Source organism: Orcinus orca, chromosome 5 (assembly GCF_937001465.1).
Source record: "Orcinus orca chromosome 5, mOrcOrc1.1, whole genome shotgun sequence".
Taxonomy (NCBI): domain Eukaryota; kingdom Metazoa; phylum Chordata; class Mammalia; order Artiodactyla; family Delphinidae; genus Orcinus; species Orcinus orca.
The window spans coordinates 49,448,466-49,592,644 of NC_064563.1; the positions used below are offsets into that span (position 1 = coordinate 49,448,466).

Consider the following 144,179-nt stretch of genomic DNA (forward strand, 5'->3'; position numbering starts at 1 on the left):
ACTATCCAGGACCTCAGAAAAAGAATGGAGGCAAAGATTGAGAAGATGCAAGAAATGTTTAACAAAGCCCTAGAAGAATTAAAGAACAAACAAACAGAGATGAACAACACAATAACTGAAATGAAAAATACACTAGAAGGAATCAATAACAGAATAACTGAGGCAGAAGAATGGATAAGTGACCTGGAACACAGAATGGTGGAATTCACTGCTGTGGAACAGAATAAAGAAAAAAGAATGAAACGAAATGAAGACAGCCTAAGAGACCTCTGGGACAACATTTAACACAACATTCACATTATACAGGTCCCAGAAGGCAAAGAGAGAGAGAAGGACCTGAGAAAATATTAGGAGAGATTACAGTCGAAAACTTCCCTAACATGGGAAAGGAAATAGCCACCTAAGTCCAGGAAGCACAGAGAGTCTCATACAGCATAATCCCAAGGAGAAACATGCTGAGACACATAGTAATCAAACTGGCAAAAATTAAAGACAAAGAAAAATTATTGAAAGCAGCAAGGGAAAAACAACAAATAACATACAAGGGAACTCCCATAAGGTTAACAGCTAATTTCTCAGCAGAAACTCTACAAGCCAGAAAGGAGAGGCAAGATATAATTAAAGTGATAAAAGGGAAAAACCTACAACCAAGATTACTTTACCCAGCAAGGATCTCATTCAGATTTGATGGAGAAATCAAAAGCTTTACAGACAAGCAAAATCTAAGAGAATTCAGAACCACCAAACCAGTTCTACAACAAATGCTAAAGGAACTTCTCTAAGTAGGAAACAAAAGAGAAGAAAAAGACCTACAAAAACAAACCCAAAACAATTAAGAAAATGGTAATAGGAACATACATAACAATAATTACCTTAAAGGTGAATGGATTAAATGCTCCAACCAAAAGACACAGGCTCGCTGAATGGATACAAAAACAAGATCCATATATAGGCTGTCTACTAGAGACACACTTCAGTCCTAGGGACACATACAGACTGAAAGTGAGGGGATGGAAAAAGATATTCCATGCAAATGGAAATCAAAAGAGAGCTGGAGTAGCAATACTCGTATCAGATAAAATAGACTTGAAAATAAAAAGTGTTACAAGAGACAAGGAAGGACACTACATAATGATTAAGGGATCAATCCAAGAAGAAGATATAACAATTAAAAATATATATGCACCCAACATAGGAGCACCTCAATACATAAGGCAACTGCTAACAGCTCTAAAAGAGGAAATCGACAGTAACACAATAATAGTGGGGGATTTTAACACCTCACTTACACCAATGGACAGATCATCCAAATGAAAATAAATAAGGAAACAGAAGCTTTAAAAGACACAAAAGATCAGATAGATTTAACTGATATTTATAGGACATTCCATCCCAAAATAGTAGAATACACTTTCTTCGCAAGTGCACAATGAACATTCTGCAGGATAGATCACATCTTGGGTCACAAATCAAGCCTCAGTAAATTTAAGAAAATTGAAAACATATAAAGCATCTTTACTAACCACAACGCTATGAGATTAGAAATGAATTACATGCCAAAAAAAGTAAAAAAAATAAAAAATAAAAAAGGGCTTCCCTGGTGGCGCAGTGGTTGAGAGTCTGCCTGCCGATCCAGGGGACATGGGTTCGTGTCCCGGTCTGGGAAGATCCCACATGCCAAGGAGCGGCTAGGCCCATGAGCCATGGCCGCTGAGCCTGCGTGCCCGGAGCCTGTGCTCCAAAACGGGAGAAGCCACAACAGTGAGAGGCCCACATATCGAAAAAAAAAAAAAAAACCGTAAAAAACACAAACACATGGAGGCTAAAAAATACATTACTAAATAACCAAGACATCCCTGAAGAAATCAAAGAGGAAATCAAAAAATTTCTAGAGACAAATGACAATGAAAACACAATGATCCAAAACCTATGGGATGCAGCAAAAGCAGTTCTAAGAGGGAAGTTTAGAGCTATACAAGCCTACCTCAAGAAACAAGAAAAATCTCAAATAAACAATCTAACCTTACACCTAAATGAACTGTAGAAAGAAGAAAAAACAAAACCCAAAGATAGCAGAAGGAAAGAAATCATAAAGATCAGAGCAGGAATAAAGGAAATAGAAACAAAAAAAAATAGCAAAGATCAATAAAACTAAAAGCTGGTTCTTAGAGAAGATAAACAAAATTGATATACCATTAGACAAACTCATCAAGAAAATGAGGGAGAGGACTCAAATCCATAAAATTAGAAATGAAAAAGAAGTTACAACAGAGACTGCAGAAATACAAAGCATCCTAAGAGACTACTACAAGAAAGTCTATGCCAAAAAAATGGACAACCTGGAAGAAATGGACAAATTCTTAGAAAGGTAAACCTTCCAAGACTGAACCAGGAAGAAATAGAAAATATGAACAGACCAATAACAAATAATGAAATTGAAACTGTGATTAAAGGTCTTCCAACAAACAAAAGTCCAGGACCAGATGGCTTCACAGGTGAATTCTAACAAACATTTAAAGAAGAGCTAACACCAATCCTTCTCAAACTCTACTAATAAATTGCAGAGGAAGGAACACTCCCAAATGCATTCTATGAGGCCACCATCACCCTGATACCAAAACCAGACAAAGATACTACAAAAAAAGAAAATTACAGACCAATGTCACTGATGAATATAGATGCAAAAATCCTCAGCAAAATACTAGCAAACAGAATCCAACAACACATTTAAAGAATCATACACCATGATAAAGTGGGATTTATCCCAGGGATGCAAGGATTCTTCAATATACCCAAATCAATCAATATGATACACCATATTAACAAACTGATGGATAAAAACCATATGATCAACTCAATAAATGCAGAAAAAGCTTTTGACAATATTCAACAACCATTTATGATAAAAACTCTCCAGAAAGTTGACATAGAGGGAAACTACCCAAACATAATAAAGGCCATATATGACAAACTTATATCAAACGTCATTCTCAATAGTGAAAAACTGAAAGCATTTCCTCTAAGATCAGGAACAAGACAAGGATGCCCACTCTCACCACTATTATTCAACATAGTTTTGGAAGTCCTAGCTGTGGCAATCAGAGAAGAAAAAGAAAGAAAAGGAATACAAATTGGAAAGGAAGAAGTAAATCTGTCACTGTTTGCAGATGACATGATACTATACATAGAGAATCCTAAAGATGCCACCAGAAAAATACTAGAGCTAATCAATAAATTTGGTAAAGTTGCAGGATACAAAATTAATGCACAGAAATTTCTTGCATTCCTATACACTAATGATGAAAAATCTGAAAGAGAAATGAAGGAAACAGGTACATATAGCATATAAAGCATATATGGCAAAATGTTAACCTTTGGGGAATCTGGGTGAAGGATATATAAAAATTCTTTGTACTATCTTTAAAAGCTTTCTGTACACAGTACAAAGTTAGAAATAAGGAAAAAAAAACTGTACATTTACCTAGAATTTTATATACAGTGAAGGTATTCTTCAAAAAGGAAGCCAAAATAAACTTTCAGAAAAACAAAACCAAAGAGAATCTAGGACTAACAGAGCAGAGTTGCTACGGTCACCACAGGAAGTGAATCCAGCTGAAGGAAATGAGACTGGAAATAATTCTTGCCTTATATGAAGTGGTATGATATTAATTCAAGGTAGGCGAAAAGTTAAGGAAACACATTGTAATCCCTAAAATAACCACTATAAAACTAATTGAACCAGTGAATAATAAAATTCTATGTAGGAGATCAAATAGAATACTAAAAACAGTCAATTATTTTCATTATTTTAACAGAAAGTAAGGGAGGGGATGGAAACTAGGGACTTGAGGGCTCCTGGCCCAGTGTTCTGCCTCCTTGGTGTGGGCTGGACCCTGCTGCCCCCTCAGCAGAAAATTACTAAGGAAATAAATGGCATTCTACAAAAATTGAGGCAGAAGATCAAAATCTGAGTCGTAGGCAGGTTGAATTTCGATAAAGTGCAGGTGAAGCTGGGAAATGATATGGTTAAAAAAATATGATTATGTGTTTCCAGGAAATGGCTTCATAGCATACAAAGATGGGCAACTCTTATATAAACAGAATATTCAAGGTCACCTTGGTAAGGCCCTAATCCAAGATTTAATCAATGACTGTCTGAGCTACATTGTAGAAACCAAACTCCTGAAGAAGAAGGGGTGCTTTCATTGAAATTCTAAATGAGATGTGAATTCATCCTCTATTGAAAGAAGCTGCAGCCCCAAAGAACACATGGAGTTCTATATGCATTATAAAGAAATAAAATATAAGACAAAAATGTGTAGCAGATCTGTGGAAAGCATTTGCAAATAAAGGCCTCACCTTTTCTGTAGGAGGCCAAATCAGCTTTGAGGTCTTTTGGGATCGATAGAGAAAGAGGTATTGCCTGGGACATGTGGAAAATCATGGTTATAAGACCATTTCTTTCTTTGGAGACAAAACTGTGGCAGGTGGGAACGACCATGAGATCTTCACAGACCTGGGAACTGCAGGCCACACGAGTCTGTGCCTGAGGACACAGGAAAGATCTGTGAAGAGCTCTTGTACTCATGGTCATTTTCCCTGTGGGAAGAAGAGGGAGCTAATGAGCCTGACAGGGGCATTCGGTGGCCAAACCCAAGGTCTCCCCTTCATATGCCCACATGACCCAGCCCAGGCCAGGCTCTCCACAGGGTTCAGTCAACTCATAGGGTCCTGACAGTGATATCCTCATGCAGCAGAGAAACCTCCCTCTATCCCCAAACACGTGAGGCCTTCCACCTCCAATGCCAGAAGAGAGAAGAAAAGCCTTGTCAAGAATGGAGCAAAGGAATAACCCCACCAATAGACTTTATCCCCCAACTCCATATTTGCAATCACAGTATGCCTGGGCTTTGGGGAAACTTCCTATCATTCTAGAAAGAACAAATGTGCCGGGACCCTCCCTCTTCATGGGTCCTGTGATAAATGTAACAGATATTTATGTTTGGATCCCCTGCATCAATAACAGAAAGGGGGATTTGTGATGAGAAAGAAAGGACAGGACAATTACAATGATTCAACCCTGGGAAAAAAGTCTAAAAAACACTTTCTGAAATGAAGCTCCCTCCTGAGTGTCAGTTTGATGGGGCTTTGAAACTGAGAAGAATGTGATCACTGTGGTGGTATTCAGTTAAGTGACTCTGTACAATCTTTCTTTTCCAATCCTGCTTCCTATTTGTGAGGTGCAGACCTCAGTACGGGCTGCTGACAGATGACTGGCCAAGTGACCACTGACCCCAAGTAGTTTGCACTCAGCTTTCCCAGAAGGCAGATCAGCTCTGTATCCACTACACCTTGAATACCCTGGCTGGTTCTCAGCAACCACGGAGATGGGAGGAAATAGAAACCAACAACCTCTGGTTAGAGAACTGGCACCAGCAGAACTGCCCTTCCCTTGGATGTAGGTTCTGATCCCAGGTCTGGAGAAACTAACTTGGGATGTTAAATTTTACTAAAAGTATCTTCTTATTGGACCTGGCTGGCTTCCCAAAGGCATTATTTGCCTCTAGTTTCTCAGGTAAGAGCTTAGATTATTCATAGGAATAGGAGCTGCACTTTATCTCTATGCAGGCTTTTTAATAAAAGTTGTCCACTCAGGCCCTCACCTAGACTTTGACTTAAGGGGTGAGAGCAGCTGTGGTTGGGACCCTCTCTCCTCCCTTCCACATTCTGCGAGTTCTTTGTGAAACTGGAGGCAGCTCAAGGCCCTAGTTCAGAACACAGCTGAAGAGAGCTCCCAAGATAATTGTTCACACGTCACTTTTCAGTATCTGGCAATGTTGAGACCCCCAAACCCTGCACAGATAGGTGCTGGGACCAGCTTCAGTCTACAGTGTGGCCTCTGCTGGGGGTCACCTACCTGAATCCTGGGCCAGGGGGAGCCCTGTGCTCTGCATCCCCTGCCTCCCAGCCCCCAAACTGTTGCTTGCATCAGATAAACCTGGTTCCCTCCAAACCTGCTGGCTGCTCAGTCTTCTCTTAGCTCAGGATTGGGTTGGGAGAACAAAAGAAGAAATGCTGGCCTATGAAGTCTGCCCGGCTCAACCACTCTGTTTACTACACACAGGACTGTCTTTCTCAGTGATTCCCAGGCATGACCGTCCAGTGGTATCTTTCCTTGTAGAATTTTGCAAATGATACTGCAATGACCTTTCAAAGTGAAAAGTAGTAAATTAAAGTGATTTTGTTGTTTCCTAAAAAACAAGGCAAAAAAAAAATAAAAAGGCAGTGAAGGCTAAACAAAGGACAAAGAACAGATGATAAAAAATAGGACAGGGCTTCCCTGGTGGCGCAGTGGTTGAGAGTCCGCCTGCCGATACAGGGGACACGGGTTTGTGCCCCGGTCCGGGAAGATCCCACATGCCGCGGAGCGGCTAGGCCAGTTGCCATGGCTGCTGGGCCTGCACGTCTGAAGCCTGTGCTCCACAATGGGAGAGGCCACAACAGTGAGAGGCCCACGTACAGCAAAAAAAAAAAAAAAAAGGACAAATAGCAAGAAGGTACAATTAAACCCCCAAATATCAATAATTATACTAAATATAAGTGGACATAATGCTCCTATTAAGAGTCAGAGATTGTTAAACTGGGTAAATAAGCAAAACTCTGTCTATATGCAGTATACAAGAGATGAATTTTAAACACAGGGAAGTTGAAAGTAAAAACATTGGAAAAGTTATACTATGTAAACACAGCAAACTAAAAGTGACATGACTATACTTAGATAAAGTAGACTTCAGGACATGGGGTGTTTCCAGGTATAATGAATATTCATAATGGTAAGAGAGTCAATTTAACAAGAGGATCTAAAAATATTAAATTGTATGTACCTAATAACAGAGCTCAACAAAACATAAATAATAACTCTCAGAACTAAAGAGAGAACTAGAGAAATCCATCATTATTGTTGAGCATACTGTAGGATTTTATTAACATACATTTCTAGAACACAAAATACTAATCTAATCTGAGGCAAATCTCATTAATGGTTGATCTTGGTGAGGGTTTGATTGTAAAAGACAAATTATATTTTCTCAGGGTGTTGAAGATACTTTCTTTCTTGATCGAGATGGTGGTTTCACAGCAGTACACATCTGTCAAACTCCTCAGGCCATACACCTGTGCTTTTTACTGTATGTAAATTCTTTCTCAACAAAACCTCAAATCAATGCCCATTATTTTCCATAATGCCCTTTTGTCACTTACCACATTTAATATTGGATTTTCTACACATTTAAATGTGTTATTTCCCCTATTGGAATTACAGAGTCCTGCCTGAGTTGTTTATTTACCTTTGCAATTTTGCAGCACTTCTCCCAATTTGGATAATCAATAAATACCAATTGAGCAAATAAAATTGAACTATAAATATTGAATCCAGCATTTTAAATTGGATTAAATTTTATATTGTAGAGCAGGGATTAGCGAATGCTGCCCCATAGGCTAAATTTGGTGCATTGCTTGTTTATGCATGGCCCTCAACCTAGGAATGGTGTTTACATTGTAAATGAAAAAAAAAAAAAAAAAAAAAAATCAGGGCTTCCCTGGTGGCGCAGTGGTTGAGAATCTGCCTGCCAATGCAGGGGACAGGGGTTCAAGCCCTGGTCTGGGAGGATCCCACATGCCACGGAGCAACTAGGCCCGTGAGCCACAACTACTGACCCTGCGTGTCTGGAGCCTGTGCTCCACAATAAGAGAGGCCGCGACAGTGAGAGGCCTGTGCATCGCGATGAAGAGTGGCCCCCGCTCACCGCAACTAGAGAAAGCCCACGCACAGAAACGAAGACCCAGCACAGCCAAAAATAAATAAATAAATAAATAAAATTTTAAAAAAAATCAGAAGAAGAAAATATTATGTGATAAATGAAAAATGATATGAAATTCAAACTTCACAAAACATAAATGGAGTTTTATTGTAACATAGGAAAGTAAAAAGATGAGAAAAGACATACCAAGCAAACACTGAGTGTGACGAAAAGCTGATATGGTTTTACTAGTATCAGATAAAGGAGGCTTTGGGGGCACAGGGTATTACCAAATATAACTGAGGAGAATTCACAAAGGTAAAAGGTGAAATAGAGATTTTTACTGGGCTGACATAGAGCCCAGGAATCTGAATTGTACCAAGCCCTCTGTAACAAAACCTGCTCTAGAGTAACTAGAATAACAAAATAATCCTTAGTCATGAGCCATATAAATAATCAGCTATTTCACAAGATATAAAGTAACAGATGGGGTCACACAGATTTAGTGAGAGGAGTGCAAGTGATTATGTAGGCTATAGGAGAGGATACAATTTGGAAGGCTGTGAGATAAGGAGATAACTGGTTTCTGCCTACACAGTTTCAGCAGCTTTGCAAAGATGAGATTTATAAATACTTTATAAATTAAAGAAATTAACTGCAGCATCACTAAACTGAAAGGACCACCTACGCCACTTGCACAGTTTTCTATTAATAGTGAGTGAAGCATTAGCTGCCAAGGCCTTGGAATAAATTATTATGGAATTAGAGCTTGCAGAGACGAGCTATTGCCTCTCATACACACATTACTTGTAGCAAGAAAATACCATATTTGGAGTCAATCTCTTGGAGAGTCCAAAAGCTACACACATTTACATTGACATAAGACTTACAGCTTTATTGATGTTTTACAGAAACAGGGTGGAGAAGATAAAATGGATAGTAATTTAAATGAAGATGAGATGGTTCTTCAGTACTTCTTAATCCTTTTGGTCTCTCAGCTACTTCTAAGAGTACAAGAAGGCATTCTTTGTTTTAAAAAGAAGCACATCAGGCTTCCCTGGTGGCGCAGCAGTTGAGAGCCTGCCTGCCGATGCAGGGGACACGGGTTCGTGCCCCGGTCAGGGAAGATCCCACGTGCCGCGGAGCGGCTGGGCTTGTGAGCCATGGCCGCTGAGCCTGCGCGTCCGGAGCCTGTGCTCCGCAACGGGAGAGGCCACAACAGTGAGAGGCCCGCGGACCGCAAAAAAAAAAAAAAAAAAAAAGCAGCAGCACATCATTCTATAGCGTTATGTATTAAGGAGGGAATAAATTCAGTATTAATTACATGAAAGATTATAGTTAGAAAATAGTTGAGGTCCACATTTAATAAATTGTCATATAACTCTGTAATGTGGGTATAAAGAGGTTTCTGATCAGGATCATCTACCTATAGTTAATAGAATAATTATTACTCTTACTGGCAAATAACAAACCTATTGGGACTTGCTTCATCAAAAAGGAAAATTTATTAGCAGAATAGAATATAAGGGTAATTCACAGGTCACAAGGGCCTCATGTGGACAGACCTCAGGAAAAGAACTGGAGCCACCAATATGATTGCCATTAGAGCTTTCTCATTAATGGTCACTTTGGGCTGTTTCCTTTTTCAGTCTTGCTGCTGAACAACCTCCTCTCATACCTGAAAATGACTACTGTTAGCTTTCAAGTTTAGAATCCCTATTGTGGAGGGATGCCATGATAAAGGTTAAATGTCTGGATGCCTTACTAAGGAACTATTTGGTCTAGTTGGTGTCAGTACCTCTCCTAGTCTAACCACAATGGGTCCTGCTACTGTGTCCAGAGAAAGAGGTCTCACTATTCCAATCTGACAAGTTATCACTAGTCAAGCCAGAAAATATAGTAATAGGGCCAGATTGACAAGATATCATTTGTCTAAAAAATTCCCTCATCCATAAAAACAATGTTTGATTTTCATTTATTGCCCTCAACCCACCAACCTGGGAAGCTATTGAGAAAATAACGATAACAAGATGAGCTTAATATGAGTCTATGCTCTTTTAAAATTAGTATCTAGATGCATTTGTCAGAATTCATTGAAAGGATACTAAGGGTTTATGCATTTAAGGTATATAAATTTTACCTCAACAGCAATAACAAAAAAGCACTAGAAATAAATATTGAACTCTGGTTAATAATATGCCTGTTGAGATATTTGTGGGACCATACTGATGTCTGTAACTTTGTTTGAAATGCATCAAAAAATAATATACATGAATCAATGGCTAGAGGGATGTGTAGATGAATATAGACAAATAGGTCTGTGATAAAGCAAATATAGTGAAATGTTAATTGCAGCACTGACATAGTATATATATGAATTTTTACAGAAAAGTTCTTTCAACTTTTTTGTATGTTTGAAAATTATCCCAGTGAAATATTGGGAAAAAAAACCTAAATGAATCAGCACTTCCTCACATAATGCATTCTCAATTAGTATTTCTATACACTTGAGAATCTAGAACAATCTCTATGCCTACTACTTTAGATAGTATTTTACATTGGTTTAAACTCATTTGCCTTTGGAGTTTCTAAGTTCAACATGTACCTTTCTCATTGATTACAGTGGGTCATCTTAAACATTCCTTTCAAGTTTTTAATTCCACAATGATGAGTTATGTATTTTTAAATACAAAAGAGCAAAATCTGAAAATATAAATTATCTGTATACTCACTATTCAGAGATATTTGGTGTATGTTCTTCTAGAATTTGTTTTAATAAATGTCCTTTTAAAAGTTGGAGAGACTAAAGCAAATATATGGGAAGTTTGCCATTTAATAGATCTGGCCAGAAACCCGGCCTTATAAAATCCGAATTTATCATTTTCCACCTGAAACTTGTCATGACAAATATTTGTTTTTATCCTTCAGTCCTTTCTCATTGACCTAGTCCATGGGTATTTTATGTTCTATTGATTTTCTCAGCTAGTACAGTATTCTACATGTAGTTCATAATACAATATTATTGGATTGTACTGTCTCAATAGCTTAAGTACTGAGATGTTTATCAAGTACTGCCTAATAGGCACCACTATGAATTATGCCAGAAAAATAATATGAAGGGAGTAAAACTTATTTTAAAAAATAGAATTATGCCACAAAATAATATAAAAGGGGGCTTCCCTGTTGGCGCAGTGGTTGAGAGTCCGCCTGCTGATGTAGGGGACACGGGTTCGTGCCCCGGTCTGGGAAGATCCCACATGCCGCGGAGCGGCTAGGCCCGTGAGCCATGGCCGCTGAGCCTGTGCTCCGCAATGGGAGAGGCCACAGCAGTGAGAGGCCTGCGTACCGCAAAAAAATATATATATATATATATTTATATATAAAGGGAGTAAAACTTATTTTAAAAAATATTAAACAGGTCATTTTGTTGAATGGTTAAGACAGGTAATTACCTTGAGCCCCAGTTCTAGAACCTTAACAGCTTCAAAGGAAGTAAAATAAGACACTTGTAGCACTTCCTCCACTGCAGTCACATGCTCAGTAAATCTAAGTGGGGATTGCTATTCGTATAATTTGCATATTATTTAAATTTGCATATTATTAGCATATTCACAGACTAAAATATGCTAAAAATGTCTGTACTTAAAAGAGGTTTCAATACTTTCCCATAAGTATTTTTTACATTATTGATATTTTTATTAAGCCCATTTTCATTGATAATGCAGCCCAACTTCAGCTTAGACAAGTTATGACACAACAAAGTCTGAATTTTTTGATTTTCAGTAATTGAGATTTTGTTATTTAAGAATCTAAGATAATGAACCTCACTTAATGTTTTAGAGTCTTTGGGATGACATCATTCTTTTATTTCTATACTGGACTAGTGACTCTGGTACTTCATTCGTGTGTAATGCATCACTAAAAACAGTAAAATCTTTGTTCCTCAAATGATACAATATTATTTATGTTTTCTCTTTGAATTAAAGTTTTTCCATTTGTCACGAAACAGCTGTTACTAATCTGTTCAAATCGTTTGTATAATTCTCACTTTCCATCCATGTTTGCTATATTTTTTCAGTCAAAAAGAAGAAAAAATTATCGATTAATTTTGCTGTCCTCCTTATCTGATGGAATTTCCCTTCCAATTCCCCTTATGTGAGTCAACTGACATGTGGCAAATACCCTCCTCACAGATGGATGGGTAATAGCAATTGCACAGTTGCTGAATTTTGCAACACAGGTGCTTGGAGTGGCTCTGCTTGCCTGCCAGCAATATACAGATCTTGGCAGTCCCCACACAGTTGTAAAAAGAAGAGGAAGAGCACATACTCATTCAGCTGGCACTCATCCTTTTCTGCACTGAGGCCCACAGTTGAGCCAGACTCACTGCTTTCATTGCCTCTTAGCCCCTGAATCACTGTCAGATTCTTGACCTAAATCTGAGACTTGCAAGGAAACCATTTTTGTTTAATTACAAATGTGCAAATTTAATATAGAAATAATGTGTTCCTTCATGCAATACTTACTACCAACAAACGAGTGGGAACTGAGAAACTTGAAGATAGTATTTTTTCTTCCTAATAAAAAATGGAATGTTTCTACAACAGAAATAAAAATACATTTAAAGTGAGGTTTTCTTTAATAAAAAAATCATATATTTACTATTAGTTTTTAAATTAAACATTTGATTTTCCAAACATTCCTTGGTCCTATGTACTCGAAGATGTACCTAGAGAGAATGATTGCTATTTATATATGTGGGTGGGTCTAAAATACTACTTGTGAGCTGTTTTTCAGCATGAGAATGTAAGAAAATTTGTCTGTGGTGAGAATTTATGCACTGGGCAAGTTTCCAGGAATCTTAGTATAAATTAGAGACAGACTTACCCTTGAGGAACACATGGTAGAGTTGATGAAAATGTTAGTGTGATACCTTCTCCTAAAAAGAAGGAATAAAATGAAGTGATACTTGTGGGGGAGTGGCAGTTGTGCCTGATAAGGGCCAAGGAAGGCAACAGAAAGAAACTGATATATACTTGGGACTTATAGGATGGGACTTTCTTTAGGAAAGTGTGCAGATGTAGATAGTTTGGACAAAGGGAAATGGAAGAGTAGGTTTGTTTTGGAAAATGGGATTTACATATGTTTATTACGGTTAACTAGAGATGTGGTTCCAGAGATCCTCTTGGATCAGAAATGAAGAAATAATAATTTTTCCTAAGGATTATGAGGTTCATTTAAACATAGGCAGTGTGAATGATATGTCAGAAAGAACACTTGATTTACACCCTCAACTAATGAACTGGCTCCACTTCTTGAGTTTCCTGATCTCAGCTGCCCCATCTCACCTCACCATAATACACTGAGTTAATCAAAACAAAAATCTTAGAGTCACTCTTAAGTCTTCCTTTTTCTTCATACCCCGTATTCAATCCATTAAAAACCTCTGATGTTTTCACCTTCAAAGCGTATTCCACCTTCTCATCCAAACTTTCAAGCCATAATCTTTTCTTGTCTGCAGTATTTTAATAGCCTCCTTATTGGTCTCCCTGCTTCTGTTTGGGGCACCTTTCCCAAGAATCTTTGCCACACAGAAGTCAGAATGATCTTTCAAAATCTAAATCAGATCATGTCATTCCTCCACTTATCACTGTTCTAATAGCTCTCCATTGAATTTATAATAAAATGCAAAGTCCTAATGCTCTTATATGACCTTACACGATTCAACTTCATCTCCTGTGGCTCATGCTATTCTTTCTAAATTCTAATCTTTTCCTCAAACACAATAAGCTTATTATGGCCTTGAGGTCTTTGCACTAACCTAGAGTGCTCTTCCTCAGAAATCTGTGTGATGATCTCATTCTTGTTATTTTCATCTCAGATTTAGATCACTGACTTGGGGGGCCATTTGTGACCATTCAGCCTAAGTCATCCTCCAGGCATACGGTGTCATAGTGTTCCTCTAAATAAGACCTTCTGAGTAGTTGGAAACATGGATAAGGAACTTGCAACAGAATGGAAATCAATGCACTGCTTCTTGAGGGAGAAAGTTTTGCTGTGGAGCAAAAAACAGTATCTTATGTATAAGAGTCATACTTGCTTTATTCAGAAACTGCAGAAGCGAGTATGGTGAACATTCTAAGAAAAAGTGGCTTTATCTTGATCAGAAAACAGACCTGATTATCTGACAAAGAATCTGCCTGGGCATGGTATTATGACTTTTTTGCTTTTTGTTAACCTCCTCTTCTATCTTACCAACAGAAAAAGGGAGGAAGGGAATGTATAGGGGTAACAGAAGGTCAAAGAAATTCTCTCTGGGTATGTTTGTTATTCAAATTTTGATGCTTCTTTTCCTTTATCTTTTAAGGGGGTGAAATGGCCTGGGTTTTGGGCAAGTCTTCACATCCATTTCATGTGTTCCAAAAACCCAGGATATAGGTACATTCTGATACTGATTGAAGCAAACTGTAAGTGCTCATTTTGGAAATTAAAGACTATAAATTGTATTTTCATTTAAGGAGTCCTATTGTCTATATATATTTTTTTCCTGTAAAAGAATCAATGCCTTGGTTGAGATCCCAGAGTTCTGCACTGCGGAGCGTGGAAGAGCCATTTTGGCCTGGAAATGTTAAGGGCAGGTGTTACCAGTTATCCATAGACATTGAAGGACTTTAGTAAATTTCTTTGCCAAATATATAATTTTGAATGACACTGCCTTCATGGATCCTCCAGAATGAGTTAGCAGCAAAGTACTACTCTAAGTAATTGAAGGTGAAACCGCGTGAAGCCCTGTGGAGCTTCCAGGCACAGAGGCCCTTTTGTCCCCCATTTCTTATAGGCAAGACTCCAGCCTTCATGACCTTCCCTGAGTTCCAAAAGGTGGATTCAAGCAGTTACTAATCAAGGTGGGTAGCGGCCAAGAAACCACCTGAGGCAAGAATGAAGGGACCAGAGAAGCTCATCAAGATTAGGAGACCAAAGGCCACCTGAAACGAGATTAAAGGAGTGCAGGCCCTGCACACACCCTAATCTTGTCAGAGACTTCACCTTTGAATTATTGTTATAAAACCCCTCATCAAATCCTTTGGGATTGGCACACATAGTTTTTCGAGGCAGAAACCCCTGGTGTGTCTCCCTTTGCCTGGCAAAGTAATAAAGCTATCCTTTCCTACTTCACCTAAAACTCTGTCTCCGAGATTTGATTTGGCACCAGTGTACAGAGAGGTCGAGCTTTTGGTAACAAAGGTATTAACATGTTTGATATTGCAGAAAAATGCCTGTCAAAAGCAACAGTATGGGTATTCAGTTGTTGTTATATATTTTTTTCCCTGCAAATAATTTAACAGGTTTGGCTGCCTTTTTACAATTACGTGTTATTATTTGTTTTGAATAGGTAATATATGCCCATGCTACAAAATATAAAAGGCACTCAAAGACAGAACATGACAAATAATTCTCAGTCTGACATTTTTATCACAGTCATCTAGTTCCTTCCCCAGAGGTATTCACTGCTATAGTACTTTTAAAACGTGTTCCCAGAGAGCATCTATGTATATCTAAGCATAGATACCAAACATATTGCTTTTAAATAGAAATAATAATGTAACCGAAAGTGGGGTCTGGCTACTCGCCGCTCAAAACCTAATAAAGAGGCCAGGTTGGTGGAAAGGAAAGTTTTCTTTATTTTGGATGCCAGCAACCAGGGGGAGGGTGGACACCTGTCCAGAGGCCATCTCCCCCCCTCCCCCGACAATCAGTGGGCAAGAGCTTTTATAGACAAAAGGAGGGGGCTACAGGCAGAAACAATACAGTCAGCTCTGACAGTCATCTTGAAATTGGTCATCAGTGGTCTGACCAGCGTCAATTGGATTGTTTTAAGTACAGTTAATCTTCAGTTCCAGGGTTGGTTTGTTCCAATTTCTTTGAGGCCAGTTCTCAGAATTGTGGCAGCTTATGTCATGGCTACAGCCTGGTCATCACATAGTTGACTTCTTCCACCTGCTGGAGGTTTTAGTATCTATAAGATGGCTCACAGGGTATGGCTCAGAATATTATCTGTAGCCCTTGAGGAGGAACTAAAGGTCCTTGATTATGCTCAATGACTAAACTATTATTATTTGGTCTCTGACTGTTTTCCTTTGTTTCTGCATTTTCTCACTTGTCTGATTAAACTTATTCTTTGGATAAAGTTTTTCCACAGACAAAAGGCAGGCTGAGGACATGGTGTGGGGGGGGCAAGGGCCATAGGGTCCTGCTCTGTTTCAATAACACATCTTTAATATTATTCACATTGATATCTTTCAATTAAAAGAATCTTCGAGATTTTTCCATATCAACACATAAGGAGTCAATTACCTATTCCAACTGCTGCATGGTATTCCATTTTCTGAATAAACCAAATTAGCTTTAACACCTTCCTATTAGTGGACATTTATGTTGTTTTCTAATCTTTCTCACAAAGAAGTTTTTTAAAGTCTTGGAGAAGTCCTAGGATACTGTACTACTCTAACATTTTTTTCTCCCTGAGAAATAGTGCCCTTACTCAATTTATAGGCAAAAAGTTTGTATTTAACATACTTTTTTCCCTGAATTACATCATCAATTCTTTTTTGTCCTCCTGTTTCAGTTTTCACAGTTAGCAAGCTGATTGTGTTGTATCTCCTTCTTCAATCGTTCCTATTCATCTTTGTCTTTTTTTACTCCTGCTTTCCTTTTATCTTATTTTGTTTATTTTCCAATCCTGTCATATTGTCAGTGTGTTTTCAGCCAGGATCGTTCTCTTTTATGATGTTCTTAATGTGGGCTTCCTACCTGAGATTTTATTTTTTCCTCCTTCTGTCTGGTGCTTTGCTGACTCATGTGTTGTATCTCTGTTACTTATGATGTCTTTCCTGAATTCTTTTATCTCTGCTTTGAACTATTTGTTATATAATTACTTATTAAGATTTTTTAGTTTAATGACAATATATTTGGTCACAATTTTTATCTGCTCCAAGAATTTTTTTTTTCATAGTGGGTGTTTTTTGTCCATCCTTTATTTTCCTGATTTTTTTTTCTTTTGATTCTAGCATTTTCCTGTAAATCCTGTGCTGGTTTTGATCTTGGGTGGCCTTGGCCTGCACTGGCTTGAAGCAGGATGTTGGTTCCCAGCCAGAGATTGAAGTCAGGCCATGGCACTAGACTACTGGCTAGTGACAAGGCCCTGGCCCTGCATCTTTGTAGAAATGAATTCCCACAAAGACGGAAAGTAGTGAAACAAATAAAGTGTTTATTAAGAGGAAAAATAGTACATGTCAATAAGCACACAGGGGTGAGCTCAGAGAGAGGTCTCACTCTCATGGTAGCTTGAATCACTTATATGGGGCATTTCTTCTGGGTTTCCTTTGGCCAATCATCTTGCTTTGCCTGGTTCTGAGTCCGTATTTGGTATATCTCAGGGTCCTTCCCTGTGTGCATGCGCATCTCTTAGCCAAGACGGATTATAGTGAAGAGGCCTATGGGTAGGTTGACATCACTCCCTTTTGACCTCCAACAAGCCTTTCTGTGAATGTAGAGTCGAGAAGGTCTCCTTGACTTCAAGAATGAGATATATGTGGTCTCTGATCTGGGCAGGGCTCAGCTTCTCCTCCCTCCTGCTATTTTGGAGTATCTGTCCACAGGGGACAAACTCCAGCTGCTCAGCCTAGGGCCCATCAATCTCCTGCCTCAGTTTCATAATTTCAATGAGTTCAGTTTTGGGACCAAGAATTTGCAGAAATTTTGCATGAGGCAAGAATTTTTCTTAGAACTTACTGAATTAGGTCATTATTTCCTTAGTTTATTACTGAAAAATATTATCATATTTAAAATACATTTTGATATTTAATTATGGCATCTACAATCTCTTCGCTTAGTGGTTCCCACTTATTCATTTTGAGTGCTATTTTTTTAATTAATTAATTAATTTTTGGCTGCGTTGGGTCTTCATTTCTGCGTGCGGGCTTTCTCTAGTTGCGGCGAGCAGGGGCTACTCTTCATTGTGGTGCGCGGGCCTCTCATTGCTGTGGCTTCTCTTGTTGTGGAGCACAAGAGGCATGCAGGCTTCAGTAGTTGTGGCACGTGGGCTCGGTAGTTGTGGCTCACAGCATCTAGAGTGCAGGCTCAGTAGTTGTGGTGCACGGACTTAGTTGCTCCACGGTATGTGGGATCTTCCCGGACCAAGGCTTGAACCCGTGTCCCCTGCATTGGCAGGTGGATTCTTAACCACTACGCCGCCAGGGAAGCCCTTGAGGGCTATTTTAAAACAATAAAAAGAAGAAGCATTTGGTGAATTTACTATGCCCGAGTCACGAGTTGATTTATTCCATCTCAGAGTTACCGGCACCATGCCTCTTGACTTAATCGAAAAAAACATCTCAGTGAAAAATGGAGTTTTTAAATGCTGCTGAACATATAGGCATACTATATAAGGTATATCTGACAGTTATTGAGCTTCTATTACAACAAAAATAAAATTACTGTTGGAAGTGCCTACTCAAAATGAAAACTAGTGCTGTGATCCAGTAAAAATAATTTTACAGTTCTTGTGACTATTATTTGAAACATTTTCAGTAGTCTTTTCTACAGGACAATGAATACCAATAGTGTGATCATCAGTTGATATCACCATAGCTGAGTTATTTCTTCTTGAGTGATATATCTCTTTGAGTTTCTGATGTAAGATTTCTGACACACTGATTCACAGGTTTTGAGGATGTAGTTTTTTTTTCTTTTTCCAGCATAGAAATTTCTGCACAGATGTCACACATAATTCCAACCTATACCCCTTTACTTTTTTAGAATTAAAAAAAAATTTTTTTTAATTCAGGCTTTCAGATGAATTATCGCCTGTTTTGAAATTCTGCTAGTGCAGAAATAAAAGAAAATTTTAGAGTATTTATAAACATATAAAAATTTATTTTTGAAAGATCAAAGGAATTTTTATACTTATGAAATTGTAACAATGAATTATAAAGAGAGAATAAGTTGAAATAAGAAAAACTATATGAGATGCAAAAAATTATAAAATTTAATAAAAATAATTGTGGTAATAAAAATAATGGATTAGTTACAGAAGACAAATCTGGGAGCAAGAGCAAACACCAGAAGGAAATTTTCCCAAATCAGAGTATTTCTAAGGAAAGGAATAAAGAAAAATTAAAGCGAGGGTAAAGGGGGACAGATTAAGGTAATTTGACTCATGTATAATAGGACTATGGGAGGCAAGAACAGAGCAGACAAAGCAGAAATAACAGAAAGATATACACATGAAAACTTTCACCAAATTAAGGTGTATATTAGCTGGCAGATTGAAAGTAGCTTTGAAATCCTAGGAAAAATTATGTTAGATAAATAATACTTAGATATATCTTGGTGAAATTTTATTTTATATATTAGTTTCTTATGGCTGCTGTAATACAGTAACACAAACTTAAGGTTTAAACAATGGAAATTTATTCTTTCACAGTTCTGGGGATTAGAAATTTGAAATCGGTTTCATTGTGTCAAAACCAAGGTGTCAGCAGGGCCACCTTCCCTCCATAGGCTCCAGGGAAGAATTTGTTATTTGTCTCTTCTACTTTTGGTGGCCTCTGGCATTCCTTGGCTTGTGGCTGCATCACTTTAAACTCTGCCTCTGTGGTTACATCGCCTTCTCTTCTGTGTGTCAAATCTCCCTCTGCCTCTCTCTTATAAGGATACATGTTATTGCATTTACTGCTCACCTAGATAATCCAATATTATCTACTTCTCTCAAGATCTTCAACTTAAACACTTATACAAAATTATTTTATGCAATATAAGGCAACTGTTACAAGTTCCAAGGATTCGAAAATGGCTGTCTTTTGGGCTTCCATTATTTAGTCTGTGAGTTATAAGTATGCTTGCATGTACGTGTAAATCTAGCAAACACCCAAACAAAAGATATAGATTATATGCATAAAAACAAAACTCTAGTTGCTCTTAGACTTTCATTCTGTAGAGAATTCTATGGAGTTGAGAAAAATATATTTAAATGGTGATATTATAAATTCAATGAAATAATCATTTACTTGTGAGGACACCAAAAGATTTTCTCAACTATAAAAAGGCTTGGTTTACTTCTCCTGAGGAAAAAATTGTGTTGAATTACAGATGAATGGGAGATGAATCAAGGTTAGAAACTTAAGGATAGGGAAGTCATTTTATAAAGGTCTGGCAATAAGCACAGACCTTTATAAAATTGACAGACTTAAACATCAAATTAAGTCTCAGGGCTGGAGTGCTGGCTTGGCTCAGTCCAGATTTACACACAATCTCTAGGTAATTTTCAGTCCTATGACTTTATATACCATCTTTATTCTGGAAACAACTTAATTCATATCTCTAATTTAGACATCTCCCTACTACTCTACTCTCATTTAACAAAGTGTTTTCTTGGTTTCTTTCTTAGAGACCACATAGGCATCTGAAACCTAGCATGCCCTGAACCAAACTCTTGTTTCTCTGTTTAGATCTATTTCTCTATTTAGACCTATAGCTTTCCCTGTCTCAGAGCATGATAAATCCATTCAACCAGTTATTTAAGCAGAAAATTCTTGTAAAAATCATTGTTTACTCCTCTCTATCTTTTGGCAAATCTTGTTGGCTATGGCTTAGAAATATAATAAATATAATACCTCTTACTTCTCGACAGGTACTAACTAGGCTCCAGCCATTCTTTTCTCTTGCCTGGAATAATTAAACAGCTTTCTTTATGCCCATTCTTGCCTTTGTATAGTCTAGCCTCCAAGGAACTAGAGTGTTCCTGCTAAAATAAAGGATGATCATGATTATGTTACTCATCTGCTCAAAGCCCTATGATGGCTTCCTATCTGCCCTTCTCCTCACTTCCCGCCCCATTTCCTACCACCTTCCTCTATTTCCTCCAGTAGTTTAGATCTCTTGCCTGTTCCCTAAACACAGTAAGTGAGACGATCTCCCCAGGGCCTTCTCATTTGTTCCCTCTGCCTGAACTTAAGTGGGACAGTGTCCCCAAACATTCCACTATTCAATTTCTTTAGGTAGGATCCAAGCCAGACTCAATTTACTAAAACTGACATCCTTGGAGGGATAATGTAATGTGATAAATCAAATACTTTTCATTAAGACATTAGCATAGGATAGTTGGAATTTTTGTTCTTCCAAGGGATAGTGAGTCAAAAAGAGGTTGAAAAGATGATTGAAAGACACCCTAGAAAAAGAATGTTTTTCAGGCATTGAAAAATATACATGAAAAAGTAGAATTCCATATAGCAGTGCCAACGAATGATCAAGAACCTTAGGTGCTCTGGAATTCGAGGCATTCCTTTGTAGCCTTCAATGTACTCTAAGATAAGAAAATTGCTGCCTCTCTAACTGGCTGTAACACCAGATGACCTGAGAGGAAGGACATGGTATTCACTCTCTGTCTTTGAAAACTTCAAAAATCTTAAAAGAAGGACTAGTGTTCTGTTAGAATTCTCACTTAATATTTTGCACATGACTTCAAAGAGACAACTCCAAAGGAGATTATTAAAATTTTATCTTTCATGGTTATGTGAAACTGTTAATTCACTTACCAAAGAGAATATTATACACATATTTGGTTTAAAATTGAAATGCCACAGCAGATGTTAGCATTTGAGTTTTTCACTCACTTATTACCTTGCACAAAGATAGTAACTTCAGAATTAGCATATTACAATGTTGTAATACAATGATAGCACATTTCAACTAAAGAAAGCCAGTAGAATATCTTTAAAGGCAGTGGGGGGAGGAAGAGTCCTCTTAGACTAAAAATGTTGTTTTGTGCCTGGGGCTATAGACTAAAGACTCATTTCCACTGATGTGGTGAAAAATAACAACTAAACCAAGTTTTGTTCCTCCTGTGGAAACTGTCTTTAAGAAAAATAATATAAAATTACCTAGAGTGCCTTCAAAGGGGTCCTTGCAAGTAGGATTCCTGAAGTTTAAGCTATTCTTCATGATAAATTTTTTTCTGAGAAAATGCTATTTTTTGTTCCCAAAGGCCTAACAGCATAATGAAATTTGCATTATAGATGTATAGGCAATCTTTTATATCACCAGTGACTCCTAGACCACTGTACAAGAATCTGTATCTAATTTATTTTTTCTTTTTTTTTTTTTTTGCATTCATGAAAAAGAAAAGGAAAGAGGAGAGGAAAGAAGAGAAAAAAAGAAAAAACATCCTACACATAAAATGGGGGAATCCATTTGTTTACAGCCATTCTATCAGGAAAAGAGTATGCCCATGAAAATTTAAATTTGATGTGGAAGGGAAGAAAAAAAATACTATGGAACATTAAGAAATGCTAAAAATGAAAAATTCCAAAAACTTGAGATTAACACGAGAATGAAAATTACCATCTGCTTAAAGTGTAAAAGATATTAGAAAAAAATACTAAAAAATAGATAGTCAACACCTCATAAATTCAAGTTTTACTGCCCTCTTCACTAGGGAATCACTCTTTCAGAGGAATATCTGCTGCAAGAAAACATTTGTATTTTCCTGATATGATATTGATAGTAGAATATTAATATAAATGTGAATGTGCCCTAGGCACTTTAAGAAGTGTTGAATTTTGGTTTAGGCTGTGAAAGCAAATATTGCACTGAACAAAGTTCAACAGTCAAGAAAGACTTTATATAAGACTACTGCAATAGGGGAGAGAGACTGAACTCAACTCCCCTGAAATAAAAGATGTGAATGTTTCTAAGTTTTGAGGTGAGCTAGTGAAAAAGTACAGGAGGACTTTGGGGGAGGGTTGACCAGTGGGATGTGTCAAGCTTGTAGAGTTATCCTACAGTTTGAAATGTTTTCTTCTGGGATTAAGCCATCTGTGGCTGGTAACTGGCTCCCAAAATAGTTAGGCTCCTACCTTCCCATCAAGACTGAGAGATGGAGGCACTATCTCTTATAATGTTTAATTGCAAAGTAATAGTTCCCAGATCCTTGAGAAAGACATTTCCTGGGTAGTAAAACTGGCAAGAGGTCAAGAGGCTGGGAGATTTATATACATTTCAAAGGGACAGAGAAAGAATTTACAATTGCAATATTTCTGAAGCAAATTCTCTAAGAAACTGGAAGTCAGAGGCCCACAGCTGGGAAGAAATCTGTCTAAAAGTTAGTCAAGCTGAGGGGAAGAGTAAGGCTATCTTGGTCAAGGCAATGGCTTTGAATTTATTTTCCAGGTTGTATTAAGTATACTAGTAACCCTCCCTTTGGTTAAAATTGGGAGTGGCTATCCTAGATAGATGATAGATAGACAGACAGATGATAGATGATAGATAGATAGATCGATAGATGATAGATAGATAGATGATAGATCATTCTCTTCATATATTCACTTCAAGGATTATAGAATGCTTAACACTGTTACATACATTTTTATAGTTTATTATCCAGAGACTTCTTTGATAAGTTTCCTCCCCTTTTCTCCCTGAACCATTGAAAGAAATCAAAAACAATTAAAACAGAATGGAAGGTCTCACTTCAGAAAAACAAGGTAATACAGTAATTACCTCAAGCAAAAGACTTCTGCAAATTCTTCTGAGGCGAAAAAAAAAACTCTTAGTACTCACCTACCTAGTTTAATAATCATTAAGTAATTAATCCCTAACAACATCTCTTTTTGAGCCTGGCAAGAATGATTATTTATCCATATTTTTGAGATTGCATAAGACAGTCAATACTCTTTACATGAAAAGTGCAATGGAAAATGGGAATTAAAGTTCTGATTCCTATCTTGAATCTGAATTACTATTACTAATTATTGTCAAGTGAAAAAATTCTGGTTTCGCTCAAACCAAATGATGATCTTCTGTAATAACTGCAGTTACATAAAACACTGTAAAATATTGTATGTATTTTATGTACTCTTTCTAATTTTTCAAACATACCTCTCAAAGCATATATTTATGGTAAAAATGACATCCTGAAAAGATAACTTTCTGGTGTGGAGGTCATAGAAAACAAGTGTGCATGCCAAATTTATTTTACACATTCAGTAATATCTGTTACAGTTCCTTGTTCAGAGAAAAACAATTAGGTCCTCAGATATCAATATCAAGTACATTTCTTTCTCCTGCCAAACTGCAAGGTTTTTGTTTGTTTGTTTTTTTTGTTTGTTTGTTTTTGCGGTACGCGGGCCTCTCACTGTTATGGCCTCTCCTGTTGCGGAGCACGGGCTCCGGACGTGCAGGCTCAGCGGCCATGGCTCACGGGCCCAGCCGCTCTGTGGCATGTGGGATCTTCCCAGACTGGGGCACGAACCCGTGTCCCCTGCATCGGCAGGTGGACTCTCAACCACTGCACCACCAGGGAAGCCCTTCTTCTACTTTTTTAATGCTTCCTCCTGGCTCTCTGAGGATTCACAGTGCAATTTTCCTGCTACACAAAGGAACTGAACTTGGCTGTATCTCATCCTCCCATCTATTCACTCAACAAGCACCTACACAGTGTGATGGCACTTTGCAAGTAGTTCCCAGCTGTGAATCTAGAGATGAATCTCACAATATCAAGGCACTGACAATTAACTGCCTTGGAAATTTGGGTTTTTTCACTTTTCAGAGTAACTATAAAGGATTAAACCAGGCCAAGAAAATGGGCAATGTCTGGAGAAGAAAACAGCCTTTTTTTTTTTTTTGGTGAGATAAATGAGTTTTTGTGTTGTGTGTGCATGGTTATTTGTGTTAGCATTCACTTCTAAAATCACTGTCACTCCTACTGCTTTATTATCGTCTCATCAATTGATAGCTCTAATGATGAGATTTCAGACCAGGGATAAAGACAGAGTAAAGCAAAATAAACTCATGGATAAAAGCTTCAGAGTAAGTCAAGAGGTGTTCTAGTTAAAATTCAAGAATGAAGCAATTGGTTGTCCAAGGTAGGACAAAGTGGTCCATGGGATCTTTTCATATGACTGGATTTGTCATATGAGGGAGGTTACAGGTATTCTACAAACATTAGTTATGTTTTCCTCATTATTGCTCTCATTAAGAGAACTTTTAAAGGGTCTTTAATGCTGTTGAACAGGCATCATCCAGTTATTTCATATGTAAGAGGGTTTTACATAAAAAGGAGGCTCAAGTGATTCAGAAAACATAATAGATCCTACGAGAATGGTATCTGAAATGAAGATGGTGGTGTAGAATGGAAAGCCAGATAATTTGTCTATCCTGTGTGGTTTTTTTCTTCATCTCAGGATGAAGGAAGAAATATAAAGCGAAATGTCCGTTTACAGCAGCACTGAAATGAACTAACTTGGCTTGTATAACAACTCTCTTTAATCAGCTGAATTTGATAAAATGCCATGATCTTTGAGTGACAATTTGATAAGGATGGCAGACCTATGTTGGATCTAACTATAGACATAGTTATGACCAATGAATAATGAAACTGCGTTAACCAACAGTCTACAGACCAATAGATTCACTTTATCCTATCCTGAGTGCTAGTTTTCAATGTTTAATTAGCATAATCAACAGTATTGCCCTTTCCTGGGATTTAAAATCCCCTGACTTCTCCCCTTTAGTGAAAGACAGTGAATTCATTCATGGGATGTGTTCTCTTGTCATTCAAGTTAGTAAATGCAACTTTGTAATTTTTTAAATTATTAAAACAATATAGTTGGTCTGCAGAAAGTGTAATCATTTCTTTTTTGGAATTGAACAACTTCTCTACTAAAATCCTGACATTTCTGGGTCCAGCCAAGGGTTCCCTTATTCCAGATGGTACATGACTTCTGAAATTGTTCATTTAGACTTCTGCTTATCCACATTTTTTAATTTTTGAGTTACCGGAAGAGTAATTTACATGTGGGCATGTTTGAGGAGAGTTGGGAGTGAGGAGGTGAGGAAAAAAAGGGTTGAAAGAATGAGGAATATAATTTGAGGACTCCAAGCATACATATTTTTAAAAATACAAAATATAAATAATTATATTCTTTTACATTTTGTCTCTTGGTAGTAACATTTTGTTTCTATCATAAGGTGTTTCCAAGTGGTCAAGTCTGTTATTTTAAGATTCTCTTAAATATATAAATTCTCTTGCCTTTATATAAAAAAAATCAAAGCAGCCAATTATTTTCTGTTTGTTTTAATATATCATATTAACATTAAATGCATAAATTAATTAAAGGAAGAAATATTGTAAATTATAGTATCTAATGTTTCAAGAACTTATCCATTTTTAAAAGATACCTTTTATAAGTGGTAATAAAAATAAAGTTGAGACTGGAAAAAGAACACAGATACTTCTTAGGGAAAAAAAAATCTTAAAGTTATTCAGGAAAGAGAGTTTGAAGCTGCAAATTGTTTTAATATGCATATAATTAATTGTGAAACTTTATAATGTGAAATTTAATTAAACTTGTTCTAGCCATTTAGGTTTTGAAATGTTAGGTACAATAATAAGTGAAAGATGTGAGAAATCGATATTATCCTTCTGGCATTTTTGTTTCAGCTATATAGTAGCTTTCTTACCAGGTGTGTAAGAGAGCCACAGATATTTTTGCCTTGATCTACAGGAAGAAGAATGTTCTATAAAGGGTAAATCTATTAATTAGAGACCTGCACAGCTTTCTTTCTTGCTAGTGTAGTCATTAAATTGATTTTTCCAGTCCATCATGTAATTGTTCCACCGATGGAATCCTGCTTTCCATTCTCGTTCTGCTTCATCAATATTTCCTGTAAAACATGGAATGAGTTGTATTAATCTAAGTTTTATCTCTGTTTACGTTCATTGAAAAATAATTTTGATTGCAGATGCCGTTTTCTCCAAGTACACTGTACAGCGATGTTTATTTTTTGTTTTTGTTTTTTTTGTTTTTTTGCGGTCTGCGGGCCTCTCACTGCTGTGGCCTCTCCCATTGCGGAGCACAGGCTCCGGACGCGCAGGCTCAGCGGCCATGGCTCACGGGCCCAGCCGCTCCGCGGCATGTGGGATCTTCCCGGACCGGGGCACGAACCCGCCTCCCCTGCATCGGCAGGCGGACTCTCAACCACTGCGCCACCAGGGAAACCCTACAGCGATGTTTTATTCATTATTTATTATCAACTTCTCTCACTACCTGAAAAGATTTTAATTGAATTTTTATATATTATATGAAAATGCAAATAATATATATGTACAAAATATATATAACATAAATGCAAAAAAGTCCGTTCATGTATTATGTCAAATTATGTTACATTACATATATTTGCTTTAGTTTCTGAGAAGATGCATAAATATTATTCTTCTCTTGACTCTCCTAGGCATAGCAAAAATCTCATTTAATGCATCTCATTTACATATATAATTATATAGTGGAGTATTATTTCTGATTTAAATGTTTATATATGAATATTTATTAATGCATAAGGAGAACTTTGTAATTGGCATTCTGTATAGATTCTACACTCATCATATATCAATATATTTTAACTCCAAACAATGCCTGGTCATTGAAAGCAACTTATTGAAACTATTGTACCATATGATAGAAGTTTATTAATTGCTTTGCAAATTAGAAGGATGATTAAGAAAATCTCCAGCAATTTGCAAAGTATATGTATGTGTCAGGGCAGAGGAGTGTTTATACCAGAAATAATGTGAGACAATGAATCGAAAAGGGTTTATGTACTACAAAAACCTTGAAATCTTGATTTATTTGAAAGTGTATTATATTAAAGAATAAAGTCTGTGAACAACAGAAAATCTTAAATTACAAACTTTTAAAACCGTATATTTATGTTCCTAATATAAATAGATATAATAAAGCTAGAAGATAGTTTATTTAAATCTATAGGTATTTTATACATTTGTAGTTCTTTTACTTTTTAAACTTTTAGGATGCTGAGCTATAGTCATTGAATTAAAAACAAAATTTTAAGTGATTTCAACTATTGTGAAAATAAGAACTGACGATTTTTTTTTTTTTTAAAGAAGATGTTGGGGGTAGTAGTTTATTAATTAATTTATTTATTTTTGCTGTGTTGTGTCTTCGTTTCTGTGCGAGGGCTTTGTCTAGTTGTGGCAAGCAGGGGCCACTCTTCATCGTGGTGTGCGGGTCTCTCACTATTGCGGCCTCTCTTGTTGCGGAGCACAGGCTCCAGACGTGCAGGCTCAGTAGTTGTGGCTCACGGGCCTTGTTGCTCCGTGGCATGTGGGATCCTCCCAGACCAGGGCTCGAACCTGTGTCCCCTGCATTAGCAGGCAAATTCTCAACCACTGCGCCACCAGGGAAGCCCGGGAACTGACAATTTTTTAATGTATACTTTTCAGTGAGGAATTTTCTAAAATTATAAATTTGTAGGATGTTAATTTGGAGAAGAAAGTTCATGTGATCTCATACTACATTATAATGTATATGAAAAAGTGCCTTCACTCATGTTATCACAATGGAGCACATTCAGTGATTTGTTTTTAGTTTATATGAAAATCAAAATATTTAAAACATTTGTACAGCCATTAAGAGATCCCCTGTAATTTAAGATATATTTAGGTCTCAAATGTTCACAATGCTTGGACATTGGATAAATATTTAAGAATTTACACAAAAATGTCCTATTTTTATGTAAAATGCCTTTTAAGTCAATGGCTATAATTTTTTGTGAATAAAAGAATTTTTCTGAAGAGTCAAAACCATTAAATGTGGAAGAAAGATGTTAAATATCATACCAAATTATCCACTTTTATGTTCTTTTTTATGATAATTAAATGCTGTTTTAAATGTTATTTACACAAAATAAGAACTCTAAAATTCTGAAAAAACAAAATTTTTAATATAACAAATAAATGACTGGTAATTTAGCATTTAGATCATGAATTTTAATATTTAGAGAAAAGGTCTTATATCTGATTTTCATTTCCTCTTCATGGAATGATACCAAATCCATTGATTCATATAAATATAAATTTATTTCCTTATGTGTCATAATCAAATATCTATACAATTTAGTTATTAAAGTAGTTTACTTTTTAGTGCACAAATGCTCTGTAAACCTGAGTACATTTTTACTTTAGAAGTACTGGACATTGATTGAGACAATAAAGTTCAAAACATTTAATTATTTTCTAACAGTATCCAAAGGAACTGAATATACCATAATAAAAAGACAATAAAAAACCTGAGTCCTTTGTCATAAGTCAAAACCAAAATTAGAAGTTTTTCTCCTCCCCCTCCTTCTTTTCTTCCTCCAAAACTGGAACACTACTTAAGTGGCTATAGATTTATCATCATCGGTGAGATGTAGATCTATTTGTTTTGTAGTTAACAGGGTGCTGCAGTGTGAAATAAAGAAAAGAATATCAGTATAGGCTTTGGAGTGACATGGGTTGAAATTCCAGCTTGATCAATTATGGTATTAGTGACATAAAAAAAAATTCTTAACTTTTCAAATTAGTTTTCCAAATGTAAATGGAGTTAGTAATCCCTATTTTGCAATGTTGCCATGAGGGATAAATGAGATGGTGCTTACATTGTGAAATCAAGTTATATGCATCTACGGGGAGCTCTGGAAATGAATTTACTGCCCTTGTTATAAAAATGTATTCCTAACTTTGCTCTTTATTGAATCAGTGTATAGCTAGATCAATACCAGTAGTTCATGAACATATTGACACAACTTTTTCAGGACTTTGGTGACCTTCATTTTGCCCACATTGTGTCTCATTTGGGGGAAAATTAGGCTCTCTTCCTTATAGAAAGAGGGATAGTAATGAAACTGTTTTTTTGTCTTGTCAATTAAAAAAGGGTGAGCAATATTTCACCAGAGCTGAGTCTATTTAGCCAAGTCTGAGGAGTTAGGACAGAACATAAGAGAGGTGAGTCAACCCCAAATAGTTATTGGAGATGAAGTTAGATGACATTACATTGATATTTAATGGTGCTGAACATTTTGATTAAAAAAATAACATATTTCCTGTACTTTGAGAGTTCATTAAAAATATCTTCTGTCCTCTTTACTTGCTTATTTTCCTGTTTGCCAACTAGTTATTAAAATTGCAAAGGATTTCATAATTCTTTATGGAGTAGATCACAAACTTACTAGTTGTCCTTTTATAATTTTTGGTAGAATGAGACAGTAGAATGAACTACGATAAACTCAGGCTGGGCTTTCTGAAGACTTCATGTACTTTTACAGTGAAACAAATAGATCATTTAATTTGATTATCAAGTTACCCAAAGCCTTTGTTTATTTGTTCATTTTGTTTTGCTTTTAACAAAGAATGGAAAACTCAAATATGAAATCAGCAAAACTAGCTTGATTTTTTTTCTTCAAACCACCTTTGCACTATCTCATTTTTGTTTGCCATTCTTGCTAAATGATTAGCAAATAGCAGTATATGAGGTTCCAAAGTGACCAATCCAAGTGGTATCTCAACTCTTAAATTTATATGTGGTCTTCTTTAGTTGTAGCAAGCAACAACTAAAGAACACTTTGGTTCATGATTTATTCAACGCTTTGATTCATGATGTATTCAAAGGTCAAAGGAGGAACCACTGGATCTGATACTTTTTTTACTGGGAAGATGTGAAGGTTAAATATTTTTTCCTTTAAATAAATTTACTTTCTCAGTTTTAATGAAAAATATTGATATTTTATTGACATTGAATGCCTCATTTCTCTACTTCCTTTTCTTTTTTCAAATGATTATGAGATATTGTGGAGTTATATTCTTAGTGAAAAATCTGAATTTGATAACAGTTGAAACAAATATTGTATTTTATTTCTTGCAGGTGTATGTTATAACAGCCTAGCTGTGTGCTGAAGTATAGTCTGAAAGTTAAGTGCTAGAATTTGTGTGTTTAAACAAGTCTTAAGGATCATTTTATTTGAGAATATTTATTGCTCAGATGTAAACAACTGCTCAGATGGTATTTATAAAGTCTATTGGGCTTCCATCATGAGTGAGGTAAACATTTCTCCTTTTAAGAAATCCAGTCACTAGTTATTTTTTGAAATTTTCCTTTACTTGTAAAGTTATCTTTTTTAAAAAAAGTAATTTTTCCATAAAAACTTCAGCCCAGGTCATCTGAATAACTCCAATTTTCAGAACATTGAAAATTAAAATGTTTGAAGTTTTGTGACTTGAAAACTATAAGGTATGGTAAGAACATATTTTCTTAATCTTTTAGTCCCTTTATATTTCTTAATCTTTTAGTCCCTTTATGTTTATAAAACCTAAAAACATGGCATTTCAAACTGGTTCTGTTTGTTTAAATGTAAACATTTTTATTATTAATGAATACATTGTTGATGTTATAACAATTATATCATGCATTTACTTTAAATTTTATTAAATATATTTCATATAACTCCTTTGGGGGAATTATCTGAAAAAAATACTGCTAAAATACAAAGTTATGTTTTCAAGACACACTGGAAATATCCCAGAGCAAGGTATGGTATTTCCATACAGCTCAGTGTTGCTTACACTAGAAAGTTGTTCAGCCTTGTGTAGGTTGGAGCAGCAACTAGCTAAAAATTTAGGAGCTTGTTTATTCAACCTGCTTTATAGTAGTTGAGTATTTAGAGAGAGAGATTTTGAAGTACATTTTCAAAAATTACTGAGATTGAAATTTTATTTTACCAACAAATACATCACAGTAGACCACATTAGCTTGAACCAGAATGACTCAGTTTGGTTTATAATAAATTAGTCATTTAAAATTTGCCCCTACCCCACCTTATTTCCCTTCAAATTATGACCCTCTCATTTAAAAATATTTTAAGTAACAATTGAGAATATGTAGTCTGTGATTTGTTAAATGGTACCTCTTCTGGTCTCTTGGCAGATTAAATGTGTTACCTCATTGCTATTCACACCCAGAGGACACAAGGGCAGCGCTGTAGTTCTGCCAAGGGATGCAGGAGCCCATCTCTGATATATATTGTGCCACCCAGCATTTAGTGATGCACAGATAACTGGTCTATCAATAATGTTTCCCAAACAGATGAGTCCATAATTATAATTTTGGTGAGTAAAATCTGAGAATCAAAAGGCATATTAAACAATCAAATACAACTCTGAGATGTCCATATTTGCCTGAAAGTAACTCCTAATCGCTCTAAAGAAGAAACTAAAAACATCTGCTGTATTGTGATATCTAGTATGTAGCCTGAAAATTGCGGAATGTTCTGATGAACAGAATGGTAAAGTATAAAGGAACTAGTTAGCGATGTGTCTGGTGATTGAAAGTCAATTACTTTTATTTGAAAAATATGGAAAATAGACCTGAGGAGCCACATCAGTTATAAATAGCTGACATTTAAAAAAAAAAAAAACAGGCAGTGAATTGTATATGTATGTCATTTTTCTCACAGAAAATGTGATCATTCATGTTGGTCATTCAAGTTTAGCCAAATATCTTCTTACCAATGAATTCTGAAATAGTAGGATAATCTGAACAATTTTTCTAGTATTTCCTTATACAAATCTAAGTAATCACTTCCTGAAGAGTAGTTAACTAAATCACTACTTTTTTTATTGTATTATGTAATGTATGTAAGTGGTCTTAAATATCTCCAAGCTTAGAATATTTAGAAATATTTGGATTGTGTTTTTAGATATGTAAATTTTAGGTATTTTTCCCCCCTTAGAAATCAAGGGTTTTACTATTTATCACTATTTTTTTTCTTATGAGTTATCTATTCCATACATATTAGTGTATATATGTCAATCCCAGCCTCCCAATTCATCCCACCACCACCACCACCCCCGTCACTTTCCCCCATATGTTTGTTCTCTACATCTGTATCACTAAATTTGTTTTGCCTCTTTTTGAGTATAAATATATAAAATAAACAATTACACATTATTTATTTTATATATTTATTTTTTCATTTATCCATTAGTTAATTCCACAAAAATTGGCTGAATAGCGAGAGTGCCCTATTTTAGTTCCACTGCTAGGTTTCCTGTTCCTCTAGGGAAAAATTCCTAGTTTTGCTTTCTTTATTTAACTGCTAAGGTGCTGCTTATATAGTAAGCCCTCAAAACATATCTAAACTTGATGGAAGAAGGTTGTTAAAATAATGTACACATTGGAATCAATTAATTGTAAAGTCACAGATGAACATTATCACTGTGCCATGAATAGTCTACTTTTTCCCCCTTTTACATAATCCATAACCAATTATTTAACCAAATACTAAAACAAAACAAAACAAAATAAAAAACAACACACACCTGTCATTTCCAAGACTTTGGGAAAAAATAGTGTCCAGAATCGGCACTGTTGAGCACGTAGTTTAGTGTATACTCTTGGTGACTCTGTATTCAAGGTTAAATATTTTTGTTCATTGCTTTTGAAGACAGGCCATCTTGTACTATTGTTTTGGGTCCCATTTGGATTTCTAAAAAATTAAAGAGAGATATTATAGTTCTACTGAAATCAATGATAGATTAAAAATATATATATATATATATAGTTCTCAAAAAACAATAAGAGCTTTTAAAAAGTCAGGAAAATTGTGGATAAAGAAAAATTGTGGATTTGTTTGATGATGTCAAGCATAAATGAACTGGGTTGAATATTTTCAGCACCTTGAAGCACTATGTTAGTTAAAATTGTAGGAATTAAAATTTAAAGAAGAACTTATTACACACATTTCTGCTTAACATACAGGGAGAAAAATATATTCTATTCTAGAATGCTTATATTTTCTTCACACTTAAACATGTGGTTAAATTTGGGACTGATTACACATTTCCTTAGTATGTAATAACCTCGTTACCCTAGGGAACTGCCCTCAGTCTCATTTTTAAGTTGATCTTACATTCTTACAGATCTGTTCACTGATTAAAAATCTTTCAATAATTCCCCAGTGAGTTAGTTCAATAAAGGTTAGTGAACATGCTGCCACCCACATTTCCAAAAGTACTTTCAGGTATTCTCTTCATGGGCCAACCAACAGGAATTAGGGACAGTTCCTTAGTGATTCCCTCCTCTATTTTACCTCCTGTCTTTGCCTAGCTATTACTTGTGCTTGGAATTCCTTCATTTTCTAACATCAGGAGTCTAGAACCTTCAGATTCTCTTTTTTGTGCTGATGTTTCCCATATCTTTGTGATTTTTAAATCAGTAACACTTGGCGCTATTTTTCAGAAATTTATGATTTTTGGTTCTTTTGTACCTTGTAGGACTCAATAATATATTATTGCCTAGGTCACACAAACAGAAACTCAAAGAGTAAACATTCTGGAAGTGACTCTGTTTAGATAGTCACTGGTGATTCTAAAGATTTTTCTTTAATATATTTGTATGCTATTATTATGAGTCAGACCCTGCCTGGGCTCTAGAAACACAAATAAATATGGAAAACATAGTTTCCCTCAGGGAATTTACAATCAAGGACATCCATGAAAACAAAGAACCAACAATATATGGTAGACTAAATCAAGCATAAACAAAGGGACAAAAATTGTCAGAAGAGGGAATTACCTAAAGGAATGCGATTTTAGCTGAAGTAAGGAGAAAAAATAAGGAATTGAACCAGAAAGAGAAGTTTGGAGTGCTAGAGAAAGGGAACAGAATTAACATAGTATAAATAATAAGTGTTCTCTTAGTTCAAATAGCAATGAAAAAACTAGTTTTCTTGGATTCTAAGATAGAGGAGATCCTTTTAGAATTATAGCTTTAGGATATGTGTTATAGCAGTAAGATCTGACAGCCTAGGAAAATGGTTTAGACTTTAGCTTGTAGGCATTTACAATTCTTGAGGGATTCTTTGCTAGATGGCTTATTGTGTACATAACATTTTAGAAATATTGACCCGGAGGTGGTATCTAGAATAATCAAGAAACCTAGAAACTAGTCACAGATACTTGTATCATAAAAGGAAGACTAAAGTGATAGGGATAAGTAATTCATTCCTTTCTCTTAGATTCGTCTAACTTAAGCAAAGTCATATAAGAAAAACTCCAGTTGAACTTTTCTAAAAGTTTAGCACACAGAATTCTTCATCATTCAAATACCTTCTGTATATTATTAATGGTTGGGAGTAGTGATAGCAGATACACTTTTTTTTTTTTTTTTTGGCCGAAAGCCTGTGAACCCCTAGAATTTGGAAAGCGAAGCAGGCATTCATCCAGTGTGGTTAACTAGAGGCAGATTTTGCCAACAAGAACTTGTGTTGAATAAGTACCATAAATTCCTAATTTATCACAGATGCACAAATATTCAGCCATGATTCAGGGGCTGTAGAGATAAACAGCTTTTGATGAACTAGTTGATTTTATGTAGGAGTTGGATGATTTAATAAGAATTATTAATAACCAGAGCTATTCAAGCTAAGCCAATATCATAACAGGATTGAAACCTCTTGCTTTAGGGTATTATTTGAAAGAGGTCAGGAAGAAAATTTCTCCAGATCACAGATGGCACACTTGTCTAGGTGAATTATGTAGTCTTTTTCTTTTCTGTTAAAGCTTTAGAAATGAACAAGTACAGCTGCTGGAGGCTGGATATTAAACCAGGAGAACCATTGGTCTGATTTGGTACAGCAATCCTTATGTTCCTAAATTGCCCACTTTCCTTCTAATTCCATTCTAATTAACTTATGGCACCATTTTAACTGCACATTTATTTCTGGCTTCTGCAAATGGTGACTTAAATAGAGCTGACTTGTACTTGAGTTCAAGAGCGAAACACTAATGGCACTGCCAGTGTTCATTTAACAAACTTTGTCCTATGAAATAACTCATGAGATTCCAAATTGTAATTCAGAGATAATAAAATTCCTTTGCCTATGGATGCAGATATAGTTTTCAAAAAGTGATTGAAATAGCTCTTGAAGTGATGAAGCATTTTACTCTATAATTGCAGAAACCTCCAAAGACTCTAAAACTTAACCAGAGACATAATTCTCTTCCTATTTGTATCAATTAAACACTTTGTGAAATACAGTATAATTCCCAGATACAGAATTCTGAAACACTATATAATTTTAATTCCAAAATTATAAGATAAATTTAAACATCTTGAGTTTATTATTTTTCAAAAATATTTTCTATTCTGGTTATAAAATAAAGACCTCAAAGTGATAATACTTAACACTTTCCATGAGATAAAGAAATCTCTTCTCTTTTTGTTACCAGGTTCTTTTCCCAATTTGTGGTATACAAAAGCGGTCTAACAGTCATCCATTTCACTTTTCCTCTGATGTAGGATAGAAAAATTTTAAGACATGGCTTATTTAACTAAAAAAGCAGAGTACCTTTCAAACTGTATTACAGGAAATTACCTGCTTGTCATTGGTATTTGAGCACAGATTTGATAATTCATTTTATGAAGAAATTCTTTAAAAAGACATTAATTTACTCAGGATGCCAGGTATGAAGAAGTAGGATGCACTCAACTTCATGCATCAAGTTTTCTTTGAATTACAAATTCCAATATTGTCTACCCAATCCTAACACAAGACTTAAGATTCCCTTTAAGAATTCAGGGACAGTTATTTCTCTTTTTTTTTTTTTCTCATTTGAAGAACTTGTCTTTATTTTTACGGGATTTAAGCAAATATCAGAATTGTTAAAGGTGTGTTCCATTTGTTTCTTTAGCTTTTTAAAAATTTCCCAGGACCACAGACATCATTTGTTCTTTCTTTCTGGCACAGGCAGCTCACTTCACCTGTCATCTATTCAGTCCCTCTAATGTGGTCAAGCGTAGGCACTGACAATTTTATTTATTTATTTATTTTTGGCTGCATTGGGTCTTCGTTGCTGCGCACGGGCTTTCTCTAGTTACGGCGACTCGGGGTTACTCTTTGTTGCAGTGCGTGGGCTTCTCATTGCGGCAGCTTCTCTTGTTGCAAAGCATGGGCTCTAGGCTGGCAGGCTTCAGTAACTGTGGCACGTGGGCTCAGTAGTTGTGGCTCATGGGCTCTAGAGCACAGGCTCAGTAGTTTTGGTGCACGGGCTTAGTTGCTCTGCGTCATGTGGGATCTTCCCGGACCAGGGCTTGAACCCGTGTCCCCTTCATTGGCAGGCGGATTCTTAACCACTGGGCCCCCAGGGAAGCCCAGCACTGACATTTTTAGAAGGTGAAACTTCTAACTATATTTTGTGTTTCCAAACAGTTGCCTTTGGGTCTACCTTCTTCTACTTTGAGATGTGTCCTCCAGAGCTACGGGTTTCCCTGGGGCCGATTGCCGCACCGCAGGTCTAAGGCCCAGGTGTCCAGTCGGCTTTATGAATGATTAAAGTGGTTTTGATCTCCTCTGTTAGACACCTGTGTCTGTCTCCCAGCTCCAAATCACATGCCGCCTCTGGGAAACCTGTCCGGCTCTCGTTTCCCATCCCATGAGGTGACATCTCCTGTCCTGCTATAATTTCTAGGAAGTCCTGGGGAAGCAAACACTGTGTCCTTACGTTGGTGTATCCTGGTAACGTACCCTGACACTTAGGCAGTGCAGGCAAGCTCTGCTGTGACGTCAGATAAGGAACTTCATTTCATGTGCCTCGGTTTCCTCGTCTGGACCCTGAGATGGGGCCTGGCGCTGTGTGTGTTCCGTGGGAGCAGGTGAACCACCTCTTCTAGGTGGGCATTTTGACTATGTATTCACTTGTCCTGTTATTTTGGAGGCTCCTTTAGTCCAGAGCTGTCAGTAAATTCCACTTGATCCTCTTTTCTTCCCGGATTTCCTTTAAACAGGCATCCTGGGCTGTCTGGTAAGGAGCAGGGCCATGAGAACCGTAGCATTTGGTTGCTTGGGCTTCTGCAAACAAAAACCTCAACAAAGAGTAGCTTAAAAATAAAGTTTTTTTTTTTTTCCTGACACTAAAAGGACAAAAGGAGGACAATTCCCAGTTTGGTCGGGTCAGTGACTTACAAGCATTTTTTACCCAGGATCCAGGCCTTCCCCTCTTCCCACTTGGTCATTCTCAGTGTGTCCCCGGTCCTTGAGTGGCTTCAGGAATTCTGGGTGTCCTTACTGTATTCCTTTCTGTATTGGTTCAGTTATCAATCTCTGCAACTAGTTTTTTTTTTTCTTTTTTTTGCAGTACGCGAGCCTCTCACTGTTGTGGCCTCTCCCGTTGCGGAGCACAGGCTCCGGACACGCAGGCTCAGAGGCCATGGCTCACGGGCCCAGCCGTTCCGCGGTATGTGGGATCTTCCCAGACCGGGGCACAAACCCGTGTCCCCTGCATTGGCAGGCGGACTCTCAACCACTGCACCACCAGGGAAGCCCTGCAACTAGTTTTTAAGATGTGTGACTACATCTAACTTTAGTAAGATTCTTGATCCCCAGCTTCAGGGCAGGGTGGCCCAGTGATTCACTGAGTTTATGGATCGTGGGTTTTTCCTTGCAACTCGAGTCACATTTAACCAAAGCAAATCTCTTCTTCTTCAGTGTCATCATCTGTCAGAAACGTAGACCTTAAGTGGGAACCCACACACAGGACGACCCTGTGTCCTGGGGGAGCTCAGGGGTGACAGGGAGGTGCCTTGTGATTGCAGTAGCTGTTAGGGGTCCCCTTCAGAGCCTCTGTTCTGTGATCCTGGCCACTGGAACAGGTTTCAGAGGGGAGCATCAGGCCCATGCCCCCTTCCACACAGCCTGGGGGCCTCTGCCAGACACCTCAGTGTCCACGTATCTGCCTTAGCAGATTCCTGCTAGTGTTGGAGGGTCTTCTGCAGAGGCAAGGGGTGGCTATGTCCCACTGTGAGGACAAGTACACTGGCAGCAGAAGCTTTGGGAAGCACTCCCTGGTGTAAGCCCCCCCAGAGTCCGCCATCAGCCCCACTAAAGAGCCTGCGTAGGCTCCAGTGCCGGGTTGCCTCAGGCCAAACAACCAGCAGGGAGCCAGAGACAGTTCTTTCTAACTAAGATATACAGTGATTTTAAAGTGAATATATTTTAGAGTGCTTTATAGTCTAGTAAAATGAAGCCATGATTAGTAGTTGTAAATTGAAAGGCCACCTGAAATATTCCACAATCATAAGAGTGCTAAAGGGATACAGTATATATTGGATAATTTCTTAAATATGCACATATTTGTGGATTTATATTCCATGTCATGTCATGCTTAAATAAAACTGTATTTTTTGGGGGGGTGTGAGGTAGAAAAGGATAGTTTTATTACTTTGCCGGGCAAAGGGGGACACAGTGGGATTTTGCCTTCAAAAACTATGTGTCCACAAACAGTACTTTAACTTAAAGAATAGAGGGGTTATAAGAGAATCTGAATTTAGAGATTAAATCCATTCTTTCATTAAACAAATATTAACTGAGAGTATAGCATTGAAACTGTGCAACTCAGATTGGGAATTGAACCCACATTCTTTTAACTGAGATCACACACCTGGTCGCAGGACTTGGTGAAGCTCAGGTTCTTGATGTCTCATCACAGAAAGTATTCAGAAAGTATAACTCTCAGTTAATATTTGTTTAATGAAAGAATGGATTTAATCTCTAAATTCAGATTCTCTTATAACCCCTCTATTCTTTAAGTTAAAGTACTGTTTGTGGACACATAGTTTTTGAAGGCAAAATCAGAAAGAGACAAAGTGATAGGTAAGAAGTGGATTTATTTAGAGAGAAATACACTCCACAGATGGAGTGTGGGCAATCTCAGAAGGCGAGAGGCACCAGGGTATGGGGTTGTCAGTTTTTATAGGGCTGGGTAATTTCATAGACTAATGAGTGGGAGGAGTATTCCAGCTATTTTGGGGAAGGTGTAGGAATTTCCAGAAATTGGCCCACCACCCACTTTTTGACCTTTATGGACACCCTTGGAACTGTCATGGCACCTGTGGGTGTGTCATTTAGCATGCTGATGTGTTACAATGAGTATACTGAGGCTCAAGGTCTAGTGGAAGTCTGCCATCTAGGACCTATTTGGTTCTAATCAGTTTATGTTGTATCCTCAGGCTATGTCATTCTTTTAAAGTTGTGCCCTGCCCCCTTCCCTCCTGTTTCATTATGTCAGGCTTGTTTGAATCACTGAAGATTCAACAAAAACAAAAAAGACAGAAATTCCTACCTCTTACAGTTTTCATTCTATGAGAAAGATAGATGATAAAGATGAAAATAAAGGAAAATGTATAGTATGTTAAACAGTAATAGCTGCTAGAAATAATAATAAAGTGGAGAGTGGGGATGATAGGAAATGAGTATATATTATTGTGTGTGTGTGTGTGTGTGTGTGTGTGTGTGTGTGAAGGGGCAGTGGTGAGGGACTGTATAATAATGAATTTGATTGGCCTTTGTCCACATTTCCTTGTGAGATAACCCCTAAGTCTTTGGAATTTTTCAGTGTACCTGATACTTTATGCTAACAAGGTGACTCATATTGTGCACATGATGCCTTTTGCTAATGCCACGACTCAGGGTGAGGCTGCTCACACTGATAATTTTAGGGAAAGAAGTATCCTCACCAGAAAGGCTAACCATGTGATTAAAGGGTTGGGACTTTGAACCAAGTGATATCATCCTGATCTCCAGGAAGGAGAGGAGCCTGAAGATTGAGTTTCACCACTTGGCCAATAATACAATCAAACATGCTTTTATGATGAAACACCAGTAAAACTGTGAACCTCAAGTTCAGGTGAGCTTCCTGGGTTGGCAATTCTCCATGTGCATATTGCCACAATTTTTTTTTTATGATAAAGACACTGGATTTTATTTTACATGCCATCAGAATATTTCAAAATATTTAAGAGCATTAAGTGAAAGGATAAGATCTATGTTTTATTGTGTGAATTTTTGAATTTTATTTTATTTTTTATACAGCAGGTTCTTATTAGTCATCAATTTTATACACATCAGTGTATACATGTCAATCCCAATCACCCAATTCATCACACATACACAACCCCCACTGCTTTCCCCCCTTGGTGTCCATACGTTTGTTCTCTACATCTGTGTCTCAATTTCTGCCCTGCAAACCAGTTCATCTGTACCATTTTTCTATGTTCCACATATATGCGTTAATATATGATATTTGTTTTTCTCTTTCTGACTTACTTCACTCTGTATGACACTCTCTAGATCCATACATGTCTCTACAAATGACCCAATTTCCTTCCTTTTTATGGCTGAGTAATATTCAATTGTATATATGTACCACATCTTTTTTATCCATTCGTCTGTCGATGGGCATGCAGGTTGCTTCCATGACCTGGCTATTATAAATAGTGATGCAATGAACATTGGGGTGCATGTGTCTTGTTGAATTATGGTTTGCTCTGGGTATATGCCAAGTAGTGGGACTGCTGGGTCATATGGCAATTCTATTTTTAGTTTTTTAAGGAACCTCCATACTGTTCTCCATAGTGGCTGTATCAATTTACATTCCCACCAACAGTGCAAAAGTGTTCCCTTTTCTCCACACCCTCTCCAGCATTTGTTTGTAGATTTTCTGATGGTGCCCATTTTAATTGCTGTGAGGTGATACCTCATTGTAGTTTTGATTTGCATTTCTGTAATAATTAGTGATGTTGAGCAACTTTTCATGTGCTTCTTGGCCATCTGTATGTCTTCTTTGGGGAAATGTTTATTTAGGTCTTCTGTCCATTTTTTGATTGGGCTCTTTGTTTTTTTTTAATATTGAGCTGCATGTGCTGTTTATATATTTTGCAGATTAATCCTTGGTCCATTGATTCATTTGCAAATATTTTCTCACATTCTGAGGGTTGCCTTTTCATCTTGTTTGTAGTTTCCTTTGCTTTGCAAAAGCTTTTCAGTTTCACTAGGTCCTATTCATTTATTTTTGTTTTAATTTCCATTATTCTAGGAGGTGATCAAAAAAGATCTTGCTGTGATTTATGTTAAAGAGTGTTTTTCCTATGTTTTCCTCTAAGAGTTTTATAGTGTCCAGTCTTACATTTAGGTCTTTAATCCATTTTGAGTTTATTTTTGTGTATGGTGTTACGGAGTATTCTAATTTCATTCCTTTACATGTAGCTGTCCATTTCTCCCAGCACCACATATTGAAGAGGCTGTCTTTTCTCCACTGTATATCCTTGCTTCCTTTGTCATAGATTAGTTGACCAAACATGCATGGGTTTATCTCTCAGCTTTCTATCCTATTCCATTGATCTATATTTCTGTTTTTGTACCAGTACCATATTGTCTACATTACTATAGCTTTGTAGTATAGTCTGAAGTCAGGGAATCTGGTTCCAAGCTCTGTTTTTTTTTACCTCAAGACTACTTTGGCTATTCAGGGTCTTTTCTGTCTCCTTATAAATTTTAAGAGTTTTTGTTCTAGTTCTGTAAAAAATGCCACAGGTAATTTGATAGGGATTGCATTAAATCTGTAGATTGCTTTGGGTAGCATAGTCATTTTCACAATATTGATTCTTCCAATCCAAGAACATGGTATATCTTTCCATCTGTGTCACCTTTGATTTCTTTCATCAGTGTCTTATAGTTTTCTGAGTACAGTTCTTTACCTCATTATGTAGGTTTATTCCTAGGTTTTTATCATTTTTGTTGCAGTGGTGAATGGGATTTTTTCCATAATTTCTCTTTCTAATATTTCGTTTTTAGTGTATAGGAATGAAAGAGATTTCTGTGCATTAATTACGTACCCTGCAACTGTACCAAATTCATTGATTAGCTCTAGTAGTTTTCTGGTGGCATCTTTAGGATTCTCTATGTATACTATCATGTCATCTGCAAACAGTGACAGCTTCACTTCTTCTTTTCCAATTTGTATTCCTTTTATATCATTTTCTTTTCTGCAATGGCAAGGACTTCCAAAACTATGTTAAATAATAGTGGTAAGAGTGGACATTCTTGTCTTGTTCCTGAACTTAGAGGAAATGCTTTCAGTTTTTCACCATTGAGAATGATGTTTGCTGTGGGTTTTTCATACATGGCCTTTATTATGTTGACGTAGGTTCCCTCTATGCCCACTTTCTGGAGAGTTTTTATCATAAATGGGTGTTGAATTTTGTCCAAAGTTTTTTCTGCATTTATTGAGATGATCATATGGTTTTTATTCTTCAGTTTGTTAATATGGTGTATCATATTGATTGATTTGCATATATTAAAGAATCCTTGCATCCATGTGAAAATTCCCACTTGATCTTGGTGTATGATCCTTTTAATGTGTTGTTGAATTCTGTTTGCTAGTATTTGGTTGAGGATTTTTGCATCTATATTCATCAGTGATATTGGTCTGCAATTTCCCTTTTTTGTAGTAGCTTTGTCTGGTTTTGGTATCAGGGTGCTGGTGGCCTCATAGAATGAGTTTGGCAGTGTTCTTTCCTCTGCAAATTTTGGAAGAGTTTGAAAAGGATGGGTGTTAGCTCTTCTCTAAATATTTGATAGAATTCACCTGTGAAGCCATCTTTTGGACTTTTGTTTGTTGGAAGATTTTTAATCACAGGTTCAATTTCAGTGCTTGTGATCATCTGTTCATATTTTATATTTCTTCCTGGTTCAGTCTTGGAAAGTAAACCATTCTAACAATTTCTCCATTTCTTCCAGGTTGTCCATTTTATTGGCATAGAGTTACTATAGTAGTCTCTTATGATGCTTTGTATTTCTTCAGTGTCTGTTGTAACTTCTCCTTTTTCCATTTCTAATTCGATTGATTTGTGTCTTTTCCCTTTTTTTCTTGATGAGTCTGGCTGGTAAGTTTAATCCATTCATGTTTAAGGTAATTATCCATATGTATGCTCCTATTACCATTTTCTTAATTGTTATGGCTTTGTTTTTGTAGGTCCTTTTCCATTTTATCAATTTTGTTTATCTTCTCAAAAAAAACAGCTTTTAGTTTGATTGATCTTTGCTATTGCTTTCTTTGTTTCTATTTCGTTTATTTCTGCCATGATCTTTATGATTTCTTTTCTTCTACTAACTTTGGGTTTTGTTTGTTCTTCTAGTTCCCTTAGGTGTAAGGTTAGATAGTTTATTTGAGATTTTTGTTGTCTCTTGAGGTAGGATTGTATTCCTATATACTTCCCTCTTAGAACTGATTTTGCTGCATCCCATAAGTTTTGGGCTGTCATGTTTTGTTGTAATTGTCTCTAGGTAGTTTTTGATTTCCTCTTTGATTTCTTCAGTGATCTCTTGGTTATGTATTAACATATTGTTTAGCCTCCATGTGTTTGTGTTTTTTCAGTTGTTTTCCCTGTAACTGATTTCTCATCTCATAGCGTTGTGGTCAGAAATGATGCTTGATATGATTTCAATATTCCTAAATTTACCAAGGCTTGATTTGTGACCCAAGATGTGATGTATCCTGGAGAATGTTCTGTGTGCACTTGAGAATAAAGTGCAATCTGCTGTTTTTGGATGGAATGTCCTATAAATATCAATTAAATCTATCTGGTCTATTGTGTCATTTAAAGCTTGTGTTTCCTTATTAATTTTCTGTCTGGATGATCTGTCCATTGGTGTAAGTGAGGTGTTAAAGTCCCCCACTGTTATTGTGTTACTGTCAAATTCCTATTTTATAGTTGTTAGCAGTTGCCTATGTATTGAGGTGCTCCTATGTTGGGTGTATATATATTTATAATTGTTATATCTTCTTCTTGGATTGTTCCCTTGATCATTATGTAGTGTCCTTCCTTGTTTCTTGTAACATTATTCATTTTAAAGTCTATTTCATCTGATATGAGTATTGCTACTCCAGCTTTCTTTTGATTTCCATTTTCATGGAATACCTTTTTCCATTCCCTCACTTTCAGTCTGTATGGGTCCTTAAGTCTGAAGTGGGTCTCTTGTAGATAGCATATATATTGGTCTTGTTTTTGTATCCATTCACTGAGCCTGTGTCTTTTGGTTGGAGCATTTAATCCATTCATGTTTAAGGTAATTATTGATATGTATGTTCCTATTACCATTTTCTTAATTGTTATGGGTTTGTTTTTGTAGGTCCTTTTCTTCCCTTGTGTTTCCCACTTATAGAAGTTCCTTTAGCATTTGTTGTAGAGCTGGTTTGGTGGTGCTGAATTCTCTTAGCTTTTGCTTGTCTGTAAAGCTTTTGATTTCTCCATCGAATATAAATGAGATTCTTGCTGGGTAGAGTAATCTTGGTTGTAGTTTCTTCCCTATCATTACTTTAAATATATTGTTCCACTCTTTTCTGGTTTGTAGAGTTTCTGCTGAGAAATCAGGTGTTAACCTTATGGGAGTTCTCTTGTATGTTATCTGTCATTTTTCCCTTCTTGCTTTCAATAATTTTTCTTTGTCTTTAACTTTTGTCAATTTGATTACTATGTGTCTTAGTGTGTTTCTCCTGCTTGGAACTCTGCAATTCCCTGACTTGAGTGGCTATTTCCTTTCCCATGTTAGGGAAGTTTTCAACTATAATTTCTTCAAACATTTTCTCGGGTCCTTTCTCTCTTCTCCTTCTGGGACCACTATAGTGCTAATGTTGTTGTGTTTAATGTTGTCCCAGAGATCTCTTAGGCTGTCTTCATTTCTTTTCATTCTTTTTTCTTTATTCTGTTCCACAGCAGTGAATTCCACCATTCTGTCTTCCAGGTCATTTATCCGTTCTTCTGCCTCAGTTATTCTGCTATTGATTCCTTCTAGTGTATTTTTTATTTCAGTTATTGTATTGTTCATCTCTTTTTGTTTGTTCTTTAATTGTTCTATGTCTTTGTTAATCATTTCTTGCATCTTCTCAATCTTTGCCTCCATTCTTTTTCCAAGGTCCTGGATCATCTTCACCATCATTTTTCTGAATTCTTTTTCTGGAATGTTGCCTATTTCCACTTCATTTAGTTGCTTTTCTGGGGTTTTATCTTATTCCTTCATCTAGTACAAAGTACTCTGCCTTTTTATTTTGTCTAGCTGTCTGTGAATGTGGTTTTCCTTCCACAGGCTGCAGAATTGTAATTCTTCTTGCTTCTGCTGTCTGCCCTCTGGTGGATGTGGCTATCTAAGAGGCTTGTTGCACACTGCCACAATTGATACCATGAAGGTAATATATCTCTGAGGACATTGAAAGTTTCTGTTTGGAACATTGTCAGTCATAGATTTTGCTCTATGTATCTCTTACGTTCATTCTGAACTATATCTTTTTGCTATAGTAAAACTGTTCATTGTAATTATAGCATTGTTCTCAGTTCAGTGAATCACTCTAGTGAATTATCAAATCTGAGGGCATCAGTGGGGACTCTGAACTTGCAAGGGTTGTCAGAAATCTTGGGCCAACTTGACAGTCTGAAGGCTGTGTCTTCACCTTGACTTTGGCTACCTCTGGGTAGTGAAACTCTGCAATATTTGATAGGAAATAAACTTTTAAGTGAAGAGTTGACAGAGGACAAGAGTATGCCATCCAATTTATTTGAGGGAAGAATATTTTAACAAGAGCAAGAGGAGACCTTCAAGGTGACAGAGGAGTAAGACGTGGAGATCAGTTTCCTCCCCATAAATACATCAAAAACACATTCTTGTGGAACAACTCCTATGTAACACCTACTGAATACTGGTGGACCTCGGACTTCCCAAAAGGCAAGAAAATCCCCACGCAAATGGGTAGATCAAAAGAAAAAAAAAGAATAGGGAGGAGACCTGTACCTCTGGGAGGGAGCTGTGAAGGAGGAAAAGTTTCCACACACTAGAGGGCCCTTTTACTGGTGGGGATTGGGGGGGCATGAGGGGAATCTTTGGAGCCATGAAGGAGAGCACATCAACAGGGGTGCAGATGGCAAAGCGGAGAGATTCCTGCACAAAGGATCTATGCCGCCAAGCACTCACCAACCTGAGAGGCTTCTCTGCTCACCCGCTGGGATGGGTGGGGGCTGGAAGCTGAGGTTATGGCTTTAGAGGTAAGACCCCAGGGAGAGGACAGGGGCTGGTGATATGAAGACTGTCTGAAGGGGGTTAGTGCACCACAGCTAGCTGGGAGGGAGTCCAGGAAAAAGTCTGGACCTGCCAAAGAGACAAGAGACCATTATTCCAGGGTGCACGAGGAGAAGGGATTCCTTCCCTGTGTGCCCACAGAAGCAGAGCACAACCTAAGTGAGCTCTAGATACAGGCGCGAGCCATGGCTATTAGTTCGGACCACAGAGATGGGCATGAACTGCTAATGCTGCTGCCACTATAACAGCAGAATCCTATGTGAAGGTGCAGGTAACTACCCCAACACCCCTCCACACACTGGGAGCCCGTGCAGCACACACTGCCAGGGTCCCATTATATAGGGACAATTTCCCCAGGAGAACACATCTTGTGCCTCAGGCTGTTGCAATGACACGCCAGCTTCTGTCACTGCAGGATCACCCCACATTCTAATTATGACTACCATACCCCTACTTCTCCCCAGCCTGAATGAGCAAGAGAGCCCTAATCAGCTGCTGACCCGCTCCTGTCTGGGTGGAGAACAGACTCCTGAGGGAGGCCAGCACACAGAGGTAGGGCCCAAACCAAAGCTGAACCCCTTTGTGAGCTGTGCAAACAAAGAAGAGAAAGGGAAATTTGTCCTCGCAGCCTCAGGAGCAGCAGAAAAAATCCGCACAATCAACTTGATAAACTCTGCATCTGAAGAATACCTCAATTGACAATGAATGTTAACAAAATTGAGGCAGTGGAATTTGGGAGCAACTGTAGACTTGGGGTTTGCTTTCTGAGTCTAATTTCTTTCTGGTTTTATGTTTATCTTAGTTTAGTTTTTAGTGCTTATTATCATTGGTAGATTTGTTTATTGGTTTGGTTGCTCTCTTCCTTTTTTTTTTTTCTTTTTCCCATTTTGTTTTAGTGTGTATACATATGCTTCTTTGTGTGATTTTGTCTGTTTAGGTTTGTTTTTACCATTTGTCCTAGTGTTTGGTCTGTTTGCTTTTTTCTTTCTTTCTTTCTTCCTTTACTTCTGAACCACATGGGTGGCAGGGTCTTGGTGCTCTGAACAGGTGTAGGGCCTGAGCCTCTGAGGTGGGAGGGCCAAGTCCAGGACATTGGATCACCAGAAACCTCCCTGCCCCACATAATATCAGTTGGCGAGAGCTCTGCTAGAGATCTTTGTTTCAACACTAAGACCCAGCTCCAGCCAATGGCCAGCAAGCTCCAGTGCTGGATGCCCCATGCCAAACAATTAGCAAGACAGGAGCACAAACCCACTCATTAGCAGACAGGCTGCCTAAAGTCATACTATGTTCACAGACACTCCAAAACACACCACCAGACACAACCGTGCCCACTAGTAGGACAAGATACAGCCCCACCCACCAGAACAAAGGCACCAACCCTTCCACCAGGAAGTCTACACAAGCCACTGAACCAACCTCACCCACTGGGAGCAGACACCAAAAATAAAAGAAACTATGAACCTGCAAACTGTGAAAAGGAGATCGCAAACCCAGTAAGTTAAACAAAATGAGAAGACAGAGAAATATGCAGCAGATGAAGGAGGAAGGTAAAAACTGATCAGCCCAAAAAAAGGAAGAGGAAATAGCAGTCTACCTGAAAAATAATTCATAATAATGATAGTAAAGATATACAAAATCTCAGAAATAGAATGGAGAAAATACAAGAAACTTTTAACAGGGAGCTAGAAGAACTAAAGAGCAAACAAACAATGATGGACTACACAATAAATGAAATTAAAAATACTCTAGAAGGAATCAAAAGCAGAAAAACTGATGCAGAAGTATGGGTAAGTGACCTGGAAGATAAAATAGTGGAAATAACTGCCACAGAGCAGAATAAAGAAAAATGAATGAAAAGAATTGAGGACAGTCTCAGAGACCTCTGGGACAACATTAAATGCACCAATATTCGAATTATCGGGATCCCAGAAGAAGAAGAGAAAAAGAAAGGGTCTGAGAAAATATTTGAAGAGATTATAGTTGAAAACTTCCCTAAAGTGGGAAAGGAAATAGTCAATCAAGTCTAGGAAGTGCAGGGAGTCCCATACAGGAGAAATCCAAGGAGACACACCCAGACACATATTAATCAAACTATCAAAAATTAAATTCAAAGAAAAAATATTAAAAGCAGCAAGGGAAAATCAACAAATAACATTAATGGGAAATCCCATAAGGTTAAAAGCTGACCTCTGCAGAAAGCAGTGGCAAGACATATTTAAAGTGATGAAAGGGAAGAAACTACAACCAAGATTACTCTACCCAGCAAGGATCTCGTTCAGATTCAATAGAGAAATTAAGAGCTTTACAGATGAGTAAAAGTTAAGAGATTTCAGCACCACAAAACCAGCTTTACAACAAATGCTAAAGGAACTTCTCTAGGCAGGAAACACAAGAGAAGGAAAAGATGTACAATAACAAACCCAAAACAATTATGAAAATGGTAATAGGAAAATACATATCGATAATTACCTTAAATATAAATGGATTAAATGCTTCAACCAAAAGACATAGACTGGCTGAATGGATACAAAGACAAGACCCATATGTATGGTGTCTTCAAGAGACCCACTTCAGACCTAGGAACACATACAGACTGAAAGTGAGGGGATAAGAAAATGTACTCCATGCAAATAGAAATCAAAAGAAAACTGGAGTAGCAATTCTCATATAAGACAAAATGGACTTTAAAATAAAGACTATTACAAGAGATAAAGAAGGACACTACATAATGATCAAATGATCATTCCAAGAAGAAGATATAACAATTGCAAATATTTAGGCACCCAACATAGGAGCACATCAAAACATAAGGAAAATGCTAACAGCTATAACAGGGGAAATCGACAGTAACACAATAATAGTAGGGAACATTAACACTCCACTTTCACCAACAGACAGATCATCCAAAATGAAAATAAATAAGGAAACACAAGCTTTAAATGACACATTAGAACAGATAGACTTAATTGATAGTTATAGGACATTCCATCCAAAAACAACAGCATACACTTTCTTCTCAAGTACTCATGGAACATTCTCAAGCATAGACCATATCTTGGATCACAAATTAAGCCTTGATACATTTAAGAAAACTGACATCATATCAAGTATCCTTTCCAACCACAATGCTATGAGACAAGATATCAATTACAGGAAAAAAACTGAAAAATACAAACACATGGAGGCTAAACAGTACACTACTAAATAACCAAGAGACCACTGAAAAAATCAAAAAGGAAATCAAAAAATACCTAGAAACAAATGACAATGAAAACATGATGACCCAAAACCTATGAAATGCAGCAAAAGCAGCCTTAAGAGAAAAGTTTATAGCAATACAATCCTACCTCAAGAAACAAGAAAAGTCTCAAATAAACAACCTAATGTTACATCTAAAGCAATTAGAGAAAGAAAAACAAAAAAGTCCCCAAAGTTAGCAGAAGGAAAGAAATCATAAAGATCAGATCAGAAAAAAATGAAAAAGAAATGAAGGAAACAATAACAATGATCAATAAAACTAAAAGATGGTTCTTTGAGAAGATAAATAAAATCGATAAACCATTAGGCAGACTCATCAAGAAAAAAAAGGAGAAGACTCATATCAGTAGAATTAGAAATGAAAAAGGAGAAGTAACAACTGACACTGCAGAAATATAAAGGATCATGAGAGATTACTACAAGAAACAATATGCCAATAAAATGGACAATCTGGAAGAAATGGACAAATTCTTAGAAAAGTACAACCTTCCAAGACAGAACCAGGAAGAAACAGAAAATATGAACAGACAAATCACAAGCACTGAAGTTGAAACTGTGATAAAAATTTTCCAACAAACAAAAGTCCAGGACCAGATGGCTTCACAGGTGAATTCTATCAAACATTTAGAGAAGCGCTAACACCTATCCTTCTCAAACTCTTCCAAATATAGCAGAGGGAAGAAAACTCCTATACTCATTCTACGAGGCCACCATCACCCTGATACCAAAACCAGACAAAGATGTCACAAAAAACAAAAACTACAGGCCCATATCACCGATGAACATAGATGCAAAAATCCTCATCAAAATACTAGCAAACAGAACCAATAGCACATTTAAAGGATTATACACCATGATCAAGTGAGGTTTATCCTAGGAATGCAAGGATTCTTCAATATATGCAAATCAATCAATGTGATACACCATATTAACAAATTGAAGAATAAAAACCATACGATAATCTCAATAGATGCAGAGAAAGCTTTTGACAAAATTCAACACCGATTTATGACAAAAACTCTCCAGAAAGTGGGCACAGAGGGAACCTACCTCAACATAATAAAAGCCGTATATGACAAACCCACAGTCAACATCATTCTCAATGGTGAAAAACTGAAAGCATTTCTTCTAAGATCAGGAACAAGACAAGGTTGCCCACTCTTACCACTATTATTCAACATAGTTTTGGAAGTTTTAGCCAAGGCAATCAGAGAAGAAAAAGATATAAAAGGAATCCACATTGGAAAAGAAGTAAAACTGTCACTGTTTGCAGATGACATGATATTATACATAGAGAATCCTAAAGATGACACCAGAAAAATACTAGAGCTAATCATTGAATTTGGTAAAGTAGTAGGATACAAAATTAATGCACAAAAATCTTTTGCATTCCTATACACTAACAACAAAAAATGTGAAAGAGAAATTAAGGAAACACTCCCACTTACCACTGCAACAAAAAGAATAAATTACCTAGGAATCAACCTTCTTAAGGAGACAAAAGTCCTGTATTCAGAAAACTATAAGACACTGATGAAAGAAATTAAAGAAGATACAAACAGATGGAGAGATATACTATTTTCTTTAATTGGAAGAATGAACATTGTGAAAATGAATATACTATCCAAAGCAATCTAAAGATTCAGTGCAATGCCTATCAAACTACCAATGGCATTTTTCACAGAACTAGAACAAAAAATTTCACAATTTGTATGGAAACACAAAACACCCTATATAGCCAAAGCAGTCTTGAGGAAGAAAAATGGAGCTGGAGGAATTAGGCTCCCTGACTTCAGTCTATACTGCAAAGCTACAGTAATCAAGACACTATGGTACTGGCACAAAAACAGAACTATATATCAATGGAACAGGATAGAAAGCCCAGAGATAAGCCCACCCACCTCTGGTCACCTTATCTTTGATAAAGGACCAAGAATATACAAAGGCGAAAAGAGAGCCTCTTCAATAAGTGGTGCTGGGAAAACTGGACAGCCACATGTAAAAGAATGAAATTAGAACACTTCCTAACACCATTCACAAAAATAAACTCAAAATGGATTAAAGACCTAAATGTAAGGCTAGACACTAGAAGACTCTTAGAGGAAATATTAGCCAGAACACTCTTTGCCATAAATCACAGCAAGATCATTTTTGACCCACCTCCTAGAGTAATGTTAATAAAAATAAACATAAATGGGACCTAATGGATCTTAAAAGCTTTTTAAAAGCTACTGTACAGTAAAGGAAACCATAAACAAGATGAAAAGACAATCCTCAGAATGGGAGAAAATATTTGCAAATGAAGCAACAGACAAAGGATTAATATCCAAAATATACAAGCAGCTCATGCAGCTCAATATAAAGAAAACAAACAACCCAATCCATAAATGCACAGAAGACCTAAATAGACACTTCTCCAAAGAAGATATACAGACTGCCAACAAACACATGAAAGGATGCTCAACATCACTAATCATTAGAGAAATGCAAATCAAAATGACAATGAGCTATCACATCACACTGGTTAGAATGGCCATCATCAAAAACTCTAGAAACAATAAATGCTGGAGAGGGTGTGGAGAAAAGGGAACCCTTTTACACTATTGGTGGGAATGTAAATTGATACAGCCACTATGGAGAAAAGTATGGAGGTTCCTTATAATACTAAAAATAAAACTATCATATGACCCAGCAATCTCACTAATGGGCATATACCCTGAGAAAACCATAATTCAAAAAGAGACATGTGGGACTTCCCTGGTGGCCAGTGGTTAAGAATCCGCCAGCCAATGCAGGGCACACAGGTTCCAGCCCTGGTCCAGGAAGATCCCACATGCCATGGAGCAACTAAGCCCGTGTGCCACAACTACTGAGACCGCATGCCACAACTACTGAACTCACATGCCACAACTGCTGCAGCCTGCATGCCTAGAGCCTGTGCTCTGCAACAAAGAGAAGCCACCACAATGAGAAGCCCACACACCACAACAAATAGTAGCCCTGCTCGCCGCAACTAGAGAAAGCATGAGCACAGCAATGAAGAACCAACACAGCCAAAATAAATAAATAAATAAATAAATTTATTTTAAAAAAGAGAGAGATGTACCACAATATTCATTGCATCACTATTTACAATATCCACGACATGGAAGCAACCTAAGTGTCCATCGACAGATGAATGGATAAAGAAGATGTGGCACATACATACAATGGAATATTATTTGGCCATAAAAAGAAATGAAACTGAGTTATTTGTAGGCAGGTGGCTGGACCTTGAGTCTGTCATACAGAGTGAGGTAAGTCAGAAAGACAAAAACAAATACTGTATGCTAATACATATATATGGAATCTAAAAAAAGTGATTCTGTTGAATCTAGGGTCAGGACAGAAATAAAGACACAGACATGGAGAATGGACTTGAGGACACATGGATGGGGAAGGATAAGATGAGATGAAATGAGACAGTAACATTGACATATATGCACTATCAAATGTAAAATAGATAGTTGGAAGCAGCTACATAGCACAGGGAAATCAGCTCTTTGCTTTGTAACCACCTAGAGGTGTGGGATAGGGAGGGTGGGAGGATATGCAAGAGGGAGGGGATATGGGGTATATGTATACATATAGCTTGTTCACTTTATTATACAGCAGAAACTAATACAACATTGTAAAGCAATTATACTCCAATAAAGATGTTAAAAGAACAAAAAGAAAAAGGAGGAAACAAAGGCTGGTGAGACAGGTGTGTGCCTGGAGTTTTCCAAGAATAACAAGTAGGAGAGTGTGGCTCGGGTGAAGCCAGCCAGGGAGGGAGGATTGAGAGTTGACATTATTTAGTGACCTGTGTCCTTTATGTCTGATTGAGAAAATAAGCAATTGGAGGGTTTGCACAAAGAAAGGATAAGATCTCAATTGTATTTTTAAAAATATTATCTCTGAGAATTGACTGCAGAGAATCCAAGAGCAGAAGCAGGACGATTAGTAAGGAGACCACAGGAATAATTTAGGTGAGAGATGATGATTGCTTGATCCAGGGAAGTAGTAGCAGAAAATGAGAGAAGTGCTCAGAGCTTGCAATATTTAGAAGGTAGAGCTCTTGCAATTGGTCAATGGATTAGATGTGGAGAGAAGGAGAGCAGTCAAAGATGACTCCAAGGATTCTGGCCTGAGGAATTGGGAGGATTAACGGAGTTGCCATTATTCAGATACGAAATGCTGCAAGAAGAGCATATTTGGAGGAAAATATCACGAGTCAGCTCTTCCAATGTCTTTAGGGAAAACGTCAGCTTTTTTCTTCCTATTCAGGGAAATCCTCATTTCTTCCCTACTGTGTATTTCTTCCCTGTGTGTCTCCTTTCCTATCACATAGAACACTTCACTTCTGACACTTCTGGTCATCAACTGTGTGAAGGCTTTTCTCACAACAATAAGCAAGTCTTTGACATCAGCTTGGTGTCCTACAATTTAACTGAATTCTGACACTATCTACCTCGACAGAGCATCAGATCTCACAGGAAAGGACTCAGTCCCACAAGACTGCCCCACCCTCTTGACACACTTTAGATGCCAGTAGAAAGTTCAGGTTATCACCTGTGCTTCTGACCAACCAACTATAGACTGGAGGTTCCAAGGACCCCTTTCTCAGGTTTGATTAATTTGCAAGAACAGTTCACAGAACTCAGAGAAACACTTATTTATAATTACCAGTTTATTAAAGGATATGATAAAGGATACAGATGAACAGCCTGATGAAGACATACATGGAGTGAGCTCTGGGAGGGTCCAGAACACAGGAGCTTCTGTCCGCATGGAGTTGGGGTGTGTCACCCTTCCAGTGTGGATGTGTTCTCCAGCTGAGAAGCTCTCCAACCCCACACTTCTGGGATTTTATGAAGGCTTCCTCAGGTATTTATGATCAATTATTAACTTTCTTTCTAGCCCCTCTCCCCTCTCTGGAGGATGAGGGGTAGAGCTGAAAATTCTAAGCTTCTACTCATGGCTTGTTCTTTCTGGTGACCAGTCCGCATCCAGAAGCCCATCCAGAGTCACCTCATCAGAAAAAAAGATGCTCCTGGTGCTCTTACCACTTAAGAATTTACAAGGGTTTTAGGAGCCTTGTGTTAGGGGCAGGGCTAAAGACAAAATAATAGAACCAGAGATTCTCCTAATGTTCTTACCACCTAGGAATTTATAAGGTGTTAGGATGTCTGTGCCAGGAAACAGGCACAGCGACCAACATATATATATATATTTCTTATCATTTCACAAGTTAAATTTGAGATCCAAAGGGAAATGGTAAGTAAGCAGTTGCAATTTAGTGGTTAGTCTTTATTTTACTGAGGGTAACTCTGCATTTCAAATGGATTCACAAACTCTTTAATGTAGTGTTCCCCCAGGAGCACTAAAAATGTGACTAAATTTACAAATTTCAATACATAAATGATATTTTAAAGTATATATATTACAATAAATTAATTCATAGGAGATACAGCACCTGCCCTCTCCCAGATCCTTGTCCCATGTTTGTTCTACCATTTCCTCAGATAGGCCTTCCTTCAACTATAGAAAATTTTCACATTTAAAAATTACCACTACATAGAAAATTATATTTCACAGATGGTAATTACTCTAATTTCAGAAAAATTAATGCTCTGAGCTAAATAATGTGAAACTCTGCATCAAATAAATTTTTACTATGACTATAAGACACCATGGGGCAGTTTTAAAATGTGCCTTACATGTAAACTATTTTTTACCATGATAGTTCAACATTTAAATAAAAATAATTGATAACATAGCATATAGCCTGTTCCTAAAGCATCCATATTTTAGAAACGAGATGTACAGTACCCTTTCTAGTACCCTTAGAAAAAGTCAGAAACCAACTGAGCAAAATTGAGAAAAAGAAAACACAAAGGAGACATTTAGTTAATATCACAATTACTAGTGGGAGCATCAAATGAAACATTTCACACGTTGTTTCTATTACTTTGACATATTTACATGAAGAACAGACAAAGCAATTTTCATAGAGTGAACAAATTTACTCTTCACATTTAAGCATATAAAGATGAACATGAATTCCTAACAGAATCTGTTTTAGAAAAATATGGAGACACAGGTGAAACAGCAAAGGACAATAAACAGCAAAGGATAAATACAATCTTGTTTCTCCCAAGATCATACTCTCTGCTTTGTCTTGCATACAGGAAACTTCTTAGGATAAATATGGGCATTAAATATATTTTGAAGTAGTTTTGGATTCCTTCTAGAAGACTGTAATATATTTGTATATTTTTTAATTAAAAAAATTTATTGGAGTATAGTTGATTTACAATGTGGTGTTAGTTAATATATTTATAAAATTGATCAAGTTCCATTACTAATTATGTTTGTGTTCTAAAATCTGAACAGTCTTTGAAACCAACTCAAAGATAGCTTTTTTAAAATTAAATAAGTAAATTATAAAATTTATTCTTAATTATATAGCAAAATAAAATGAGTTTAATACCCACTGAACTCTATTAAAATAACTGAGTATTAATTCATAAATTCATACCAGTAATTCAATGATACTGGTTCCATTTTCATCTATAAGGCTATATCCTAGGCTGATTAGTTTTATAAAACTTCTTATACTGAATCTCATGGTTTTCTACAAGCTTCCGAGATGAATCTTCAACAATGAATGGAATGATTAAATAATTTTTCTTCACAAATATATACACACAAATGCATACATTCCTGTTTATCTGGCTCCTGACTCCTATATATTATCTATATACATATGTGTGTGTGTGTGTGTGTGTATTACACAACTTAAATATTAGGGATACCAAAAACAATTAAGCAAATATCATTTACATAAAAATTTAATCTATATCATAACATCATACTATTGCAATACACTGTAACAGTGCCAAATTATATAAATAACAATGATGTTTTGAGATTTGGAACACATCACCTTATTTATTTTTGCATGTTCAGTACCTGTCATAAGCCTGAGCAGAAAGTATATGCTCAGTAAATGCTTGTTGAAATGAGAACTAAGTGAATAGCCTTCAGAACTTTGGATATATTATGAATTAATTCAGTATCAGTTATAAAATATTTTTCACAGTAGTATAAGAAAAGAGTAATTCCCTTTTTTCTCATGTGTTAAGGTGAATTAAAATGTCTGGTAGGAGGGGGGAGCTTCGAAGCCGCGCAGGAGTGCACAGCAACAGGGGTGCGGAGGGCAAAGCGGAGAGATTCCCGCATAGAGGATCGGTGCCGACTGGCACTCACCAGCCCGAGAGGCCTGACTGCTCACCCGCCGGGGCGGGCGGGGCTGGGAGCTGAGGCTCGGGTTTCGGTTGGAGCGCAGGGAGAGGACTGGGGCGGCTTGAACACAACCTGAAGGGGTTAGTGCACCATGGCTAGCCGGGAGGGAGTCCGGGGAAATGTCTGCACCTGCCGAAGAGGCAAGAGACTTTTTCTTCCCTCTTTGTTTCCTGGTGCGCGAGGAGAGGGGTTTAAGAGCGCTGCTTAAAGGAACTCCAGAGACGGGCGCTAGCCGCGGCTAAAAGCGGGAACCCCAGAGACGGGCGTGAGCCGCGGCTAAAAGCGTGGACCCCAGAGACGGGCGCGAGCCGTGGCTAAAAGCGCGGACCCCAGAGACGGGCGCGAGCCAAGCACAGACCCCAGGGACGGGCGGGAGACGCTAAGGCTGCTGCTGCCGCCACCAAGGGACCTGTGTGCGAGCACAGGTCACTATCCACACCCCTCTTCCGCGGAGCCTGTGCAGCCCGCCACCGCCAGGTTCCCGGGATCCAGGGACAACTCCCCCGGGAGAACGCACGGCGGGCCTCAGGCTGGTGCAACGTCACGCCGGCCTCTGCCACCGCAGGCCTGCCCCGCACGCAGTGCCCTTCCCTCCCCCCCCGGCCTGAGTGCGCCAGAGCCCCCGAATCAGCGGCTCCTTTAACCCCGTCCTGTCTGAGCATTAAAACAGACGCCCTCCAGCGACCTACACGCAGAGGCAGGGCCAAATCCAAAGCTGAGCCCCTGTGAGCTGTGAGAACAAAGAAGAGAAAGGGAAATCTCTCCCAGCAGCCTCAGAAACAGCGGATTAAAGCTCCACAATCAACTTGATGTACCCTGCATCTGTGGAATACATGAATAGACAACGATTCATCCCAAATTGAGGAGGTGGGCTTCGAGAGCAAGATCTATGATTTTTTCCCCTTTTCCTCTTTTTGTGAATGTGTATGTGTATGCTTCTGTGTGAGATCTTGTCTGTATAGTTTTGCTTCCACCATTTGTCCTAGGGTTCTATCCGTCCATGGCTTTTTAAAAAATTTTTTTTCTTAATAATTAATTTTAATAACTTTATTATACTTTTCTTTCTTTCTTTCTTTCTTTCTTTCTTTCTTTCTTTCTTTCTTTCTTTCTTTCTTTCTTTCTTTCTTTCTTTCCTTCCTTCCTTCCTTCCCTCCTTTAGACAATGAATCATCCCAAATTGAGGTGGTCTCTGAGAGCAAGATTTATGATTTTTTCCCCTTTACCTGTTTTTGTGAGTGTGTATGTGTATGCTTCTGTGTAAGATTTTGTCTGTATAGCTTTGCTTCCAACACTTGTCCTAAGGTTATATCCATCTCTTTTTTTTTCTTCTAAATAATTATTTTTTAATTCAATAACTTTATTATACTTTATTTTATTTTACTGTATCTTCTTTCTTTCTGTCTTTTTTCCTTCCTTCCCTCCTTCCTTCCTTCCTCCCTCCCTCCCTCCCTCCCTCCTTTCTTTCCTTCTTGCCTTCTTTGCTTCTTTCTTCCTTCCTTCCTTCCTTCCCTCCTTTCTTTCTTTCTTTCTTCATACTTCTACTAATTCTCTCTCCTTTTTCTCCCTTTTATTCTGAGCCGTGTGGATGAAAGGCTCTTGGTGGCCAGCCAGGAGTCACGGCTCTGCCTCTGAGGTGGGAGAGCCAACTTCAGGACACTGGTCAACAAGAGACCTCCCAGCTCCACTTAATATCAAACGATGAAAATCTCCCAGAGACCTCCATCTTAACACCAGCACCCAGCTTCACTCAACGACCAGCAACCTACAGTGCTGGACAACCTATGCCAAACAACTAGCAAAACAGGAACACAACCCCACCCATTAGCAGAGAGGCTGCCGAAAATCATAATAAGGCCACAGACACCACAAAACACACCACCAGACGTGAACCTGCCCACTAGAGAGCCAAGATCCAGCCTCATCCACCACAACACAGGCACTAGTCCCCTCCACCAGGAAGCCTACAAACCCACTGAACCAACCTTAGCCACTGGAGACAGACATCAAAAACAGCAGGAACTACGAACCTGCAGCCTGCAAAAAGGAGACCCCAAACACAGTAAGATAAGCAAAATGAGAAGACAGAAAAACAAACAGCAGATAAAGGAGCAAGATAAAAATGCACCAGACCTAACAAATGAAGAGGAAATAGGCAGTCTACCTGAAAAAGAATTCAGAATAATGATAGTAAGGATGATCCAATATCTTGGAAATAGAATGGACAAAATGCAAGAAACAGTTAACAAGAACCTAGAAGAAATAAAGATGAAAAAAGCAATGATGAACAACACAATAAATGAAATTAAAAGTACTCTAGATGGGATCAATAGCAGAATAACTGAGGCAGAAGAACGGATAAGTGACCTGGAAGATAAAATAGTGGAAATAACTACTGCAGAGCAGAATAAACAAAAAAGAATGAAAAGAACTGAAGACAGTCTCAGAGACCTCTGGGACAACATTAAACGCACCAACATTCGAATTATAGGGGCTCCAGAAGAAGAAGAGAAAAAGAAAGGGACTGAGAAAATACTTGAAGAGATTATAGTTGAAAACTTCCCTAATATGGGAAAGGAAATAGCTAATCAAGTCCAGGAAGCACAGAGAGTCCCATACAGGATAAATCCAAGGAGAAATACGCCAAGACACATATTAATCAAACTGTCAAAAATTATATACAAAGAAAGCATATTAAAAGCAGCAAGGGAAAAACAACAAATAACACACAAGGGAATCCCCATAAGGTTAACAGCTCATCTCTCAGCAGAAACCCTACAAGCCAGAAGGGAGTGGCAGGACATACTGAAAGTGATGAAGGAGAAAAACCTGCAACCAAGACTACTCTACCCAGCAAGGATCTCATTCAGATTTGATGGAGAAATTAAAACCTTTACAGACAAGCAAAAGCTGAGAGAGTTCAGCACCACCAAACCAGCTTTACAACAAATGCTAAAGGAACTTCTCTAGACAAGAAACACAAGAGAAGGAAAAGACCTATAATAATGAACCCAAAACAATTTAGAAAATGGGAATAGGAACATACATATCGATAATTACCTTAAATGTAAATGGACTAAATGCTCCCACCAAAAGACACAGATTGGCTGAATGGATACAAAAGAAGACCCTTATACATGCTGTCTACAAGAGACCCACTTCAGACCTAGAAACACATACAGACTGAAAGTAAGGGGATGGAAAAAGATATTCCATGCAAATGGAAACCAAAAGAAATCTGGACTGGCAATTCTCATATCAGACAAAATAGACTTTAAAATAAGGACTATTAGAAGAGACAAAGAAGGACACTACATAATGATCAAGGGATCGATCCAAGAAGAAGATATAACAATTGTAAATGTTTATGCACCCAACATAGGAGCACCTCAACACATAAGGCAAATACTAACAGCCATAAAAGGGGAAATCGACAGTAACACATTCATAGTAGGGGACTTAAACACCCCACTTTCACCCATGGACAGATCACCCAAAATGAAAGTAAATAAGGAAACACAAGCTTTAAATGATACATTAAACAAGATGGACTTAATTGATATTTATAGGACATTCCATCCAAAAACAACAGAATACACATTTTTCTCAAGTGCCCATGGAACATTCTCCAGGATAGATCATATCTTGGGTCACAAATCAAGCCTTGGTAAATTTAAGAAAATTGAAATTGTATCAAGTATCTTTTCCGACCACAACGCTATGAGACTAGATATCAATTACAGGAAAAGATCTGTAAAAAATACAAACACATGGAGGCTAAACAATACACTACTTAATAATGAAGTGATCACTGAAGAAATCAAAGAGGAAATAAAAAAATACCTAGAAACAAATGACAATGGAGACACAACGACCCAAAACCTATGGGATGCAGCAAAAGCAGTTCTAAGGGGGAAGTTTATAGCAATATAAGCCCACCTTAAGAAGCAGGAAACATCTCGAATAAACAACCTAACCTTGCACCTCAAGCAATTAGAGAAAGAAGAACAAAAAAAAACTCAAAGCTAGCAGAAGGAAAGAAATCATAAAAATCAGATCAGAAATAAATAAAAAAGAAACGAAGGAAATGATAGCAAAGATCAATAAAACTAAAACCTGATTCTTTGAGAAGATAAACAAAATAAACCACTAGCCAGACTCATCAAGCAAAAAAGGGAGAAGACTCAAATCAATAGAATTAGAAATGAAAAAGGAGAAGTAACAACTGACACTGCAGAAATAAAAAAGATCATGAGAGATTACTACAAGCAACTCTATGCCAATAAAAAGGACAATCTGGAAGAAATGGACAAATTCTTAGAAATGTACAACCTGCCAAGACTGAATCAGGAAGAAATAGAAGATATGAACAGACCAATCACAAGCACTGAAATTGAAACTGTGATTAAAAATCTTCCAACAAAAAAAAGCCCAGGACCATATGGCTTCACAGGAGAATTCTATAAAACATTTAGAGAAGAGCTAACACCTATCCTTCTCAAACTCTTCCAAAATATAGCAGAGGGAGGAACACTCCCAAATTCCTTCTACGAGGCCACCATCACCTTGATACCAAAACCAGACAAGGATATCACAAAGAAAGAAAACTACAGGCCAATATCACCGATTAACATAGATGCAAAAATCCTCAACAAAACACTAGCAAACAGAATCCAACAGCACATTAAAAGGATCATACACCATGATCAAGTGAGGTTTATTCCAGGAATGCAAGGATTCTTCAATATACACAAATCTATAAATGTGATAAACCATATTAACAAATTGAAGGAGAAAAACCATATAGTCATCTCAATAGATGCAGAGAAAGCTTTTGACAAAATTCAACACTGATTTATGATAAAAACCCTGCAGAAAGTAGGCATAGAGGGAACTTCCCTCAACATAATAAAGGCCATATATGACAAGCCCACAGCCAACATCATCCTCAAAGGTGAAAAACTGAAAGCATTTCCACTAAGATCAGGAACAAGACAAGGTTGCCCACTCTCACCACTCTTATTCAACATAGTTTTGGAAGTTTTAGCCACAGCAATCAGAGAAGAAAAGGAAATAAAAGGAATACAAATCGGAAAAGAAGAAGTAAAGCTGTCACTGTTTGCAGATGACATGATCCTATACATAGAGAATCCTAAATATGCGACCAGAAAACTACTAGAGCTAATCAATGAATTTGGTAAAGTAGCCGGATACAAAATTAATGCACAGAAATCTCTGGCATTCCTATATACTAATGATGAAAAATCTGAAAGAGAAATGAAGGAAACACTCCCATTTACCATTGCAACAAAAAGAATAAAATATCTAGGAATAAACCTACTTAATGAGACAAAAGACCTGTATGCAGAAAATTATAAGACACTGATGAAAGAAATTAAAGATGATACAGATAGATGGAGAGATATACCATGTTCTTGGATTGGAAGAATCAACATTGTGAAAATGACTCTACTACCCAAAGCAATCTATAGATTCAATGCAATCCCTATCAAACTACCACTGGCATTTTTCACAGAACTAGAACAAAAAATTTCGCAATTTGTATGGAAAGACAAAAGACCCCGAATAGCCAAAGCAATCTTGAGAACGAATAAAGGAGCTGGAGGAATCAGGTTCCCTGACTTCAGACTATACTACAAAGCTACAGTAATCAAGACAGTATGGTACTGGCACAAAAACAGAAAGATAGATCAATGGAACAGGATACAAAGCCCAGAGATAAACCCACGCACATATGGACACCTTATCTTTGATAAAGGTGGCAGGAATGTACAGTGGAGAAAGGACAGCCTCTTCAATAAGTGGTGTTGGGAAAACTGGACAGATACTTGTAAAAGTATGAGATTAGTTCACTCCCTAACACCATACACAAAAATAAGCTCAAAATGGATTAAAGACCTAAATGTAAGGCCAGAAACTATCAAACTCTTAGAGGAAAACATAGGCAGAACACTCTATGACATAAATCACAGCAAGATCCTTTCTGACCCACCTCCTAGAGTAACGGAAATCAAAACAAAAATAAACAAATGGGACCTAATGAAACTTCAAAGCTTTTGCACAGCAAAGGAAACCATAAACAAGACCAAAAGAGAACCCTCAGAATGGGAGAAAATATTTGCAAATGAAGCAACTGACAAAGGATTAATCTCCAAAATTTACAAGCAGCTCATGCAGCTCAATAAGATAAAAACAAACAACCCAACCCAAAAATGGACAGAAGACCTAAATAGACATTTCTCCAAAGAAGATATACAGACTGCCAACAAACACATGAAAGAATGCTCAACATCATTAATCATTAGAGAAATGCAAATCAAAACTACAATGAGATATCATCTCACACCAGTCAGAATGGCCATCATCAAAAAATCTAGAAACAATAAATGCTGGAGAGGGTGTGGAGAAAAGGGAACACTCTTGCACTGCTGGTGTGAATTGGTTCAGCCACTATGGAGAACAGTATGGAGCTTCCTTTAAAAACTACAAATAGAACTACCATATGACCCAGCAATCCCACTACTGGGCATATACCCTGAGAAAACCAAAATTCAAAAAGAGTCATGTACCAAAATGTTCATTGCAGCTCTATTTACAATAGCCCGGAGATGGAAACAACCTAAGTGCCCATCATCGGATGAATGGATAAAGAAGATGTGGCACATATATACAATGGAATATTACTCAGCCATAAAAAGAAACGAAATTGAGCTATTTGTAATGAGGTGGATAGACCTAGAGTCTGTCATACAGAGTGAAGTAAGTCAGAAAGAGAAAGACAAATACCGTATGCTAACACATATATATGGAATTTAAGGGAAAAAAATGTCATGAAGAACCTAGGGGTAAGACAGGAATAAAGACACAGACCTACTGGAGAACGGACTTGAGGATATGGGGAGGGGGAAGGGTGAGCTGTGACAGGGCGAGAGAGAGTCATGGACATATACACACTAACAAACGTAAGGTAGATAGCTAGTGGGAAGCAGCCGCATGGCACAGGGATATCGGCTCGGTGCTTTGTGACCGCCTGGAGGGGTGGGATAGGGAGGGTGGGAGGGAGGGAGAGGCAAGAGGGAAGAGATATGGGAACATATGTATATGTATAACTGATTCACTTTGTTATAAAGCAGAAACTAACACACCATTGTAAAGCAATTATACCCCAATAAAGATGTTAAAAAAAAAAAAAGTCTGGTAAATATTACTCTTCTAAGATTAAAATCTTGAAAACGCACATTGATTCTTCAAGTGCCTAAAGCAATAATATATTTGACTTCAAAGTCCTATATGAGCTGATGGAGGGTCACAATGTGCATTAGTTTCTCTTAAAAGTGTTCACAAATTGAATCTCAACTCTTTTCCAAGGCTTGTGTCCTCCATCTAGATGCACTGTATATCTTTAGGAAGTTTTTTATGACTGTACTATTTTCCCCCTGGATGTAATAAGGGCAAAAAAAATCAGTTACTAAAGCAATAATAATGTAGTTGTGCATAGAAAAATTTTTATAGGTGGATTATTTGCAATTTAGCTTATATGTAATGCAAACGTCTAAATCTAGGTCACTTTTTTTTTTTTTTTGCAGTACGCGGGCCTCTCACCATTGTGGCCTCTCCTGTTGCAGAGCACAGGCTCCGGACGCGCAGGCTCAGCGGCCATGGCTCACGGGCCCAGCCGCTCTGCAGCATGTGGGATCTTCCCAGACCGGGGCACAAACCCGTGTCCCCTGCATTGGCAGGCGGACTCTAAACCACTGCGCCACCAGGGAAGCCCTAGGTCACTTTTGTTATTTGTTTCCTCCCATCTCCTGACATTTCCATTGCAAACTGTGGAAATGAGAGAAGTAATTATTGAAGAACAATTCCCTAGCTTCGTGAGCTTAAGTTTCCTCCTTACTTCAACAGGTTTTTTTACATCTTTATTGGAGTATAATTGCTTTACAATGGTGTAGAAACAACCTAAGTCTCCATCATCGGATGAATGGATAAAGAAGATGTGGAACAGGTTTGGTTTTCTAGGCAGGAATCTAGGTACCCAGGGGGGCAGGATTGTACTAGTACACTGTAGAAGTTTGCAATAATTCAGAAATTCTCTAGCAATGATTTCTTCCATCTAAATATACTGTATAAGTAGGATCCATGGTCAAGTTGTTTATTAAATTTTTATTATCTCATCATTCCTAACTAGTGGACTGGGATACATTCTCAACTTCACAGAGAAATAGGAATACAGACTTTTATGAGAGAAAGAAGAGAAAAGAGAAGGCAAGGGAAGGAAGAGAATTAAAGACTCCCAAAGAAATACACAAATTGTATAATCCTGTTACCAAATTTGATCAAAAGGCAAAACACATCAAGGATCAAACTTTCTGGGGGGAAGGAAAAAAAGGGAGGAAGATTTATTTTCACTCAGCACAAATAAAAAGGAACAAATTACATTTCGGTTATATAAATACCATTTGGAAGATGAGATATATTTAGCTGCGCATCATCCTCTAACTTTAAAAATAATTAGCAACTGTAGTAACTGGAGGCATGCAGAATATGGGATGAGGTTTCAGTGCTAGCAATAAGCAAAGGCCAATTATGATATAGTACAGATAGATATGTGCTGTGAAAATGGATGCCTGGGAAATAAGAAAAAAACATCCGGCCTAAAGGATGATTAATAAAAGTAAAGCTGAACATTTCATATAAGGTGAGACTTCCTGAGTGTTCCCTGGTGTCAGTACCTTATCTAATCTTTTTTATTTTTTACTAACACTTAGCGAAGAAACTGGCACAGATTTTCAGTGTTGTTGAACTTGATAATATTTAAGGGAAAAGAAAAAGGAGTTAAAAATGTCTTAAACACACACAAAGATGCTTCTCCTTTTAATCAAAATCTAAATGTTCCAAAACATTACCACCTTTGCTGAGATGTAGTTTCTTTTTTTCTCTAAATATATAACTAAAAATCAGGTACCCACTTTAAAGCACATTTTCTATTATTTTGTAGGAACATTTAAATTGTAATTAGTATTTAAAAGAGGATTTTGTACTTAACCCAGTCTCCTAAATACTTCACTAAAGTGGTTGGATAGAATCATGCAAATAAATTGATTCCCAGGGCACAGTTTGCATTTAGCAGTTAGGTTGCACTGCACATCTTCAGTTGTTCATCAGCTGAAAGGGCAAAAGGTTGCCAGACAAAAGATCTCTAAGATCTGCACTAGGTGGTTGGTATGATGGATGAACAAAGCTTTCATAGTTTGGAAGATTATTCTTTCTTCTTTCCTGTACATTGTTTGGACAGAAGGTTTGACTTAATTAGCTGGAGCATTAAAGAGGAATACCAGGCAATGTTTAGCCTCCTCCAGCTCTCTAGAAAAATGAACTGGGCTGAATATTTGATTGATTTAAAAAGAAGCAGAAATGTTTCCTCTCTTCCTTCCTTCCTTCTTCCTTCTTACTTTACCTTATTAGCTTGGAAAGTGCATCCAGATATCCTGCCTAATTTCTAAATGTGAAAATGCATTATATTTGTACCTGTTTCTGTCTTCTAGTGACACTAGAGCAGTTGCTATCATTTGGATGCAAACATAACAATCCCAGAGGGGCTACAGCCCAACAGTCTGTAGAAAGTTCAAATGCACTTTTACATAATGACACCAGAGCACTTATTTTAATAAGGGTGCAGACTTAGTATTAATTATGGTTAAGAAAATAATCCCAAACTTGAAACAAATTGGCTTGTCTTTTGAGTATTCCAAATTCTACCAGTTTTGTTCTTCTTCATGTTGGTTTGCTCTAGTCTGTGCCATAAAGTTGATGACGGCAAGCCCACAGTTTCAAGAATAAGCCTAGGAAATGCCAAGAAAAAGTCCTGGAAACTTAGTTTTGTAGTAGCATATGCAAGTCTTAAAATAGCTTGATTTTAAGAGAACACTTGAACATTAGAAGGGATTGGGACAGCAAATGCTCTGAGAAAATTACAAAAAACCTTAATTATTGCAGCTTTTTTCTTTACTGGAGAGTTTGAGTATATCAAATAATTCTTCCTGAATTCAAACTTATTGTTCTTTATATCACTGTTCACTGGGGGTTGCTTTATTTGAATAATCAACTCCATTAGGCTGGAAAGCTCCATGAGAGTAGATAACATGCCTGTTTGTTTCATTCCTGTAGCCTAGCACAGTCCGTGCTCAATAAAATCTGCTTGCTAAAGATTTTTCCTATCAGAGGGCTTGCTTAAGTAAGTAAATGATTAGACTGATTGTATTGAAACTGATTGTAATTTTATGAAAAAAGTATATATATCTCCAATGTGCAAAGAAAAGATTTAGGTAATATGATGAATATATTGCAAACTAAAATTATAAAAATATTCACGTATATTTGATTTTATTTTACAGGACATTGATTCTAGGGAAAGTAAGGTGAAGGAAAAAAATATATCATATTAAGGTGCAGAGAGAGCAGTGACATTATTTTTGGAGAAACAAATATTTTAAGTAAATTTTATTGTAATACACATATGTACAGAATAGAGTGCCAAATCATGCTTAATGAATTTTCCAAAGTGAGCACCCAAGCATATTGAATTTCTATCATTAAAATGGTTATACACATAAAATAATCTTATTTCATTTAAGATCAATTTTGTGTAATTTAACTAATCAGTGAAATTCTTTGGCCCTAGTGATATTAAATCTATATTAACATTGGAGAGATAACAACAAATACGTGTTTTTTATCTGCCATATAAGATACCATGCCTTTTTCAATAATTCTTCTATCATATTAATTATTTGACCAAAACCTAGTAAATTAAAAATAATATTTTACATTATTTAAAACTTTTATGATGTGCCATATAAGCCTTCAATTATTTCTCATGAAAACATTGTATTTTATTAACAGGTAGTTGGATATATTTTATAGTCAAAGATTTTCTATTCTTAAATTGTTTCAGTTAACTTTTTTCTGGATACTTTTCCTAGATTTTCTATTAAATAATTTTTGTTTTTTTTATTCAGAGATAAATATTATGACCTTTAAATGAAGTTGAGATAATGTTGCTTAATGTCCTATTCAGTCTCTCATTGTCTCTAGAATATCTGCTTCAAGCTCTTCTAGCTTGTTTGTTCACTTTCCATAATGGGATCTGTGTCACATTCTGGACAAAGTCATTCTAATTCCTGACAACCTTATTCATCGTTCACTCTAGTTGATCAAACAGATCTGTATTAAGACTCTTCTAGAATTCCAGGCACTAGAGTTATTGTTTATTTTTTCTCAAAGAGAAATAGTTTTGAAGTTTTTTTATACTAAGCTAAAATGATCTCTCTATGAATTTTACCTAAATGTTCTCTGCTTTGTGCCCACATAAAATATATTAAAACTCTCTTTATGACAAAATTTTTGTTTTACTTGAAGCCAGATACCTCACCCCCTCACTCAAACACCTCTTTTTGTCTACCAGACTAAAGATAACCTCTTGGTTCATGAGAAAATGAGGTTATTTTTATTTGGAGATGTATCATATGATAGCCAGGATTCTGTTGAATTTTTTTTAATCCACAATAAAATATCAAACATGTTTTTTTCAGGAAGTTGTTTGTTACTCACTTATTGAATTCTATTGCCTAGTGTGTGCCAGGAACTCCATGGGCAATGGACATAGCAGTGACAGCTGATAAGGGCCCTGATCACAGATTTCCATCAATTTAATGAGTGGAGATAGACAACAAATAAAGTAATATCGTTAAAAATTCAGGTAGTTATTTTATCTATGAAGACAAGACAAGCAGTATAACCAAATATCTTTCAAGAACATGTGATAATTCAGAGCTGGCTATTGAGTCATAGAAAGGAATTGTGAGAGGAACTAAGGAAGGATAATGAAAGTGAACCTTACTTCCTGCACTGGTTCTTGGTTACAGCCTTCTGGCTTTTATCTAGAAAGAGAAATGCGAGAAGGAGTGGACTTTGCAGTTCTCATAGATGCTAAATACAGCCCAGACAATTTCTTCTGGGCTCTTCTTTAGTGACAATGATGAATGTGGCTTCTAAATGACTTGCGAATTGCAGCTAAGTCAGTCACAGGACTCTACTTCTTATGTCCAAGGCAGATGAACCATAATAAAAACTAAAAAGGTAGTTATTTTACACTGGGAAGTGTGATTTAATAACTTGTGAATTTAAAAGAAGTGTTCCTTGGACACTATTGAATTTTATGCAAAAATATTGAGGTAATGAAAAATTAATATCTTTTCTATTAAATTGTATTGTCTTATGATTAGGGCTATAGATATATTTCTCTTGTTATGATCAGATACATTTTCAACATTTTATGACTATAGAATTATGAAATGAAATATAAATTATGAAATATAATATAAATATGATTTTTGGAATTAGAAATATTAAAATGTCCTTAATCTGAGAGGTGGGATAAACGTTTATTTTCTACATAGAGAATGGTAGATTTTTAAAGAAGATAAGGAGTATTTCTGCCAACAACATATTCCTCTTATGTTTCAAAGTGTGTTTTATTTTTGTTTTTTTTTTGATACGAGGGGTTCTAAAGTGTTATTGCAGGTGTCATAATTTAAAAATAGTTTTAATTTCATAAAATGAAGCAGAAGAAGTTTGTTATAAATGTTATTGGTTGTGTGATCTTGGGCAATGTGCCTAAATTCTCCAATCATTAGTTGATTTGTAATATAGGGATATTAATGCATTTTACATAGAGTGGTTGTAAACTAAATATGAAATATCTATACAGAATATTTAGAGCCATACCTGGATATGAATAAAATATTTAACAAATGGAAGCTATGATGATGAAGAGGAGGATAGCGATAGTGGTGACAACACTGTCCTGTAATCACTGGAGCTATTCTAGCAGCTGTTTGCTGACTTCCCACAGTAGGATCCACATTACTCACTGGACAAAGTTTGCCAATAAAGATGTGAGATAGATTTTATTTGGGAAATAGAGACACAGAAGAATTAATTATCTTTGTAACTCTGTGGTAAACATGGGCTTCAAAAATCAAGTATGTGTTTGTCTAAAGGCCATGCTATTTCTGATGCATCATTGTTTGTTAGAAGTTTAATAAAAAAGCAAGGCTTTGTGTGTGTGTGTGTGGAGGTGAAAGAAAAACCAAGAAATCCATACTAAAGTGTGTGTTTAGATTTTTAACTTTTAACATCATTTATTTCAATATTTTCAGGATTAAAAAGTAATTAAAATAGAAGTATTGCGTCTTTTAAATGTGTTCATACTTCTAAACATTATCATCCCAACTCTTTTTTGGAAAGTACATTCTTTTGGACATTCATGTACCAGTAATTTATATTATCCATACAATGGTGACAGTGTTATACATGAGATAGCTTTTTTTTCTTTTTGCGGTACGCAGGGCTCTCACTGTTGTGGCCTCTCCCGTTGCGGAGCACAGGCTCTGGACGCGCAGGCTCAGCGGCTATGGCTCACGGGCCCAGCCGCTCCGAGGCATGTGGGATCCTCCTGGACTGGGGCACGAACCCGTGTCCCCTGCATCGGCAGGCGGACTCTCAACCACTGCGCCACCAGGGAAGCCCATGAGATAGCTTTTAATTTAAATGTATATTTATTTTATGCTGTGTCTCTTTTGCTACTACCATCATTTCCTCTTACATTTTTAACGTTTTTTGTTGGTATAGTTTGAAAAGAAGTATTTTAGGTGTTTCTGCTTCCTATGCTGTAAATCAGTGATTCTCAATAGGAAGGGAAATAAGAGTAAAAGAAAATGGTGATGATTAGGAGACACATCCATTTAGGGGTCTACCAGACTTATTTGCAGGACTTTTTAAAATTGCACATACCTACCTGGAAACTTTGATGAAGATGTATGTCTTATTCTCTACCTTTAAAATCACTGTCATTGTGACTCAATATTCCAAAGGCAAGTAAGACCTTGTTATTCAAAGGTTTGTAATTAGTAAAAACAGAAAACAAATTGCCATTCAGATTCTGGGTTTCCCGGGTGTAACTTTTTGTAAGGTTCATTCCCCAGGCTCAAATTTTCTTTGTGACTCTCTCCACTCCTTTAATGAACTTATCCACTCTCGTTTTAATTATTCTTGTCTATGGTGAACTTCCCTGCGTCTCTCCACATTCTTATCCACAGCACCTTGCTGGACCCTAGAGATAAAATCCCAGTCACTTGTATATATACCTATGTTTAGCATTCTGCTTCCCTGTTCAACTCAGTGAGACCACACTATATTTAACCTCCACAAAAGTGCACACTTCTGTGTTCTCCCATTCAATGGATACCCTTAACCTTCTCCCAGTATCACATTACATCCTGAAGGGATGCATGATATTTGATTTATAATCACAGGGCTTGTGCTCAGACTCTAATACTAAAAATAGGGTAAACTTGCATGAAGTTATTCAACTTCTCAGGGACTATTTATCCATACATTTTTACTCGATTGTATCAAGGAGACCAAAGTGACTGGAGTATAGTGAGCAGGGAGATAATTTTAACAGAAGTAGGCAAAGAACATGCCATATAAGTTCTTTTAGATAATGATAAAATTTGGATTTTATTCTAGATAAACTAAGAAATCACTGGAGAGTTATCTCGGCAGTGATAAGATCTGGCTTACATCTTGAAAAATTAATTGCAACCATAGTGCGGAGAATAAACTACAGAGAGACAATCGTGGAACCAGGGAGACTGGCTATTGTAGTAAACTAGAAGATACTTTCATGGCATAGATTAGGTTTCTAACTGAGGATAGTAAGATCTGTTATTTTTTGGAATATTTTGAAGTTTGAGCTACTAGAATTTGCTGATATGATATGGAGGGAGTAAGGATTCAAAGATAGCAAAGATTTGGGTTTTGAGAAACTTGAACATATAGGGGACATTTACAGAGATATAAAAAAATTCATGAGTATATATATGGTGTTTAACATTATAGAAATAAGATGAGATTACTTAGGGAAGCATATAGGAAAACAGAAGGGAAGAGATCTAAAACCTAAGCTCTGGAAAGCTTTAGATGTAGGGAAGATAAGAATAATTCACTTAATTATTTATCTATTCACTTTACTGAGTAATTATTCATTGACTATCTATTATGTGCCTAACAATGTTGTAGGTACTGGATAATAAAGCTCTGAACAAAATAAACAAAACCCCTTTTTCTTCTGGAGCTTATATTTTGGTGAGAGAGAGAGAGAGACGATGTATAATATCAACCAGTTAAATACTACATGCTTAGGGGACAAAAGAAGCAGAGAAGGAAAATGTTTAGCATGTAGAAAGCTGAAAATGTAATAAGGTGACCAGGAAAGTCTTTACCAAGAAGGTGATTTTGGATCGACCTGAAGAAAATGAAAGATATATTCATGTACTAATCTAGGGAAGGAGGCAAAGAAACCAGTGAAAGAGACTCAGTGCAAAAGTTCTGACTATACTTAGTATAGGAGTGTGCCAGTAAGTTCAAGAAACAGCAGGGAAACCAGTGTGGCTGGTGTGGAATGGAGGCGGTTAAGGCAGAGGAGATGAAGTCAGAGAAGAGATTGTTTAAGGGGCCTATAAATCATTGTAAAAGATTTCATTTTACTCCGAGTGAGATGAAAGCAAATGAAGGCTTCTTAACAAAGAAATGACATGACCTGACAAACTTAATAGCTCCTTTTGGCTGCTGTGTTGAGAACAGATGGAAGTTGAACAAACACAGAAAATAGACACCATACAGGAGGCTAGTGCAAAAATACATGTGGGAGATGATGTTGGTTGGAACCTAAGAAGTAGCAGTGGAAGTGGCCAAAACTGGTTAAATTCTGGGTATTTTCCAACTTATTCTATTTATTTGTTTGTTTTATGCTATAGTGTAGGCATCACATTCTTCACCTAAGGAATTCAGTATGCATCTTCCTCCCCTCAAATAAGGCATATTCTTAATTATCCAAAATAACATCATCCTTAACAAATTGAACAATGATTTCTTAATATCACCTAATGCCCAGACTATATTTATGATTATTTTAGATTAAAAGATACATAATGAATATTACCAATTGTAAGCAAAGTGTACTCTTGAAGAGATTTCTTTTTTTAATTTAATTTTTTTATACAGCAGGTTCTTATTAGTTATCCATTTTATACATATCAGTGTATACATGTCAATCCCAATCACCCAATTCATCACACCACCACCCTCCACGCCGTTTTCTTCCTCAGTGTCCATACATTTGTTCTCTACATCTGTGTCTCAATTTCTCTCCTACAAACCAGTTCATCTGTACCATTTTTCTAGGTTCCACATATATGCATTAATATATGATATTGGTTTTTCTCTTTCTGACTTCACTCTGTATGACAGTCTCTAAATCCATCCACATCTCTACAAATAACCCAATTTCCTTCCTTCTTATGACTGAATAATATTCTATTGTATATATGTACCATATCTTCTTTATCTATTCATCAGTCGATGGGCATTTAGGTTGCTTCCATGACCTGGATATTGTAAATAGTGCCGCAATGAACATTGGGGTGCATACGTCTTTTTGAATTATGGTGTTTTCTGGGTATATGCCAAGTAGTGGCACTGCTGGGTCATATGGCAATTCTATTTTTAGTTTTTTAAGGAACCTCCATACTGTTTTCCATAGTGGCTATATCAATTTACATTCCCATGAATAGTGCAAGAGGGTTCCATTTTCTCCACACCCTCTCCAGCATTTATTGTTTGTAGATTTTCTGATGATGCCCATTCTAACTGGTGTGAGGTGATACCTCATGGTAGTTTTGATTTGCATTTCTCTAATAATTAGTGATGTTGAGCAGCTTTGCATGTGCTTTTTGGTCATTTGTATGCCTTCTTTGAAGAAATGGCTATTCAGGTCTTCTACCCATTTTAGATTGGGTTGTTTGTTTTTTGATATTGAGCTGCATGAGCTGCTTGTATATTTTAGAGATTAATCCTTTGTCCGTTGATTCATTTGCAAATATTTTCTCCCATTCTGAGGGTTGTTTTTTGGTCTTGTTTGTAGATTCCTTTCCTTTGCAAAAGATTTTAAGTTTCATTAGGTCCCATTTGTTTATTTTAGTTTTGATTTCCATTACTCTAGGAGGTGGATCAAAAAAGATCTTGCTGTGATTTATGTCAAAGAGTATTCTTCCTATGTTTTCCTCTAAGAGTTTTATGGTGTCCGGTCTTACATTTAGATCTCTAATTCATTTTGGGATTATTTTTGTGTATGGTGCTAGGGAGTGTTCTAATTTCATTCTTTTACATGTAGCTGCCCAGTTTTCCCAGCACAACTTATTGAAGAGGCTGTCTTTTCTCCATTGTATATCCTTGCTTTCTTTGTCATAGATTCGTTGACCAAAGGTGCGTGGGTTTACCTCTGGGCTTTCTATCCTGTTCTATTGATCTATATCTCTGTTTTTGTGCCAGTACCATATTGCCTTGATTAGTGTAGCTTTGTAATATAGTATGAAGTCAGGGAGTCTGATTCCTCCAACTCCATTTTTTTCCCTCAAGACAGCTTTTGCTATTCGGGGTCTTTTGTGTCTCCATACAAATTTTAAGATTTTTTTGTTGTAGTTCTGTAAAAAGTGCCATTGGTAATTTCAGAGGGATTGCATTGAATATGTAGATTGCTTTGGGTAGTATAGTCATTTTCACAATGTTGATTCTTCCAATCAAAGAACATGGTATATCTCTCCATCAGTTTGTATCATCTTTAATTTCTTTTGTCCGTGTCTTATAGTTTTTGCATACAGGTCTTTTGTCTCCCTAGGTAGATTTATTCTTAAGTATTTTATTCTTTTTGTTGCAGTGATAAATGGGAGTGTTTCCTTAATTTCTCTTTCAGATTTTTCATCATTAGTGTATAGAAATGCAAGAGATTTCTGTGCATTAATTTTGTATCCTGCTACTTTACCAAATTCATTGATCAGCTCTAGTAGTTTTCTGGTGACATCTTTAGGATTCTCTATGTATAGGCATCATGTCATCTGTAAACAGTGACAGTTTTGCTTATTCTTTTCCAATTTGTATTCCTTTTATTACTTTTACTTCTCTGATTGCCATGTCTAGGACTTCCAAAACTATGTTGCATAATAATGGTGAGAGTGGGCAACCTTGTCTTATTCCTGATCTTAGAGGAAATGCTTTCAGTTTTTCAACATTAAGAATGATTTTTGCTGTGGGTTTGTCATATATGGCCTTTATTATGTTGAGGTAGGTTCCCTCTATGCTCACTTTCTGGAGAGTTTTTATCATAAAAGGGTGTTGGATTTTTTTCAAAAGATTTTTCTACATCTATTGAGATGATCATATGGTTTTAAGCCTTCAATTTGTTAATATGCTCTATCACATTGATTGATTTGCATATATTGAAGAATCCTTGCATCCCTGTGATAAATCCCACTTGATCATGGTGTATGATCCTTTTAATGTGTTGTTGGATTTGGTTTGCTAGTATTTGGTTGAGGATTTTTGCATCTATATTCATCAGTGATATTGGTCTGTAATTTTCTTTTTTCGTAGTATCTTTGTCTGAATTTGGTATCAGGGTGCTGGTGGCCTCATAGAATGAGTTGGCGAATGTTCCTTCCTCTGCAATTTATTGGAAGAGTTTGAGCAGGATGGGTGCTAGCTCTTTTCTAAATGTTTGATAGAAATCACCTGTGAAGCCATCTGGTCCTGGACTTTTGTTTGTTGGAAGATTTTTAATCACAGTTTCAATTTCATTACTTGTCATTGGTCTGTTCATATTTTCTATTTCTTCCTGGTTCAGTCTTGGAAGTTTATACCTTTCTAAGAATTTGTCCATTTCTTCCAGGTTGTCCATTTTATAGGTATAGAGTTGCTTGTAGTAGTCTCTTAGGATGCTTGGTATTTCTGCGGTGTCTGTTGTAACTTCCCCTTTTTCATTTGTAGTTTTATTGATTTGAGTCCTCTCCCTCTTTTTCTTGATGAGTCTGGCTAATGGTTTATCAATTTTGTCATCTCAAAGAACCAGCTTTTAGATTTACTGATCTTTGCTATTGTTTTCTTTGTTTCAGTTTCATTTATTTCTGCTTTGATCTTTATGATTTCTTTCCTTCTGCTAACTTTGGGTTTTGTTTGTTCTTCTTTCTCTAGTTCCTTTAGGTGTAAGGTTAAATTGTTCATTTGAGGGTTTTCATGTTTTTTAAGGTAGGCTTGTATTATTATAAACTTCCCTCTTAGAACTGCTTTTGCTGCATCACATAGGTTTTGGATCATTGTGTTTTCATTGTCATTTGTCTCTAGATATTTTTTGATTTCCTCTTTGATTTCTTCAGTGATATCTTGGTTATTTAGTAATATATTGGTTAGCCTCCATGTGTTTGTGTTTTTTACATTTTTTTCCATTTAATTTATTTCTAATCTCATAGCATTGTGGTTAGAAAAGATGCTTGATATGATTTCAATTTTCTTAAATTTACTGAGGCTTGATTTGTGACCCAAGATGTGATCTATCCTGGAGAATGTTCTGAGTGCACTTGAGAAGAAAGTTTAATCTGCTGGTTTTGAATGGAATGTCCTATAAATATCAATTAAATCTACCTGGTCTGTTGTGTCATTTAAAGCTTGTGTTTCCTTAATAATTTTCTGTTTGGATGATCTGTCCATTGGTGTAAGTGAGGTGTTAAATTCCCTCACTAGTATTGTGTTACTGTTGATTTCCTCTTTTATAGCTGTTAGCAGTTGCCTTATGTATTGAGGTGCTCCTATGTTGGGAGCATATATATTTATAATTGTTATATCTTCTTCTTGGATTGATCCCTTGATCATTATGTAGTGTCCTTCCTTGTCTCTTATAACATCCTTCATCTTAAAGTCTATTTAATCTGACATGAGTATTGCTACTCCAGCTTTCTTTTGATTTCCATTTGCCTGGAATATCTTTTTCCATCCCCTCCCTTTCAGTATGGATGTGTCCCTAGGTCTGAAGTGGGTCTCTCGTAGACAGCATATATATGGGTCTTGTTTTTGAATCCATTCAGCGAGCCTGTTTCTTTTGGTTGGAGCATTTAATGCATTCACGTTTAAGGTACTTATCGCCATGTATGTTCCTATTACCATTTTCTTAATTGTTTTGGGTTTGTTTTTGTAGGTCTTTTTCTTCTCTTTTGTTTCCCACTTAGAGAAGTTCCTTTAGCATTTGTTGTAGAGCTGGTTTGGCCGTGCTGAATTCTCTTAGCTTTTGCTTGTCTGTAAAGCTTTTGATTTCTCCGTCAAATCTGAATGAGATCCTTGCTGGGTAGAGTAATCTTGGTTGTAGGTTCTTCCCTTTCATCACTTTAAATATGTCATGCCACTCCCTTCTGGCTTGTAGAGTTTCTGCTGAGAAATCAGCTGTTAACCTTATGGGAGTCCCCTTGTATGTTATTTGTCATTTTTCCCTGGCTGCTTTCACTAATTTTTCTTTGTCTTTAATTTTTGCCAGTCTGATTACTATGTGTCTCAGTGTATTTCTCCTTGGGTTTATCCTCCCTGGGACTCTGCGCTTTCTGGACTTGGGTGGCTATTCCTTTCCCATGTTAAGGAAGTTTTCGACTATAATCTCTTCAAATATTTTCTCGGGTCCTTTCTCTCTCTCTTCTCCTTCTGAGACCCCTAAAATGTGAATATTGTTACTTTTAATGTTGTCCCAGAGGTCTCTTAGGCTGTCTTCATTTCTTTTCTTTTTTTTTTTTTCTTTATTTTGTTCCACAGCAGTGAATTCCACCATTCTGTCTTCCAGGTCACCTATCCATTCTTCTGCCTCAGTTATTCTGCTATTGATTCCTTCTAATGTATTTTCATTTCAGTTATTGTACTGTTCATCTTTGTTTATTTCTTCTTTAATTCTTCTTGGTCTTTGTTGAACATTTCTTGCCTCTTCTCGATCATGCCTCCATTCTTTTTCCAAGGTCCTGGATCATCTTCACTATCATTATTCTGAATTCTTTTTCTGGAAGGTTGCCTATCTCCACTTTTTCTGGTTGTTTTTCTGGGGTTTTATCTTGTTCCTTCATCTTGTATATAGCCTTCTGCCTTTTCGTCTTGTCTGTCTTTCTGTGAATGTGGTTTTCATTTCGTAGGCTGCAGGATTGTAGTTATTCTTGCTTTTGCTGTCCGTCCTCTGGTCTCTGGTGGATGAGGCTATCTAAGAGGCTTGAGCAAGTTTCCTGATGGGAGGGAGTGGTGGTGGGTAGAGCCAGCTGTTGCTCTGGTGGGCAGAGCTCAGTAAACTTTTTTGCACTTGTCTGCTGATGGGTGCGGCTGGTTTCCCTCCCTGTTAGTTTTTTGGCCTGATGTGACCCAACACTGGAGCCTACCTGGGCTCTTTAGTGGGGCTAATATCAGACCCTGGGAGGGCTCATGCCAAAGAGTACTTCCCAAAATTTCTGCTGCCAGTGTCCTTGTCCTCACGGTGAGATACAGCCACCTTCCATCTCTGCAGGAGACCCTCCAACACTAGCAGGTAGGCCTGGTTCAGTCTCTTATGGGGTCACTGCTCCTTCCCCTGGGTCTTGATGTGCACACTACTTTGTGTGTGCCCTCCAAGAGTGGAGTCTTTGTTTCCCTCAGTCCTGTCAAAGTCCTGCAATCACATCCCACTAGCCTTCAAAGTCTGATTCTCTAGGAATTCCTCCTCCTGTTGCCAGAACCCCAGGTTGGGAAGCCTGACATGGGGCTCAGAACTTTCACCCCAGTGGGTGGACTTCTGTGGTATAAGTGTTCTCCAGTTTGTGAGTCACCCACCCAGCAGTTATGTGATTTGATTTTATTGTGATTGCACCCCTCCTACCATCTCATTATGGCTTGTCCTTTGTCTTTGGATGTGGGGTATCTTTTTTGGTGTGTTCCAGTGTCTCCCTGTCAATGATTTTTCAGCAGTTAGTTTTGATTCTGGTGTTCTTGCAAAAGGGAGTGAGAGCACGTCCTTCTACTCTGCCATCTTGAACCAATCTCCTTGAAGAGAATTCTGATTTGTTACTTTTTTGAAGGTCAAGTTGACAGAATTTACTGATGAACTGGATGTGAGGAATGATAAAAAGGGAGACAGCAACACTGATGTTGAAGTTTGGAGCATAAGCAAGTGGAAGAATGGAGTCATTTTTAACTGAAATGGGAAAGAAAGCCCATGAGGAAAATATTAAAAACCAATTATGGCTATAAATGTTTGTGATAGTAGATATCTAAGTGGATGTGTACATTAAGTCCAGGGTTTCAGGGAGAGATCTGGGCTGCAGATATAACTTTGGAAGTCATCAGCATGTTGATGGTAGTTAAAATTGTGAAACTAGGTTGGATCCCCTATGGAATAAATATGTAGAGAAAATAGAATATGTCCAAGAACTGAGTTTTGGAACACTGAATCATTTAGAGATGAGAAGAGGAAATACCAAAGGAGGCTAAAATAGCAGTTTTGGAAAAGTTAGACAAAACCTGGTGATTTCTGGGTTCCCAAGACCTAACTGAAGATGTTTCAAGGAAGAGAAGATGCAAAATATGTTGAACATTGATGACAGGTTAAATAAGAAGATTGAGAAATGATTATATGACTTAGCAATGTGGAAGTAACTGCCAACCGTTATGAGAGTGATCAACATGAGGTGACTGGGATAGTGAAATAGTGTAAATATAGAATGAGAGGATAGAAGTAAGTAATTAGTAGCATAACTCATTTAGAGGGTTTTGTTGTCAAGAGAGTAGGAACGCAAGGAAGTAGCTATTGAACAATGCATGGTCTTTTTTAAAGATTAGAGGTACTACTATATATTAGTAAACTAATGGGAATGATTCAGTAGAGAGGAAAAAATGATGATGAAAGAGAAAAGAAAAATAAATTTAAAAGCTGAGTTCTTGCATAGTCATGCATGGGCCCTGCATAATCCTGCCCATGGTTAGAGATGAGAGACAAAATATACACTGTAGAAGGAGGGAGGTAAAGTAGTTAGGTGTGGATTTTGATAGGTTGATTGGTGAGCTGATTGAGTCTGGGATTTTTTTTTTCAATGTAAAATGAAAGTTTATAACAGAAAGTGTGTCTGGAAGAGGAATTTTTAAGCTTTGAAGAGAGAGAAGATATAAATGTTATTTAGAAAATTTGTGGAAATGAATTGGTGAGGGACACAACACTGGGCAACATTAAAGACCTTGAGGATAAGGTCTTGAATTCATTAGTAAGGTGTGTGTGTGTGTGTGTGTGTGTGAGAGAGAGAGAGAGAGAGAGAGAGAGAGAGAGAGATAAAGATTGAGAGAAAGAAGTCAAAACGTTGGATAGATTATTAGTATGAACACTAAAATAATTAAAAGTGCTTATATGATTTATGGTAGAGAGAAGAAAAGTAAGCTAGATGCTAAAAATTTCTATAAAATTTCAATAAAATTCATTTCATTGAATGAATAGGATTCACCAGGATTTAAGCAGATGACTATAGCAAAAATGGAGAGTGGATAGCATAGTCTGATGTAGTCTGACACAATCTGCTTCACGTGAACTGAAATATTCTGAGGGAGAAGGGAGGAACAATGTTTTCAAAATGGTAACCACTACTCAAATAAATAAATAAATAAATAAATAAATAAATATATAAATATATAAATAAATATATATATATATATATATATACACAAATCTATGGTACAAGAATAGTGAAATAAAAACAGCCATCAGTTTAATGGACTGAAGGTGAAATAGAATCTTTAGGATCAGCCATACATCACTTAAAGTCAGAGTTAAGGAAATATTCAGAAGTTGAAACTGTTGTGGTCAGATTTGAATCTCAGAAGGAACAGTTGATAGGGTTTGGAGGTTTGAAAAAGGTAGTAATGTGATTAGTATCTTTTTTTCAGTATAGATATTATCAAAACTTTAGACAAACTATGATCTATCATATTTTTCTAAAGAAGTTATTACTTTTTTTTTTTTTTGGTTGGTGGAGTGGAGATAGTAAGTCAACTAGTACATAATTTTCATTTCTTCGTATTTTTTTGAGGTAAATATTACTGAAAAACAAAAAAAGTTATATTACGTTCCTCACATTAATTAAAATTTTCCAGCATCTGTTTCTTTGAAAAAATAAGTTTAGAACAAAAATCCTGCAGATTAAGGTAAATTATAGTTGAATTACAATGTTTGTCTACCTTTCTGACATCATACAAGATTCTTTTTTTTAAAGAATTTTGTTCCAATTTCTCATGATAAAGGCCATTTTTAAAGTAAAGTAACATTTTTTTTTTTTTGCGGGACGCGGGCCTCTCACTGTTGTGGCCTCTCCCGTTGCGGAGCACAGGCTCCGGACACGCAGGCTCAGCAGCCATGGCTCACAGGCCTAGCCACTCCGCAGCATGTGGGATCTTCCCGGACCGGGACACGAACCCGTTTCCCCTGCATAGGCAGGCGGACTCTCAACCACTGCGCCACCAGGGAAGCCCCAAAGTAAAGTAACATTTTTTAGAAGCTTATTTGTCCAATAACTTTCCATATTGGAAAGAAAATAGAGTTGAAATTCTCCCTACATGGAGCACAATATTATTTTAATACACTTAAAATAGTTACAGTTGTTTTTAATAACCAGTTAACACTGTAGTGGACACTGAGATACTCATTTTAAAAATGATTGAGATCAAAATAGAGAAATTTGATTAGAATCTTAAAAATAAAAAGTGTTTTCCTCACATTGAAATTTTTATGATTAAGGTTTTGTTGGGTTGGATTTCATTAAGAAAAACTGACCACCGAGTAGTATAGTCTTGCTTATTTTAAATATTAAGTATTCTGACACCAGCTATTAGGAAAGGAATGATAGATATGTCAGATACCATTTATGAATTCATAAATACTGAGGAAAAATAGATTTTTAGGAATTTTTTTGAACTTGCCAAATATATATCTAATCTTTGTATATACTAATTACATACATTATAAGGAAACAATGAAAAAAGTTTGCTATTTTTTTAAAGTAATTTTTGGTATGTTTAATTTCTAATACTCCAGTGATACTTTATGAAAAAATGCTGCATAATCAATCCACTGTGATAAGATTGTCTTTAGGAAATATCTTTGAATTAAATACCAATTTTGTCTTCTATAAACATAATAAATAAATATTTAATTTTAAAGGCTATGACTATATTGTGGTTACTTTATTTCTGCTACAACTTAAGAAGGCCGATTTTGAAAGCATTTAGCCTGTTATGAATATTCTCCCAAAATGCTATTTATATCTACAAAACAGAGGTATATACTACAGAAAAATGCTGAATATATTCTTATCTGTGGGTAAGTTAAGAAAGTGAAATGTAGAGGAAAAAAATCATCAATTAAGGAGTGGTATATTACAGTTATTTATTCCTTTTGACTTTATATATATTATTTCATCACTAAGAAAGTCAAAGACTATTTTTACCTTTTATATTTAAAGAATAGACAATCCATAAGTATTTCTCAAGATATTATGAAATTATTTCCTTTTATGATAAATGGGTGTCCATAATATTACATAGTACTTAGCTTATGGAAGACAAAACTGTTATGAACTTTCATTTTTCTATATTTTCAGTAAAAATGTTTATCCTTTATTTTCTGTGGACTATTTTGAAGGTTGGATGGATAACATTAAGCGAATATAAATTAAAATATTGAAGTTCAGGTACAAAAAAAAGCTAAACCCAATTTCCATGTGGTTTCTATTTAAAAATTTTATGAGAATTTTTCAACTTTTATGATAAGACATCAAACTATTGCCAAATTTGAATGTTTGTAGGTCTCTTGTGTGACATAACAGCTTAAATACAGGATACTCTTATTTTATTGTTATATAATAACAATTTAGAATGAATGAGTAGATTTAAAGAATTTTTGACATTCAAGATGCATTAAAATATGTTACCTGCCGTTATATATGTGTCTATATAATTGTACATGCGTAACTGTTTAGATCCATTGCTCATATTTAGCATAAGTTTATTAGTGATACCTTAAAACAAGTTTGCGTTGGGTATATGCCCCTCTAACTAATCTCACTCATATTGCTATGCATTTTTATAATCTGAGGATAGCATATTTTCATATTTACAGTACCTTCCAAAGTAGAGTACATAATATAATAATGTACACAAGTTACCTAAGAAAAGTGACATGGTTTTTATGATTAACTTGTAATATTTAGTAAAAGTTGACTTTAGCATGTTTAGTAAAGCATGGCCCTTAATTAAATTTCCTTCACTGCCAAAATTTCAAAAACACGGTGTTGTCTAGATAAGAATTATGTTATTATCATAATTTATTGGAAAATGCCCCTATTTCTTCAGTATTTTATAGAGGTCAGTAGAGTTTTACTCATTCTTAGGAGGATTTTTAATGTTTATTATTAGTAGTAATATTAAAATTGCCATTCTTAATCATGCCTACTATGTGATAAACATTGTATTAGGTAATTTAAATTCATTCTCTATTTTCACACTAATTACAGAATTTGAGATTTATTTTGGTGACAAAAGTAACAAGTTTTAGGTAGGCTGTATTCTTGCTAACTGAATTTTTTTTTTTTTTTTTTTTTTGGTACGCGGGCCTCTCACTGTTGTGGCCTCTCCCGCTGCGGAGCACAGGCTCCGGACACGCAAGTGTAGTGGCCATGGCTCACGGGCCCAGCCGCTCCACGGCATGTGGGATCTTCCCGGACTGGGGCACAAACCCGTGTCCCCTGCATTGGCAGGCGGACTCTCAACCACTGCGCCACCAGGGAAGCCCGCTAACTGAATTTTTAAAAATACATATTCATTAATGGATGGATGGATAAAGAAGTTGTGGTATATATATACAATGGGATATTATTCAACCATAAAATAAGAGAAAATACTACCATTTGCAATAATATGGACAGACCCTTAAGACATTATGCTCAGTGAAATAAGTTAGAGAAAGAAAAATACTGTATATAATCTCTCTTATACATGGAATCCAAAAACAAAAACATACCAAACTCATAGAAAAAGAGAACAGATTTGCGGTTACCAGAGGTGGAGGGTGGGGAGGGGGAATTGGAGGAAGGTGGTCAAAAGGAGCAAACTAGATTAGTACAAGGGATGTAATGTACAACATGATGGCCGCTGTATGATATGTAGGAAAGTTGTTAAGAGAATAGGTACTAAGAGTTCTCATTACAAGGAGAAATTTTCCTTTTCTTTTTATTATATCTATATGAGATAATGGATGTTAACTAAACCTATTGTGGTAATAATTTCACAATATATATAAATCAAACCATAATGCTGTATACCTTAAACTTACACAGTGATGTATGTCAATTATTTCTCAATAAAACTGCGAAAAGTAATTAGGTTTGTTATCTATAGTTATACTCAGTATGAGCTAGGGATAATATTTTTCTGTTTAATTTGTGATTTTCTAGCAGCAGGTTCAAATTCATAGGCAAGATGTTTATGACAGTTTTCCATATTGTCTCTACTAGGAAGATTATGTCCACACAAAATATCTTGATATACACTATACATAGTGTCCTGGAAGAGTGCAGATTCCGGGACATACACTCCCTTCATTTGTGTACTAATGTATTTTAAGGGATTCACTGAATACTTTACATAGCTTTATCACTTTATAACATTTGTTCTTATTTTGTCCTTGGGTGTATTATTTTGTTACCAGCTTTCCACTCAGAGGCTAGGCTGTGATATTGGGACAAACACCACTAGTCACAATGCCACTGGGAATAAGGATGCTTATTAAGGAATAAGTATGTGCATCAGCTCTGCTTTGATGACCATCTGGAGAATCAAGTTCCTCCATTTGAAATTAATAGCAAGTTATTTGACATTGGTTTCCTTAGTAGTCCTTGAGGTAAGCTGTTATCTCTTTTAAATATTTTTGTTCTTCAGTATAACATTAAATGAAGAATTGGTGTGGTGCTTTCAACTCAAAGAACAAACTGTAGCAAGATCAGAACATAAGACTGAGGGGAAACTTCTGCACAAACAGAAACATCTGATTCAGGATTAATACATTAAAACTCCAATTAAAACATGCAGTTGAATGAATTATCCTTTTTTTTTTTTACATTTTACTTGAGCTATAAATTAAATTGACCCAAGTTTATTTCACAGTGATGATAAAAATGAAGCTGCAGTACACAATAGATAGCTGAAGTAGACACAATAAATCTTTAATTTTTTAAATCAGCCATGAAAACAGCAGCAATGCTAAATTTTAACCAGTAGAATATGACAACCTGAGAAATGAAACAACCTGGCTCAAAAGTGGAAGCCTCAAACTGCAAAAGAATCTAAAGTGGAGGGATTTAGATCTCCATTTAAGAGGCAGTTACAAACCTCACAGAAGAGGTGAAATTAGGAATGATTCTGCACATGCAGGTGGAGGTCTAGTTCTTCTTCTAACTAAATTTCCATTTAATGCCAAAGGACAAGAGTCAAATAAAAGTGAAGACACACCTACCTATATATTCATGAAGAGGAGCCCCACCTGTGTGCAAATGTGCTTGACAGAGGGATGTAAATGTGGAGAGAAATTCAAGAATGAAGGATAAATTGAAAAGTAATAAAATTATTTTAAACATGAGAGGAGTTTTGTATGAATAGACAATGGTAATGTTCTGGGAATAAATGAATTATCTGCATCTACCAAAAAACACAAAACTCAACTGACAGTAGAAATTAATTTGATTTGCTCTTCAAAAATTCTATTTTTGGATTTCTATTTTCAGCATTAAAATTTTAATTTCTAAATTTGAAATAAAGACAATTTAGTCTGATAATTTAGACCTCTTGTTTCCTCAACAAGACAGTAGGGCACGTGGATAACCATTGTTACCTTCCTAGTGCATAGAGTTTCAGCTTAAGCAGAGAATTTTCTGTGAGTAATTATTGGATATAGTAGGGATTAAAAAATAATAGTAAACAGTAAAATCTAGAGTGGCAAGGTGGCTACGTGATCTAGTGGGAAAAAAATGGGCTTTGGCATCAGAAAGACTTGGGTCAGAAACCCATTACAAACCATGTCTAACCTTTGATTTTCCCCAACTTTATTCACCCTATCTCTTCATCTAACTAGGAGAGATAATACCTTCTAAGCAAATTTGTTGTCAAAATTAAATTAAATGCATTAATATATGTAAACACACTTAGTCCAAAGCTAGAAACTTGATAAATTTCTTTTTTATTTTTTTCCTTTCTTTTCTCTCCTTCTCATCCATCATTCTCTAGAGATTCTTTTTACTGTAGATCAGTTCAAGAGTTCAAAATATCTGCAGGCTGGATCCTGAAGATTCTGTGAGTACAGACTTTCAAGAACAGATAAGGGACCACCTCATTCTATCAGGAACAAACAGAAAATTATATAAGTAAATATTTTTAGTCTTTATCCATTCTTAACACTTTGGTACTAACTCTGAAATACATAATTTTATCAATAGTTAAACAGTTTGATGAGATAAAAATATACTGTAGTATCCTTGTTCAAAGTTTTCTTAGATATAAATCCATAACTGGATAAAAATTGTACCTCATAAGTCTTTTATATTTTTGTGGATCTACCACAAGACTTAAAAGACAAAAGTATTATATTTATCACTGTTTATACTCTATGTTTAGGTTTAAGGCATTAAATATGCTCTTGGTGGCATGATAACCTAACCATTTGTTTCACATGCTAGACATAAGAAAACTATAAAACTACAGTATTATGGTTTCAAATAAATGGAAAGTTCAATTTTTAAACTGTGCTTAAAATTGGCATTTCTAATTTTGTGAATTTTTAAATTCAATTCTTGCATTCTAGTTATAACTTAACTGTTGTAGAGTGCCAGGGAAGTTAAATGAAAATGAAATATTTTACATACATTTTTCATATTTTTTGCTAGTTACTAATGATGTCATTAATATTTATTTGAGCCGTCTTTAATGTGGTATCTTCCCATGGTGAAAAATGTTCAAATAATATTCTATAGAAAGAGATGTAATACTGTGGCTAGGCATACACCCTGATAGTGTATGGGTGTGAAGGGGGAAACTTACTAAATATACCTTCTTTAATATGGAAGTATGTATATTCTAGTTATTAAGGGATATGCTCCAAAGCATTGTACGTTGGCATTAGTTCTTCCCGATTTTTTCTAACCCCTTTCTCTGTTGTTTACCATTTCAAGCTAGTAAAAATGTTTAGTATGCCCTTCATAATGTCATAGGGTTTCCACAATTCTCTAATTGCTCAACCATCTTTACTTTCATTCCATGACGGTCTTCTGCATACATTTTTTTTTGTTGTTGTTCAGGATTATGGTTCCAAACTTTTTAACCAGGGAAAAAATGGTATAAAGAGAAGCTACCGTGGATTAAACCACACAAACTGCAGAATTATAATAAATCAATGTTCTGTGTCATTTTGTTAAACAAGAAATAAGTTCACTTAGACTATTTACTAATAATTTTTTTAAATACTTCAAAAAATTAAATAAAAATACTTCAATATGTAGCTGGAATCTTTTTGATGTTGAACTAATTTTTATATTATTTTCAATATTAAATTATCAAATATTTTTGTTCATATTCTTACAATCATCTTTTATTCTCTTGTTTTTCTTCTTTACTGAATAATTTTCAGTTCTTAAATCACTAAAGATTGAAGATCAATTTTGATTTTTCATCACCTTATTACCTTCCACTTGTGGATATCTGATTATGTTTATATCTAGAGCAGGTTTACAATGGGAGAATTTACATATGATGCACCAATATTTTATAAAGTCAAAACTACTTTACAAGATAAAGGTTATTGATCCTTAACTACGTTGAAAAGTTGGTTGAGCATATTCTGTTAAAACCTTAATTGATCCACCATTTAGATTCACTTATTGACACCAAAATCTTTCCCTAGTCCAAAAACTGGAGACAAAAATGTTAAAAGACAATGTTGAAATAATTTCTAGGCCTATGATGGAACTGCTCCTGCCTGAGGTGCTATATCAGCAAACCCAAACTTTGAAAACATTTGTACTCCTGTAAATGCTCTGTTTTACCAGAAAAGTAGTACAGTTAACCCTTGAACAACATGGGTTTGAACTACTCAGGTCCACTTATATGCATATTTTTCTCAATAATAAATACTACAGTACTACGCGATCCTCTGTTGTTTGAATCTGAGGCTGTGGAATATGTATACGGAGGCCAACTATAAATTATACTGGATTTTCAACTTCACAGGAGGGTGGGTGCCCCTAATCCCAGCATTGTTCAAGGGTCAACTGTACATCCAGTCAGCCAACCCCCAAACATCAAGTCAACTCTGGGCTCTATACTTATTTCCTTATCCTTGATCTTTATTAAGGTCACACATGCAACACCAGCCAGTCCTGTCCTGTCTCCTTCTTACTGCTTCTAAAGTCTATAAAACTCGCTCCTGTCCAAACATCCCTCAGGAAGAGCACTACACTGCTTGTGAAACACTGTATTCCCCCAGTCCATAGACTGTTTTCCCTTGAATAGAACACCAAACCCGATACTAAGTTGTTTTATTTTTGTCGTTTGACAGCAATGAATATAAATTTATGTTTTAAGCAAATTTTCTGTAAAAGTTTCCACATAAGAAAGGGCAATTGTAAAGATGAGGTTCAATTTCATATTTAGAAGTTAATAATTTTTCTCACTTTAAAAATTACTTATTCATTACATATAAATGATCTCCATTGTACTCATGATAGAAAAAGAATGTAATTAATTAAAGATAAAAACCATCCAATGTGGCTCTATATTATAATTTAGGTAGAGATCAAAAAACCTATCTTAATTTACACTTAGTTCATTAGAAGCCCGAGTAACTAATAGAATATCTGAATCCCAAGTTGATGGAGGAGACAAGATTAGGACTTGTACATCCTTGAATTTTAATTATTTTTATAGTTGTTATGTTTCTTTAACTTCCACAATGGTTACTTTGTAATAAACCCCCTTATATTACAAGGTCTGAGTAATTTATTTTCTAATAACTCAAATTGATAAGTAGATAGAACATTATAAATAATTTGGGGGGGTAATAACTTGAAAATGAAATCTGAGATTGCAGTCTAGTGTTATAAATAGAATTAGTTTGAAGAATCTACAAATAACATATTTTCTGGTTTATGTTATTTTTCCCTCATTCTTTATTTCAGTGTTCACTAATATGATTCAAAAGTCTTTATGAACACATTTTATGAAACATTCATTTCCCAGAGGTTATCTTTTCTTAAGCAGAAAAGAAAACAAAACAAAAATCCAAAAATAAATGATAAAATAAACTCAAATGCATATTCAGAGATTTAGGCTGAGGGAGAAGGAAACCTTATTTCTATTATAATGCTAATATTTAGACCAAGTTTTGCCCTTATGATGTTGATCTTTACTTTCCTCAGCTCATTTAACACTTAATGGAAACCCTAAATATGCAGACTGAGTCCTGCCTAAACCCAGAGCCAACCTTGAGAAATGCAGCCAGGACAGTAGAAATGCAGTGAGTCCCTTTGAAAGTGGAGGGAATGGGGCAGGGCACAACATTTAAAAGAATGACATAGCCCCAAGGGCATGACATAAACTGGTTAGAACCAGCTAGGTCCAAGATGACAGACAACTGACTTCCACTAGACCTTGAGCATGCTAAATGACACACCCACAGGCACCATGACAGCTCCAAGGCTGACCACAAAAGGTCAAAAAGTGGGCAGTGGCCTAACCCCTGGAAATCCCCACCCCTTCCCCAAAATAGCTGGAATACTCCTCCTACTCATTAGCCTATGAAATTAACCACCCCTATAAAAACTGACAACCCCCATACCCTGGTTCCTCTCTTGCCTTTTGAGATGTTCCATACTCCGTCTGTGGAGTGTGTTTCTCTCTAAATAATCCACTTCTTGCCTATCACTTTGCCTCTCATTGAATACCTTCTGTGCTGAGACACAAAGAACCTGAGCCTCAGTAAGTCCAGACACCGGGTGAGTGAATGTAATTAAAAGACTGTGGGTTCAAGTCCCAGTCTGGGTTTTGGCTGGGTTCAAGTCCTGGCATGTGGATTCAAGTCCTAATCTCAGTTGCACGGTTTCACCTTGATAGCCTCATTCTCCAATCCCTGCTGGCCTGATCCAGTTGTGAGAATGAGTTCTCACTTCAGTGTCCATTGTTTTATTCTGTTCTTCTTCCTACCAGCCTGTGGGCCTGATACCGAGCAGGACCCTGTGGGGCTCTTGGGCACAAAAGCCTTTCTGTGTCCCCCATTTCTTGGTTACAGGAAATAGGCTTCATTCAGACTCTATGACCTTCCCTGAGTTCCAATGAGCAGGTTCAAACAGTTGCTAATTAGGGAAGGGAGGGGATGTGGAGACAATGGAGGAACAGTCAAAAGAAACAATGGTGCAGCCTTGGGGCAAAGTCCTGGTTCCCCTTCAAGGGATATACATAACATACGTATACTTTGAGCTGTTTTGCAGATACTGAAACTCCCACCAGGTGGGAGAAGATAACGGTATGTTGCCCACAAGCACGTAGACCCCAGACCAGTTGGAACCAAGAGGTTGATGATGCGTACTCCCACTTACTTTACCACCAACCATTCAGAAGAATGTCCATGAGCTGATCACGCCCTTTTTGAACCATTGCTATAAAACTTCTTACTGCCTCTCCAAGTTGGGACACACGGTTTTGAGGGCATTAGCCCACTGTGGCCCCCTTTCCCTGGCAAAGCAATAAAGCTATTCTTTTCTACTTCATCCAAAACTCTGTCTCCAAGATTTAATTTGTTGTCGGGGTACAGAGGCTGGATTCGGCTTCAGGCCCTTCACTGAACTTCCCTCCGACACTTTTTCAGCTTTTGCCAAACTTTGTTTCTTGAGGCTACTTCACATTTGCTGTAGGCCGTCTGACTTCCAGTTAGGGTTACCAGATTTAGCACAAACAAAACAAAACAAAACAGAACCCCACATTAATAGTGAATTTTAGCTAAACAAGTAATTTATCGATTTATTTTTTTAGTTTAAGCATGCCCCATGCAGACTTATGAGACATACTTACACTAAAATAAATCTGTTTAGCTGACCTAAACAATATGTAACTAATCAACTAGGTATCCTGTTCTTTATCCATCAACTCTACTTGCAGTATGTGTCTGGAAATATGTCAGATATTTTACATGTGGTTTCTCAAATTTTCATGACAGCCAGGAGATAGGTATTAGCATTCCCATATTAAAGATAAGGAAACTAAGGGCAGAAAAGATTCAATTATTTGCTCTTTCCCTTTCCCATTGGTATACAAAAATTCTAATATAGAGGGGACAAAGTAGGGGAAAGAAGTACCTGGGTTCTTCCATCAGAACACAGGGCTCAAGCTGGAGCTCTGGTTTTTACTAATACATGTGGAATTTTGAGCAGCTTAAGTTCTTTAAATACCCTCAGTAACCTTGTCACCACATGTTGATGATGATTATACTTCCTTAGAAAGTTGTCTGTCCTAATGAAAGTGAAGTCCTGAGCAGAGAACGAGCACATGTTAGCAGTTAATACATTCTAACTGATGTTATTATTGATATGAACAATACTATAGGCTTAAAATTGTTAATCCAAATGCTACTTGGTCAGTACTTTCTTAAGAATATTCAGACCACAACAAAAGCCTAAATTATTATATATAGGTCATGTGTGAGGCATATTCCTTAAGGGCTCAGTTATTTTTATTGTAACTGCATTTATTTTATTATAACAAATTAATTTTCCTAACAGATATTGAATAATACTTCCTTGAATCTTAAAGGATACATGGAAGGCACTACATAACATGTTTTGTGGACTCAGGGTCAATATTTTGTCACTACTTAACAGGAGGTTGTGCATCAGAGGTTCCTGTCCCTCCCCCACCCACAGCTGCTTGTCTGGCTGTTAGTTTGTGACCTCTCAGTTTTGTTGTAAAGTTGCTTGCTTCCTGCCCTAGCTCTCAGAAATCTGCTGCTTCTGATTGTGTCTCATTTTAAAAAATAGAGAAATAATTCTTTCAGAATTTAGGGCACATTATAAGCCCATAGGTTCCAAAGGATGAAATACAACCTTTTCTGTGGAATGAATATCAAAGAAATATTTCATGACAGCCTTTTTTTGATGTTCAGAATATTTGGGTGGTGGTTTTATTTTCCCTTTGCTTCCCATCTCTTGATTCCCTTAGTTTGTGCTCTTCAAAATCCAAGTTACTGACAGCCTGATTTCTAACCAAAGGGTTTGCATTGTATTTAGATTCATTGTTTTCTAAAAAGAAAATAAATAAATGAATAAAGTTAGGTAGATGATTATGATGCTGACACAAAACCATTATTAGTCACATTCATCACTATACCATTCCCATCAGCACACAAACCTGTTGCAACATCTCCCATGAAAAAGCAAAAACAATCCAAAAACCTCCTGCTCTCTTGTTCCCATATCCCCTGTTTCAATTCCCCTGTTCCACTTAAAAGTAAAGCTCTTTGAAAAAGACGATTCAAATTGCAATTTCTAATTATTTTCCTCTCATTCTCCTTTGAATTGCCATTAAGGTTTTAGTCCCTATCACTCCATCAAAATATCAGGTATCTTTGCCACCAATAATCTGCACAGTTCCAAACCCACGAAACTTTATATACAGTTTCATATAGTTTTCCTTATACTTATCCTATATTTGATACAGATATTCACTCCCTCCTTGAAATGCTTTCTTCATTTGGTCTTGGGAGATATTTTGTTCTCTTAGTTGGCCTTCTAACTCATTGGCTAAACATTCTATTCTCTTTGATGGTTACTCTTCCTTCTCCAAATCTCTAGCCTTGAAGAACTCAGACATCTGCCTCCGTAAATGATATAGTCCTTTCTCATGACTTTAAATACCATTTTCATGTTGTTAGATACCAAATTTATACCTCCAGCTTCTACCTCTCCCTTGAATTTCAGACTTCAGCATTAGAATAGCTATTTTATTGCTCCAAGTGTCTACAGAATAGGCAGCTTAAATTTAAAATGTTTAAATCAGCACTTTTGATTACACAGTCTCAACCATTATCCTACCATAGTCATCCCTATCTCAGAAATTGGCACTTCTGTTCTTCTGGTGGCTCAGGTCTAAAAGCTTGGTGCATCCTCTTCTCCACTTGCTCTCTCATATCCCACATCCAATCTATCAGCAAATCCTGTCAGATCTTCTTTCATAGTATATCCTGACCATGGCTTTCCAGTTATACCTAATTCAAGACACCACCTGGATTGCTACAGTAGCCTCCTAGTTCCTTTCTCAGATTCACTCTTATTTACCTACCAGTCAGAGAGATGAGATGCTTATAAAGTTTGAGTCAAATTATGCCACTCGATTGCCCCAAATGTTCCACGGCTTACTGTTTCACTCAGAGTAGATTCCAGAAAACGTATCTAAGCTCCAAATCTTATATAGCTTGACCCTCTGTGCTTCTCTGACTTTGCCTTTTACCACTTACCCCTCACATACACTCGCTGTCTTGCTGTTCCTGCAAAATCCTAAATATTTCAGTCTTAGGGCACGTCCTTGCTGCTTTCTCTCCTGAGAAAACTTTTTCCCAAGATATCGACACATTTTTCTCTGAATATCCACATAATTAACTCTGTCATTTTGCTCTAATATAACTCTGTGAGAGGCTTTTCATGGCAACCCTACAAATAGTGTCACATTCCACTCATTTCAGGCTCTATGTCCCTAAATATGCTTAATATTTTTTCAGAGCTCTGATCACTATAAGACATATTATACATTTGTTTATTGTCTTTTTCCATCTATAAATTGTAAGGCCCCTGAAGGTAGAAACTTTCTCCGGGATTTTTTTTTTCCCCTCCAACATTTTCCTTTTCATGTTTTTTTCTCTCTTTCCCTTGGTATATTTTGATTACTACTGTATTCACATCACCTAAGTAATACTTGGTGCATACAGGCTTTCAAATATATTTGTTGAGTGACTAAATGGAAGAATGAATAAACAAATCATCATATTCCATGACCCATCTAAAGAAACATTATTAATTTGTGATTAGCAAGTGCTTTATAAAAGATGTGAATTTTAATTACAATGAGCTTCATAAAATGTGTAATTTTTCCTATTTCCAGAAACATTATCAAACCAGCATGAGCCTGATTGGCATTGTGACTTTTAAGAAAAACATAAATTCTAACACTTGGGATATCATTGGGTTATTATTTGGTTTATAATGGTTTATCAGATAAAATATATTTTGTAATTAATAATTCTAGTCATAAAAATATTATTTATATATCAATCCTTAGAGAATGATACACCAAAAGTAATTCAATTTAATTTGTAAGATAAAGATTCACTTGCTTTTACATAACAGAGATCTGTGGACAAGTGAATATTAACATTTCATGTATAATAAATCAATAGATTATCCCATCAGGTTAATAGTACCTATCATGCTAATATGATGATGTCCAGGAGAGATATTAACATACAGAAAAGTTAAAAGAGTGGAATTATGCTTTTTAGCTCTGATCTTGAGTGTTATTGACTGGGAAGGAAAATTGGAGCAAAAACAATTTCTTGGAACTTAATATAACCAACCACATTTTAATCATATCTGATTATGGAACAGTCAGAAAAATATAGTATTTTAAACAGAAAAATATTTAAAGTCACATTTTGGTTACTGCATTTTGTTATTTTGAGGTTATTATTTTGTATCTGACAAGTCTTTTGAAGTATTGCGTTTATGTGTACATTCCTGAAAATTTGATGCTGACTTTTAAAATATAATTGATAATTAATTCTAATTTCAGATTGAACTTAAGATTTACAAGTAGACTGGATGTTATAATTTTTCCAAATACAGAAAAAACTTTGGGCAAACATAGAGAACAAATCACATTAAGCTATTTCCAAGTAAACTGATCCTATAAATATGATTTTCTATGTTTGAATGAGCTCTCTTATATCCCCAAAACATTAGTTTTCCCCTACTTCACTATGAAGAGTATTTCAAAACACTTAGTCAAATATATTTTAGTATAGCTATCTTTATAGAGGTAGTAGCCTTTTGGGGAATCTGGTTTCTCCTCATTCCACTGTCACTGATGGTAAAATATTGCTGCACTCTAATATGGTTTTGCAAATAACCTTATGTACATTTTAAATTGTCCTGTAACATAATTCTTTTTTTTTCATATAAGTTACACTAATGCATATGTATATTTTTTCACTTACATTTCTATTCTATTTGTTAAACTAAGGTATTTTACAGGAACACTGCAGCCAACTTTTATTTTATTCCTTACTAAATCCTCACCTAATTCCTAAGGGGGAAAAAAGAATTTGAAGTGATAGAACATTGATGTATTGGTGCGGTCATGATAACAATAAAATAAATCCCAGGGGATTTGAACCCTAACCCTTTTGTGAAGTCATCAAAATGTTCCAGTTAGGTTAATTATGATAATGTACCACAAATAATTATAGAATCAAAGAGTAAGGACTTTTTCCCTCTCTCTGGAAACCACTTGAACTATTATCTGTCAAAAAATCTAATTATAAGCCTGATAATAATTGGACTAGATGGCCAGATGACAGTCTTTCACAAACTTAAATTTGTCTCTGTATGTCACGATGTCTAATTTTAGTCTATGCTCTGCCCTTACCTCTATAACATTAACCAGGCAGGTATCAGCATGCTAACATGTTAAAATTATAAGTTTGCAACCAAATGCATTTCCTAAGCATATTTAATGACTGCTTTCATAATAATTCATGGTGAAGACAGCCTGGAGAATGGATAATAGAAGGAAATGAAAGTTAATCGCCTTGAGTCATAGCTAATCTTTGTTCTTCCCCTATTAGCTCCAATTCACTTTTCTTCTATGGACCACACTCTTCTCATCAGAAAATGTTAAATAGTGTCATCATTTCAGCAAATTTTCATTCTAATAATAGCATCCATATACTTCATACCTTGTCAGTATAATGGTACCGTTCACTTTAAAACTATCTTTAACTGCTACCCTTTTGGTATATTTGAGACATCTCTTATTAAAAGGTGTGTTGTGATTAAGTCCTAGAATATTTATTTTTAGTTGAAAAATATAATAAAAATAAATTCAAGTGTAATTTGAAAATTAATTTCTTGGTGAAGGGATACAAACTCTATAAAAAGAGAACAGACACATGCTAAGTTCCTATACAGAGATTTAGAATAAAGGGGTACCTGTTCTCCACTAATATTTTCTTTAACTTTTCTTCAGTTTTTCTATTACCTTTTAAAAACATAAAATGATTCCAGGAGATGAAAAGAAAAGAACACACAAAGAAAATATACTTGTTTGAAAATTAAGTGGGGTTGAAATGTTATTTCAATCACTTTATTTCTTCTGTCATATATAAGTAAACACAATAGAAATATAGCTATTAAACACTAAATATTAAATAAACTTCACATTACAAATATTAGAAAATACATTATTATTAAGTTCACTCCTACTAGTAAAATGAAGTTATAGCAATACATATGAAACACCCATCCTATATATATCTGGAATATAGCAATAAAGTTCACTATTTTAGAAATCTGGCAAATCTGTAATTTCTAATTATTGCAATTATAATTAATTACACAGAAGCAGGCCTATTTTAAATTCTCCCAATTATTCAAAGTAATCTTGTGCACTAAGGAATAATGACTTAGCATTTCATTTAATGTCACTTACTTTCCAGTACAAATGTCAAGAAATGTTCATATTTATTTTTTAAAGATCAGTGAACCAGGGGACTGAAAGTTTAGTAATACATTTTTGTTCCTATTTAATAAGTTGTTCCTCACACTGTAGGGGAATAAATAATAAATAAATAAAACACACAAGGATAGCAGCAGGTATACTGATGTGAAGTTACTAAAAATACTTTGTTAAGTAACTTTTTGGTTTCATGACATCAAAATAGGACAAAATAAAAGTGCCTTGTGATATATCATTTATTTCTGGCAAAAAAGTATTAGGAAACAGTAACAAATTCAGAGCAGTTCTGAATAAATGAATTCTCACCAAAAAGACAGAAGCAAGTTAATTGCCTCAATTTTGCAGTTTACCTTTATTTGTTTGAAAACTTGATTAATGTTGAGTCAGGAAGTTAAACAATTATACATTCTTGGGAGGAAGCCAAGTTTAATCTTAGATGAGAATAAATTGAAGTAGTTTATGCCTGGTAGGGGCAAAACTGAATTTGTTTAATGGAAAGGAGGAATGCAGTTTCCTGTCAAGGTTTATTTCAACATGTCAATAGGGTTGTATATTTATAGTCCCATTTTTCAGATAAGGAGAAACAGTAAGGAATTTTAAGTAACTTGTCTAAGGTTATATTATATACAAAGGATCTGTAGAAAGATTAACACTGGACACATTAGGGCTATCACTTATGATCAGGAAGACTGTGTAACTGCACTGTAAATAGCTCTCCTTGAGGTTGTGCCCTGGAAGAGCTCTGAAAATAGCACCCAGAGAGGACATAGCAAACAAAAGATGCTCTGCAACAGCAGGAGGCAACTGGAGTTGTCCTGGAATAATGATCCTCTATCTGTCCTTATGCTACTAATTGTATTTTGGCTTATTTTCCTTCTTTAGCTGTTCTGTCTATCTGACAAATCAAGTTTGATTTCACCAATTTCCTGTATCACTGAGGTAGTGCTGAAAATACATCATTAAGTGTTGGTTAATTTAATCTATTGGTCATCAAGCTATTGACTGGATGAATAATTGATGTATATATATGTTATATTGATATTTAAACAACTTCTATTATAGGATATTGGATATAATGCACATATGGACCTGTCTGCTATTTGGATATGGGTTTCATTCATTTTTAGAGATGGGATTGAGGGAAAAGCAGAAACAAGCAAAGTACGTATGGGTGGAAATTCCAGCTAGCAAAGGCATAAATGCATTGTGGCTTCTACTTTATGAGGACTCTCTAAGACTGCAACTAAAGACACTAAATTTGAATACCATTTAGTGCTTTCACAGAATAATGTTTTCTTTATTTTTGCAAGAAGTCAAATTAAAAAGGTTTTTTTTTCTAATATATTTTGGAAATTGACAAGATCTTTTAAAGTTACTGAAAAAAATGAATTTCATGGAACTGAATGAGAAATGTAAGGTTAAGATTCTCTTAAAATACAAATGGGAGAGAGGTTGGGCTTTCATCTTCATCCATGATGGAGTGATTGAAACTGGATTAACTCTGCTACCAAAAACAATTATATACTAGACCAAAAACAAACAAACCAAAACAAAAAGACAATGAGTTTCAGGAACTGGATAACAGGCAGCATAAGTCTATGATGTTTGAGAGAAGGGGAAGTTCAAGGTAAGTCCACATTTACTGTGGTTACTCACATAAGGATAAATTATTGTCCAAGATGCAGGGAGCTTGAGACTAAGCAGAGTACAGTAGGTTCACTGAGGTTAAAAGACAGAAATAAGAGTTCTAGGATACAGAAGAAACTAGAATCTGTGGGACTGGTCTCCCTGCAGATCTTTGGCTGAGTCTTGGGCTAAATATGTACAAGATGAGAGTATGAGAGGCTAAACAGAGAGAAGACGCTGCAGGGCTGAGAGCAGAAAAGAGATGGGAAAACTGGAGAGTGAATAACTATTATAATGTTGTCAACACTTTTGTTTTCATCTCACTAATACCTCATTAATACTCAGTCTAGCTGAGTGGAAAGTTATAACTTGGGAGTAAAGAGACTCAGTCTATCCCCATCCTAATAGACACTTAAACCAAGTAACTGTAATACCCTCAGTGACAACAGACATTGGAGTTTAAGTCCTGTCAAGTGAGAGGGTCTATAAAATATCTTGGGCCTTTCACAAAATATAAAACCAAGCCTATATACATTTGAGAAAAATTCATGTCTATACACATCCCTTAATTGAACTAGTAAAATTAAAAACAAACAAACATTATTCCATGGAAGCATACATTCTTCAGAGGAGGCTAAAATAATACAGAATTTCTACTCATAACATCCACAAAGTCTAGTACAAATTTGAAAATTTCTAGACATGCAAAGAAATAGGAAAACAGAAAATGAACCTGTGAAACATATTGGATGAGCAAACAAAACCTTAAGGCAGCTATTGTAAGTATGTTCAAGAACTTAAAGGATAATATCTTTAAATAGAAAACAGGGAGGAACTCAGAAAAATAATGAAACTACTGGGAAAAATAGATCTGAACACTAATGAGTGAAATAAAAAAATCATTGGGTAAGTTCAACCACAGATTGAAGAAGATAGAAGAGTCATTGAGCTTGCAGAGAAACCAACTTAAAAATGTACCTAATTTGAAAAACAGAAGCAAAACTGAAGAAAAGGCAAGAAAAGAAATGAAACTGAGTTATCTGTAGTGAGGTGGATGGACCTAGAGTCTGTCATACAGAGTGAAGTAAGTCAGAAAGAGAAAAGCAAATACCATATGCTAACGCATATATACAGATTATAAAAAGACGGTACTGATGAACCTAGTGACAGGGCAGGAATAAAGACACAGACATAGAGAATGGACTTGAGGACATGTAGGGGGAAGGGGAAGCTGGGACGAAGTGAGAGAGTAGCATTGACATATATACACTACCAAATGCAAAATGGATGGCTAGTGGGAAGCTACTGCATAGCACAGGGAGATCAGCTGGATGTTTTGTGATGACCTAAAGAGATGGGATAGGGAGGATGGGAGGAAGGCTGAAGAGGGAGGGGATATGGGGATATATGTATGTATATGGCTGATTCACTTTGTTGTACAACAGAAACTAACACAGTATTGTGAAACAATTATACTCCAATAAAGATATATTAAAAATAAATAAATAAAATAGAAAAAAAATGTATCTAATTTGAAAAACAGAAGCAAAACTGAAGAAAAGGGAACAGAACCTTAGAGACCTGTGGAACAAAATTCAATAGTCTAGTGCATGTATATTTGGAGTTCTTGAAGGAGATAAGAGTGAGAATGGGGCAGAAAGAATATTTGATGGAATACTGACACAAAATTTCTCAAATGTGACAGTGAAAATCACTAGGAAGAATCTTAGTAAACACCAGGCCAAAACAAAACAAAACTCCTGACCAAAGAAATCACACTTGGAAACATCATGAACAAACTATTGAAACCAAAGATAAAAAGAAAATTTTGAAATCAACCAAAGGAAACATTTTTTTAAATTGTATACAGGGGACAATCATATGAATAAAGGCTCACTTTACATCAGAACTGAAGAGATAAGAAGAAAATGAAACACAGCTTTAAACTGATAAAAGAATAAATGATCAAATCAGAATTCTATCTTCTTAAAAAAATATATCATTCAATTGAAGCAAAATAAAGGTATTTTCAGATTTAAAAAAGCTGAGGAAATTTGTAAGTAGCCAACCTGCCGATGAGAAATCCTAAAGGATGTTCTTCAGCACAAAGGGAAATGATGTCAGATGAGAGCTAGAATCCACAAGAAAGAGTAAAGAACACTGGAAAGGTATATACATGAGTAAACATAAAAGAATATTTTTTTCTTTTCTTTTATGAATTTATATTAATATAACTGATCATTTAAGGCAAATAAAATTTTATGAGGGATTTTATATTATACATTGTATAAACGTATGACAACAATATAAAAAAACATGGAGGACAATAAATGAAACTATACTGTTAGTTTCTTACATTTGTGAAGTAGTAAGAATGAAAAGGAAAATAGGAAGCATGAATTGTTTAGAAAGTGGGAAATGTCAATGGCAAAGTGTTAAGTGGTTCAGTATTAACTCTAAGTAGATAGTTATAAGTTACAGAAACAATTGTTAGCATTAAGACAAATACTGGGGAAAAAATTAAAGGCAAACTAAAACATCTGTTTAAAAATAAAATCAAATAAAACATTAAAATAATGCAGAAAAAAGTTGAAAAGGAGCAATAAGAAGGATGGATTAAAAATAGTAAGGTGGTACCAGAAAACTACTAGAGCTAATCAATGAATTTGGTAAAGTTGCAGGATACAAAATTAAGGCACAGAAATCTCTTGCATTCCTATACACTAATGATGAAGAATCTGAAAGAGAAATTAAGGAAACATTCCCATTTACCATTGCAACAAAAAGAATAAAATACCTAGGAATAAGCTTACCTAGGGAGATAAAAGACCTGTATGCAGAAAATTATAAGACATTGATGAAAGAAATTAAAGATGATACCAACAGATGGAGAGATATACCATGTTCTTGGATTGGAAGAATCAATATTGTGAAAATGACTATACTACCCAAAGCAATCTACAGATTCAATGCAATCCCTATCAAATTACCAATGGCAATTTTTATGGAACTAGAACAAAATATCTTAAAATTTGTATGGAGACTCAAAAGACCTGGAATAGCCAAAGCAGTTTTGAGAAAGAAAAATGGAGCTGGAGGAATCAGACTCCCTGACTTCAGACTATACTACAAAGTTATAGTAATCAAGACAATATGGTACTGGCACAAAAACAGAAACATAGATCAATACAACAAGATAAAAAACACAGAGATAAACCCACGCACCTATGGTCAACTAATCTATGACAAAGGAGGCAAGGATATACAATGGAAAGAAGACAGTCTCTTCAATAAGTGGTGCTGGGAAAACTGGACAGCTACATATAAAAGAATGAAATTAGAACACTCCCTAACACCATACTCAAAAACAAACTCAAAATGGATTCGAGACCTAAATGTAAGGCCAAACATCATCAAACTCTTAGAGGAAAACATAGGAAGAATACTCTTTGACATAAATCACAGCAAGGTCTTTTTTGATCCACCTCCTAGAGTAATGGAAATAAAAACCAAAATAAACAAATGGGACCTAATGAAACTTCAAAGCTTTTGCACAGCAAAGGAAACCATAAACAAGATGAAAAGACAACCCTCAGAATGGGACAAAATATTTGCAAATGAAGCAATGGACAAAGGATTAATCTCCAAAATACAGAAACAGCTCATGCAGCTCAATATTTAAAAAAAACAAACAACCTAATCCAAAAATGGGCAGAAGACCTAAACAGACATTTCTCCAAAGAAGACATACAGATTGCCAAGAAGCACATGAAAAGCTTCTCAGCATCACTAATTATTAGAGAAATGCAAATCAAAACTACAATGAGGTATCACCTCACACCAGATAGAATGGGCATCAACAGAAAATCTACAAACAACAGATGCTGGAGAGGGTGTGGAGAAAAGGGAACCCTCTTGCACTGCTGGTGAGAATGTAAATTGATACAGCCATTATGAAGAACAGTATGGAGGTTCCTTAAAAATCTAATAGAATTACCATATGATCCAGCAATCCCACTACTGGGCATATACCCAAAGAAAACCATAATTCAAAAAGACACATGCATGCCAATGTTCATTGCAGCACTATTTACAATAGCCAGGTCATGGAAGCAACCTAAATGCCCATCAACAGATGAATGGATAAAGAAGATGTGGTGCATATATACAATGGAATATTACTTGGCCATAAAAAGGAACAAAATTGGGTCATTTGTTGAGACGTGGATGGATCTAGAGACTGTCATATAGAGTGAAGTAAGTCAGAAAGAGAAAAACCAATATCGTATATTAACGCATATATGTGGAACCTAGAAAAATGGTACAGATGAACCAGTTTGCAGGGCAGAAATTGAGACACAGATGTTGAGAACAAATGTGTGGACACCAAGGGGGGAAAGCGGAAGGGGGTTTGGAATGGTGGTGTGATGAATTAGGCGATTGGGATTGACATGTATAGACTGATGAGTATAAAATTGATGACTAATAAGAACCTGCTGTATAAAAAAAATAAAATAAAATTCAAAAAAAAAGAGAAAAAAATAATAGCAAGGTGGTAGATTTAAACAAAAACATATTGACAATTACATTAAATATCAAATAGGTTAATCACACCAACTGTAAGAAAGGGGTTTTTTTTGCTTGTTTTTTGTTTTTAAATAGGTGGGTTTGAGTAAAAGGATGGAACAAAATATATTATGCAAATAAGCATGGGAAACTTGATGTATCTATCTTAATATTAGGCAAAGTCAACTTCAGGACAGAGACATTTCATAATGATAAAACAGTCAATTAATCAGGACTACATAATCCTAAAAGTACATGGAATTAATAGTATAGATTTAAAATATTATAAGGAAAATTAGCAGAACTAAATGGAGAAATAAATAATACCATAGTTATAGTCCAAGATGTTAATACCCTTCTCTCAGTATTTAAAACAAGTAGGCAAAAAATATTAGTAAGACTATTAGAAGACCTGAGCAACCATGAACTAATTAATTTACAGAACACACCATACCAAATAATTGAAGAACACACATTCTTTTCAAGAGCACATAAAATAATCACCCATAAGGATCATATGCTGGGTCATAAAATAATTCTCAATATATTTCAAAGGGAAAAATCTTACAGAGTATAGTCTCTTACTAGAAGTGAATTCAATTAGAAATCCACAACAAGATATCTAGAAATTACCCAAATAGCTGGAAGTTAAACAGTAGACTACTAAACAACCCATTGGCAAAATAAAATATCACAAAGAAAAATTCAAAATTATTTTGAACTTAATCCTAATGAGAAATACAATATATACTAAACTTACTATTTAAGGAGAAAAATTCATTAAAACATTTTATGAACCACGAACTGGAAAACTCATTTTCCTGGATGATTACTACAATGCTCAGTTCTACTTTTGTACTTTCTTGATGTGTCATTTTGGGGTTATATGGAAGTAAAATCCTGCAGTTTCCCAGTCTTGGCATTACTGACCTTTGGAATGAATAATTCGCTGTTGTGGGGGGCTGTCGTGTGCATTTTAAGATGTTTAGCAGCACCCCTGGCCTCTACCTTGCTAGTAGCATCCCAACTCCAGACATTGTTAAATGTCCCCGGTATGGGGAGTAGAGGGGAACCAAGGGGGAGAATCTCTCTGGGAAGAGAACATCAAACATCATGTTTGTGGTCAAATAAATATGGGTGGATTTCCAAACCTAACGCTTAAACCAACTTTGTTTCCATGAAGTTTATTTAATCATTCTAAATTTCTGTATTTATTCATAGGTATACTTTGAAAACAGATAGTGCACAGCAGGAGATTAAAATTATGTTTGCCATCAAGTCAAATCTCAACACAAATGACATGCTATTATCTGTTCAACTGTGCAAACATGGGCTCTAAAGAAACTCACCGACTGAAATGACATCTTGTTATGGCTGAACTTCTTAAAAAAGTTTAATTTTTATAATCTTGTTTATATGAATTTATCATTATAATTAAAATGTGTCAACCTTTATTTATTTCCCATTAAAATATGCTAACCATAGAAGGAGATTAGGATTAAACAATCTATTATTCTATTAATTGTCAAATATTCTCTTCTTTGACCTGTTGCTATCTGTGTGCCATAAATATGACCTTTACCACATCTGGTTCTCAGTGTTCCCAATTGTGAAATAAGAAAATATAAATTTCTTGATGATTTAAACATGCAAAGTATGAAGTCCTTTAAAAATTTATAGGCATCAATAATTTGAAGAAATATTGATATTTCCCTTAAATTCCCTTAATATTCCCCTTAAGTTATTTATAATCTCTAGAATTGCCAGAAAGAATTAAAAGTATATTCAGATGATTTAATACGGATAGAACCTTGAGGGAGAGAACAGAATGAAATATACATAATTCTAATGCAGCTCTAGAAATAAGATGATCCTTCTTAAGCAGAAATTTAGACTGATGTTTAGAAGGTGTAAGATATTGCACAGCTACAGATAATATAATAACAGATAATATAATAGCCTACATATCTTGAAAAAGAAATTTTTTACCCATACTAGCTTTTACCTGCTTTCATTGAATCATTAACCAAATATTTGTGAAGTGTGACATATACTAATGTCAGTACTTTAATGAGTATCCAATAAAACCACAAGTTCTCTTTCAAGAAGTTAGTTCTTAGTCTAGTTTAGGAGGTTCAGAATACAATGAAAGATAGGATTTAGACACGTGACAGTCAGTGGCTTCTGTAAGAGTGAAAAAGAAGTCTGAAGGAACTACAACTCTAGGAATTAAATATACATTGTATGAAACATGTAGTCAGTCAAAACTTTAACAAAATAGTAGGACTTGTGTCATTAAAAAGGAGAGAGGTAAATGTTCTAAGCAGGGCACATAGCAAGAACAAGGCTCTAAGGTGTAGTTAAGCTTGAAATCTTTGGTATTCATGAGATAACTCATCTACCAAGCAACAAGGTGTTGGGGAGTACGGGTTGCAACAAGATTATAGAAGGCTCTTAATGCCACATGGAGAGTTTTAGTTTTATACACAGTAAATAAGTATCAAAAATTTTGAGATGAATTATATCATACAAGTACTTTGTAGAGAGATACATACAGTAACATGGAGTACAATGAATTCCAAATGGAGGATGGAGAAGAAAACCAGAAAGCAAAATCATTCTCAACATTCTTTTCAATTGTAAAACACAGGATGACAAATTGGATTAATGCATCAATCAGATTATGAGTTTCTGTAAGCACTTTTCAAAAAAAGAGATGCCCAAATTTCTATTCTTTTATTATTCTCATTGATACAAATTATTCCAATGTATAAAATTCAATTTGGGGTTACAAACAGTAAAAAAAAAAAACTTATTTTTTACACACAAAATATTAAAAAAAATAGAATATATATTAAAAGAGATTATTTTCCTCTGATTATTGAAAACATACTATCACAATATTTATAAAATACGAGGGAAAACATGTTCTTTTGTAACATCTCTGATTATGTAATGTCATCTATATGACTACTCAAGTGTAAAACAGCTTAGCTGAACAAGATGTAGCTTGTTGTAGCTCTCGCTCAACACAGGTTACCTAAAAGCTCTGAACAAACATATTAGGGAACAAAAAACGTTGATAAAATGGCAAATTCTGTATTTTGAATAATCTGAGGGACAACCCTATCACCATCTTGCCCTTTGATTTTCCTGAGCAGTGATGTATTTCTTTGTGTATCAGGTAACAATGTACTAGTGCTTAAGAGCATGAGAAAAAGAGAGATATTCCTAATCTTTCTTAAACCTGTGAACACTATAAACTTTCAGGCTTAATGACATGTCACAGTAATTTTAGTTCTCAAGGTAAACATCTATTTCCGTACAAACTTTGGTGAACATTGTTAAAGTACTTTGAAGTACTTTGGAAATGAAATCAGAAAATATTTTTCATAAAAGTTCTTTGATTATTTCTCTTAAGCACTCTGATGCAAGGAACTGAAATGCAGTACATAATAAAAAACAAAACCAGCTTAAGGCATGAAGAGAATAAATAATCAAAATGTTTCTGTACCTTTAATGAAGTCTACACTGGAGACCAAGAAAAGTTAAGCAAAACAAAACAAAGCCAAACAAGAACAACTACAAAAATTGGCACTTACCCATATTTTGCAAAATTTGCCCAGCGTTTCATAATGGATCTACTCAAAATTTCCTCAGCTTTTGTGTAATTAACTCTTCTTTCCAGAGGTAAACCGAAGACAAATTCAATCTCATAACCATGCATCACTCCCATCCATTCTGGCCAAGGGAGTTTGGAGGATCGGTGTTCAAAATAGTAGAAAAAGGCATTGTTTCCCATATCTGAGAACTTTTTGGTGAACTCCAAGGCAGGGCATATGATATTATAATCCCCAACAACATCATCCAAGGCCTCACGGTAGTTTTCAGCTCTCTGATCATCTAACCAGTCCATGTAGTGGAAAAGGATCGATTCCTTTCCAAATTCACTCAATCCCGGAAAAAATATTTTTAAACCTTCTTGAAATTCTTTTCTAGTTATAATACTATTGTTATCTTTGCTGAAACCAGGAGCACCATATACTAAAAATGCTGTCCCTTCATCTTTGTTAACACCCACCAAGATCTGGGTTTTTTTGAACTGTCCAAGTTGGAGTAGTGTGTCTGGCATGTCAGTGAGAAAATCACCATCCACAGTTGGACCAAAGTTTACTGACAAGAGCGTACCATAAGGGACAACAAATACTTCATTCAGAAGAATTTCCTGGGGATCTTTATTTCGAAGACATTTGATTATCTCAGTCTCATTTTCTCTAGAGCAACCAATAAATTTAGCTAAAGTTAATGTTCTCTTCCTAGCTTCATAAAGAGATGTCACTACCCAAGGGGAATTAGAGGATCCACTTTGCAGAATGGCTCTGGTAAACAATGGGTGGCTTCTGGGAGAAAGTAAATGAAGGCTAACTGAAGCTGCTCCTGCACTTTCTCCAAAGAGAGTTACACTCTTAGGATTTCCACCAAAGGCTGCTATATTTTTTTGGACCCACTGAAGGGCCATCTGTTGATCAAATAAGCCTGTGTTTCCTGGCGCCTCAGGATTTCCCGGTAAAGCTAAGAATCCTAGGGCACCCACCCTATAGTTCATTGAAACCACAATAACTCTTTCAGCCCGTGCCAGAAACTTGCCATCATAAACATGCAAAGATGATGTCCCAGTCTGAAAACCACCACCATAGATCCATATCATTACAGTAGCATTTTTTGGTTTAGGTGCTGGAATCCACACATTCAGATATAAACAGTCTTCACTGAGGTCAGTGTTTGGGTTCCACATCTCTGATCCAAGGAAGCCTGGGAAACTTTGATCTGTGTTCTGATAGCAAGAATTTGCATATTTTGTGGCATTCCAAATATTGGGCCACTTGGTCAAGGACTGTGGCTTTTTGAATCGAAGTCTACCAAGAGGTGGCTGTGCATAGGGGATTCCAAGAAAGGCTGTTACTGTGCCACCAAGAACTGGCAAGTTCATCCCTCTGACTTTTCCATTCTTGGTGGTAATTATGACGTCTTCTTCAGTGTGTGACTTCCCAAAGAGCACCCAGAGCAGAAGAAACCGCAAGAGAAATCTGATGTATATGATTGTACCCTTGCTCTGCATATTGGTTTCTGCAAGAGAGATAAGTGGGAAGTTTTAACAGCCTCATGCATCTAGTATTATATTTTATTGATGATAATTAACTAAAATTTAGTAGTTTTTAATCAATCCTACAAATTATGAAAACTAATAAATCTATTACTGCTGTAAAGACACATAAAAAAACATAGAAAATGGTTGGAGATATTTCAGTTTTCAATTTAGAAATAAATGAGTGAAATGGAAAAGGAGAAATTTGTTCAATTTGGAAAGATTCATTTTCAAACCTCTGTAAGAAAGATGTCATTTTTTAAGGAGGAAATTTGTCCAAGGCATTAGTGTATATATATATATATATATATATATATATATATATATATATATATATATATATACTTCTTTACCATACACAGCACCACCAAAGGTGGCATTAAATGGTAGTCTACTTAATGATAGATATAATAGATTAAATTTCTACCATAGTTAGAAGAGGAAATACAAGCTTATATATTCTCTGAAATATATACAGTTCTAATCATGGCTGGCTAGCTCTTGACAGTAGGTTAAGAACCTTTAAGGATCCTCAGACTTCTATTACTGCCTTTTTCTGTTTGCATGGTCCCGTCTGTGGTCCTTTTTGCCTAGTGTTTTCTTCCTCTATATAATTGTACCCTGCGGTCAGAAGAGAATTTGGACAAGCAATTCACAGAATGTGAAGTAACAAAAAAATACAGTAGTTGCCATTTTTCCTACAAATTGTGAAAACTAACAAATCTGCTACCACTATAAAGGCCTACGGGAAAAACTGGAAAGGGAAGACTGGATATATACCAATTCCTCTGAAACTGAATAACCACGAAGGGCTTTTCTATCTGAATTATATTGTCAATGGAGATAACATTAGATGTGGGAGAAGAAACTGACTTAGAAGAAATTTTACACTCAGGGATTACTCAATGCATGCCTGTTAATTTGTTAATTGATTAAAGCATGTGCAACTAGGGAGGTTAAATGTGTTAGCATGGTCAGATTTACTTGTATTTTGATAGTGGACACGATGAGTGAAATAAGAGGATTAAACTGAGAAATTACTGGGAAAAGTGGGAGAAGCAAAAGTAATCTTTGAGACCTATAAAATCATAACTATTTGGCATTTTATTAAATAATACTTATTAATGATATGAAGAGAACATTTGGGGAAATCAAATTTTCATTAAAAATTCATAATGCATACTTGAGATTCTTTTAAATAAAAAAAAATTTAACTCAGATTCTGAAACTCCAAGTGGCAAAGAGGGACAGAAAAATGTAATGCAGATATCATTTGAAAGAACTAACATCTTTATATAACTGAAAGAAAAAAGAAAATCTGATTAAAACTGTCAAATACAAACACTGATTCTCATCCACATAACAATAGCAAAGGTCCATACATGTACAAAATATTTTTATTATGTTTTGATAGTGTAATAATAAGTCCAACCTATATGTCCAAGAAGCTAATCCTGTGAGCACTGAGAATTTGTAATAGTCTTTTTATTCTACTTTTTAAATTACATTGTCTTGGAAGGCAGAGATTAAGGCACTATCTATGGTAATAAGTGTCTCAGATCTACGATCCTCACTGTAATCAGCCTCATTCACCACTGCTCATAGGACAGCTAGTGATCAACAAGTATTTTTTGATCCCCCAAAATACCTGAATAAACTAGTCCATTGTGTATACTATTTTGTTCAGTGTCTAGTATTTATAGCTATATCTCCATCTATACCTCTATCTCTGTCTCTATTTCTGCCTCTATCTTTTTCTGTTTATGGCTGTGTCTATATCTATATATCTAATTCTACTGATGTCCATATGTTTATGCATATATATACATATATATTTATACATAATGATTGTTATAAGGTTTAAAAAAATCAAGCCATGAGATCAATTTTTATGCTCTCAATGTTGATACAACTGAATTTGTGCTAATACCAATAAATATATATTATTGAAGTATACAATATTTTAACACTATGTATATACTATTATAAAATTTAGCTTTATTATAATCATAACAAAGTGCAATTTATCTTCTAAAAAAATAAGTAAATAAAATGTCATAACAATGTAAAGTTTCCTGTAAAGTTGACACTTACTAATAAAATTTTATATTTCTGAGAGTTAGGAGTTTTAGAGACACTGCTACCACATACCACAGTTGTGTGGTTTTTTTTCTTCCTTCTGATAATTCCTAAGACATTTCTTTTAAATAAATGGAGGAGAGCATTTGGAAGAAAGCAAAGTGCTGTGATAGATTTTTTTTTTTTCATTTTTAAAATCTTGCTTTAGAAAGGAAAAGGAATTAAGATACAAAGCTGGTTTATTCTAAGCTGCATTTCAACAGATAAATTGCAGCATCTTTGGTTGGACTCATTCCTGCCTTTGGCCTAGCTCAATCAATGTCTTCTGAGTCTAATAAAGACAATCATTTTTTTTTTTTGGTTTTATATAAATCTTTTTTTGTCTTTTAAACCATAAAACAAATCCTAATAATTTTTGCTTTCTGACAATTTTCAAACTTTCATTCTATTGTTTATTAATTTTATTGCATAGCAAATATAAAATTACTACCAAAATTTTGGTTGTGTATGTAATTAATAAATATAATAATTTTCATTGCATGTGTTATGAAAGGCTGCTATAACATCTAAAAGGTTGTACTATCATCCCCATGTCATTTAGTTTGATTTATACTACTACTTTTGTGTGTGTGTGTGTGTGCGGTACACGGGCCTCTCACTGTTGTGGCCTCTCCCGTTGCGGAGCAACAGGCTCCAGACGCGCAGGCTCAGCAGCCATGGCTCACAGGCCCAGCCGCTCCTTGGCATGTGTGATCCTCCCGGACCGGGGCACGAACCTGTGTCCCCTGCATCGGCAGGCGGACTCTCAACCACTGCGCCACCAGGGAAGCCCTATACTACTACTTCTTGTATGTTTTTATTTATATTTTGTGCTGAGTAGAACTTAATGTTATATAATATGATTTATATGAATAATAATCTTGCTTTTTCAACAATGATATCTGTGAGTCATCATCTTGATATTAGTAATACAAGTACTTACACCTTGTAATTGTAAATAATGTAATTAGTAACATTCACAAAATCATTGTAAGCCTTTGTTTATTGCAAGAATGGCAATATAATTCCAATTCACTTTCATGGTACCTGTTGTAGTGTATTATACACCATATTATTAAATATAGGTTTTAATAGGAAAATATGCTTATGTTCACATACTCATTGTTAGCATAGGCTAGTTTTTTTTTATATATATTTAGCTGCAGTACTTTATTTAAGTAAGCATTATTTTGTTCTTTTCATAACCTGTTATTCTCTAGTCTCACATGTTGCACTGTGGTTTTACCATTAAGAGATGTTCATGTTTTTAATATATGCTATCACATGATTAAACAATCAAAAGAGAGACAAATAAAGGAGACTAAGAAATGTTATTACTCTATATCTCTAAGTCTTTACTAATAATTAAAATATTCAATAAAATTTCATTTATTTCCTCCTATACTTTCTGGTGCAAATTGACTACTGGCACATTAAATAATTTAAACTCTGAGAACACATAACATGTTTATCATAAAGAACGGGGTAAAGTTTTATACCAAGGACAACTAAATATCTGAATTTAGATCAATTAACTTATTGTAATAAATCTTTAATATTTGATTAAAGGAAGGAGGTTTTGTTTGGAATTGCAAAAGAGAATGGATGGGAGTGGGAAGAGAGAAAAACCTGAAAGACAATTGATACTATAGTGTTCCAAGTTTATCAAATGCTCCAGGATATCAAAATCTACTGGCAATTTTGGGAAAATATTCTAAACTTAAAAAAAAAATTTTTTAATTAAAAAAAGGTAAAAAATAATTTCCTTCTTTTTGCATTCTTAATTCAATTTTGAAAGTATCAAAATTCCTTGACTGATTTCTAAAATATATAAGGTTATGCTATATAATATGGGTGCAATCAAATTATTGATATAAAGAGCTATTTATTTGCCATAATTGGATATCAGCCAAATTTTCAAAATAATTGGCCAGTCAAGGACTTCTTAATTGATGGTCATGCAAAAATTGATAATAGTTTCTCTGAATGTAATTTTCCTGTCTTTTAAAAAGTTTCATTAGAATATATATTTCTATATAAAAATAGACTGTTACAATGGTGTGGAAAGAGCCATCTAGAAAATATGATCTAGAACAAGTGCCACTAAAATGTATTTAGTTCAATTAAAACAACTGAGCCTTTATACCAAACCTAAAGAGCTTGTTTTGTTGTAGGCTAAGTGAAGTGGGGAACTGAGGAAGTCTGTTTATAAATAGACTATACCACTGTCTTTCAGGGATCCTTCAGATACCCAGTAGGCACTAAAAGGATGTGTATACATAGAAGACACTATATTAGGTATGAGAAACAGATCTGTAACTGTCCTCAATCAGGAAGAACATCCACAAACTTTTCATTGTGTGAACAATTTGAACATTTAAAATTAGAGAGATATCTTGGGTCTTCTTTGAAAGTTCAATCTGTTCTTAGGTTAACATCTATCCAATTATAATTTTCCAATGTTTGAAACAGTTTAGTTTTGATAAGAATGAGCAGATTTTGGCATGAAAGCATTAAAATGAAGACAGCATACAATTTAAGTATATATTATTAATTGTTACCAAGAAATAAATCAAAGCACAAACTAAATTTGTAACTAAGATATCATTTGCTAAGACATTATTAGCTTATATATTATTATTATTATATTATATTATTAGCTTATATTCTAAAAACTGAAATGTGGAGTAGATCCCAAATATTTTCTTACAATTAAAGAAGCAGGACATTAAAAACGAACAACAACAACACGTCTAGGAGAATAAAACAGAACTTTGCAAATCCAATTAGAAATTTAATTTGCTTCCAAAAGGTCACGTTATTTCAAATACACAGAGAATTCTAAACATGTCATTTAAAGTAAAAGTCACTCTTTAAAAGCTCATTCTTATCCTTAAACAAAGTAACTATTTATATAAGTGAAATGTAATATTTATCATAGATATGAGATAGCTTATATTATGGAAGCATTACACAGCCTAGTGACAGTAACTCCTAATTGAGTTTATTATCATGCAATATCTTCATAAAAATTTGGAAGAGATAATTTTAATTTTTTAAATTACAAATAGAAATCATAAATAATGAAATAATTTTGCTCACATTTCAGTTTACTTTTAATCATTCATATATTTTATACTCAATGCTTAATCCTCTGGTTAAACAAGAACTGATATCAAAATAAAGGTAGAGTTACAAAATCACAGGATGAGCAGAAAGTCTATATTTGCTTATTATTTCCATAATAATAAAATAATAGCAATTGTAAAATATGTTGCTATGAACACACATATTAAAAGAAAGAGAACAAACGGCAAATGGGTGGGACAAAAGTTTGTAAATCAAACTGGGAAATAGCTTTTTCCTTTTAGAGAAAAGAAACTTAGACTTTTCCTTTGCCAATTGATATTGTTAAAGTTTCAGATGGCAAAATGTTAAGTACCCTGTAGAGCCAGACAATTCAAACCACTTTAGAAAAAGAAAAAACTAGTGAGTAATACTGGTCAAAAAACACTTCTGTTACTCTTTTAAGGAAAAATTCACTAAACAGTGCATTTAAGGGTAAAACACAGCATAAAGTGTTTTCCCTTTGAGGGTGCATTAGGAACATATATTACAGTGATTCCACAAGTGCTACGGTCCTTTATACAAAGTTGAATAAATTCATTATTTCCTTAGCAGTTAAATGGCCACAGTCTGCGTTCCCTGAATAATCAATCGGAAGATTTGATGCATGTGGCTTCTCCCTTACTTTATCTGTCCCATTTGCAATGACTGTCTCCCACAGAGCACCAAAGGGGCACAGCAAACACGTGAAGGGATCACGTTCCTCCCACAGAACAAGCTTCACAGTAACTTGCATCTCTAACAGGAAGATGTAAATTCAGAGCAACTTACCCGACTCACTGCAACGAAGATGATAAAGTTTGCAAGGAATTGGAAATCATATAATACTTCAGGGAAATGCAGTAAGCAGCTTCTGCTCCAGCCTGTAAATTGGACTGCACTGACATTACAATCAACTGTTACTGACAAAGCTCGCGAGAGTTGGCAGCGGCAACTTGATCTAGAGGCAGCCAATCTTTACTTTCTGACATCTGTTCAGAGGCTAATTGTATGAATGCAATAGTGATTCATTTACAGAGGTATTACCGGAGTCATGCTTTACGATTGCAGGCGCTCATCTAACAGTGAAGAAAAAAAAGACACAGAGCTTCATTAACAGACGCTGAAATTGAACAGCAAATACACAGGTTATTTTTGTTTGTTTTCTTAAACACTACCAGAACTTTTAAGATTTTTTTTCTCCTTTAAGGAATATACATTTTTCTTATGCTTGTTTTGATTTAAAGATATACATGTTGCTTTAAAGAAATGCTGTTATTGAAATCTTTGTACCTTCAATCCGTGGCAATCATGGAGCTATAAAGGACTGTAAAAGATTAAATAGGAAACTAATTACTCTGTAGATAAAGCTATGAAAATCAAAAGACTAGTTATATAAATGAATTAATGTCTCTGATATGTACATCCTTCCAGCTCCCACACTCCAACACTTATTTAAGTCATGCAGATCTCAGCGTTCGTAATTTCCTAATCGGGGACCCTGCAAGCAGTCAAGTGTAACGAGAAGCCCCAGATTTTCTGGTTGAGACAAGGAAAATAAAATGCAATAAACAATCAGCACTAAACTTTATAGAAAAACACATTTGTCAGCGGAAAGGATGTACTTATGTCTTTCAACCTTATCTTCTTTGACTTAGATATTTGGGAAAATGAAAAGACAAAATACAAAAAAAACTTATAAACTGCTTAATGCCTGACTGTTTCCAAGATAATAACCACTTTGGTCTTTTAAAATTATCTTTTCTGGGAAAATTTCTGTTTAGGAGGTATTTATTAGACAACGAATTTCACAATCACAATGATTTATATTGTATTTAGAATATAGTTTATGTAATGACAACCTAGCAACACAAAAGTTACAGAGTATATGGTCTATCTAAAAGGAGAAAAAGATTTTTTCGAAGGTGGTACACTGACAATCATGCAATGGATAGTAACGTGATGGTGTTTCTGTTTGAAATGTAGTCATTCTGGTGGCCCATGTGGAAGAGAGTTCATTGGTTTAATATGTGATTTTTTTTTAATCCAAATGTCAAAATTCTTCTCTCCAACACAGCTCCACTGCACTGTTCTCTGTGCTAGCATATGGTTGGTCTTATTCTCAAATCCTGCAATTATACAATAATTTGTTGCATCGTTTGTTACTTATACGATGATAATAATAATTTGCATACACTACTATTTGTAAACACTGTTCTAAGCCTTTGAATACATTAACTCTTTTAAAACTCAAAACCCATCTTATAAGTAAGTACTATTATTATCCCTATTTTATGGTTGAGGAAATGTATCCACAAAGTGTTTTAGTAACTTACCAAAAATCATACAGGTAATAAAAGTATTTTCTATTTTTTTAAATGTAAACACTTGCAATTGGCATTTTTGCAACTTTTGCTTGTTTTCTTAATTTATTTTCCCAGAAGTGGAATAACTGAACTTAACTAGTAGAATGTGGATTTTTTTTTTTAATTTTAATTAATTAATTAATTTATTTATTTATGGCTGTGTTGGGTCTTTGTTGCTGTGCACGGGCTTTCTCTAGTTGCGGTGAGCGGGGGCTACACTTCATTGCAGTGTGCCGGCTTCTCACTGCGGTGGCTTCTCTTGTTGCGGAGCACAGGCTCTAGGAGTGTGGGCTTCAGTAGCTGTGGCACACAGGCTCAGTAGTTGTGGCGCACGGGCTTAGTTGCTCTGTGGCATGTGGGATCTTCCCGGACCAGGGCTCGAACCCGCGTCCCCTGCATTGGCAGGCGGATTCTTAACCACTGCGCCACCAGGGAAGCCCTAGAATGTGGATTTTTTTTGTTTGTTTGTTTTTGCAATTTTATGAGGTTCTCAATAGACTGTGGAATAAGAAGAGGTTTCCAACAGTTCTGGCAAAAGGGAAAATGTTCTTAATAGCAATAAATCTGAACAAGTCTCTGGAGCCAAGAGACTAGACATTCATACCTGGATGTGGCAGGTGAGGTATTTAAAGGTAGATTTCTTGAAAAATTTTAAAAGTGCCCAGCCCTGCTAGCAAAAAGAATTCATTAAGAGTATGGCAACATCTAATATTGGAGGTGCCTGCAGGCAGTAGCATCAGTAAATGATAAAACAAAGATCTCTTGGAGTTAGGGGAGAGTGAATGACAGGGAGTCTGAAGTAGCCCTGTGTAATTTAGACCAGGTTATAGGTATTTTGTGTAAAAAGTTCTAGAAAGAGGTTTATAAGCCCAAACAATTTGGTTACAGTCTAGATCACTAGACTCTAAAGATAATTAAAATCAATAACAAGCTACAGCTTCTGAGGAAATATGGTACCAAGCCCAATTTTCAAAGACAAAAGAATCAAAGTAAGGAAATAAACTCTGAAACTAAATTACTCAGGGCTTGAGAAAAGAAAGAAGGAGAAACTCATTTTTTAAACGTGAAAAAAGAGACAGAGAAGAAGAGCTCTTCTTTGTTTAAAATCTAATTTATTGAATAAGCTTAAATTTACTCTTAAGCACTTGATTAATCTTGGAGTTCTACTCTCAGAAAAAAATTCTACATTAGCATGCCACCAGATCAATCTTGGTGCTCTTAGAAAATCCTGGAGTGGGATATTTAAACTAGCCTCCTATGTGAGACTGATTTGGGAAGATAACAGGCCACACTGAAAGGCAGAGTCCTGGGGACTGGCTCATCAGGAAACTGTTATCGTATCATGTTTATGGTTTATCTTTTTTCTCCTATTTACTCATGTGCAATTATGCCCTCTACTTTAGCTAATTTGGAAATGCATCAAATATAATATTTTGTAGTCTACTTTCATATAACTAATGCTATCAAATACTTTTCTTCAACTTAATTTCATTGCCTGTATATTAATCGTTTTTATGGATGTATTTTAATTTATCTAACTCTTTTTGTTGTAAAGGTAGATTGCTTTAAACTGATCATGGAAATAGTAATACAAAAATGGGTGTAACAATTGTAGATATTTTTACACATTTCTGATTTTTTTATGGAATAATTAAATCAGAATTGTTCAAAAGTTATGTACACTTTTATAGCTAAGACACATACCACCAACTACTTCCACAAAATATTATCAATTTGTATTCTCACTGGCAATCTAATGTGTCTCCTTTATGCTCAAAAGAGAGTTGACTATCATATATTTTCCTATTTTTCCATTTTGCTTGATAAAATATGAGTTTATGTTTCATTCATTTGCTATTATTGTGATCAATGTGTTTCATGTGTTTATTTTCCTGAAATATAACATTTTAATTGAGATATAATTTCAAATTATGGAAAACTTTCAAAACACTGTAAAGAACTCTCATTTACCCAGATTCATCACATGTTAATATTTTGAGCCGTTTTTAGTATCATGTTCTCTTTCTTCATGAAAATGTGTATGATAATATATGTATGTACATATATGTGACCACTATTTTTTCTGCATTATTTCAGTGTTATTTGCAGGCATCATGCTCCTGTATCCCTAACCACTCCTTTAAGATCTATGGAAATCCACCTGCTGTAGATATAAGTGAATTTAATCAGCAGTCTGATAAATAGACTACAAAACTTAACAACCCTGTTACTGAGGGATAAGTCTAATTTAGAGAAGAAGGACAACAAATATATGTAGAAGGAATAATATGTTAGAAATGAAAATTTAACAAACCGTGATGAAAATTGGGTTGGGCAAGAATGAACAACTGGTATTAAAATCATTAAGTGTATGATCGATGGAGAACTAGATATTTGATATTCCTCAGAAATCACACATATTACATTCAGAACTTCATAACTTAAGTGGAGGGTCAAATTTGTATCATGTATGGTGGGGTCTATGGAATATTAGGCATACAACAGGACCTATACCATCTGAAATTTTTAAAATTGAATTACATTTTTTATCAGCAAATTTTAAGATTTGACTTACACTTTATGTGAACTAGAGAAAATAAATGAACAAAATAAATTGTATCACAAAAAAGTAATCAGACAACTCCTGAAAGTAGGACATTCTGGCCTGGTCATTTCAACAAAACAGTGAAGAAAGTTTCTATACAAGACTGGACAAGAGGTAAGGGACATTATCAGATTCAGTGCATGGTGCAGATTAGGAATGGGTTTGTATATCAGAAAGGATATTTGGGGTGTCAGTTTGGAAATCTGAATAATTTCTGGCTATTAGATTAGATGAGAGTAACTGTGGTGAAAACTCATTATTAAACAAGTACGTAGCAGGACACTATGAAAAACGCGATTCCATTGTGGTGTGTGTGTGCACGCACACACAGAGAAAGATTTGGAAGGGTATGCATTAGAATATTAATGGTGGTTATTACTGCATAGTGAGTGTATAGAATATTTCTAAATGTTTCATCTCTATTTTCCAATTTTCTGTAATGCAAATGTACTGTTCCTATCATCGTAATTTATATATATCAAAATAGAAAGTCAAATTTAAATAAATAACAGTCAAAATTTTCACTCTGCACTTCATTTCCAGGTGATCTAATGAGATTTTTATCTTTTGTTAATTGTTTCAGAGTATTGGGAAGTGTCAAAGCCCCCCATTTGATAATATTGAAATGATATACACTTCATGGCAAAACAACTTAAGGACAATTAAAGACAAGTTGCAGTTTGAAGAAGCTGGAGCAAAGAGATTTTAGGTTGAGATGAGGTAAATAAGATGAGAGGCAGACACAAGATAAAGGAAAGGGAGTGAGTTGGGGAGCCACCCTAAAGAGTAGAAATGTGGAGGAGTTACATGCATAGGAAAGACTTTTAGGGAGGTAGATATTTGTGGTGAGGTGTAAATCCCTCCTGAGAATCCTCAAATTTGTTAGTAGAGACTAACATTGTTTTTTAATGGTTCTGGAGCAAATGTGTGTGTGTGTGTGTGTGTGTGTGTGTGTGTGTGTGCGTAGAACTAGAGATTTTGCTAGCTGCGACTTAGTAGGAAGACAGATATATATAGAATATGAAAAAAAATAGTTATGCTACGATATTTGTTAGGTGGGAAATTGTAACATTTTGCTTTCTTCCTCTATTTCTATAATTTGAAAACCTTCCTAATTTGCATGTAACATATTTAAGTTAAAAAATAAGCTTTTTATTAAACAATTTTGATCATTCTAAGAGCACATTTTGGAGTCATCCACGACCTCTGAGACAAGAGTTGAAAAAGAGCAACAGGTGGCACCTTCCCCAGAATGGTCTTGCCTTCATTCCCAAGGTAATCTCATCTCAGTTTTTTTTTTCCTGACAATCTTCTGTTCTATGTCTTCTTTTCCTTTATCCCCTTTGCAATATTTCCAGATACCTCTCTTTCTGCTTTTCCTTTGAAACTTTATTTCTCTAGGATGATGTTGCAAATGACAAAATTCAAATCTTGTTTTTAGGGAGAGTAGGGAGAAATAGTGTCAAAAGCCACAAGGCAGAACTCTGAACTGCTGACATTCACCTCTGTTTTGCAACTGGATTACGAATGTAATGCCAAATATTCTGACTAATTAGCTAAGCACTGGATTGCCAGTGCATTACTGCAGTTACTAAATATAATCAGGCAACTAATAATTAATCTTGCTATGTCAGTATAATCTGTATCTTAATATTGTTTTTGAGTCTGTTCATATTTGGTGATCATATTCACAGAATGATTTTATCATACAAAGGAATTTTATTCGGAGTATATTCCTAAGTATGGAGAGGTTTGTTTTGCTGGCCAGGAGAAAACTTATATCAAAATAATTTGCTGCCTCCAAGTATGAGTCTACCTTTGATTTCCTCCTTAAACCCATCAGATGGCACTTTAGTTCTCTGTATAATCATTCTGATGTCAGATTTCTGGCTCTGTTTAAAAGATCAACATGACATAAGTAGATAAGTGCTACAAATCCCAAGAAACATGACTTGAGAGCACAACTTATTTGTAGACCTTGCAAAGTATTCTTCTACAAATAGATATACATATCTAAATTATTTTTATCCAGTAATTCTTAAAATTATGGATGCATAAGCTTATGTAAGCCATATAGGTGGACACAGAAAAGACATTAGGAGCCTTCAAGAGAGAATAGGTATTTTTGTCTTGCATATTTCATTAAATTTGGGGGAAAAATCACATGAAATAATGTCTGGAAAAGCATGTAATAAATTATAATATTATTGTATAGCTCTATTGTATAGTTTATAAATGTAAATAACCAGAAAATATTTTGATTTCTATTGCTAATCATTATCTGTTTCCCAAAGCACAATAAAATTGTATCACCAACAGTGATCAGGTTCCAGCTTTTCTTACTTGGTCTTAGAGAAGTGAGAAATGCCCCTAGGTCTGTTATCATAGCCTATCAGTGAAGGATTTTCAAAAGCATCAACGTCAAACTATAAAAGCAAACATAAGTACATTTAAGGGCAGTCACAACAATCTTAAAGAAGGATGGCCATATCCCAAGAATACATTACTTTTGAAGCAAAAATGTGAAAATAAAAGGATGGATGTTTAGTCCTATTTCTATTTCTCCTACTTTTGATCTCATCACTCAAATAAATAGTCATTTTTAAGTGAATGTTATACTCTGATTACTTCAGTTAAATTCAACTGAATAGGCCAGGGTAAATGGACCGAGAAAAAAGAGAGGGGGTGTTTTTCAAGTAAATACCTTACTGTAGTTCTTTAAGTGCTAATTTTCTCGTGTCACCCTCCTATATTTGTTTATAACATGGACAATCATTTGTATATCTTTGTGTTGACAGCACCTTGCAAATTGCCTGGCACAGAGTAGATTATAAAAGTTTGGTAGTTGTTTGAATATATAAATAAATGTATAAAAAAAAATTATAAAAGTTTGGTAGTTGTTTGAATATATAAATAAATGTATAAAAATGTAGATTGTTTTTCTCAAGTACTATTTTATTAATACAGTGTGCCTATTCCTCTAAGAGTTTCATTGTTAGACACAGGAAGTACACTTTTTTTTTTTAATGTATTTATATTTGGCTGCATTGGGTCTTTGTTGCTGTGTGCGGGCTTTCTCTAGTTGCGGCGAGCGGGGGCTACTCTTCATTGTGGTGCATGGGCTTCTCATTTCAGTGGCTTCTCTCCTTGCGGAGCACAGGCTCTAGGCGTGCAGGCTTCAGTAGTTGCGGCGCATGGGCTCAGTAGTTGTGGTTCGCGGGCTCTAGAGCGCAGGCTCAGTAGCTGCGGCGCATGGGCTTAGTTGCTCCGCGGCATGTGGGATCTTCCCGGACCAGGGATCGAACCTGTGCCCCCTGCACTGGTAGGCAGATTCTTAACCACTGCATCACCAGGGAAGTCCCTACACTTTTTTTAAAAAAAGAAAAAATGTTTCTTATCATTGGGGATATTTTTTGAAGCCATTCATCTATTATAGGTGGTTACCTACTACAGGGATTTGCCAGTATCTTTCCCCATGGTATTTTCTGAACCAGTTCTATTCCAGCTGAATACACCCAATGAAGCAATTTATATGAAAGTTAGACATGTCTCTTTTGTCTAAGGAATACAATAGAAGGTCTGAAATATCAAATTCAGGAAGATGTTCTTGAACTAGTCACATACATTCCTAAGGTGGGTTATGCTGTTAGTGGTAGTCATGAAATACAGTGACAAAGACACTTCCTGGGATGTATAGGGACACCATGATTATAGTTCATATGCATTAGTGATTATAATTGAAATCAACACCTTACTATTCTTGCATCAAGGAAGATTTGTGTAAAATTTCACCACACCCATGGTTAACAACAGCCAATTATTTAGGATATTTTGAAAGCAAACCATTAGCAGTATTTTGAGAACATTTTGATAGGAACTTAAGTTTTTACTTGAATTTTACAATATTTAATGGGACTCAGCTTTCTCAAATTGCAGACCTGTAATTCCTTTGTCTGGGACACTCCTGGCATATGCTTGTTTTCTCTGCATGATTATTAATAGTGCTGCCATTATGCTCAGAAATTTAAAGACAAATTATAGAGGCCCCTACTGACAGACAAAAATGGGTCCATGAGAAACGTTGTACATATACCTAAGTAATAAAGGACAAATATTAATTCAGAGTTTTCGGTACATAGTTTTATGTAATGGCATAGCTGGTAATGATATATATATTCCATCCAACTAAAGAATGGTATCCTTTCTTATGAGGTCCCTCTATAAACAAAGCAAGATCTTCGAAGTTTTATTGGAATAATTACTATTCATCTTGTTTCCTTCGATGCATTGCCAAGGCATTTCTTCACCATTAGGATAAGCCTGGCATACGTAGGATTTATTGACTGTATAGTCTAGACTGTGACATCTTGATGAACACAAACCCTGCTTCTTGCCACTCACACTTTACCTTATGGTGTTGCTGCTGTGCTTAGCAACAGAATGCCAGATGGCACACAGACTTCAATTGATAAGTGCTCAAGAACAATGTCACCTACCAGAACAGACTACAGACAAATTGACAAAGACAATGCTGTGTTTGCAGGCCTAAATGAAGAAGCCCTTTGAATAGATTTATGGCTGCATTTTAAAAATGTGTGTGCTGTTTGGAAGCTTTTGTTTGTAGGATAAGGCTACAATCTTAATTATATAATTATGCATGTTTTGCTGGAGTCTGTTCTTTAGTTCTTCATCCTTTTAACTTGTCTAGAAAGATAATATAACATATAAAAGCTCTTTGTTGTCTGCCATTGAAAATCCAAATAAACCAAACTCTCTTTTTTTAATGCATCCTTAGTCCCCTTTGTGTGATAATCAGTTAACATTTTAAACTCAGGCCAGAGAGAATGGCCAAAGAAGAATTGCCTGAGGAATTCTGGAATTCACAATCTGTCACCATGAGTTCTCTGGCCACAAAGAATGTCTTTTATGAGCACTTTTTTTGTTTGTTTTTTTAAATAAATTATTTTTATTTTTTTAATTTTATTTTTTAACATCTTCATTGGAATATAATTGCTTTACAATGTTAGTTTCTGCTGTATAACAAAGTGAATCAGCTATATGTATACATATAACCACATATCCCCTCCCTCTTGTGCCTCCTTTGCACCATCCCTATCCCACACCTCTAGGTGGTCACAGAGCACCAAGCTGATCTCTCTGTACTATGCAGCTGCTTCCCACTAACTATCTATTTTACATTTGGTAGTGTGTATAAGTCCATGCCACTCTCTCACTTCGTCCCAGCTTACCCTTCCCCCTCCCCATGTTCTCAAGTCCATTCTCTACGTCTGCATCTTTATTTGTGTCCTGCCCTAGGTTCATCAGAACAATTTTTATTTTTAGATTCCACATATATTTGTTAGCATATGGTATTTATTTTTCTCTTTCTGACTTGCTTCACTTTGTATGAGACTCTAGGTACATCCACCTCACTACAAATAACTCAATTTCGTTTCACTTTAAGGCTGAGTAATATTCCATTGTATATATGTGCCACATCTTCTTTACCCATTCACCTGTCGATGGACATCTAGGTGGCTTCCATGTCCTGGCTATTGAAATAGTGCTGCAATAAACATTGTGATACATATCTCTTTTTGAATTATGGTTTTCTCAGGGTATATGCCCAGTAGTGGGATTGCTGGGTCATATGATATTTCTATTTTTAATTTTTTAAGGAACGTCCATACTGTTCTCTATAGTGGCTGTATTAATTTACATTCCCACCAACAGTGCAAGAGGATTCCCTTTTCTCCAAACCCTCTCCAGCATTTATTGTTTGTAGATTTTTTGATGATGGCCATTCTAACTGGTGGGAAGTGATACATCATTGTGGTTTTGATTTGCATTTCTCTAATGATTAGTGATGTTGAGCATCCTTTCATGTGTTTGTTGGCAATCTGTAAATCTTTGGAGAAATGTCTATTTAGGTCTTCTGCCCATTTTTGGGTTAGGTTGTTTGTTTATTTGATATTGAGCTGCATGAGCTGCTTGTATATTTTCGAGATTAATCCTTTGTCAGCTGCTTTGTTTGCAAATATTTTCTCCCATTCTGAGGATTGTCTTTTCTACTTGTTGATGGTTTCCTTTGCTGTGCAAAAGCTTTTAAGTTTCGTTAGGTCCCACATGTTACTTTTTGTTTTTATTTCCATTACTCTAGGAGGTGGGTCGAAAAAGGATCTTGCTGTGATTTATGTCATAGAGTGTTCTGCCTATGTTTTCCTCCAAGGGTTTTAAAGTGTCTGGCCTTACATTTAGGTCTTCAAACAATTTGGAGTTGATTTTTGTGTATGGTGTTAGGAATTGTTCTAATTTCATTTGTTTACATGTAGCTGTCCAGTTCTCCCAGCATCACTTAATGAAGAGGCTGTCTTTTCTCCATTGTATATTCTTGCTTCCTTTATCAAAGTTAAGGTGTTACCATATGTGTGTGGGTTTATCCTTGGGCTTTCTATCCTGTTCCATTGATCTATATTTCTGTTTTTGTGCCAGTACCATTGTGTCTTGATTACTATAGCTTTGTAGTATAGTCTGAGGTCAGGGAGCCTCATTCCTCCAGCTCTGTTGTTCTTTCTCAAGATTGATTTGACTATTCGGGGTCTTTTGTGTTTCCATACAAATTGTGAAATTTTTGTTCTAGCTCTGTGAGAAATGTCAATGGTAGTTTGATAGGGATTGTATTGAATTTGTAGATTGCTTTGGGTAGTATAATCATTTTCATAATGTGTATTCTTCCAGTCCAGAACATGGTAAATCTCTCCATCTGTTTGTATCATCTTTAATTTCTTCATCAGTGTCTTATAGTTTTCTGCATACAGGTCTTTTGTCTCCTTAGGCAGATTTATTCCTAAGTATTTTATTCTTCTTGCTGCAATGGTAAGTGAGAGTGTTTCCTTAATTTCTCTTTAATAATTTTTGTCATTAGTGTATAGAAATGCAAGAGATTTCTGTACATTAATTTTGTATCCTGCTACTTTACCAAATTCATTGATTAGCTCTAGTAGTTTTCTCATAGCATCTTTAGGATTCTCTATGTATTGTATCACATCACTGGCAAACAGTGATAGTTTTACTTCTTCTTTTCCAATTTGGATTCCTTTTATTTCTTTTTCTTCTCTGATTGCCATGGCTAAAACTTCCAAAATTATGCTGAATAATAGTTGTGAGGGTGGGCAACCTTGTCTTATTCCTGATCTTAGAGGAAATGGTTTCAGTTTTTCACCATTGAGAATGATGTTGGCTGTGGGTTTGTCATATATGGCCTTTATTATGTTGAGGTAGTTTCCCTCTGTGCCTACTTTCTGGAGAGTTTTTATCATAAATGGGAGTTGAATTTTGTCGAAAGATTTTTCTGCATCTATTGAGATTATCATATGGGTTTCATCCTTCAGTTTGTCAATATGGTCTATCACATTGATTGATTTGCATATATTGAAGAATCCTTGCATTCCTGGGATAAACCCTACTTGATCATGGTGTATGATCCTTTTAATGTGCTCTTTGGTTCTGTGTGCTATTATTTTGTTGAGGATTTTTGCATCTATGTTCATCAGTGATATTGGTCTGTAGTTTTCCTTTTTTGTGACATCTTTGTTTGGTTTTAGTATCAGAGTGATGGTGACCTTGTAGAATGGGTTTAAGAGTGTTCCTCCCTCTGCTATATTTTGGAAGAGTTTGAGAAGGACAGGTGTTAGCTCTTCTCTAAATGTTTCACAGAATTCACCTGTGAAGCCATCTGGTCCTGGGCTTTTGTTTGTTGGAAGATTTTAAATCACAGTTTCAATTCCAGTGCTTGTGATTTGTCTGTTCATATTTTATTTTTCTTCCTGGTTCAGTCTTGGAAGGTTGTGCTTTTCTAAGAATTTGTCCATTTCTCCCAGTTGTCCATTTTATTGGCATAGAGCTGCTTGTAGTAATCTCTCATGATCCTTTGTATTTCTGCAGTGTCAGTTGTTACTTCTCCTTTTTCATTTCTAATTCTATTGATCTGAGTCTTCTCACTATTTTCTTGATGAGTCTGGCTAATGGTTTATCAATTTTGTTTTTTTTCTCAAAGAACCAGCTTTTAGTTTTATTGATCATTGCTATCATTTCCTTCATTTCTTTTTCATTTATTCCTGATCTGTTCTTTAAGATTTCTTTCCATCTGCTAACATTGGGGGGTTTTTTTGTTGTTGTTCTTTCTCTAATTGCTTTAAGTGTAAGGTTAGGTTGTTATTTGAGACTTTTCTTGTTTCTTGAGGTAAGATTGTATTGTTATAAGCTTCCCTGTTTAGACTGCTTTTGCTGCATTTCATAGGTTTTGGGTCATCATGTTTTCATTGTCATTTGTTTCTAGGTATTTTTTGATTTCCTCTTTGATTTCTTCAGTGATCTCTTGGTTATTTAGTAGTGTATTGCTTAGCCTCCATGTATTTTTACATTGTATTTTTACATTCTTTTCATGTAACTGATGATTAGTCTCATAGCGTGGTGGTCAGAAAAAATACTTGATGCAATTTCAATTTTCTCAAATTTACAAGGCTTGATTTGTGACCCAAGATATGATCTATCCTGGAAAATGTTCCATGAGAACTTGAGAAGAAAGTGTATTGTGTTGTTTTTGGATGGAATGTCATATAAATATCAATTATGTCCGTCTTGTCTAATGTGTCATTTAAAGCTTGTGTTTCCTTATTTATTTTCATTTTGGATGATGTGTCCATTGGTGAAAATGGGGTGTTAAAAGTCCCCTACTATTATTGTGTTATGGTTGATTTCCCCTTGTATGGCTGTTAGCATTTGCTTTTGTATTGAGGTGCTCCTATGTTGTGTGCATAAATATTTACAATGTTACATCTTCTTGGATTGATCCCTTGATCATTATGTAGTGTCCTTCTTTGTCTCTTTAACAGTCTTTATTTTAATGTCTATTTTGTCTGATATGAGAATTGCTACTCCTGATTTCTTTTGATTTCCGTTTGCATGGAATATCTTTTTCCATCCCATCACTATTAGTCTGTATGTGTTCCTAGGTCTGAATTGTGTCTCTTGTAGACAGCAGATATATGGGTCTTGTTTTTGTATCCATTCAGCCAGTCTGTCTTTTGGCTGAAGCATTTAATCTATTTACATTTAAGGTAATTATCATTATGTATGTTTTTATTACCATTTTCTTAATAGTTCTGGGCTTGTTTTTGTAGGTTTTTTCCTTCTCTTGTGTTTCTTGCCTAGAGAAGTTCCTTTAGCATTTGTTAGAGAGGTAGTTTGGTGGTGCTGAATTCTCTTAACTTTTGCTTTTCTGTAAAGGTTTTAATTTCTCCATGTAATCTGAATGACATACTTGCTGGGTAGAATAATCTTGGTTGTAGATTTCTCCCTTTCATCACTTTAAATATGTCCTACCACTCCCTTCTGGCTTGCAGATCATCTGCAGAAAGATGAGCTGTTAACCTTATGGGGATTCCCTTGTATATAATTTGTTGTTTTTCCCTTGCTGCTTTTAATATTTTTCTTTGTATTTAATTTTTGATAATTTGATTAATATGTATCTTTGTGTGTTTCTCCTTGGATTTATCCTGTATGGGATTCTCTGCATTTCCTGGGCTTGACTGAATATATCTTTTCCCATGTTAAGGAAGTTTTCAATTACAATGTCTGCAAATATTTTCTCAGACCCTTTCTTTTTCTCTTTTTATTCTGGGACCCCTATAATTCAAATGTTGGTGTTTTTAATGTTGTCCCAGAGGTCTCTGAGACTGTCCTCAATTCTTTTCATTCTTTTATCTTTATTCTGCTCTGTGGCAGTTATTTCCACTATTTTATCTTCCAGGTCACTTATCCATTCTTCTGCCTCAGTTATTCTGCTATTGATTCCTTTAAAAGAATTTTTAATTTCATTTATTGTGTTGTTCATCATTGTTTTTTGCTCTTTAGTTCTTTTAGGTCCTTGTTAAACCTTTCTTCTATTTTCTCCATTCTATTTCCCAGATTTTGGATCATATTTACTATCATTACCCTGAATTCGTTTTCACTTAGACTGCCTATTTCCTCTTCATTTGTTTGGTTTGGTGGGTTTTTACATTGCTCCTTCATCTGATGCATTTTTCTCTATCTTCTCATTTTGTTTAAGTTATTGTGTTTGAGGTCTTCTTTTTGAAGGCTGCAGGTTCATAGTTTCCATTGTTTTTGGTGTCTGCCCCCTGTGGGTGAGGTTGGGTCAGTGGCTTGTGTAGGCTTCCTGGTGGAGGGGACTGGTGCCTGTTTTCTGGTGGATGAGGCTGAATCTTGTCTTTCTGGTGGGCAGGGCCACATCCGGTGGTGTATTTTGGAGTGTCTGTGAACTTGGTATGACTTTAGGCAGCCTCTCTGCTAATGAGTTGGTTTGTGTTCCTGTCTTGCTAGCTGTTTGCCATGGCCATCCAGCACAGGAGCTTGCTGACCATTGAGTGGAGGTGGGCCTTTTGGTTGAGGTGGAGATCTCTGGGAGAGGTCTCACTGTTTGATATTACATGGCGTTGGGAGGTCTCTGGCAGTCCAATGTCCTGGACTCAGCTCTCCCCCCTCAGAGGCTCAGGTTCAACACCTGGGTGGAGCACCAATACCCTGTCAGCCACTCGTCTCTGCCCTGCTCCCCCACAAGTAGTGTCACAATGTGGGGACCAACTCAGCCTCCACTTCCATTTCCTCAGGACGGGGGTTCTTCCAGGAGCTCCAGCATCTCAGCGGTACAGCCCTCACACCTGCTGCCACTCATGCCTAGTAATTTTGTTTTTATAGAAGGCATTTATTATCTAATTTGGCATCATTTTATGTAGCATATCTTGAACCGTTTGCACTCAGTCCTTGGCTACAAGCTGTTTTGGCCTTAAAAGTGGATGCCAATATTTGAAACACACACATGCCAGTTTACTCAGCTTATTTTTGGTAAATAAGTCATACTGATTTTTCAAAAATATTCCTGGAAATTTCTTGACTGCAGTAGCTTCCTCTCAAATTTATCTGAAGTGATACTTTTATGATAGTGAAAATCCTACTTCAACAAATGCAGTTTATTGCTGCTTTTATACATGCATGGATTGCCTGTAACTGTTGTTTCAGGTAAAGTTTGCATTTACTTAAGTGCCAATATAATATTTCTTTGGACACAAAATTGATCTACTTATCTAAGATGTTACCAAAGTGCCTCACTTGCTGTAGTGAGGGCTTTACTTGGATGATCTAAGAATTTTGGAAAAGAGAATCCCATGGATTCTGCCTCTTTCTGTGTTGAGTTACATATTTTGACTCTGACAATATAACTTGATTATCTATAGCTGATCTCATTGTCTCTTGGAGCATATATTCCTGCTGATGGTAGTAACATGGCAGTGGACTCTACATTTGTTTATTAAATTTGATATCTTCTGGTTGAAAATAGCTCCTTTCACTTAATTACTCTGTCAGTATAAAGTTTGAGCATATTATCAGGGCTACATCTGCTTCAAAATTTCTTACCATGACTTTCCAGTTTGATGCCTTGGTTCAAAGTGAAGTTTTCTAATCTCAGTGGAAGCCATTGTCCATAGACGTCACACTGTTCATTGTCCTCAGTGAACTTTTCCCTGACAGTCATTCCTGAACTGTTGTAGGCTCAGGAGCACTTGGTTCGGCCTGGTTTTAGACCATCAGGATGGTATCACTCACGATGACTGACTGCTCCCACTGCCTCAGGTTCCCAGATTCTGTTGCTCCCTTATTCTAACTTTCGGTCCTTTGCAGGTCACAGGTCCTCAGCATGGCCACATGCTCTTAGAGTGATGAAGAGCTTCTGTAGCTCATGTCTGCTTCAGGCAAGCTCTCAGGTAGGTCCCTATGCACCATCTTCAGCTCTCCTTCTGCCTGTGAATGTCCAGTTGCTACTTCTCTTCTTCTGTAGTTATAAAGTGCCTCAGAGACCAGGTCTTTTCTTTCAATTTGCTCTGTCCCCTGTCTTGCAATTATTTTATTTTTCCCCACCCCAAGGTGTCCCTTATCAGATCACTACTCAATATCTTTAGTTTTCTTTTTTTGTAATATCTGTGTCTGATTTTGCTATCAGGGTGATGGTGGCCTCATAGAATGAGCTTGGGAGTGTTCCTTCCTCTGTAATTTTTTGGAAGAGTTTGAGAAGGATGGGTGTTAGCTCTTCTCTAAATGTTTGATAGAATTCACCTGTGAAGCCATCTGGTCCTGGGCTTTTGTTTGTTGGAACATTTTTAATCACAGTTTCAATTTCAGTACTTGTGATTGGTCTGTTCATATTTTCTATTTCTTCCTGGTTCAGTCTTGGAAGGTTATACCTTTCTAAGAATTTGTCCATTTCTTCCAGGTTGTCCATTTTATTGGCATAGATCTGCTTGTAGTAGTCTCTTATGATGCTTTGTATTTCTGCGATGTCCATTGTAACGTCTCCTGTTTCATTTCTAATTTTATTGATTTGAGTCCTCTCCCTCTTTTACTTGATGAGTCTGGCTAAAGGTTTATCAATTTTGTTTATCTTCTCAAAGAACCAGCTTTTAGTTTTATTAATCTTTGCTATTGTTTTCTTTGTTTCTATTTCATTTATTTCTGCTCTGATCTTTATGATTTCTTTCCTTCTACTAACTTTGGGTTTTGTTTGTTCTTCTTTCTCTAGTTCCTTTAGGTATAGGGTTAGATTTTTTATTTGACATTTTTCTTGTTTCTTGAGGTAGGATTGTATTGCTATAAACTTCCCTCTTAGAACTGCTTTTGCTGCATCCCATAAGTTTTGGATGGTTGTGTTTTCATTGTCATTTGCCTCTAGGTATTTTTTTATTTCCTCTTTGATTTCTTCAGGGATGTCTTGGTTATTTAGTAATGTATTGTTTGGCCTCCATGTGTTTGTGTTTTTTACATTTCTTTCCATGTAATTTATTTCTAATCTCATAGCTTTGTGGTCAGAAAAGATGATTGATATGATTTCAGTTTTCTTAAATTTACTAACGCTTGATCTGTGATCCAAGATGTGATCTATCCTGGAGAATGTTCCATGTGCATTTGAGAAGAAAGTGTAATCTGCTGTTTTTGGATGGAATTTCACATAAATATCAATTAAATCTATATGGTCTATTGTGTCATTTAAAGCTTGTGTTTCCTTATTAATTTTCTGTTTGGATGATCTGTCCATTGGTGTAAGTGAGGTGTTAAAGTCCCCCACTATTATTGTGTTACTGTCAATTTCCTCTTTTATAGCTGTTAGCAGTTGCCTTATGTATTGAGGTGCTCCTATGTTGGATGCATATATATTTATAATTGTTATATCTTCTTCTTGGATTGATCCCTTGATCATTATGTAGTGTCCTTCCTTGTCTCTTGTAACATTTTTTTATTTTAAAGTCCATTTTATCTGATATGAGTATTGCCGCTTCAGCTTTCTTTTGATTTCTATTTGCATGGAATATCTTTTTCCATCCTCTCACTTTCAGTCTGTATGTGTCCTTAGGTCTGAAGTGGGTATCTTGTAGACAGCATATATATATGTCTTGTTTTTGTATCCATTCTGTGAGCCTGTATCTTTTGGTTGGAGCATTTATTCCATTCACGTTTAAGGTAATTTTCAATATATATGTTCCTATTACCATTTTCTTAATTGTTTTGGGTTTGTTTTGTAAGTCCTTTTCTTCTCCTGTGTTTCCCACCTAGATAAGTTCCTTTAGCATTTACTGTAGAGCTGGTTTGGTGGTGCTGAATTCTCTTAGCTTTTGCTTGTCTGTAAAGCTTTTGATTTCTCTGTCGAATCTGCATGAGATCCTTGCCGGGTAGAGTCATCTTGGTTGTAGGTTCTTCCCTTTCATCACTTTAAATATATCCTACCACTCCCTTCTGGCTTGTAAAATTTCTGCTGAGCAATCAGCTGTTAACCTTATGGGAGTTCCTTTGTACGTTCTTTGTAATTTTTCCTTTGTTGCTTTTAATAATTTTTCTTTGTCTTTAATTTTTGTCAGTTTGATTACTCTGTGTCTCGGCCTGTTTCCCCTTGGGTTTATCCTCCCTGAGACTCTCTGTGCTTCCTGGACTTGGATCGCTATTTCCTTACCCACGTTAGTGAAGTTTTCGACTATAATCTCTTCAAATATTTTTTCAGGTCCTTTCCCTCTCTCTTCTCCTTCTGGGACCCATATATTACAAATGTTGTTGTGTTTAGTGTCCTAGAGGTCTCTTAGGCTGTCTTCATTTCTTTTCATTCATTTTTCTTTATTCTGTTCTACTGCAGTGAATTCCACCATTCTGTCCTCCAGGGCACTTATCTGTTCTTCTGCCTCAGTTATTCTGCTATTGCTTCCTTCTAGTGTATTTTTCATTTCAGTTATTGTATTGTTCATCTCTTTTTATGTGTTCTTTAATTCTTCTAGGTGTTTGTTCTTTGATTTTTCAGGTCTTTCTTAAACATTTCTTGCATCTTCTCAAGCTTTGCCTCCGTTCTTTTTCCGTGGTCCTGTATCATCTTCACTATCATTATTCTGAATTCTTTTTCTGACAGTTTGCTTATCTCTGCTTCATTTAACCATTTCTCTGGGGAGTTATCTTGTTCCTTCATCTGGTACAAAGTCCTCTGCCTTTTCGTTTTGTCTATCTTTCTGTGAATGTGGTTTTCGTTCCACAGGCTGCAAGATTTTAGTTCTTCTTGCTTCTGTTGTCTGCCCTCTCTCAATATCTTAACAAGTATTTTATTCTCTATATTTATGTTCATGTCACTGCTCACACGTTTGTTTCCTTTCTGAGTCACAATAAACTGTCCTCATATCATATATATACTATGACCGGTCTAGACTTGGCTTTGGCAAAAAACTGCTCAGACTGCTAAATTTTTTCTTGATATTTAAAAAAAAAAAAAAGATTCTAAAATGTAGAAAAAATGTTAAAAAGTCTATTACCTTCCATTAGACTAAAAGATTGTCTGATTTGAAACCCAAAATTGATCAATAAATACTTTATTTAAGCTGTATTTGACTTCCTCTGTTACAATGTATACCATTATTTCAATGTGTATGGAAGCCAGCATATAGCCGAGATTATCAGAACTAGAAGTCCATTGTTTTCATCCGTAAAAATATTATCTCAATTTCATCCTACTTAAGTAAAACATTGATTCCTGAAAAAGACACTTATTCTTAGGCAAGGATGCAATTTCTTCCTAGAATTTGAAAGCCAAATAGTCTCAAACTTGATTTTTCTGTCACTTGCCACCTCTCCAATATCTGAGTACTAGAGGACACTATGTCTTACCCTAGAACAGTGGTTCTCAAAATAACTGTGCATCAGAATCACCACAAGGGCTTGCTGAAGAACTACACCCAGAGTTTTCAATTCAGAAGGTCTGTGGTGGTTCCAAGAATGTTCATGTCCTCCACTAGTAGCTTTGCCACCAGCATAGGCAAATCATTCTTTGAGCAGTCATGCACCACTCTCCAGCTAAGTCAAAATTGCATCTAATTCAAAAGAGATGCAGGTGTCCTCACCCCCTCAATAATGGTAAGCCCCTTTTCTGGCTGCTCAAGACATCTCCTAAGTGATTTAGTGTTCACATTACCAGCTGCACATTTTCCTTCTGGCCTGGATATAGATACCAGTCTTTTTCTACAAAGTCCAAGCTCTTCAAATATTCTCTCAGCCACAACATTTAGGGATTTTGTTATGGAAATTTGTATTCTGTAGCTGAAAATAGATTCCATATTTTGAAAGTTTAAAACCCAATAAAGAAGTTTAAAGGTTATTTTCTATGTCTTTCCTTCTTTCTTTATTTCTTTATTTTTTTTGAAAAATGTATTTCTTCCTTGGTATGATATTTTTTCCCTAAAGTGTTGGTCGTGACCTTTGGTTCAAATGACTAGACTTCTCTTTATTTTATTTTATTTTTCTAAAGATTAGTAATGACTCTGTGGTATGGATATAAATCCCCATGAGTAACAGGTCTGGTTTATACTTTTATAGTCTAGTAGCTAAGGTCTATGTCTTATGTATCATTCTAATTTTGTAAATTCTCTGGTGTTATTCAAAAGGCTTACAAGAGGACATGAGGTAAATATTGGAACACCCACATTGGTCATTTTGACTGGAGCTCTGCAAAATCTTGCAACATTGGTGAGAATCCATTCTTTATGATGATTCATGAGCAACGCATAGGAAATTGTTGAGGAAGGCCTTTACCAGAAATGATGAGAAACATAACCTACATGACTACTCAGACCAGCAATGTGAGGCACATGCTCATGTGGGGACTGATGTGACTCAAACATTGGCCTGGATCTCACTTAGCTCTGTGATGGTATGACCCATGCTAGCCAGGCTTGTGATGCTGTGTTTGCTTCTCCATACACCACCTCCATAAATTTCACCTCTGATTATAATTTTCAGTATCTTCTTCTAAACCGCATTCCATGCCAGATGAACTGCATCTTCCTTGGGCCAAGTCATATGTTTTCCTCTATCATTTATCTAATTCTTGTTGTGACATAAGCTTATATTCTGCTATAAGAGCCTTAAACTTTTGCTCTTCAAGGATATTTTATTCTCTTAACAAAGCTCAACTTTAATAAAACAAAAATCTTGACTTTAAAATAGACTCTCAAAACCTATATTGTAAGGATATTTTTCTTTTTTTCTTTTTATATTCCCGTCATATAAACTTAAAAAGTTTTGTGGCAGTGTGCATAACCCAGGTGTACTTTGGACCTTGTGTAAGAAAGGCACCATGACCTTAAGCATAGGATACAGGCACCTTGATTCATTGCTATAATTGCAGATAAAGAATAGCTAAGGCATAATAATTAGTATAAAAATGCAAAAAGCAGTATTTGGTAAACAGTGCTCCATATCAGATACAGGGTACAATCTCCCAAGCAGATACCACCCTCACAGTTGTAAGAGCTTGACAGTCCAGAACACTGCCTCCTTCTGTGATAGATGCAGGGGCTCATTGATCATTCTAGTCACAATGCTTAGCACAATGATTTGAATATGAAATATCTTAGTTTATTTTAGCTGAATAGGTTAACAGAAGAGGGAGGTGTATATACTAGGGCATTCTGGTCACTTTAGGTTTTTACATTTATATGGAAACTGACCATAATCTCAGGTGTTATGAGTTAATTTATGTCAGATCATCTTAAAGTTTTGAAACTTTGGTTTCTTTACACACTTAAAAATTGCTGAAGATTCCAAACAGCTTTCTTTTAAATAGATTGTATGTATTTATGTATTTATTTATTTATTTATTGGCTGTGTTGGATCCTTGTTGCTGTGCGCAGGCTTTCTCAGTTTGTGGCGAGTGCAGGCTACTCTTCATTGTGGTGTGAGGGCTTCTCATTGCGGTGGCTTCTCTTGTTGCAGAACACAGGCTCTAGGCATGCAGTCTTCAGTGGTTGTGGCTCCCAGGCTCTAGGGCGCAGGCTCAGTAGTTGTGGCACACAGGCTTAGTTGCTCCACGGCATGTGGGATCTTCCTGGACCAGGGCTCAAACCCATGTCTCCTGCATTGGCAGGCAGATTCTTAACTACTGCGCCACCTGGGAAGGCCCCCAAATAGCTTTTTAATGAGTTATATGTATTAATATTTACAGTGTTAGAAGTTAAAACAGAGAATTTTAAAAATATTTATTTATTTATTTATTTTAAATAGTAATAAACCCACTACATGTTAACTTAAATATATTTTTAAGCAAAATAACTTGATTTTTGAAATCACAAAACAATTTAGTCAGAAGAGTAGAATTAACAACAAAAAAAAAACTTTTAAATGTCTCTCTTAATAGCAGACAATTGGATTCTCATATCTGCTTCCACATTCAATCTGTTGTGATATCACATATCATGTAGGCTCTGGAAAACTCCACTGTACGCTTGTGAAATAACGAGTGTGAAAAATACAAATGAGGTCTCAGTGTTATGAAAATAGTTTTAACTTTACAGATCTCCCTAAAGGGACTCATAGAAATGAAGGGATCCCTAATCCATAGTTTGAAAACTGTTGGCTTGAATATTTCTTGAGTTTCCTTGTTTTGTTGTAGCCATTAAACACAACACCTCAACATAAGGAAAATAAGAAAAATTAAAGAGTAAAGAGAGAAAAATGTTTTAAAATACAGGGAAAAACTGATCTGTCTCTTTATGTCTACTTAATTCATCCCCTCATAAATTTTTATTTATATTTAAAATTTATTTCTTAACCAAAGTGTATTTAACTTGATGTATAAACTCAAGGAAGAAAATAAAATAGCTTCCACATTTTCTATTGACTCAGTAAGGGATTATTATATTGCTCTTAATCAGAAAATAACAATTTCTATAGTTCACATAAGAAAAATCAAAATATTGTGGAATTTCTAAGTTCCAGTTTTAATACTATCAGTTTGTTTCAATGAAAGTACCTGATGATATTTAAATTTTTTATCATAGAAACATAAAATTTATTGTACATCAACCCAATTTAGACCTTGTTTAAGCAACTCTCAAATGTGCCTAGGCAAAAAGTGAAAGACAATTGTCACATAATCGGGCTTGTAATTTGTCATCATTGGTTTATAGATTTAAAGTTCAATAATGACTGCCAATCTAATAAATATGTGGATAGATGAGAATTTCTTTTGGATAATTTAGAAAAAGCAATCCAAAATGAAGTTAAAATAATCAGTACTATATGTGCATATTCCTTGAATTTTTAGAAAGTGTGTTTATATGTTCATGGTGGTGTGTGTAAGAGAGGCACACACAAAACCAGAAAGACATGGGACAGAAAGTAAAAATAGATGAATTAGGGCCTCGAATATTCTAGAACCTTGTGTTTTTCTCCATGTATAAATCAGTGAAACTCAGAATTTGTGTTTGGAGCTGAGACTCAGACATCCGACTCTTAGAGACTTACATATTTCAGTATTAAAGAACCAAGAAAGAGATTGTTATGACCCATGTTTCTGCCAGTTATTTGTATTAATATTATGTCAAGTGATTTACCTACCTTCCTTGGGAATCATCGCTCAACATTTCAAGTCACTCGCTCCCTATTAATATCATCTTAAAGTCCTTTACAACTCAAGTTAATTAGCTTTGTGCCTTTGGAATAAAAGATTTTTTTCCTGAATGGTCCATTTTACCTGCTATTCTGTAACCTGCATTTCAGGGAGAATTGATATAGCATCATAATTCATATATCTTTATATCAGCATTTAATTTTTCACTTGAAACAATATTTTCTCAGTATAACAAAATGAAGTTTTTCTACTGACAGCCTGGAGAGCTCTGTGGTTGAAAATTAAAATGATATTTAGATCTGGAAATCTAGTTCTGTAAATACATTTAAGCCCAGAGTATTTTCAACTCCTTTTATTAAAATGAATAAACTCTAAATCAATCTTTCCCATCCAAAGTTTTCTTAGAAATATTTTACCTTTAGTAAATATAAATAAATAAATTGATTTCATAGGAAATACATCACCCTTAAAGCAAAGCAGCATCACTAAATTTTACTACAAGCAACCTCACCATGAAAACGTCTTTACAACAGAAGGCTCTCTCATTCTCTGAATGTGCAAGTAATATGTGATCATGAACATCTTATAATAAGCATCTGTGCAAAGTTTCCAGATTCATGCCATGATTCCTACATATTAGATAATTTATCATAGTGCCATCTGTTTAAAAAACATAGTTGCCAATGTGGATGGATGATCAAGAAAATAAATTATTTTGTGTCTTCATGTAAATACTTTTGATGATATATTCATGTGAATTCTACATAGATCATTAGCTTTTTAAGGCAAAATAACATTGCAAAGATGGACTAACCATTGAAAATATAATTTCAATCAAACAATACCTCTTAACTATAATAATAAAGTATTAGTTGTTCTGGTCAGTTCATGAAAAAAATGACAAAGTGGTAATTTGGGGCGAAAAACTCTGTGTTTTTAGATTTTTTTTCCCTCCACCATTTGTGCTGGTATCATATGGACTTAAAACTTATTTCTTTAGAAACAGAGTGTGTATATATGGTTATTAATTTGTATATAATCACAACTATTTCCTCTTAGTACTTACTAAAGATTATATTGTAAGTGATCAACAATGGAAGTAGAATGCAGCTCATTCAATCTCTTATACCTCTGAGAAAATGACCTTAAATTGTAGCTCATAGAAATCCTGGCTACAAAGGATTTTGAAGTCATGTGATCCAGTTCCTTCATTTTGTGGTTGGGAAAGTTGCTATTCAGCGTGGTTTAAGTATTCGTTGTGACAGAGTGTCGTTATTATCAAGGTTTTCCAGAGAAACAGAACCATTAGGAGATATACACATATATGGAGAGAGAGAGAGAGAGAATTTATTTTAAAGTCTGGGTTCGCATGATTGTGGAAATGCAAATCTAAAATCCACAGGAGAGGCGGGCAAGCTGGAGACCCAGGGAAGAATTGAAACCGGACTTCAAAAGCTGTCTGCTGACAGAATTCCTTCTTGCTTAGAGGTCAGTCTTTGTTCCTCTAAGGTCTTCGGCTGATTGAATGAGGCTTACTCACATTATAAAGATAATCTGCTTTTCTCAATTCCAATGATTTATATGTTAATCTAATCCAAAAAATGTTTTCACAGAAACATCTAGAATAATATTTGGCCAAATATCTGGGCACCATGGCCAAACCAAGTTGACACATAACAACTAACCATCACACTATTGTAGATGCTGCATCTTCAATGTTCTATTAACAATGTTTGGAGAACTGTTTGGGTTTTTACATATTTCCTCTCACAAGTATTCGTTACACATCACCCTCTCTTTAAGGGATTTGGTATGAAATTGCATTACAAAGTATGTTTCTAAAATATATAATAAGTATATGATGTCACTATCAACTGAACTAAGATGCCTATTTAAGCTAAACAGCCAGTTAAAAAATGTTATGTAAATACTAAATAATACATTTGTCTAGAAATTTTACACTGCTTATAAAACTTATATGTGATCTTAACTCTAGATCTATTTTGAAAGAAAAAAACTTAGCTTATTAGAGTAAGAGTATTACTAAAACATTTGCACAACAAATCACAAGAGTTGAAAGGACACTTCTTGAATAGACTTGACAATAAAATATTTTAATTAAAGGTACATGTCAGCCCTTAATATGCTATTATTTTGTATTCAGGAGTCTTTATTTCTGCCATCTCTTTTCTGCTTTTCAACTAATGCTTATTCTCTAAAACAAAACTTAACCATCTCCTGCTCTTCTTATTTTCTGGTGGCTCCTTCCCCCATTCCCAGAGCAACTTGTGTGTATTTCAATCTTGCCAATCTCCTGTGACATAGTTTGCAAGTTTAAGTGAATCAGTATTTATTTTCTACAACAAATATTCTAACTGGAATTTTAACTGGAAATATGAAAGAAAACCTTTCAACATTTTAGGATGATCCTTGAAAATTTTATTAACTGAAGTAGATATAATTCAATTTTCTGATAAGAATAAGTATAGATTTCACTATGACAATTGTATTTGTTAATGTTTCTTTTCTTCAATAAAAAAGTAATGTCTATCCAATGTTACATTTTAAAATTTAATATAAAAATTTCTTTTAAGGTTTTCTCATTAACTAATAGTTGAAGCATGTGGCTACTGATTTCAACATTAATTTTTATCAGGAATGAATAAAATTTATTTGGGCTACATAATATTTTTTCCTCTAGTTATGAAATATTTGATGAAAGATAATGTGTCTTATTCACCTCTTTATCAGGGGTACATGTCATATCTTATCACAGGTATTACCCAATACTTGTTATTTTAAAAACACTAAATAAATCATATACACTATGTGACTTGTATTAAGGAAACTTGATTTTGGATTTCTACCAAGGATAATTATAATAAAATTGCAAATTTATTTTTCTATGCCCTTAACACCATTTTTAAACACCCATTTGTTACTAACACATTTTTATATTCCACCAAATTCAGAGACTTTATGCTGTCTTTATTTCTTCCCATTAGAAAGAGTTCTGATTTAAATATCTTTCATTAGAGAGTGTTATATAACATAAATGGATACATCACCAAAGATTTTTTTAAAAAATATACGTAAAATAGAAATATCAACACAACTTGGTAGGAGTAAATGTAGTAAGTTCATATTGATTGTAAACTGCTACATTTGACATTTAGGTATCATTTATTTTGAAATTATAATGTTAATAAAATATTAATACTGTATATGTTGATAGAGTTGAATATTATAGTAAACATATCCATTTATGCTCTCGAACTTGATCCTTTTCCCCAAATTTGTGAGGCATTTAGGGCACTACTTAGTGTTAACTGTATGAACAAAATCTAATTGGCTCAATTCAATTTTCAAGAAGGATCACCAAGGTCACAACATCTCTTAGTTTAGGAACTGGCAGTTGCCCAATCCTGGCAAAGGAAAATGTGGTTGGGAAAGTAGGGGAAATACCTCCATTTGATAAAAATCATGGGTGGGGCTGTAGGCATGACAGCATCCTTTGTGTTTCTGCATGGGGAAACTACCAAGGGTTGCAAATTCAGTGTATTTATTAGTTATCTATTGTTGTATAGGAAAATACCACAAACTTAGAGGCTTAAAATAACACAAAGTTATTATCTCAAAGTTTCTGTAGGTCAGGAGTCTGGGCCCAGTTTAGCTGCCATATTTGCTTATAATAGTATAATAATTAAATATTGCAGACTCTAGAAATAGAGCTACCATATGATCCAACATTCCCACTCCTGGGCATATATCCGGAGAAAAACCATAATTTGAAAAGATACATGCACCCCAAGGTTCACTGCAGCACTATTTATTTATTTTTTATTTTTTTGGCGGTACGCGGACCTCTCACTGTTGTGGCCTCTCCCATTGCAGAGCACAGGCTCCGGACGCGCAGGCTCAGTGGCCATGGCTCACGGGCCCAGCCGCTCCGTGGCATGTGGGATCTTCCCGGACCGGGACACGAACCCGTGTCCCCTGCATAGGCAGATGGACTCTCAACCACTGTGCCACCAGAGAAGCCCTACAGCACTATTTAAATAGCCAGGACATGGAAGCAACCTAAATGTCCATTGACAGAGGATTGGATAAAGAAGATGTGGTACATATATACAATGGAATATTAAAAAAGAACAAAATAATACCATTTGCAGCAACTTGGATGGATCTACAGATTGTCATGCTGAGTGAAATAAGTCACACAGAGAAGGACAAATATTGTATGATATCGCTTATATGTGGAGTCTAAAAACATGGTACAAATGAACTTGTCTACAAAACAGAAATAGAGTTACAGATGTAGAAAACAATCTTATGGTTACCAGTGGGGAAAGCGGGGGAGGGATAAACTGGGAGATAGAGATTGACATATACACACTACTATATATAAAGTAGGTGACTATTAAGGACCTACTGTATAGCACAGGGAACTCTACTCAATACTCTGTAATGACCTGTATGGGAAAAGAATCTAAAAAATAGTGGATATATGTATATGTATAACTGATCCATTTTGCTGTACAGCAGAAAGTAACACAACATTGGAAATCAACTACACTCCAATAGAAATTAAAAAATTATACATATATATATATATATATATATCATATATTTATATATATAGCAGTCCCACAAAGCTACAGTAAAGGTCACCTGGGGCTGTGTTCTTATCTGGAGGCTTGACTGGGAAATAATCTGTTTTCAAGTTCACTCAGGCTTTTGGCAGAATTCATTTCTTTGCAGCTGGAAGATTGAGTGCCCCAGATTCTGGCTGGCTAGAAGGTGGGGGTCATTCTTAGCTGCTAGAGGCTGCCGCTGTTCCTAGAGACTGTTAAAGTTCCTAGTCGTGTTAGCTTTCCCAACATGTCACTGTACTTCATAGTGACAAAGCCTGCAAAGGGTCTCTAGAGCAAGTCTTCCAGCAAGATGGAGATTTATTTAATGTAGCATAACCACAGGAGTGACATCCATCACCTACTTTTGCCAAATTCTGTTGATTAGAAGCAAGTCACAGGTCCTGTCCACACACTCAGGAAAGTCCTACGCAAAAACATGAACCTCAATTTGCTGGGATCATGACACAAGAGCAGAGGGACCTTAGAGTCTGTCAGCTCTATTCAATATAGACAGGTTTTATCAGCCATAGATGAAAACAGCAGAAGTAAAACTTTCTCTCAAGTCACCACTAGCAAATTATGACACTAAGACTTAAAAATAAATCTTTCTTTTTCCCAGAATTAAAACCTCAATATTATGAAATGTTTATATCTGGCGTTTTTTTTTTTGGCTCTGTGACTTTTATTCCACTTCTCGGCATTACCAGCCACTTCAACCCTGGCTCCCGTCCCCATACCAGCTTTATCCCTAGCCTCCACTCAGTATTCACCATGGTACCTTGTTGGCAGATGATGTGTTTCAGATGCCTGCACCCCACACTCACTTCTGAAATTTAACATGCAAAGAGGCCAGGCATGAGAAATAGGTCCCTAGGATGCAGTCTAGAAAGAGACATCCCAAAGCAAGCAGAAAATAAAATAACTCAATAGAGACTAGAGGAAAATTAACTGAAGAACAGAGAAAATAATGTGATTAAAATGAGGAAAAATGAAAAAAAAATACTCTCCCCCTTATATTCTGCATGTTATATCTGGAATACTTTAAATTGCAGGCATAGCTATATGTCCAAATTGTAGGTGGCAAATGACTACCCTGAAGGCTGCATATTTTAATAATGTAAAAGTGAAGCAGGCAGCTATTTCCTCTCCTTTGGGCAGGTTGACGGAGGTGATCCTAGATGGATGGTGAGCAAGGATGTAATATAGAGACTTGGAGGGAAGGGTAAGAAGTCCAGCCGAAGCCCAAAGCTCTCATCAACATGAAGGGACCAGAAACTGAGGTATAGGCTTGAGGTATAAAGCCAGGGACCGTAGAGACAGGATCAGAGAGACAGCTAAGTGGGAAGGCCTTCGGAGTGTTGTCCTGGGAAAACACCTAACAACTAGGCTGTACTTGAGGATGATTCCTTGCTACTCAATTAGTTGGATGCCTGTGTCAGGAGGATATCAGACTGTGGCAGACAGAAGGTGTGTATCTTGCAGCATCAGGAAATCCTGAACACCCTTTGCTTTAGTCATCCTCTGTGAGGCTACTCATTCATTCATCAGGTACAGCGGGGAATAAAACAGACAAAAATATACTCTCTCATAGACTTTATATTCCAGTCAGGGGAATCAAACTCTAACATAATAAACATGCATATTATACAGTGATAGGTGATAAGCCCCATGGAAAACAAGAAACAGGGCAAGGGGTCCAGAAGAGTTAATTATTGGATAGTCTTTACTGAGACAAGGTGACATTTTAAAAACTCTTGAAGGAAGTAAAGGTATAAACAGATAGAGTCTGAAATAGGGTCCTGTGTGTTGTGCCTGAGGAATAGCAAAGAGGAAAGTGCATCTGGAGTGGACTGAACAAAGGAGTAAGTAGTTGTAGATGAGGATAGAAAGGTTATGGGAGTTCTTATCACATAGAACCTTGTAAGCCTTTAACAGGGTCTGGGTTTTACCCTGAGTGAATAGGGAAGCCATTGGCGAGTTTAGACAGGCACCAGGAAGCCCAGAGGTTTCATCAGTTTGATATT

General features: G+C 35.8%; 1 protein-coding gene and 1 pseudogene across 3 annotated transcripts; one reads left to right on the forward strand and one right to left on the reverse strand.

Annotated features, from left to right (window-relative positions):
* Positions 1–3,830: 3,830 nt before the first annotated feature.
* Positions 3,831–4,683, forward strand: LOC101286665 (phosphomannomutase 2-like; annotated as a pseudogene).
* Positions 4,684–25,912: 21,229 nt separating this feature from the next.
* Positions 25,913–114,492, reverse strand: BCHE (butyrylcholinesterase). 3 transcript variants are annotated; one of them, XM_004283439.2, is made up of 4 exons: positions 114,358–114,492; positions 106,799–108,323; positions 33,013–33,179; positions 25,913–26,522 (listed from the first exon to the last, which is right to left on the reverse strand). In XM_004283439.2, exons 2-4 carry the CDS (start codon positions 108,313–108,315, stop codon positions 26,398–26,400), a joined length of 1,809 nt encoding a protein of 602 aa, XP_004283487.1. In that variant the 5' UTR covers positions 108,316–108,323; positions 114,358–114,492; the 3' UTR covers positions 25,913–26,397. The 3 variants fall into 3 exon arrangements, with proteins under 3 accessions (XP_004283487.1, XP_033268143.1, XP_033268144.1); XM_033412252.2 differs by lacking the exons at positions 25,913–26,522; positions 33,013–33,179 and adding an exon at positions 85,382–86,573 and having other exon boundaries at positions 114,358–114,483; XM_033412253.2 differs by lacking the exons at positions 25,913–26,522; positions 33,013–33,179 and adding an exon at positions 91,844–92,518 and having other exon boundaries at positions 114,358–114,483.
* Positions 114,493–144,179: the final 29,687 nt, after the last annotated feature.

Coding starts and splice junctions, on each gene's coding strand:
- BCHE (XM_004283439.2), bottom strand. CDS start 108,315: ATGCAGAGCAAGGGTACAATCATATACATCAGATTTCTCTTGCGGTTT. Junction 33,180..106,798: donor GCAAATTTTGCAAAATATGG/GTAAGTGCCAAT, acceptor TTAATTTTTTAG/AAATCCAAATGGGACCCAAA. Junction 26,523..33,012: donor CAAAGTCTTGGAAATGACAG/GTGTGTGTTGTT, acceptor CATGTTTTACAG/GAAATATTGATGAAGCAGAA.